General features: G+C 41.4%; 1 protein-coding gene and 2 non-coding genes across 4 annotated transcripts; all 3 read left to right on the top strand.

Moving 5' to 3' along the window:
* The first annotated feature begins 26,404 nt into the window (after positions 1 to 26,404).
* CDK15 (cyclin dependent kinase 15) lies at positions 26,405 to 128,637 on the top strand. Of its 2 annotated transcripts, none has more exons than XM_066346466.1 (14): positions 26,405 to 26,531; positions 27,251 to 27,400; positions 27,607 to 27,701; positions 35,439 to 35,518; positions 48,012 to 48,106; positions 48,849 to 48,911; positions 58,938 to 59,061; positions 60,694 to 60,814; positions 76,530 to 76,623; positions 84,725 to 84,788; positions 105,987 to 106,035; positions 112,738 to 112,877; positions 123,060 to 123,202; positions 126,435 to 128,637. In XM_066346466.1, the coding sequence occupies exons 1-13, from the start codon at positions 26,409 to 26,411 to the stop codon at positions 123,167 to 123,169; spliced, it is 1,308 nt and encodes a 435-aa protein (XP_066202563.1). In that variant the 5' UTR covers positions 26,405 to 26,408; the 3' UTR covers positions 123,170 to 123,202; positions 126,435 to 128,637. The 2 variants fall into 2 exon arrangements, with proteins under 2 accessions (XP_066202563.1, XP_066202562.1); XM_066346465.1 differs by having other exon boundaries at positions 27,604 to 27,701.
* On the top strand, positions 33,976 to 34,082 carry LOC136379234 (U6 spliceosomal RNA). Its single transcript, XR_010746721.1, has one exon. It is a non-coding gene; the product is annotated as a U6 spliceosomal RNA (small nuclear RNA).
* On the top strand, positions 54,954 to 55,029 carry TRNAP-GGG (transfer RNA proline (anticodon GGG)). The gene has a single exon. It is a non-coding gene; the product is annotated as a tRNA-Pro (tRNA).
* Positions 128,638 to 133,073: the final 4,436 nt, after the last annotated feature.

Raw genomic sequence — 133,073 nt, 5'->3', positions numbered from 1 at the left:
CCCATATTTAGTCCCCACTCAACCCTAGTCATTGGTATTTTGCCAGCCAATGCACTGTCACCCCCTCCCCCAGTCATGGCCTCACACTTCATGAATAAATGGTTAAGCAGATTAGGAAAGCAAACAATTTTCTAATAGTAAAGAAACCTGCCTGTGTGTATTCATCAATATATAGCAGGGGTCGGGAACCTATGGCTCACGAGCCAGATGATCTCTTTTGATGGCTGCATCTGGCTCGCAGACAAATCTTTAATAAAAAATAATAAATGGATGTTGGCAGCCAAGCCTGAAGTAGTCAAGTGCACGGCTGTAAGGTCTGCTTGTTGCGTTGTGTTGCCTTCCTTTTCGGCTCCACGCTCCCAGCGGCAGTGGCGGCAGAGCCTGAGCCAGCGGCCTGCTGTCGCCGTCGTTGTTGTCGTACCCCCCCCCCCACTGCCGGCCCGACGCCCTCCGTTAGTCGGAGGCCCCTGCCCATCCGCGCTCAGCGCCTGCAGCTGCCCAGGGCCGGAGGCAGCGCTCGACCAAGAGCCTCATCCTCCCACGGCTTGGGCACGGGCAGCAGCAGACGGGCAACAAGCGAACGAGTCCGGGCAGCAAACCCGGTCGCCAAGCAGTGGATCCACATGACAAACGAGAAGCACAGCAAGAACATCAACAAGCGCAGCAACGCCGCCCAGACCTCGAGAAATGCTACTGAGGAGAAGGCATCCGTAGGACCCTGGTTATTGGCTCTCTTCATATTTGTTGTTTGTGGTTCTGCAATTTTCCAGATTATTCAAAGTATCAGGATGGGCATGTGAAATGACTGACCTTACGATGTTTCCATTCTCCGGTGAATTTTAACTTGAACTCATTCCCGATGTTTTATACCCTGGTTAAAAACAATTCAGTAAATCATCCTGCCTCAGAATGAGTTTTCATATATCATCATTCATCTGTCATTCCAAGGTTTCTTGACAAGTCATTCCAAGTTTTCTAGTCCATACAACAGTGCCTTGCAAAAGCACCATATGATTAAAGCAATAAAATTTGATTGTTAAGCTTTAAAAAAAACCATTAAAAATATAAAACATTCTCATGTATGACAATCCATTCATTTCCTACCGCTCCTGTTCACGGTTATGGGTGGCTGGAGCCAATCACAGCTGTCCTTCGGGGCAACACCAAATTTTTATTGGATAATGTGTAACGTACACGGGTTGTTGTGAGGTCAGGAAATAAACTTCCCTCCTTTTAATCAAGTAGTCAGCTAACTAATTGCAGAAACCCTTTTGACGAAGAAGATGGCTAAAAGAAAAAAAATATGAGGAGTACCATACTTTTCAGCAGGCATGGACAGAGGAATTTGCCTTTGTGGAGAGAGCAGGTTCTGCAGTGTGTCTAATATACAATGGTAAAATTGCAACAATCAAATGGTCAAATATAAAGCGGCACTTCGACACACGCCATACTGCATTTGCATAAAAATATCCAGTGGGGGACAGCAGGAATAAAGTATGTCAAGAGCTACTGTGCAGAGTGCAAGCTAGTCAGCAGCAACTCTGTGTTTGGACCCAACAAGGTGACTGGAATTCAGCTAGCTTTGCTGGTGCTTTAGCAATTGTGAAAAATGAAAAGCCATTCACAGATGGGGAGTATGCCAAAACATTCATGCTTGGTGTTGCCAATGAACTTTTTGACGACTTTTCAAGATAAAGACAAGATAATGAAATGAATAAAAGACATGCCTCTGTCGGCAAGAACTGTTCACGATCGTACCATCATGATGGCAAATCAAATTGAGGCAACACAAGTGAAGGACATAAATGCAGCACCATTCTTTTCTCTTGCTTTGGATGAGTCAACAGATATAAACCATTTATCCCAGTTCAGCATGATTGCAAGGTATGCTGATGGTGACACACTATGTAAGTCTTGCTGTTTTGCCTATGAAAGAGACAACAAGAGGGGAGGATTTATTCAAGTCTTTCACTGAGTTCACTAAAGAAAAAAATGTACTGATAGATAAACTTATTTCAGTGTGTACTGATGGTGCTCTGTGTGGGGGAAAACAGAGGATTCGTAGCACTTCTTCGTGAACATGAAGAGACCCATCCTAAGTTTTCACTGCATCCTACATCAGGAGGCGCTTTGTGCTCAGATGTGTGGTGAGCAGCTTGGTGAGGTGATGTTGCTGGTCATTTGGGTGGTCAACTTTATTGTTGTCCGAGCTTTAAATATGATCGCCTGTTTAAAACACTGCTGGATGAAGTTGGAAAAAATTATCCTGGTCTGCTTCTGCACAGCAATGTGCGTTGGTTGTCAAGAGGGAAGGTGCTTAGCCATTTCGTGGCTTGTCTGAGCAAAATCCGGACTTTTCTTGAAATGAAAAACGTCGAGCATCCTGAGTTAGCTAACACTGAGTGGCTCCTGAAGTTCTACTATCTCGTGGACATGACTGAACATTTGAACCAGCTCAATGTGAAAATGCAAGGTGTTGGAAATACAGTCTTATCCCTTCAACAGCAGTGTTTGCATTTGAAAACAAGCTGGAATTCTTCATCGCCAACATTGAAACAGGTCGTTTACTATACTTTGAAAAACTGGGAGAGTTTAAAGATGCATGCACAGCAAGTGACCCTGCTCAACATCTTGATCTCCAGCAGCTAGCAAGCTTCACATCTAATCTCCTGCAGTCGTTCAAAGCGTGCTTTGGAGAATTTCGTGAGTGCACTCGCTTTTTAAGTTCATCACCCATCTATACGAGTGTGCAGTGGATAGCGCCGACCTGAGTTACATCTCCGGTGTTCCATCAGAGATTTTAAGCTACAAGCCGCTGACCTGAAGGCCTCAGACATGTGGGTGAATAAGTTCAAGTCACTGAATGAAGATTTGGAAAGACTTGCACGATAGCAAGCAGATTTGGCGAGCAAACACAAGTGGGGATAAATGAAAAAACTGCAACCCGCGGACCAGCTGATTGTCAAAACTTGGAACGCGCTTCCCGTCACATACCACACACTGCAGCGTGTGAGTATTGCTGTACTGACGATGTTTGGCTCTACGTATGCATGTGAGCAGTCTTTCTCACATCTAAAGAACATTAAGACCAACCTACGATCATGTTTCACGGATGGAAGTCTAAACACCTGCATGAAGCTTAACCTCACCACATATCAACCAGATTACAAAGCCATCAGCAAAACCATGCAGCACCAGAAGTTGCATTAATGGTAAGAAGTACTTTATTCATCATTGGTTAGCAATAGCATAACAACATTATTAAAAAGAATTCAGAGACTTATTGTACTTTAGAAGTGTTAGTCTTACATAAAACGCACACATTTACTTGTATTTAGTGTTAAGCATATTGTATGGCTCTCATAGAATTCCATTTTAAAATATGTGGCGTTCATGGCTCTCTCAGTCATAAAGGTTCCTGACCCCTGATATATAGGCTTTCATATATGGTTAGATTAAGAAAACAAACAGGACCTTCCCACAGCAAAATCTGAGTGTGCGTGTGTGTAAGCACATGTGCACGTTCATCAATAAATACATAGGCTTTCTCAGAAAAAGAGGGAAGAAAAATATACTGAGGCAGGGGTGGCGGAAACAGCTTTCCTTCTGCTATAGCGGTACACTGATCCACATTTTAAAAACTAGTGCAAGCGTATCGTGGGCCCCATTTGTTTTCGGAGAGTGCAGGGAGCAATGTCTTGCTGCTTTTGGAATATCTGGCTATTCACTAGTCCAAAGTCCAGGGACAGGTATTTTCTCTCATTGCTGCCAATGTTTGTTCACAGGTAGCCAGCCTCCCTCCCCCAGTTCAAGGACCTCATTCAAGGTTGGGTGTGGTCTCTAATCACAACTCTCCAGTAGAGGAAGAATAAGAAAAGCAAAAAGACTGTTTAACATGATCAAGGAGGTGGGATAAGGGTGGAGCAGGTAAGTGTTGGAAATTTACTTAATCACTGGAGTTATATCCATTTTAGTCCTTAAATCTACAAAGCAGCTCCTTTTAGCAACTATCGCTAAGTAGTTCCAGGAGAAAGGAGTGGATTTACTTTTACCATAATTATAACACAAGTTGTTTTGTGAAAGAAAAAAGAAAAGGGTTCACTGAAGCCTATTAAGAACCACCCACTCCTCTGGCACAGAGCTGCCATCTTCTCAGTCTAGAATTCAAACTCAACCAGGTTTCCTCCCTTAGGTGTTCACTACTCCAAATATTTATAGTGGGCACCTCAATGCTACCTCTAACTTATTCAAAACGCTGGCCCTTTTAAGAATGAGAATGATTACTGCAGAAAAGAAACTGAAGCCCACTAAACAAGGCTAGAATGGACAGAAAATCGCTAAACACCTTAACCTTGTCACTTTGGGGAGGCCCTAACCATATTATCCCATCCTTGGAGTTTCATAAACAGGGACAAGCAGCTCACCTTAAAACAGCTTGGACACTTGACGCAGTGGAAGGACAAACAAGCTGAAGAAGCACACCCCTCAACTTCTCAGTCAGAGTAGCCCAAGCTTTCACTGTTCACATTTTTTTTAAAGACACAAATATAGGAAATATATTTTTCCAATTCAGACCACACAGTTCAAAGAAATCTGAACCAAGCGGAACTTCATTATAATGCCAACCTTAGGACTGTAAAACCCCCAAAGCAAAGGTGAATTTTGTTGCCAAAATGCAACCAAGTTAAAAATTAAGTGTATGCCAGTAGCCACAGCCACCAACCCAGCCACCTGGCCCATGCAGGTTTGCATTTGATTCGGACAGACAATGATGAAACAACGGAGCCAAGAACTGGTGGGCCATCAGCCTTAATTCTAGCTTGCACCCAGCGGGCAAGAAATACACCCAGTAGGAGAACACTTCCCTTTCCATTCAGGGCTCCCAAAGCCACTGACTTATCCAAGTTTCTTAGAATCAAAGGTTTCTACCTCACCAGCCTTATTTACTTCTGTTCTTGCTTCTCTCCTCCACTTGGCCTCTCTCTGCTCTCCTCCAGCATGGGCTCCTCTGCCCCATTTTATAGTGTAGAAATCAGAACCTTTAATCCAATATACAAACATAGAAGTCTCTGATACAGTCACTTATCTGAGGCATAAATGGGATTCCTCATAAGAGTGCACCACCCCCTAACATGCAACAGTCAAGGGTGTGGGGAAAAGTTTAGTCTTAAAACTAAGCCTTGCCCTGGCTGGTTGGCTCAGCGGTAGAGCGTCAGCCTGGCGTGCGGGGGACCCGGGTTCGATTCCCGGCCCGGGCACACAGGAGAAGCGCCCATCTGCTTCTCCACCCCTCCCCCTCTCCTTCCTCTCTGTCTCTCTCTTCCCCTCCCGCAGCCGAGGCTCCATTGGAGCAAAGATGGCCCAGGCGCTGGGGATGGCTCCTTGGCCTCTGCCCCAGGCGCTAGAGTGGCTCTGGTCACGGCAGACCGATGCCCTGGAGGGGCAGAGCATCGCCCCCTGGGGGGCAGAGCGTCCCCCACACCCAATGCAAACTATAAGTGAGCAAATATACATCATATTTGCAAACTTATTTGACCAACATTAAGAAAACATATATAAATTAAAAACAGGTTCCCTTAAAGAAGGCAGAAACACAAAATAGAATGCACATGAGCTGAGCCCCTTTGAGAGGTCCTGGGACAGCTGTTCCCTTGAAAGGGCCCTTTTCCCTCTCTCCAATTTGCCCCAGGAGGGGTCATCAGCACTCTGGGTAAACGGAAGTAACCTTGGCAAAGCTACCAAACAACCTCCTCCCTCATTCAGGGCTGTGGCCTGCTACGCGTGCGACAGGGACACCTGCTTGTGGTCGGCAGCTGCCTGTGAGCGCTGCGCTTGCCTCGGCATAGTCCCGGGCGGCCATGGTGCCACCGTTTTTATGGCCTCTTCGTGGGCGACGGCAACAGCGGCTATTCGCAGGACAGGGTTGGGGAAGGGCGGTTAGGGCTTCGATTCCAGGGAAAGTATTTTATTATTATTATTTTTTTGTATTTTTGTATTTTTCTGAAGTTGGAAATGGGGAGGCAGTCAGACAGACTCCGCATGCACCCGACTGGGACCCACCCGGCATGCCCACCAAGGGGCTATGCTCTGCCCATCTGGGGCGTTGCTCTGTTGCAACCAGGGCCATTCTAGCACCTGAGCAGAGGCCATGGAGCCATCCTCAGCACCCGGGCAACTTTGCTCCAATGGAACCTTGGCTGCGGGAGGGGAAGAGAGAGACAGAGCGGAAGGAGAGGGCAAGGGGTGGAGAAGCAGATGGGCGCTTCTCCTGTGTGCCTTGGCCGGTAATCGAACCCGGGACTCCTGCATGCCAGGCCGACGCTCTACCACTGAGCCAACCGGCCAGGGCTCAGGGAAAGTATTCTTTAAAAAAAAAAAAGAAAAGAAAAATTACAACCACTTCTAGTTAGAGGGGAGTCTCAGTCCCCACAAGCGGTCTCCAAACCTCTAGATTAAGCTCTCCCTTCTCTTCTCTCCCCTCCACCTCCTGAAACCAAACTGCTGGCACCAGAGGTGGATTAAGGTTGGTTGAAGGCCCCGGCACAGCTGCGCGGGGCCTATGCAGCCTAGTACGTATTCATATTTTAATATGTTATAGTTTATATGGCCATTGACGATCTGAATGGAGATGTTAAGTAGGTAGTTGCACATAGGAGTCTTGTGTTGAAGATAAAGGAAAGTAGGAGCAGTCTGAGCCCTGAGCCCTGGGGTGCTCCTCTATTTAGAGAGAGAAGATAGGGAAGATTAACCCAGAATCCTGCTGGGTTCTCTGACAGGGAAATAGAGTGTGTTTTCGAAACAGAAAGAAGGCAAAAATATTTAGCAGAGAGTGTATGAGAGAGAAGAGTTGTAGAAAATGAGGTTGTAGTGATCGTGTATGGGATGGTGGGACAGGATATGAGCTTGTTTTTTATTCTAAATGCAAGAAAAATCATCAGAAAGTTTTAAATGGGAGACTGACCTGATCTGGTTTATATTTTTGAACATTCATTATGTCAAGTGTTTTATGGGTACTTCCTACTTTGTTACACATATTAAAAACTTTACTCAAGGCCCTGGCCGGTTGGCTCAGCGGTAGAGCGTCGGCCTAGCGTGCGGAGGACCCGGGTTCGATTCCCGGCCAGGGCACACAGGAGAGGCGCCCATTTGCTTCTCCACCCCTCCGCCGCACTTTCCTCTCTGTCTCTCTCTTCCCCTCCCGCAGCTAAGGCTCCATTGGAGCAAAGATGGCCCGGGCGCTGGGGATGGCTCTGTGGCCTCTGCCTCAGGCGCTAGAGTGGCTCTGGTCGCAACATGGCGACGCCCCAGAGGGGCAGAGCATCGCCCCCTGGTGGGCAGAGCATCGCCCCATGGTGGGCGTGCTGGGTGGATCCCGGTCGGGCGCATGCGGGAGTCTGTCTGACTGTCTCTCCCTGTTTCCAGCTTCAGAAAAATGAAAAAAAAAAAAAAAAAAAATTTACTCAAGGGTTGAGATTTAGTGACATTAACATTTTTTGTTAGAGTTTATTCTTACTGAATACATGAGAATAAGGATAGAAGCACAGAGACTAACTAGAGGTATTGCATTCGTCCAGATGAGAGATAATGCCTTGGATGAGGGTGACGCAGTACCAGTTAAGAATAGATATATTTGGCCCTGGCTGGTTGGCTCAGTGGTAGAGCGTCGGCCTGGCGTGCAGGAGTCCCGGGTTCGATTCCTGGCCAGGGCACACAGGAGAAGTGTCCATCTGCTTCTCCACCCCTCCCCCTCTCCTTCCTCTCTGTCTTTCTCTCTTCCCCTCCCTCAACCAAGGCTCCATTGGAGCAAAGTTGACCCGGGTGCTGAGGATGGCTTCATGGCCTCTGCCTCAGGTGCTAGAATGGCTCTGGTTGCAACAGAGCAACGCCCCAGATGGGCAGAGCATCACCCCCTGGTGGGCATGCCGGGTGGATCCCAGTCGGGTGCATGCGGGAATCTGTTTGACTGCCTCCCCGTTTCCAACTTCAGAAAAATACAAAAAAAAAAAAAAAAAAAAAAAAAAAAAAAAGAATAGATATATTTGAGATATTTTCTGGAAGTAAAGCTGGCATGACTTAATAATGGATTAGACATAATATTTGATTTGTATGCTGCCTGGGTGTTTTTTTTTTCCTAAGCAACTGATGAATGAGAATTACATTTTCTGAATTTGAGAAGACTGAGGAAAAGCATTTTAGCATGGTTCGAGAGGGCTGTTTTTGATGTTGACTTTGTGATACCTTTTTGGCATCCAAGCTGAAGTGTCAAATTGGAAGTGGGTATGCTAGGAAGAAGTCGGGACTGGAGGTAGAGATTTGAGAGTTATTTGCACATAGGTGCCATTGGTAGCTAAAGAGAAATAGATTAAATTACCTGGGAGGAAAGTGAAGATAAGAAAGTGTAGATAAGGCCAGGACTGTGCACTGGGTTGCCCAAACTTGGCAGTTGAGCAGAGGAAGAGGAGCTAGGAAAGATGATTGCAGCGGAGTCCCCACAGAGGTAGCAGGACAAATAAGAAAGTGGTCACTTCAAAGACATCAAAGAGGCTTTTAAGAAGGGTGTCATGACCTGACTGGTGGTGGCACAGTGGATAGAATGTTGACCTGGAATGCTTAGGTCAACAGTTGGAAACCCTAAGTTCAACAGTTTGAGTGAGGCTTGTCAGCTTGAGCATGGGGTCACTGGCTTGAGTGCAGGATCACTGATGTGATCCTAATATTGCTGTTTAAGCTCAAAGGACCCTGGCTTGAAGCCCAAGTTCTCTGGCTTGAATAAGGGGTTGCTGACGTAGCTTGAGCCAGAGGTCCTATTCCTGATCAAAGCACATACGAGAAACAATTACTTCACAAAAGTGAAGCAACTACCTCTCTCTCTCTCTAAAAAAGGGGGGGCGGTGATAAATGGTATTGAATGCTGTTAAACGGTAAAGTAAAATAAAGTCTGAGAAGCATGGACTCTGGTGACTTGGCAAGAGCAAGTTCAGTGAAGCAGTAAACACAGAGGCTTTATTGGAGTAAGTTAAAGAGGGACTAGGAGACTAGAAAGTAGAGACATCTTCAAGGATTTCTGCTGTGAAGTAGAATTAAAAAACAAAAACAGGCCTGACCTGTGGTGGCGCAGAGGATAAAGCGTCGACCTGGAAATGCTGAGGTCACCGATTCGAAACCCTGGGCTTGCCTGGTCAAGGCACATATGGGAGTTGATGCTTCCAGCTCCTCCCCTCTTCTCTCTCTCTGTCTCTCCCTCTCCTCTCTAAAATGAATAAATAAAAATTAAAAAAATTTAAAAACAAACAAACAAAAAAAAACTGGGCAGTATCCAGGAGGGATGTGAAGCCAAGATATAGAATAGATACTCCAAAACCCAAGCATTAAAAAAGCCAAATGGTTGATATGATAGCAAACTTCGACTTCTCATTTCCAAAGGATCTGATGTTACAGAGAAAAAAGAATAAATATCCAACATGTTTTTCTATATATTATCATAGACTCAATACTCTCCATTAACAATCTGAGTTGAGACTAGTTATAAATATAAGTAAGCTCTTTTAGCATGGCATGTATCACACTAATTTGAAAACCTGTCTCTCTTGTTAGATTCTAAGCTCCCAGGCAGTGTTTTTCTCATTTTTTATTTCTATAGGGATTAGCACAGTGCTTTATCCTTTAGCAATTGTTCAATAAAATTGTTTATTGAGAGCTAGCAATTTAGTAATTTGTTGAAATACAGTTCATTGATACAGACATAGGTATTTGCCTCTTCTGCAAGCAACTTTGACTGACATTGGTTCTAGTTTCGGTCTTCTGATTACCCATTGGGAGGATCCTCTTGCTTTCCTATCCTTGTCAGAAGATGAGGATCCTCCTGGGCTCAAAGTTCAAAGGGATTGAAGGCGATGGTTCACCTGCCCTGGAACAAGCCATGAGTGAAAGTGTGAATGTGGATCTGTGTGCGTGTGTTGCCAGGTTGGTGGGTAGGGCGTGTACAGCCTCCGGAGGATAATGATATTTGGGCTAATTTTTATAATATTGTAATGCAATATATTTTATATTTTTTGCAAAATGCTTTGTATGTGTATTTTAGCCTTAAAACAACCCCATGAGAAGTATGATATCCATCAAGTCCACATGAAGAAACTGAGGACCACTGACTTGGCCAAGCTAATCCAACTACTCTCATTGGCAGAGGGACTCACACCTAGGTCTCCAAATCTACATCTCCAAACTCCACATTCTCTTCCCTCACCATACACACACATATGCACTTCAGCTCCTGCTGGACCAAGGTGGTGAATAGAGAGTTCAGGACTGAGATAAAAAAAAATAAGGTTCTAAAAAGAGGTTATACAGGGCCTGGTCAGGCAGTGGCACAATGGATAGAACATCAGCCTGGGACCCAGAGGACCCTGGTTCGAAACTCCGAGGCCTCCAGCTTGAGTGCGGGGTCACTGGCTTGAGCATGAGATCATAGACATGACCCTACGGTCACTGGTTTGAGCCCAAAAGTCGCTGGCTTGACTCTCTATTCACCACCTCGATCCAGCAGGAGCTGAAGTGCATATGTGTGTGTATGGTGAGGGAAGAGAATGTGGAGTTTGGAGATGTAGATTTGGAGACCTAGGTGTGAGTCCCTCTGCCAATGGCTTGAGCAAGGGGTCACTGGCTCAGCTGGAGACCCCTGGTCTAGGCACATACTGGTGCCACAACAAAGAATTGATGCTTCTCATCTCTCCCCTCCTGTCCGTCTGTCCCTCTCACTGTCTTCTCTGTCTCTGTCTGTTTCACTAAAAAAAAAAAAAAAAAAAAAAGTGGTGATAGAGGATAACAGAAAGGAAGTAACAGGGTTAGGAAGGCCGGTTTCAGAAACAGAATAAGACTCATAGAGGGCAGTGTACAGGGATTTGCTCAGAGTGGGGTAACAATGAACAAGAAGTAAACACTTGTTCTAGGCTCCCATCCTCTCTATATCTGTGCATATGTGTGGGGTAGGGTGCCTTCATACACATGTATAAATGCTATTATTTAACAGCCATTTATTAAGAATCTGAAAGGAGTATAAGATATAGTTAATACTCTCAAAGAATGTACTTAATAACTTGTTAGGAAAACAATGAAAATAGTAATTAGAATGCACAGTTCAGACAATCAGTGATCCAGGAGCTAAGCCTTTAAAGAGATGGGGTTAGTGGTGGGGAGAATCAAAGAAGCAAGGAAAAGTTCAGAGCAAAGATGGAATCTTAGCCAGACCTTGAAGGAGGGATAGGTACAGTCAAGGGAAGAACATGTCAAATGAGAAACACAGAGAGATTGAGTCAGAACAGTAAGGAAGGTTGGTTGGACAGTGAGGCTACTGGTATGGCTACAGGGACACGTAGGTGGATGATTAAGGAATTGTGGTGGGAGGGGCAGGATAGAGTCAGAAAGTCAGAAGCCAAGCTCAGGGATTTAGACTGATTCCATTTGGAAGTAGAGGATCTTTGAGGATATTTAATCAGAAATAATAAAAAAGAAATGTAAAAAGTATACCACAGAAAGATCTTCTGGATTTTCAAAGTAGAGTTGTAGTCTGAATATCTCATTTTACCTAACCATTAAAATAGAGGTGGTGTGTGTATGTGTGTGAGCATGTGTGTATGTTACACTTCTTATTCTTACTGAATTAGATTACATTTCTATTCCAAGTTTTAAAGGGTGGTTAAAAACAACTTAGATCTTTGTTTTAACAAATGAATGCTGAGATTCTGAGCGGTTGTGATTTTAGAAAAGGGGCACCCAACTGTCATTGACATCTGGGAGCACTTTATTTACTATGTGGCTGAACTTTATGCAAGAAGATAATGACCAAAATGAGAAGCAAAGACCTGCTGATGACATATTGTAATTTGGTGGAATGATTTAAATAGAAATGCTCCTACTCATCTCATACCAAAAATAATTAGTGAATTGAATGACTAATCATCAGATGTACATAAGCAAATGCTAACTTATTTTTAGGATGGAAGCACAAAGCTGTATGAGAGTTGTTGAGACATATGTTCATAAATCCTATGTTATGGCATATAAGTAACCATTAGAGCAAGCATATTTTAATAAAATGTAAATATCTATATTTAATAAAGTACTCATCTATATCTGAGTTACTTTAATGTAATATATGCCTAATAATGTTTCTCTTCTTGCTCTTATTCTGCTCTTGTCTCAGTTTTGTTGACAAAATTGTTCTGACATATCTATTTTTTTTATATTATGATGTATAACATGCAAAGAAACATGCATGTAAACATTTAAAAAAAGCATTTAAGTCTAACCTACAAAAAATAGTGTCCCAAGTATTTATTTGCAAGTGACTTGCTTGAAACTTAGAACATACTTTCCCATGGAAATAGTGAGGTAAACTATGTATTATTTCCAGGACTATTCTACAAATCTCATGTGATTTATGATGTTAAAATAATGTGCATTTCATATAAAAATATAAAAATACTTTTGTAATACTTTATAATTTTAAAAACAGAAGGAAAAACTCTTGGTGTTATGTAGTTTTTCATGGATGCAGGTACTTAAAGGAAAGCAGGGTTAAAAATTTTTTTCATTTATTGATTGACTTTAGAGAGATAGAAAGAGGAAAGAGAGAGAGGGAGAGGAAGAGAGAGGCACTCACCCGTTTTCCCACTTAGCTGTGCATTCACTAGTCACTGCCTCCCTCTGTCCTGACCGGGATGGAACCCTCAACCTTGGCTTTCATTCAGGACGCCACCTGACTGAGCTCACTGGCCAGAGCCAAGAAGAGCAAGTTTTAAGAGACAAGGATGAAGAGTTCCATGGAAGTTGTGGAGCTCTGGAGCACTGAGGGGTTAGGGGTAGGGGAGTGGGCAGCAGCGCGAGACCCAGCCACATCGGAACCCGAGGCAACAGGACCTACGTGCGTCCTTATGCGTACAAGGATCAAAATAACCTCTCAGATTTGGAATCAGTTGGAAAAAGTTAAGAGTCTTACAATTTGGAAAAACATCTACAGTATATATAAAACCCGGAGTTGCCAATCTGTTCACACATCACTATCCACCCCCGTAAACTGGAGGGTCCTGCTGGGGCGGGATTGGAGGTGGGAAGGCGGAACCCAGGCCCCCCACACCCACCCCCGCAGCCACTCAGGGGAACTGCTGGCTGGTTGGAAACGACTGTTCCCTTTGCACAGACACGTGGGGTAGTAAAAAAAAAAAAAAAAAAAAGCAGTAGTAGCTTGTCTTTATTTAAAATGTTGATGCTGTATTTTGTTCAACATGGATTTTTGACATTAATTTTTGTTTTAATTTTTAAAAATCTTGATTTTAAAACATTGCCTTAATATTATTTATTATTTTGATTTATCTTGATTACTGAGGTGTGTGGGTGTATGTCCCCTGCCTCATCCCATCTGGGGCACTGGTGGGAAGCAGTGAGGACCACACAAGAGACCCCGCAGGTTAAACTTTTTTCCCTACTTTTCTTTCTCTCCCTCCTTCCTTCTCCCTCTCTCTTCCTCTGGCTTGCCCTCTCCTCCCCCCTCCCTATATTTTTTTATTTTAATATTTTTCTTACTTTGGGTCTCCAGCTTCATCAGCTTTCCCTGGCTGTTACTGAAAGCTCTGCCACAGCCAGGAGCCAGTTGGTTCCTGGGGGCTGGGAGCTGGGGAGGGCACACTCGTTCCGAGAGGAAGGCATAATTGATTGCACAGATTTTAAAATACTTAATTTCTAAAGACGTAGTTAAACCCATTAAGTTTGGGGTCACATCTGGTTTGCCCAGCCCTAGTAACTGCTAGCCTTATGCATGTGATAAAGGCAGTTGGAGGAATAAGAAAAACTTAAGAAGTAATTAGGTGGGGATAAGAAAAAAAGATTTCTGTAAAAGGACTTGTGTAAATTTGAGAGATTAAGAGGTGGAATCACCTTGGCTATGAGTTGAAAAGCCCAAAGAATATTGAGGTGAATGTGTGGTGGAGGAGAGACTGGGATTTAGGAGGACTATTCTCTTAAGGAAAAGGAAATCTGGAGGGAAGAAAGGTTGATTCGGCCAGTTCTCCATCCTGGCCACGGAGTGGTGCTGTGGGAACAAGGCTGGTTGCTTTCCGGAACTGGGACAGAAGAGGCTCAGGTGTCCTGGGATGGAGATGGGGAGAGGGAGTCACAGGGTCCCCCACACAGTTTGTGGTCATCAGAAATTTACAGATTAGGTTTTTGTAAGTTGTATTTATGTATCCACAATATTTGTATATTTTAAACTAATAGTAACTTGCAGGAGATATTTTCAAACAGTACTAAGACTCTCTACTGCTTCTAATACTGTGGAATGTGCTACTCTTCAGCATGACAAAGAATGAGTTTCCAAGCTATCACTTGACTGACAAGCAAGAAACTTTAGAGCAATGTTAAAGAAGGTTATGGGAACATTTAAGGTGTTTCACAGAAATGAACACTAAGTTGTACAAAGGTATCATTATTCTTTAGTCAGCAGCCTGAGCACTTCTATAGCGAACTAATTGCTCTGATTGTACATTGACTTTGAGAGGCTGCTGGAAAGAGAAGCATGGAGTTAAAAACTGCAGATGGAGGGCATATTAGATGGAATTGCCCAATTAAGGAAGGGAGGGCCAGTAACAGGCCTGGAAAGTCTTTGGTATGACTGATGATCTCCCAATTCTTAATTTAAGAAGGAAGGTGGTCAAATAGGTTTAAAGTATGGACTTTGAAGCTGCTCTGCCTTGCTTTAAATCATGGTTTCACCGCTTCTTTCTTGTATGGCCTTGGGTAAATATTTAGGACTTCTGATTATAGAATTGCTGTGAGTAAATACAAGTAAACCATGTGTTTGCCTTATTATTATTGTCACTTTTTTCCTACCTATAGCCAGAAGACTGACTAAATATGTAACAAGTTGCCTCACCATGGGACCTGATTATACTATATTTACAAATCTGTTCTTTAAGAAATCATGCTTTGATGTTGAAAGCGGAAAATTAAATATATAATTGATGCCCTCCATCTCAATGGGCAACAAATCATCAGTTCAAGTCATTTCTGGAATTTTCTCTGAATGCATTTAGACTCAAGAAATCAAAACAAACAAGCAATCATACAAATGCAAATAACAGAGAAAACATCTGGTCTGTAGGAGCATAATTTTGTTTTTTGCTTACACTAGGAATAGAGAGTCTTTCACTGTCTCCCTTTTATTGGACTGCATCTACAGATTCCCAAGGATTCCTATACCGTTTCAGACAAAGGGTCCTTTTTAAGTATAGTGTTTGGTATAATTACGTTGTTTCACAAGCTAAGCCATTATTTCACAGGAACACCTTGCAATTAAATTTCTTTACCTACCTATGAAATGTCTTTTTTTTTTTAACCCATCATTGCTTTCCAGTAGTTTTAGAATGTGGACCTACACATATGGAATCACTTAGCATTCTTGAGCATTACATCTGTAGTTCAGTTTTGATCCACAAGTTAAACTACTCTTTCTAAGTGAAGGCCAGGATGTGGAATGAGCGTGCATGTGAGATAGACCCTGGTATTACAGCCAGAAACACAGCATTTAAGGTCAGAAAACTGGTAACTGGAGCACATGGCATTTCTGAACAGAATTTCCAAGGACTCTAGAAATTGTCTTCTTAAATAAATAAGCACTTGCAAAGTTTGGAAACATGGCCATCTTACGCCACTTATTTTTTCATTAACTTATTAGTTTTGAACCTTAGCCTTTCTTGAAGGCAGTGAGAATAAAAGATAACTCTGGAACTTACATCATCAACTTCACCGTGAAAACTAAGTACAAGTAAATACACAGCACACTAATATGCAAGAAGAATATGATATACAGAAAGATCACAATGCATGTTAAGTTACAAAGGAGACCCAGATATCATGTGCTTGCAGTTCTGCTTATTGTCAGCAGACAGCACTCTTAGCATGTAAAAGTTTTGAGTAAAACAAAAAAATAGTTCAAAGTACTCCAAGAAGAAGGAAGACGTGTACTTTAAGAATCATGCTCTGTAGCTTTTATTTGGACTAAACTGGATGTCATATTACTTCTGATTAATGAACCAGAATCACTTACTATTACTGGTTCACCTTAAATATAATAAATAATTTAAATCTAGTCCTAATAATCAGTAAGAAATGAAACCAAACAGAGAAGTTTTGTGCTTTTTTGCAAATACAATTATCATCGTCTCTTCATTAAATAAAATTTGGAAAATTTAGTAGACTTTGGGAGACTTAAAATATTTTCTACTATTTTCTAGTTTAGTAACCTTGGGAAAGTTACATAAATTCTCTAAGACTCAGTATGCTCCTAATTAAATGGGGATAATAACGGTGCCTACTCACTGTCATGGAGTTGGAGGATCAGCATGGAGTCCGACACAAAGCAAGCTGTTACTATTATATTATTACTACTACTACTGAGATAGGCTGATTCTTTCTTAAACGGATAAGAATGTTCTTCAGTTATATATTTTTAACCTTTCCTGGATAACTTTAAAGTTCCTCTTCAGGCTCTCCACAAAGCTCTGCTCTGTGCCTGCTGGATAGATACCAGACAATGGCAGGAACCTGGAAAGGAAAGAACTCACTCTGCACCTGTGTGGAAAACCCAACCCTAATATAAGCCAGACCCCAGCTGCATTTTGGGGGAGCCATGCTGTTGTTATTCCATGCTCCCTTGGTGCATGGAGCTCCCTCTCTTTCTCCCTTCTCACCACTTGATTTCAGTAAGCCTCTTGTTTTGAATTGGTTTTGCCTCCTCTCCTGATTTCTATCTTAAGGGTGAGCAAGAACCCCTTTGATGAAGAAACTGCTATTGTACTTTTATCTAAAGTCACACATACTCCTATTGGAAGTAGGCAGGGATGAATATAAGGAAATAAGTCATCAAAATGTGTGATTTCATGTGAGTGTGTTTTCTTTTTTTATTTTATTTAGAAAATTAAATTTAATAGGGTAACATTGATAATAAAAATACAAAGGTTTCAAGTAAATATTCCTATAGCATTTGAACTGTTGATTATGTTGTATATCCATCACCCTAGTCAAGTCATTTTCTGTCACTATATTTGTCCCTCTTTACTCCTTTCCTCTTCCTACCTCCCTTGCATCCCTCCTTCCCATGGTAACCACTTCACTTTCATTTATGTCCATTAGTCTCAGTTTTATATCCCACCTATGTGTGAAATCATACAGTTCTTAGCTTTTTCTGATTTACTTATTTCACTCAGTATAACATTCTCAAGGTCCATCCATGTTGTCGTAAATGGCACTTATGTCATCATCTCTTATGGCTGAGTAGTATTCCATTGTATATATGTACATCTTCTTTATCCAATCTTCTATCAAAGGACACTTTGGTTGTTTCCATATCTTGGCCACTGTGAACAATGCTGCAATAAATATAGGGTGCATGTGTCTTTACATACCAATGCTTTCAACTTTTGGGGGTAGACACTCAGAAGAGTGATTGCTGGATCATATGGTAGTTCTATTCTTAATTTTTTGAGGAACTACTGTACTTTCTTCCATAATGGTTGTACTAATTTGCATTCCCACCAGTAGTGAATGAGGGTTCCTTTTTCTCCACAGCCTCTCTAACACTTATTATTACCTGTCTTGTTCATAATAGCCAATCTAACAGGTGTGAGGTAATATCTCATTGTTTTGATTTGCATTTCTTGAATAGCTAGTAAAGATGAGCATCTTTTCATATACCTGTTGGCATTTGTATGTCCTCTTGGGAGAATTGTCTGTTCGGGTCCTCTCCCCATTTTTTAATTGGATTGTTTGCTTGTTTATTGCTGACCTTTGTGAGGTCTTTTATATATTTTGAATATTAACCCCTTACCAGAGCTGTTGTTTGCAAATATTATCTCCCATTAACTGGCTGCCTATTTGTTTTTTGGGTTTTTTTTTTGACAGAGACAGAGAGAGTCAGAGAGGGACAGACAGACAGGAAGGGAGAGAGATGAGAAGCATCAATTCTTTGTTGTGGCTCCTTAGTTGTTCATTGATTGTGTTCTCATATATGCCTTGACAGGGGGGTTACAGCAAAGTGAGTGACCCCTTGCTCAAGCCAGTGACCTTGGGCTTCAAGCCAGCAACCTTTGGGCTCCAGCCGGCAACCATGGGGTCAGGTCTATGATCCCACGCTCAAGCCAGCAACCCCACACTCAAGCTGGTGAGCTCGTGCTCAAGTCAGATGAGCCTGCGCTCAAGGTGGCGACCTTGGGGTTTTGAACCTGGGTCCTCTGCATCCCAGTCCAATGCTCTATCCACTGCTCCACTGCCTGGTCAGGCCTATTTGTTTTATTGTTTCTTTTGCTGTGCAGAAGCTTTTTAGTTTGATATAGTCCCATTAATTTATTTTGCCTTTACTTCCCTTGTCTTTGGGGTCAAATTCATAAATTGTTCTCTAGGGCCAAGACCTATGAGTTTAGCACCTATGTTTTCTTCAATGTAATTTATTGTTTCAGATCTTATATTTAGGTCTCCTAAATATATTTTTTGGCTTTTTTGTCAAAAATTAATTCAAAGTGGATTAATTTTGAATTAATTTTTGACAAAGGAGCCAAAAACAAACAATGGAGAAAAGAAAGCCTCTTCAATAAATGGCACTGGCAAAATTGGAAAGCCACATGCAAAAATGAAACTTGAGTACAGTTTGTCCCCCTGCACAAAAAAAAGAATGTTTTTAAGAGTATTGTTTTCTATTTTCTTATTTAGAAAATTCTTTTTTTTTTAATTTAGTGAGAAGAGGGGAGGCAGAGAGACAGACTCTGGCATGAGTCCCAACTGACTGGGATCCATCCAGCAAGCCCCCAGTGGGGCAGTGCTCTGCCCATCTGAGGTATTGCTCTGTTGCTCAGCAACAGAGCCATTTTTAGCACCTGAGGCAGAAGCCACAGAGCCATCCTCAGCACCCGGGGCCAACTTGCTGGAACCAATTGAACTATGGCTGCAGGAGGAGGAGGAGGAGGGAAATGAGAGAGAGAGAGAGAGAGAAAGAGAGAGAGAGAGAGAAAGAGAGAGAGAGAAAGGAGAGGGAGGAGGATGGGTGGAGAAACAGATGGTCACTTCTCCTGTGTACCCTGACCAGAATCAAACCCAGGACATCCACATGCTAGACCAATGCTCTACCACTGAGCCAACCAGCCAGGACCTAGAAAATTCTTAAACACACAAAAGTGAACCTCCATTAAGCCATCATATAGCTTAAACAATCATCAACATTTTTTACCAATTTATTTTTATTCCCAATGTTATTTTTCTGAAATATTTTAAAGGAAATTATATCACTCTATCTATAAATACTTTAGTAGGCATTTTCAACTGTAGGATTATTTTAAAATATAATCACTATGCATAATTAAATATAAATTCCTAAGATCATCTAATACCATATTTAAATTTTCATACTTGCCTCAGAAATGTCATTTTACAGTGGTTATCAGGGGCTGGGAAGTGGAGAAATGGGGAAATGTTGGTCAAATATATGTATATAAAAATTCAGGTATGCAGGATAAATAAATTCTGGATATCTAACATGTAGCTGGGTGACTATAGTTAACAATACTGTATTGTATACTGAAATTTTCTAAAAGAACAGATCTTAATTGTTCTCATACATACACACAAAAATAAAATTAACTATGTGCAGGGATAGATATGTTAGTTCGATTATGGTAAACAATTCACAATGAATACTTACATTAAAATGTTACCTTGTATACCTTAAATATATACAATTTTTATTTGTCCATGATACCTCAGTAAAGCTGGGGGAAAAGAGATGTTGTTTTGCAGTTGATTTGTTCAAAGCAAGATTCAAGCAAGGTCTATGTAATTGTATCTGTTGTATCTAATAAGACTTCTGATTTATCTTCTTTTTTTATGACATTGATTTGTTAGAGAAATCAGATTATTCATCCTTTCTATTAGGCAATTTGCTTTTTTGTAGTGTTATTTAACCTCTCTGCCCTTTGTAGTCCTTGTAATTTGGTTTGAGATCTAGATACTTGATTAGATTCATACTAAGTTTTTTATTCTTTAGTCAAAAATATATAACAGGTGATGCTGTGTTCTTCTGGTGTACCACATCAGGAGGCACATAATTTCTAGATGTCCCAAATTTAGTGGAGCCAAGATTGATATGTGGACTCAGATGGTATTCACCTGACCCTTCATTGCAAAGCTCCCTATCAATCTCTCACCTAATGATTTTAGCATACATTGATGACTGTTGCTTAGATCTATTATTGCATTAGAGATTGCATAATAGTGAATTCCTACTTCTATCATTGCTTCTGCTTATATTAGCTGGAAATCTTCTATGAGAAAGAATTTTCTCCTCATTAACTAATAACCCCTGAAAAATGATTTGTATAAAAAAGACTTAATAAATACTTGATTTTCCCCCTTTATCAATATTCAAAGTAGCCTCACCTGTGGTGGTGCAGTGGTGAAAGCGCCAACCTGGAATGCTAAGGTCACTGATTTGAAGCCTCGGGCTTGCATGGTTAAGGCACATATGAGAAGCAACTACTACAAGTTGATGCTTTCTGCTTCTCCCCCACTTTCTCTCCTCTCTCTAAAATCAATATATAATATCTTTTTAAAACTTCAAAGTAATGAGTTGGTTCACTAGAAACCTCCAAGTGACCACTTTTGTTTATAATCACCATAAAGTTATGGATTTTATATATTATGTTCAATACATTACAGTCACTATTTTTCATAATTGAATTTGTCCCATCTTAAGCAAAAGGGGGTCCCTTCAAGTTGGCTCCTATGTTCTTTTGACAGGACTCCTATTGATTTAAGATGCCTAAGACATCTCTCTTGATAATTTCTGAGATTTCATGTTCCAGACATTCAGCCACAATTTCCCCACAAATGTTTGATTCCTTTTTTTTTTTTTTTTTTTTTTTTTGTATTTTTCTGAAATGAGAAGCAGGGAGGCAGAGAAACAGACTTCCACATGCGCCTGACCAGGATCCATTCAGCAACCCCACCAGGGGGCGATGCTCTGCCCATCTGAGGTGTTTTTCCATTGCAACCGGAGTTATTCTAGTGCCTGAGGCAGAGGCCATAGAGCCATCTTCAGCGCCCGGGACAACTTTGCTCCAATGGAGCCTTAGCTGCAGGAGAAGCAGAGAGAGATAGAGAGAAAGGAGAGGGCGAAGGGTGGAGAAACAGATGGGCGCTTCTCCTGTGTGCCCTGGATGGGAATCAAACCTGGGACTTCCACATGCTGGCTGACACTCTACTGCTGAGCCAACCGGCCAGGGCCTGTTTGATTCTTTTTAATAAAAAGATAGTATTTAGAGACCACAGATGAGTACTAGGATTGTTCATTGCTATTGAGTTGTCACTGTTGCTAGATCTTTTCAGCTGACAGAGCTTTTTTTAAAGAAAAAAATCATACTAATATTTCCGAACTAAACTTAAGATTACATACTTTTTACTTGATTTCTTTGATTTGATAGTTAAACCTATTTTCTCTTATGCTGAAAAACTTGGATTTAATGACATTAGCATAATTACTTGTTTAATCCTAAAATATACCAAGAAGAGTTTTAAAATGGTGATAATATTGTGACTACTAGTAAAATTACTGACTACACTTTATTTCCCCTCATTTCTTTTCCACAAAAGGTAACATACCAAAGCATTTTGCTTTTTTCACTTAACATATTTTAATGATCATGCAAGTTATCCTTTTTTTTTTCTTTCTATAGCTGTACTTTATTGTTTGGATGTATATGGATTATTTATACACAAATGTTTCTGGCATGACTTCACATTACTTCTCATGTTGTTATCTGTTGAGCCCTTGTGAAAACCTATGTATTCTAGAAAGGTTATAATTAACCATAATTCCTAACTATCTGGCTACATTAAATAAAGGCAGAATGCAAAGACTGGAAAAGTGCAAACTCTCAACTAAACATTGTAGTTCAAATACACACCAATTAAGAAAAGAAAAAGGTCCCTGGCAGGATAATTTGGTTGGTTAGAGCTCGTCCCAATGTATGGAGGTTGCAGGTTTGCTCTCTGGTCAGGACACATATAGGAACAGACTGATGTTTCTGTCTGTCTCTCTCTCCCTTCCTCTCTCTCTCTCTCTAAAATCAATAAATATTAAAAAAAAAAAGAAAGAAAGAAAAAAATGACTCCAAAAATGTAGGCAGGAGAAGCTAGTCTGAAATGATCAATAACCTATAATTTTACTGCTAATTTAAAAAATGGCCACCATTTGTCTTAACACAGATTCCCTGAAAACAGAACCTCAAACAAAAGCTTATATGCCAACACTTAATTTTGAGGGGATGGGGTCATGCACAATCTCAGAGATGCAGAAATGAAGGGAAAGGGGAAGTAAACTAGAGAAGGATGGAGAGCAAATCCACGGAGCATGTTTCTGAGCTGGCCTCAGCTCCACAACACACATTGCTGGTTTCAAAGTGGAAGTGCACTCCATGGGACGTCCTGCATTTCTTTCATTGTATCACCTAGCCCTTGCAGGAAGCCTTGGTTGGGCCCTTTACCACACAGGGTTCTCTCCTCTGTCGTCCTTTTGCCCTCCCTCTTGCGTGGGAACTCTTTGGTCTATTACAGAGGGAGGTAGCAGTACAGTGGGCATGCTTCAAGACAGCATAGTGGCCTTGTCCTACTAAGAAGCCACCCAGGCCACTGAGGCAGGTCCAGCTAACCTGGAGGGCCACATACACTGGTTCTGACTCACAACTCAAATTGAAATCATCCAAGTCTTCTGTCTTATTCAAAAATCTTTGATACTAGACATTGCTTCAAACACAAAGCTACAAAACATCTTAAGTCATTTAATATTTTTCATTGACTTTAAACAAGACCATAAATTATTTTCTTTTTGAATAATCTGATGGATCTTTTACAATTTTCCACAATAATTCATTCTAGTATCTAAACAGAACATTTTTAAACCTTAAAAAATTTAATATATTCTACTTCAGGAACTTGTGACTTAGGTGAGTTACCCCCAAGGCTAACAAATATACTAACTATTTAAAAATTATAAAAGTGATAATAATTAGAGGGTGATAATGAAAAACTGTCTCAGACCTTATCTGTGATATAAAATTTGTATGATGAAACTTACAATCTCTTTATTTTTTTTTTATTTTTTTTCATTTTTCTGAAGCTGGAAACAGGGAGAGACAGTCAGACAGACTCCCGCAAGCGCCCGACCGGGATCCACCCGGCACGCCCACCATGGGGCCATGCTCTGCCCACCAGGGGGCGATGCTCTGCCCATCCTGGGCGTCGCCATGTTGCGACCAGAGCCATTCTAGCGCCTGAGGCTGAGGCCACAGAGCCATCCCCAGCGCCCGGGCCATCTCTGCTCCAATGGAGCCTCGGCTGCGGGAGGGGAATAGAGAGACAGAGAGGAAAGCGCGGCGGAGGGGTGGAGAAGCAAATGGGCGCTTCTCCTGTGTGCCCTGGCCGGGAATCGAACCCGGGTCCTCCGCACGCTAGGCCGACGCTCTACCGCTGAGCCAACCGGCCAGGGCTACAATCTCTTTAGAAAGAAATCAGCATTTCTGATAAAATAGAATATAATTATGATAAATTCTAATGGAATCATGAATTATTCTAAGAAACTAGTTCGGCCCTGGCCGGTTGGTTCAGCAGTAGAGCGTCGGCCTAGCATGCGGAGGACCCGGGTTCGATTCCCGGCCAGGGCACACAGGAGAAGCGCCCATTTGCTTCTCCACCCCTCCGCCGCGCTTTCCTCTCTGTCTCTCTATTCCCCTCCCGCAGCCGAGGCTCCATTGGAGCAGAGATGGCCCGGGCGCTGGGGATGGCTCTGTGGCCTCTGCCGCAGGCACTAGAATGGCTCTGGTCGCAACATGGCGACGCCCAGGATGGGCAGAGCATTGCCCCCTGGTGGGCAGAGCATCGCCCCATAGTGGGCGTGCCGGGTGGATCCCGGTCGGGCGCATGCGGGAGTCTGACTGTCTCTCCCTGTTTCCAGCTTCAGAAAAATGCAAAAAATTAAAAAACAAACAAACAAACAAAAAAACTAGTTCTCATTCTCCTTTGATTATCAGTCAAAAGTTTAATATTGGCCCTGGTCGGTTGGCTCAGTGGTAGAGCATCAGCCTGGTGTGTGGAAGTCCCGGGTTCAATTCCCGGCCAGGGCACACAGGAGAGGCGCCCATCTGCTTCTCCAACCCTCCCCCTCTCCTTCCTCTCTGTCTCTCTTCCCCTCCCGCAGCCGAGGCTCTTTGGAGCAAAAGATGGCCCGGGCACTGAGGATGGCTCTGTGGCCTCTGCCCCAGGCCTAGAGTGGCTCTGGTCACAACAGAGCAACGCCCCGGATGGGCAGAGCATCACCCCCTGGTGGGCGTGCCTGGTGGATCCCGGTCGGGCGCATGCGGGAGTCTGTCTGACTGCCTCCCCATTTCCAGCTTCAGAAAAATACAAAAAAAAAAAAAAAAAAAAGTTTAATCTTTAACCAAATATTTTTTTCTTTTTGTATTAATAAAACTAGTTACTTAAAAAAAACACAAAACACCTGCATCTCTCTGATTTGAGTCTTTTAATTGGCCTGTTCTAAGTCTTTCCTCTTTTGACAATATTGAAGTAAAACTTTTTTTTTTTTTTTTCTTTCATTTTTCTGAAGCTGGAAACTGGGAGAGACAGTCAGACAGACTCCCGCATGCGCCCGACCGGGATCCACCCGGCACGCCCACCATGGGGCGACGCTCTGCCCACCAGGGGGCGATGCTCTGCCCATCCTGGGCGTCGCCATATTGTGACCAGAGCCACTCTAGCGCCTGGGGCAGAGGCCAAGGAGCCATCCCCAGCGCCCGGGCCATCTTTGCTCCAATGGAGCCTTGGCTGCGGGAGGGGAAGAGAGAGACAGAGAGGAAAGTGCGGCGGAGGGGTGGAGAAGCAAATGGGCGCTTCTCCTGTGTGCCCTGGCCGGGAATCGAACCCGGGTCCTCCGCACGCTAGGCCGACGCTCTACCGCTGAGCCAACCGTCCAGGGCCGAAGTAAAACTTTTTTTAAGTGAGAGGAAAGGAGATAGACTCCCGCATGCACCCCTCCCAGGATCCACCCGGCAACCCGAGTCTGGGGCTGATGCTCAAATCAACTGAGCTGTCCTCAGTGCCCAGGGCCAACACTCAAACCAATGATCCACTGGCTGTGAAAAGGGAAGGGAGGAGTGGGGGTAGAGAAAGGAGAAGAAAAGCAGATGGTCACTTCTCTTGTGTGCCCTAACTGGGGATAGAACCCGGGACATCCACATGTCCGGCCGATGTTCTATCCACTGAGCAAACCAACCAGGGCTGAAATAAACATAATACATGCTCATAATTAAATTACCTGAAAGGTTTTTTTTTAAACCACTGTGAGGTTCATATATCAAATATACATAAATATTGTTGTGATAATAGACATGACTCACCTTTTTTTTAATGATAATGATGTGTGTGTGAATTGTACATTCTGTCTCACTCAGATTAGTACATTATAGTGGCAATAACCAACCTTAGGAGACTATGAGAGTAAAAACTTCTGTTCCAAGACTACAAACTAGCTTAAACTAGATCCTCAACATGCCATTCTATCAATATAGAAAACATTAGTTACATTTATGTGAAAGGAAGGAAGGGGAAGTGGGTAAAAGATATTTCATGCAAACTCCTCTCTCTCCACCACTGGGTAACTATTTGTATAAGAACAACACAGGTACTCACTAGGTAGTTTTTGAATCAATGAATGAATGACTAGCCCTCTGGGAGTATTAGATACACTATTGCTTGAAGGCAAAGAGATGGAGTAGGTATATTCAGCTTTCTCCCTGTTCTAGGATTCTGTGGTTTCTTTGACTACTAAGAGTTGGCTAGGTTTCAAATATATTTTAAGGTCTAAAAAGCAGACTGCTCTTAGATGAGAGGCAGGGAGAAAATACTTCTCAACATGTCCACTTTAGCGCCAGGGAAGCCTAATAATTATCATTATTATTTACAGGGATAAATAATGTAAACTCATAAAAAAAAAACCGTGTATACCAATCGAACTAACTTGTGGCTGGAATGTGATTCTTAACTGTGCCCAGTTTCACTTTATCCAGCCTTAGCCATCCTGTTTTCAGTTGTGCACACACAAGTGCAGGCAGCCGCCTTCCAATGTATGGTTTCTTGTACCAATAAGGAAAAACTGCTGAAGTCATGAGGCTGCTCCGCTCCGGCAGAGCCCTCATGCGAGTCATATGAAAGCTCCAGCATTGCTGACCTCTGGCAAAAAAAAAAAAAAAAAAAGGGAGTGAACAAGGACAGGAGAGACAGAGAGGTTCAAGTGCAAGTTTTCTCCCTGAGCCTAGAAGATTATGGGTCAAGAGCTGTGTGCAAAGACTCTCCAGCCTGGATGCAGCTGCCATCGCTGTTGGGAGGGAGGCGATGCGCACAGCTGTCAGAGGAGTGCGCCTGTGATGCCGGAAGCTGCGATTGAGGTATTTGTATCCCAGCAGCATCTTTCTCTGTTGAGAAACCTAGGAGTTCAGAGACGCCCTTTCTGTAGCAGGCTCTGCTTTTTCTGCGGTAGGTCTAATCCAATAAATATAAAATTCTCTTAAAGTCACAGAGAATTTATAGCTATTTGTTGTCAAATTTGGAGCTTTTCTTGTAAACCAAAAGGGAAAAATAATTCTATGCTTTAGGCTGCCTGAAACCCAGTTGACTTGAAGTTCAGAAAGTAGGTATTCTTTTAAAATCTCTGCAGTACTAAATCATGGAGCTGAGCCTTAAGAAGCAAGCTGCAGTATTGCTGTGCTGTGGATTAAAAATTTCAATAATTAACTCATGGTTATTAGCAATGCTATCCTAGAAAATTATTTCCCTAAGGTGATAAATTAAGGGAACATGAAAAAAAAAAAAAAACCTGTGAGTTAAGCAGAAAAAATTGGAAACCATCCATCAAGGAAATTTAGGTTAACCTAAGTTTTAAAAAGACATATTTCTAAGTGAAAAAGAATATAGTATTTCAACAATTGATATCATTAAGAATTTTTTTTAAATGACCTAACTTTCAAGAAAGGTGCATTTTGAAGATGTAGAAACTTAGAAAACATTTTGAAAAGTGAAAATCAGGCAAAAAAAGAAAAAATGGTTTATCAGTCAGTCTTGACTTTGCATAATTTTACTCCTGCACTTCCCTTTCTTTTTCAACTAGCTAACAAACCTAAAAGAAGCATCATGTTCCACGACTTCATTTCACCCCAGGGAACTTCAGTCTGTCCAGGCCCGGAAGTTCAAGAGTAAAAGGCCACGGAGTAACAGCGATTCTTTTCAGGAAGAGGATCTGAGGCAGGGCTTTCAGTGGGTGAGTGAGCAGCTGATGCTGACCAAGAAGGACTTAATGTGAGCTTGTCTAGGGAGGCTGGCCCTATTTCCAGGGCAATTACTGAATAGATCTTCCCAAGTACATTCTGTCAAATTTGTCTGGAAAAAAAAAAAAAAGTCAACACTAAAAACAGTGCTCTTTCTTTTTTTCCCACATCTCACCCTTTCCTTGTTCCCCTTAAGCAGAGGAAGAGTCTCCCTTTTGGGGCAGCCTCATCTTACTTGAACTTGGAGAAGCTGGGTGAAGGTTCTTATGCTACAGTTTACAAAGGGATTAGCAGGTGAGTGACTCATAGCTGGGAAAGACTTTAGAGATGAGGAGTCCATCCCCCGCACTTGACATTGTAAAGCCAGGTAACACACAGCAGAAGTTCAGGACCTGGGCAAGACACCATGATCAATAGGAAGAGACATGATTTAAATAGCCTTGAAAGAAAAACAAACTTCGCCCCCAATTAAAATCAGCCCACTAAGATGTTTATCAGCTGTTTTTCTCTTTTATTCAATTCAAAGTAGAGGGCCACTATTACTGACCCAAAGAACAATTACTGCTCTTTGCCTGATGGGAAGTGCAGTTAGTAAAATGTCTCTAGAGTTATTTTTTATATCTTTTCCTAAAATACAGCAACAGAGGTTTGCAATGGCAACCTTGGGTTGGCTCCTTCCTCCTTCCACTTTGCCTTCATAGAAGAAACTGAAGTTGGTTTCTACAAAGCATGGTATATGCAAAAAATGATCAACCCTGGGTTTTCTACCCTTGTAAAATATATATAATGGCTGTAAGAATAAAAATACTGCTAATCCAGAAGCCAAGTGCCCATTTTGGCTAACAATAAACTTGATTCAACGTATATGAAAGATCTGTGAACTCCATAGCATTTTAGTCAAAAGAATGTTAAGAGGTCTGATTTCTTTATGTTATTTCAATGTTGAAAAACTGAACTCAATACTGGTTAAATGTTAATTTTAAAACTTTAATGTGAATACTACAAGACTAAATATCATTTATCTTAGTATTTGTGTTATTATTTTTACTTGTTAATGCAGGATTTTCGGGTAGATATTTTAAATGCATTATGTAGAGACAGGATTAATATCTTAGGAACTAAGGATGTAAGATTTCTTTCAGAGGAGTCAGCTTAGTAATAGGATGAAAAATACATGAGAAAGATTTGTCCAAGTATACAGGGATATATGTAAGTGTATTCATTGCAGCAAGATTTATAAAGTAAGAACTTGATCACAAATATCCATAATGAAGGACTTCCTAAATAGTCACCGTACAAAGAAATAATATGCAGCCATCTAAAGTATGAGATAGATCTATTAATATGAAAAGATATTTAATATTTTAAGAGTAAAAAAATAAATTACAGAACCATATGCATTCTATGATCTCATTTAGAAGAAAATCCCTCAACGGTACTTACTATGTATGTATAAGTTTGTATGTGCATAGCAGAGTCTAGAAAAAACAAGATATTGTTAAAAGTAGATACTTCTAGTGGTTGATAGTGGGTGGGGAAAGAAAGATCACTACACTTTTCACTTTATTCCTAAACACAAAAGCATTCATTTAATTTATAATTTAAAAATTATAAATCTAGCCAATGGGAGGAAGGAAGGGAGGGAGGAAGGGAGGGAGGAAGGAAGGAAAGAAAGATAATTGTTAATGTTCTAGCCAATGCAATGAGGGAAAAAAAGAGTAAATATCATTTTTGTGGATTATAGAATTGTCTACCTAAAAACCCAAGAGAATCATCTAACAATTAAAAGTAGTATGATAAAGTTACAAAATAAAAATATACTTTTTTTTTTTTTTTTTTGCATTTTTCTGAAGCTGGAAACAGGGAGGGACAGTCAGACAGACTCCCGCATGCGCCCGACCAGGATCCACCCGGCACGCCCACCATGGGGCGACGCTCTGCCCATCCTGGGCGTCGCCATGTTGTGACCAGAGCCACTCCAGCGCCTGAAGCAGAGGCCACAGAGCCATCCCCAGCGCCCGGGCCATCTTTGCTCCAATGGAGCCTTGGCTGCGGGAGGGGAAGAGAGAGACAGAGAGGAAGGCGCGGCGGAGGGGTGGAGAAGCAAATGGGCGCTTCTCCTGTGTGCCCTGGCCGGGAATCGAACCTGGGTCCTACGCACGCTAGGCCGATAAAAATATACTTATCAAAAGTTGCCTTTATGTATTAGCAATTACCATTTAAGAGAAAACATAGTAGGGGAGATTACACTCACAACAACAATAACAAAGTCATTAGCATCAACAAATGGGCAGAATTTATACAAAGATTTATTAAGGGATGTAAAAATCTTGAAGAAAGAGCCAGGAGGGCATTTATTTTTTTCATACAGGTATTCATTCAGTATACAAAAATTTTTTAACACCTTTTTTGTATCAGGCACTATTTTAGCCAATAAGGATTCATCCAAGAACAAGAGTCAAAAACCCCTGCTCTTATGGTGTATACATTCCAGTGGAGGCAAGACAGGCAATAAAAAACTAGTAAAATCTTGAGTTTTTTAAAGAGTGAAAAGTGTTTTTGAAAAAGGTAAAACAGGGAAGAGGGATAGGGAGAGCCAGAGTGGGGCGGTAGGTAACTACTTTAAATAGAGCATTGAGAGGAGGCCTCACTGAGAAGGGAACACTTAATCAGAGACTCTGACACAGGAGAGGTGTGAGCTACGGACATATGTAGTGGAAGAGAGCTTCCGGAAGGGAACAGCAAGTAAGAACTCCCCGAGGCAGGAGCAGGCCTGGCACTGAAAGGAGAGAGTGGAAGCAGATGAGGACCAGGAGGAGCTGCAGTTGCAGTACGGCGGATGCAGAGGGGCCTGTGGATCATTCCAGGGACTGCTGTGAGGATATCTGGATTAGAACATCTAATACTGCAATGATTCTCTAATTTAGAGTCTTAATGTATTGTAAATGTGTTCAAAAGCTGCAACAATCAAGGTAGTGTAGTACAAGAAAGAACATATCAAAGAAATATGAGTTTAAAAAGTCCAGAACAGTCACAAATCCAAGTGTAAGATCATATATATATAATCCTGGTGGCATTTCAAATTAGCAAGGAAAAGAAGACAGTTCAATAAACGGAGCTGGGACAATTGTTAGCAACTTGGAAAAGGTAAAAATATACACTATAAATTCCCAGTGGATAAAAAGTTAAATGAAATTGAAAAAAATCCAGGAACTAGAAGAATAGATAAGAGAATTCGGTGTAGCTTTGGGTTGGGAAGGTCTGTCTATACCAGCGGTTCTCAACCTGTGGGTCGCGACCCCGGCGGGGGTCGAACAACCAAAACACAGGGGTTGCCTAAAGCCATTGGAAAATACATATTTATTATACAATACATTTTTAAATAAAATATGTATTTTCCACTTAAGTCAGACCCCATAAGGGAGATTGGAAATGCCCATCATGCCTCATCTAGCCAAGTATCTTCTGGAGAGCTCCAATCCTGGGACACCTTAACAGAGGTTTCACTGGAACAGTTACCATAGTCAAATCGACATGGGAACCCTAGAACCAAATAAAATGTGATCCTTCATTGTAGGGGTTCTCAACATCTTAAAATGCTAATGTATACCAGGACTATCTAAGAAAAGTTAAGAAAATTTTAAAAATATAAAGCATTTTCTAAACATATTTGACCAAAATATGTTTTTGGAGGGGTGGGTAAAACATTTTGGAAAATACTGAACATCATAAAATTTTTAAGTTTTTTATTTGACTTTAAAGAGAGAAACATCAATTTGTTGTTCCATCCATCCATGCATTCAGTGGTCGATCCCTGTAAATGCCCTGACTGTGGATCGAACCTACAACCTTGGCATAATTGGGACAATGCTCTAACCAACTGAACTACCCAGCCAGGGCTTATGGTGTAAAATTTCAAAGACATGAAAAGGCACAAAAGAAATTGGTGAAAAGTATATGCAAAATATTTTAATAACAAGATGGGAAAATTGGCCCTGGCCGGTTGGCTCAGTGGTAGAGCATCGGCCTGGCATGCAGGAGTCCCAGGTTCGATTCCCAGCCAGGGCACACAGGAGAAGCACCCATCTGCTTCTCCACCCCTCCCCCTCTTCTTCCTCCCTGTCTCTCTCTTCCCCTCCCGCAGCCAAGGCTCCATTGAAGCAAAGATGGCCCGGGCGCTGGGGATGGCTCTGTGGCCTCTGCCTCAGGCACTAGAATGGCTCTGGTTGCAGCAGAGCGACGCCCTGGATGGGCAGAGCATCGCCCCCTGGACGGCGTGCCGGGTAGATCCTGGTAGGGCGCATGCGGGAGTCTGTCTGACTGCCTCCCCGTTTCCAGCTTCAGAAAAAAATACAAAAAAAAAAAAAGATGGGAAAATTATAAAAGAATGGGAAAGACCCATGCATTTATGATAATTTAGTTCCACAAGTAAAGAAATAGCAATTACAATGCAATAAATTTTTTTTTACTCATAAATGGAGGAAAAAAAGATAAAAGCATGCTTCAAAAAAAAAAACCCCCACATTAATGAAGGTAGGTCAAAGCGGCACAAGAGCCAACTGAAAGAGCTTGCAAAGGACAATGGTGGAAAACTTTGAGCAACACAATAAAGAAATTATACTTTGTATGTAATATTGGATTATAACCCAAAGTATAAAATAAACATCTATGAGTACATATTGATAAAAATAAATAGCTAAATAAATTAATAAGTGGGAGTGAAAAGACAAATTTCCCATGCAGAATTCTAAATAATTTGTGTGGACAAGCTGCCCTCAAGGAGGTGGAGCATAACTCCCCGCTCTTTAAGTGTGAGCTACTCATAGTGACATTCTTCCATAAGAAAAGTATAGGGGGCAGATAACTGCAGGGAAGAAATATGGAAAACACTACCTCAGCCAAGTGATGAAGACCAACTATGGTGTGATAAAAATCATACTCTACATCCTCAAAACCAGTAACCCCGGTATATTAAGAAAAATTCCAATAAAGAGGCATCCTCCAAAATTCTTGACTGGTACTCATTAAAACCATCAAGGTTATCAAAAACAAGGAAAGTGTGAAAACTATCACTTTAGTACAGCAATTGCACACGTGTATTGTCTTCCATACACACACAGTTTACAGTTGCTCCTTGAACAACACGAATCTACTTATTCACAGGTTTATTCAGTAAACACTGTAAATGCATTTTCTCTAACAATTTTCTTAGTAACATTTGCTTTTCTCTACTTTATTGTAAGAAGACAATACAGTGATACATATTTTGAATTAAAACATACAAAATATGTGTTAACTGACTCTTTATGTTATTGGCAAGGCTTCTATCAACAACAGGCTATTAGTAGTTAAGTTTTAGGGGAGTCAAAAGTTATATGAGACACTGGCCAGGTAGCTCAGTTGTTTAGAGCTTCTCCCCGATATGCCAAAGTTACAGGTTCAGTCCCCAGTCAGGGCACATATAAGAATCAAACAATGAATGCATAAATAAGTGAAATAACAAATCAATGTTTGTCTCTCTCTCTCTCTCTAAAATCAATAATTTATTTTTAAAAAGTTATATTGTTCAAGGGTCAACTGTACTTAAAGTTACAAACATGATGTACTTGTATCCTATTGTTTTGTATCCTATTGTTTATTTTATCGTGCATCTTTTCCATATTTTTTCTACATGTCTCTAGACTTACGCATTTGTTATGAATGCAAAATATTTCATTGTATTGAGGTATGACAAACATATGTTCTTAAACTGTTTGTCTAATGTTTGACACTAATGCTATTTCTTTTTTTTTTTTAAGATTTTTTTTTAAATTTATTCACTTTGGAGAAGAGAAAGAGAGAGAGAGAGAGAGAAGAGGGGAGGAGCAGGAAGCATCTACTTCCACATGTGCCATGACCAGACTAGCCCAGGATTTTGAACCAGCAACCTCAGCATTCCAGGTCGACACTTTATCCACTGTGCCACCACAGGCCAGGCCGACACTAATGCTATTTCTATTTTTTCTAGTATAACTAATAGTGGAGGATATCTTTCATTCATTTGGAATTTTAAAAATCTTTATTAAATAAGTTTACTGGGAAAAATTCATAGGTATGGTAGTTTTTTGGCTTTTCCTATATATTATGTTGCAATCTCCTCAAATTTGTTTTTCAATTTACAATGCAACCCACAATAACAATACAATTTTACTTCAAACCAGTAAAGAATTTGTAATGAACTATGAGCTTTAGTTACTATCCTAATAATGTTGTCAATATTGGTTTGTTAATTATAACAAATGTACCATACTATATAAGATGTTGATAATAGAAGAAACTGGTTGTGAGGTATATGGGAACTCTCTGTACCAGCTTTTCAATTTTTTTGTAAATTGAAAATGATGCCAAAAAATGAAATCCTAAAAAAAAAAAAATGCTGCTTGATCAGGTGGTGGCACAGTGGATAGAGCATTGGTCTGGGATGTGGAGGACCCAGGTTTGAAACCCCCAAGGTCACCAGCTTGAGCACGGGCTCATCCGTCCCTATCTGTCCGTCTCTCTCCCTCTGTCCCTGTCAAAAAAAAAATCAATACTTATTTCGGCAGCACATGTACTAAAATTGGCGTGATGCAGAGAGGGTTAGCATGCCCTCTGTGTGAGGATGACACGCAAATTCGTGAAGAGTTCCATAAAAAAACAACAACTTTGCTCAGTGATGGTGAGGGAGTACTAGATCACCTTACGGCAAAATTTGGAAACATGCCTTTAAAACAATAAAAATATGTGCACAGCACACCCTTTGACTTAGCAATTACACCTCTACCCTAAGAAAATAGTAGGGACTGTGTAAAAAGACTGATCTACAAATATGATCATCACTGTATTTTTATAATAATAAAAAATTAGAAATAATTTAAAAACATTTGGAATTAGCCAAACACATTTTAGTATATGTGATGAAACATTATGTCATTATTAAATATCACATAAAACAAGAATGAATAAAACAAAAAGTTAAATGGAGGAAAACAGGTTACTAATATAATGATATGATGTGATATGAACCCCACTGTATTAAAAATAATGTATTTATACTTGCATTAAAATATTTTATGTCCTCTGGCACTTAGCTTACATCAGTGACCAAAACAATGACTAAGTAGAGAGTAGGAGGAGATGAAGAGAGAGAGATGATAGGTGGGACTCGGCAGGTCAGGTAGCACCTAGAAGGCCACAAAAATCTGGCTTTTATTCAGAATGACAGTGGTTTGTTTTGACTTTCACTTAAAAAGAATTCCCAGGCTACTCTATTGAGAGTAGACAGTAGAGAAACAAGTGTATAAGCAGGGAGATTGGTTGGCAGTCACTACAATAATTCAGAGGAAAAATAAAAATGGCTCAAATAAGTGTGCAAATGGAAATTTAAAAAGCAATATACATTAAAATATTATGAGAATGGATTTGGTTGTGGGGGGTTCTCTGATTACTATATTCTCCAAAAAATTTTTTTCTGAAGTAAGAAGCTGGGAGGCAGAGAGACAGACTCCTGTATCCACCTGACCAGGATTCACCCGGCATGCCCACTAGGGAGCGATGCTCTGCTCTGGGGCCTTGCTCCATTGCAACTGGAACCATTCTAGCACCTGAGGCAGAGGTCATGGAGCCATCCTCAGCGCCCAGGCCAACTTTGCTCTAATGGAGTCTTGGCTGTGGGAGGGGAAGAGAGAGATAGAGAGAAAGGAGAGGGGGAAGGGTGGAGAAGCAGATGGATGCTTCTCCTGTGTGCCCTAGCCAGGAATTGAACCTAGGACATCCACACACTGAGCCAATGCTCTACTGCTGAGCCAACGGGTGTAGCTCCAAATTTTTTAAATAATAAACATGGATCATTTTGGTAAAGAGAAAAATGTTTTGGTCTATATAAACTTTTAAAACTTTTTATTCTGAAAAAAATGTTGACTTATATACTAAAATATATTTTGAAGAAAAACTTTTTTTTTGTTAAACTGCTATGAATCATATTATCTGTTCTCTTTCCCCTCATTCTTTTAGAATAAACAGGCAACTAGTGGCTTTAAAAGTCATTAGCATGAATGAAGAGGAAGGAGTCCCATTTACAGCTATCCGGGAAGGTAAGAACAGTAAAATGGACCAACTGATCTGTTTTAAGCCCTTGATTGGGAAAAAAAAAATGTATTGAGTCTATCCACTCAGCATCAAAATTTTGATATTTCTAGAAGTAAAATTTTAATTGCAATTGTATTCTTTATACAAGTTTTCCAAGTACATTTACACCAGGGGTCGGGAACCTATGGCTCACGAGCCAGATGTGGCTCTTTTGATGGCTGCATCTGGCATGCAGACAAATCTTTAATAAAAAAAAATAATGTTAAAAATATAAAACATTCTCATGTATTACAATCCATTCATTTCCTATTGCTCATGTTCATGGTTGTGGGTGGCTGGAGCCAATCACAGCTGTCCTCCAGGACAACACCAAATTTTTATTGGATAATGCGTAAGGTACACGGTTCATTCGTTGTATGGCTCTCACAGAATTACATTTTAAAATATGTGGCCAAAAAGGTTCCCGATCCCTGATTAACACTATCATTTTACTACTTATTCTTGAAGAAATTAAGACTCACATCAGTTAAGCAAGTCTATGAACTCAGTATTTACTAAGTACCTTCTGTATGTTTGATCCCATACTAAGTGTTAAGGCAATATATATATATATATATATATATATATATATATATATATATATATATGCCCAGAAAAATCCATATAAAAATAAAATAAATAATAAATTCTGAGTGAACAATTTGCTTGAAAATATTAAGTTGTTTAGATAGCATTTGAAAAACTCGTTGGGAAGGCATGTATTTTGAGGGCTGTGCCTGTATTTTCATTATGTCTCAGGCAGTATAGCAAGTGGGTGAGGATGGACTTGAGTTTGAATCTTAGATCTACCAATTACTAGTGGTGTGACTGTGGGTAGATTACTTTACCTATTTTAAACTCAGTTTATTGCAGAAAGAGGATAATAATAGTACCTATTTCTTTGAGTTGCTATGAGGATTAAATGAGAATATGCATTTAAAGCACTAATCAAAGAATCCATTATCAGAAATTAACAAATGCTAGCTATTATTCCATTCTTGTCTCTTTCCCTTAGTGATGACTTCTTTGCCATTAACAAGCACTATAGTGAAAATAAACCATTAAAAATTCTACTTATTAACCTTTTTACATGAGCCAGTTGAAATAAGATGATAATCGGATTGCTAGCCATTTCATCAGAAACCCATAGAAATATTTCTTCCCTGGCCTTACTTTCTCCCTATTTAACTACTTCATTTTTTCCCTTCTTTATGTGCACATCCTGTATACAAAGCATATTGCTGGGTGTTGTGATGGATGAGAAGAAAATGCCTGATCTTTGCTCTATACGTATCATTTTCAGATGTAACAGAGCAGATGGTTCCAGTTACAACCAGTGTTATAATGGAGGTAAAAAAGACATAAACTAAGATGAGAACCAGTTAGTGTCAGTGTGGCAAATGGAATCAGTAGATTTTGAGCAGAGCTTGGAAGGACGGCTATGCAAACAGGCATGGAAAAAGCAATTCGGAAAATGAGTTTATAACTGAATTTGATGCCGTTTTCAAAAGTCTTTCAGCTCCCCCTGGGAAATGTGTTATTTTGAATTTAAGTAGAAGGGCCAAATGGCTATCAGATTAGTTGGGGATTCATGCTGGTAGGATCAGGTGCATTCTAGAGGAAAACATGGTTTTAAGTGTTTAATATAATGGAAGTTGCATTTACTAATGCACTTATTGGTGGTCCCCATTAAAGAACATCCGACTTTAGAAGATTATTGGTTAAGGAGTATTTCTGAATGTAATAAAAGATCCCAGGTCACCACCACAGGAGGGTCTCCAGGCCTGGGTTCACCCCATTCTAATGTTGTTTCCTGTATGTACTTGTCTATTGCCTCACTCAGATTTTGCCCACAGCCCAGTTTTTCTGGTTGGTATTTGACAAAACTTTTGCCGATTTTGCTAACAGATGGTTCTCAGCATGGTTCAGAAAAGCTGGACCTGTATTGTTCTGTATGCTAAACGTCTCTTTTATTGCATATTTACCAGGAATTGCCTCTCCATCGCAGGTGTTTGCAATTACATTTTGTATTCAACTGTGGGTTTCGTAGGTTTGCTTTGTGGACTTACCTTACTGAATGCTTTGCTCTATAATATTAAAAACCACAAAAGGATTTTTGACACGTTGGAGGTGGTTAGGCATCTAATTTCCAGCAATGATTGTTTCTTTTTCCACCAGTGTAAAAGCTGGGAGCCCTTGTTAGAGCAGCCCTCTCCCCTCAAGAAGATATGAGACCTCATTTGAAAACTTTGGCACTGTCCCACTTTCCCTGTAAGAACTTTAAGGATGTGAGACCAGGGAGACGGGAGGTTAAATGAGAAGGGCTGGGAGCAAAATAAGAACAGCTGGAATTCATTAGTTACAATCCAGGGTCACTAGCTAAAAAGGCAACTGAAAGCCACATGCAGAAAAACTGAACAAGTAATGCAGACTTCTTTCAAAAACCTTGAAGAAGGAATTACTTTTCCTGAACAGTTTGGCTGGACTATGAAATATCAGCCAAAGATTTATTAAGTAGGATTTTACTGTAGATCTGGTCTGTACAGAAGTGGAAGACACGTGGCAGTTTATTCATCAGGTCATTTGGAATACTTTTTGATCTTAGCATGTAATATTATAAAATTAGCAAAAACATTAGGAACAGCGCTAAGGGAAACATATCTTAATATCCATGCCAGATAATTTTCATGTGTTACCTTTTCCAATTCTGTTAACAACCTGTGAAGGTAGATAGTCTTCTTCTTTTAATATATAGCTATAATTCAAACCAAATCTCTCTGATTCAAACATTATACATTTTCTGTGCATTCATTCTACAAATATTTATTGAGCACCTACTATGGCCAGGTATTCTGCTGGTCACTAGATACACAGTAGTGCAGACAATAGACATGTGTTCTTTACCCTCATTCCTTTGCCAATTAAAAAGGTTAGCTACCTTCATAGCAACTTAGAAAATCTTTCATAATTGGCTCTAGAATTATGTTTTAAATATTTATTTTTACAACGAGGAGAAAATATGTTTATTTGAATAGACTGATATCTTAAGTTTTATAAAAGAGCATGTTTCTAGCTTTATTAAACTGTGTAGCAATATCTTAATAATGTACATTATTTTAAATATATTCCTATACAATTAGAAACTTTTGGTTTAAACCCAGGACTTTCAGTCTGTTAGCAGCATTTGTTTAGGAAGCAATCATATAACTAACTTTTGTAGAGGACTAGGCATATGACATAATCTCCCACACACATAAATTATTTTTTTTTAAATCCTTGTATCAAGTCTAGGAGGTAAAGCATGTTGTTTTTGTTGTAGAGAGATGAAGGAATCTGAGCCTCAGGTTAGGTAACTTGTCTGAAATCTCAGAACTAGGAATCAGAGTTGTTACATAGTAGAATTCAATCTCCTCTATTCAAAATCCTACTTTATTGGGATCAATTTAAAACTCCTAAACTCAAGCATTTCTTCTTTAGCAACAGTTAAAATAAAAATATGTCTTTCTGATACATTTTGTATAAATGTTAAGCAAAATGCAGAAGAAATATTTTAAAGAAAATAATGTATAATATAATATTGTATGTCTGTCAATTATGATTCTGTCATGGACTCTAGTCTACAGCACCAGTAATTGCAATGTTTAAATTAGAAACAGTTTTAGCTAAGAATCTTTTAAGATCATTTTCTAGTAGAAAACATTACAGAGTAATTATTACCAGTTCATATATGAGAAAACTGAGCCAAAAATAGACTTACGGAACCTCCCTGAGGTCATACAATGAGGTACAAAATACCAATTAGAACCGCTGACTCATTGGTTACCACAAATAGATTGCGGCAGGCTAGGTTGACAAGAAGTTCTCCGTTGAATGCAATCAAATCACATCACAGACAGCATATTTACTTGTGTATAGTTACATTTTTTATAAAACAAATGATGCCAGGATAATGCTATGTGATCAAATTACAATTAAAAAAAATCAGATAACTACTTACCTAAATTTGTCTTCATATTTATCTTAATGATTTATTTTCTTAAAATGCATAACTTGCCTCATTGATTTGATTTGTGACACCCAGGCCAGACAAAAAGTGACATCAGGAACTATAAATGTTTTAAAATTCAATGCCCAATTGGGATTGGGGTAGGAATTAGCTCCATTATTGACTCCTACACAAAACTTATTACAACTATCTGGTCTTCATTAATTCATAAGCACTTATTGAGCACCAAGTCTGTGTTAGGTGCTGGAGACACAAAGACAAGGTCAGGGACAGGGATACCCATGCCCTCAGGAAGCTCACAGCCTAGAAAGGGCTTTGACTACCAGGTCCTCACTATGTATAACTTTGCCCTAGGACTTTGAGAATCAGCCTTGTTCTTCCTGGTCATCATTATCGTTTACCTTTCCTTCTAAACCAGGGGTCCCCAAACTATGGCCCGCGGGCCACATGCGGCCCCCTGAGGCCATTTATCCGGCCCCCCACCGCACACCTGGAAGGGGCACCTCTTTCATTGGTGGTCAGTGAGAGGAGCATAGTTCCCATTGAAATACTGGTCAGTTTGTTGATTTTAATTTACTTGTTCTCTATTTTAAATATTGTATTCATTCCCATTTTGTTTTTTTACTTTAAAATAAGATATGTGTAGTGTGCATAGGGATTTGTTCGTAGTTTTTTTATAGTCCGGCCCTCCAACGGTCTGAGGGACAGTGAACTGGCCCCCTGTGTAAAAAGTTTGGGGACCCCTGTTCTAAACTGATGGCTTTAGGCGACCCCTGTGTTTTGGTCGTTTGACCCCCGCCGGGGTCGTGACCCACAGGTTGAGAACCGCTGTTCTAAACCAAAGCAGAATAAAGTAACACCAAAATTTCATGACCCATTGTGCTTGCAAAACATCAGTCTTCACAAAACTTTGCTGAACCACAAACTCTGATGAAATGAACAAAACCAAGAAATTAAATACTTGCATATAACTGCAAGATGAAAATGAGAACTTTCTTCTAAGTTATTAAATATCTTACATATATGAGAATCAAGTTAAATTCCATGAAATGTTAAACCAGTTAGTCATACTAAAGACCTTTTTTGGATATTTAAAATAAAGAAAAAAATATTTTGCATTTTTTTTTTTTGTATTTTTCTGAAGCTGGAAACGGGGAGAGACAGTCAGACAGACTCCCGCATGCGCCCGACCGGGATCCACCTGGCACGCCCACCAGGGGCAAAGCTCTGCCCACCAGGGGGCGATGCTCTGCCCCTCCGGGGGGTCGCTCTGCCGCGACCAGAGCCACTCTAGCGCCTGGGGCAGAGGCCAAGGAGCCATCCCCAGCGTCCGGGCCATCTTTGCTCCAATGGAGCCTTGGCTGCGGGAGGGGAAGACAGAGACAGAGAGGAAGTAGAGGGGGAGAAGCAAATGGGCGCTTCTCCTATGTGCCCTGGCCGGGAATCGAACCCGGGTCCCCCGCACGCCAGGCTGATGCTCTACTGCTGAGCCAACCGGCCAGGGCCAATATTTTGCATTTTTAAAATGAGTTTAGTAACTTTCAGTCATAGGTTATATTTCTTGCTCTTTGAGATTACGTTGTTTTCTTCAGGTTTTCTCTTCAACTTTTCTAGATGTTCTCATGATCATATCATGTTAATATATGCAGAATTCTTACAACAATGCCTGGCATGAGGTAAATGCTCAATGAGTGTTAGCTCTTATCATCATCATCATTATAAAAGTATTTTGGAAGCACTCAAAGAAATTCCATTGTGGTTCCATTTGTCTGGAGCTTTAAAGACTCCCTAATTTATATTTGTGTCTTTTCTTTGAAGAGAAACAAAAATTAGTAGACTTAGAATATGTGAAATATAAAAACAATAATTTTACAGGAATCTGAATGCTCTGATTTCAAGATCATTCCTTTCTCAGTTGGCTTTGCATCTCTCAGCTGATTTGCTTGCAGAACACACCACATCCTGCTGTGAAGTTTATGAGACAACCTTGAAATTAGAAGAAAGACTGTTTCTTCCTGGGTTTGAGACCCGTACACATCTGAGGCTATAGTCATTTGTAAATCTCTCTGGTGGATGGACCAAACAATATACCTACAGCATCAGATAAATGCGAAATCATCTACTCTTTCATGTAAATTTCCTATTATTAGTCATCAAAAGTCACAGTTTCCATGTAAGTATTTCAGAAGTTCCGGAGTGTTAAAAAAAAAAAAAAAAGCAGTAGTAGACATAACAAACACAACATTTAAAATCTAATGAGGAAGATAACTAAAATAAAGAAATAAAAGCATCTTCAGCAGAAACACCCTATAGCAACCAATTACAGGTATAGAAATGATATTAGGCAATTAGTGACCACTAATTCAATAGTAAATACTGAATGCTCATAATATAATAGACATTGTTCTAGACCAGGGGTAGTCAATCTGGTCCCTACCGTCCACTAGTGGGCATTCCAGCTTTCATGGTGAGCGGTAGCTGAGCAACCAAAATATAAAAAGATTTAACTATAGTAAGTTGTTTTATAAAGATTTATTCTGCCAAACTTAGCGAAAATCCGACATAAAGTACTCGGTAAATAATTATTATTATATGCTTTAACTTGCTGTAACTCTGCTTTATAAATTTTATAAAGTAAAGTTACTTCCCTACTTTATAAATCACCATTACTGTGGAACCGGTGGGCAGTTAGAAAATTTTACTACTAACAGAGATACAAAAGTGGGCGGTAGGTATAAAAAGGTTGACTACCCCTGTTCTAGACACTGACCACGTAGCAATAAGCAAAAGACAAAAGTGCCTGCTCTTAATGGAATTTATGTTCTTAAGGATGGAGACAGACAATAAACAGATTTATAATATGTCAGGGGTAATAAGTGCTATAATATGTCAGGCGTGATACATTCTATCAAGAAAAATAAAGCAGGGCACAAGGACAGCGATCATTAGGGTGAGGGGTGTCAGGGAAGCCAAGACTTTGAGCAGAGACCGGAAGGAAGTGAGGGAGGAAGCTTGCAGAGAGCAGGAAAAAGAGGGTTGTGGGCAGAGACAAAGTTAAGTATTAAGACCCAGGGAAGAAATGTGTTTGGAAGTGTCCAGGGAACAGGTAGGAGGCCAAAATAGCTAGAGCCAAGTGAACAAGGATAAGAGTGTAATTTGATGAGGGCAGAAATGATCAAGAAACCATATGAAATAAAGTTTTATACCCACTGATGTTAGTAGTGAGCCTCATCTTATGAAGCTATTAGAATTCACAAAACATGCCACCATGATTTTAAAAATAAGCATCAGGAGTTTTAGTAATACAATATTTAAGTGAGAATAAATTTTGTATTAAAAATAAATTTAAATACCTTAACAATATTCTTAGCAATTTCAACTTTACCATATCCTTTTAAAATCTAATTTTGGTGCATGTTTTGTAATGTTGTGTGTGTGGGAGGGGCATAGGGAGGGAGAGAGAGAGAGAGAGAGAGAGAGAGAGAGAGAAAATTAACATAATTTACAAATAAAAATACATATACAATACAAGCATGTTTAACTGATGGTCAGAAGTCATTGTAAGTATGGAAGGTGTTGAAAAATCTCTCAGAAAGTAACATAAAATTTTTTTTTAATTTTGTAATTACAATCGAATACAATAAATCCAATATTGTATTAGTTTCAGGTCTACAACATATAGATTAGACATTTATATAACTTACAAAATGATCACCCCAGTAAGGTTAGTAGCCATATTTGACACCATACATAGTTATTACAGTATTATTGACTATATTCCATTCACTGTACTTTGCATCTCTATGACTATTTTTATAACTGGCAGTTTGCATGCATTAATCCCTTCTCCTTTCTACCTGTCCCCCAACTCCCCTCCCATCTGGCAACCATCAAAATATTCTTTTATCTATGAGTTGACATAAACAAAATTTTAAGATATGAATCTGGCAGGGGATTTAGTGGGGTTCAAGGTGAAAGGAAGGGGCAGGTACCTGATAGCTGGGATATTAATTCTAATTTGCAACTGTGTGACACTTGACATTTGCCAGGGATCCCCGCGTGGGATCTGGTTCCACCCTCATGTCTACCCTGTGAAGTTAAGTCAAGAAAGTCGTTATCTCTTTTTCATGAGGAGTGAACTGAGACATGGGTTGAGATACTGTCCTGAGCTCACTTGGATAGAAAGTGACAGGGCCAGGATTCACATTAGGGCTTCTGGCTCCACAGTCAGCCTCCTTTAAGACACTTAATAAATATATTTGATAGATTAAGTGCTTACTCTTGGCTGAGCGTTGTGGCGGCATCTGAAAAAGAGAGAAAGTCACTCCTTCTATTCGCATGTAGCCTTCAGTCTGGGACTAGGGATGTTAAACAGATGCCTATGAAACTGTTTACTACATTTACAAAGCAATGCACCTGTAAGAATGAAATAATAAATTTAGCTCATAAGGATTCAGGGGACAAAAAGTAAAGTTACAGTTTTGGTCATTAGAGCAAAGTAGGGTTAACAAGTAGAATAGGGCTTCTCAGGTGGTTAAAGGTGGCCAGCCCAAACTAGGTGAATAAAGAAGGAAATATACTGGCTTGGCGATCTGATAACTACAGACTAGCAGGGAGCAAACGATGTCACCAGGAATCCATGCCTGTCCACCCCCAACACTGTTTATCTCTGCCTTAGTTTCATTCTCAGGTATTGGTAATCTAGCCAGAGCAGCTCCTAACTAAAGGCCACAAACTCAGCCCTCACTGTGGAAAAGAAAGCACTTCTATCCTGATGACACCAGCAAAGCAGGGCTCTCCCGGGCTTGGGTTTTGTGCCTGTCTCTGAGCCAATCACTGAGTGCAGGAGTGGGGTCAGCCCCATCAGAACAGCATGGACTTAGTAAGAGGTTTGTGTTTGTTTCACTAGAGGAAAATAGAGCTGCTCCCACTGGAAGGGAGAATGGCTCCCAGGAGGACAGCACAACAGAGAATCATTACAATGGGGTGAGATTACTAAAGGAAGTAATTTTATCCCAACATTTGAGGAGAATATTTGAGTTTGTTTTTAATTTTACAGAATTCAGAAGAAAGTTGGTGCAGGAGATTCATGAGATCCAGGCATACCATGCAGAACACTGATTTGAGGTTTTGTGTTGGGCAGATAAAATATATTATGCTCACTTTGTTAAAGATGGCGCTGCCCACGTGGACGCCCGTAGCCCAGGTGATAATATTAATTGCCTTTCTTGCTTGGGATGGGCGTGATTATGTTAATATGTGTTAAGGGAGGGCTTTTGCGCCAAAAGGTTTATTTTTTAAATATATTTTTAATTATTTATTCATTTTAGAGGAGAGACAGAGACAGAGAGAGACAGAGACAGAGAGAGAGAAGGAGGGGGAGGAGCAGGAAGCATCAACTCCCATATGTGCCTTGGCCAGGCAAGCCCAGGGTTTTGAATAGACGACCTCAGCGTTCCAGGTCAACGCTTGATCCACTGTGCCACCACAGGCCAGGCCCGAACAGTTTTAAAAAGGAAGAGAGATCACGTTCCAGGAGAAGAGGGATTTCGTTCTAGGAGGAGCTCATGCTAGAGGAGAGCAGAGAAAGGCCACGTGGAGGAGAGGAGAAGTAGCCAAGATGGCGGAGTGCTGAAAGAGAAGCCAGTTTGTGTAGAGTTTGTGCAGAGAGAAAGAGATGGGAAACAGAGGTGAATAAGGCTGGTGAGGTAGATACCTTCGATTCTAGGAAACTCAAATAAGTCAGTGGCTTTGGGAGCCCTGAATGGAAAGGGAAGTGTTTTCCCACTGTGTGTATTTCTTGCCCGCCAGGTGTAAGCTAGGATTAAAGCTAATGGCTCACCAGTTCTTGGCTCCGTTGTTTCGTTACCGTCTGTCCAAATCTAATGCAAACCTACATGGGCCAGGCGGCTGTGATGGTGGCCGTGGCTACTGGCTTTACATTTTGGTTTTTCCTTTCCTTTAAGTCTTAAAGATACTGTTTCTTCATATAGGGATGTTCTGAGTTGAGACTCATCATCCTCTTTTTGTGTTCTTTCTGTTCTCTACCCTTTTGGTCTTATCTCTGGACCACCCCCCCAAAAAAAACCCCAAAAAACTTTTAAACACCTGGCCTTTTGTGGTGGCCAATCGCTGGCCTTTTGTGGTGATTTCTCCCTGTTGGGCAAATGAGTTTGTAAAATTTGTATTTTTTGAGTTTGCTCACATTTAGTGTTAAAAGATGGCGCTGGGCAGCGACAGGTATGGGATCTGTGAAACTGCAAATTACCTTCCTGCTTGGGAAGGGCCATGGTCTTTCTTGCTAATGGTTGCTGGAGGAGAAGTTTTCATGCCAGAAAGTTTTTTAAAAAGGAGGAGGAGAGGCAGAGAGAAGGAAGCCATGTTTGCAGAGTGAGAATAGAGAGAAGGGAGAAGATAACCAGATGGGGAACCAGAGCTGAGGGGCTTTTGCAAGCTCCACTGAGATGGTGGGGCTTTTGATTCTAGGAGGAACCGGAGAAGATTCTCCTGGTTGTGGACGGATAATGTGTCAGTAGCTTTGTGAGCTCTGAATGAATGAAGAGGGAAGTGTTTTCCCTGTGTGTTTGCTAGTTGGCAGGTACTAAACTTGAATGAAGGAATGGCCCACCATTTTTTGGCTACACTGTTTCTTTACCATCTGTAGGACTCTAATGGGAACCTGCGTGTGCATGGCCACCATGGTGGTGGCCCTTGGCCTTATACTCCCCTTTAAGGCTGCCCTTCCTAAACTAGTGATAACTTGTTATTTAAGATGCAAGAGACAGTCCTCACCAATCCATTCTCCCTTCTCTGGACTCCCAAGTTTGGCCCTATCCTATTTTCAAGTTCGCGTTTTCTTCTTTCCAAGGTTTGCCATCCTTCCTTTGAGACATCCCTTCCACTCTTCGTTATGTTGGAACATTTTTTCATCCCATGCTCTTATCCCTGCCTTTTACCAATTCCATCCACCAAAGTCCCCTATGGGACTTTGAATTTCAGAAAATGGTCACATGTTGCAAAGTCCTGCTCCAGAAGGCAATACACTCCATTTCCTGCTTCCCAACCCCCTTTATCTCTCCAGGCCTCTCCTGCAACTCTGAAGCAGAGATGATAAGATTCCCAGAGGAAAGCATTTGCAAAGTGCTCTGAGTGCTTTGATGAAATTGATTGGGTAAATGGAAACATATTTTTTGCAACTGCTCTAGCCCAGTGGTCGGCAAACTGCGGCTTGTGAGCCACATGCGCCTCTTGGGCCCCCTGTGTGTTGGCTCTTCCATAAAATACCACGTGCTGGTGCGCAGGTAGGGCTGGGGGTTCAGTCAGGTCAGGCATTGGGAGAGCAGGCAGCGCTCGCTCGGAGGCACTCGCAATTCATGCACGAGTTGAGTGGGCATGTGGCTCTCCTCCCCCTCCCCTTCCCCCCCTCCCCATCCCTTCCACCCTCCCCTTCTCCCGCTATCTCTTTTCCCCTCCCCTTCCCCCCTCCCCTTCTCCCCCCTCCCCATCCCCTCCCCCCCTCCCCTTCTCCCCCCTCCCCCTCCCCTTCCCCCCTCCCCTTCTCCCCCCTCCCCTCCCCTTCCCCTTCCCCTTCTCCCCCCTCCCCATCCCCTTCCCCTCTCCCCTTCTCCTTCTCTCTATTTCTTTCCTCCTCCCCTTCTCCCCCCTCCCCATCCCCTTCCCCCCTCCCCTTCTCCCCCCTCCCCATCCCCTTCCCCCCTCCCCTTCTCCCCCCTCCCCTTCTCCCCCCTCCCCCTCCCCTTCCCCCCTCCCCTTCTCCCCCCTCCCCATCCCCTTCCCCCCCTCCCCTTCTCCTTCTCTCTATTTCTTTCCTCCTCCCCTTCCCCCCCTTTCCCCCTCCCCTTCCCCCCCTTTCCCCCTCCCCTTTCCAAGGTAATCACAGCCTCAGCTTTCACATTTTTCATTTTTCAGGTGGGGAAAACAAGGCCCAGAGAGGTTGGGAACCCGCCAGTCTCAAGACTAGTGAGAACCACAGAATACCTTCTGCTTCTTTCCCTGGGGCAGAGGTCCGCAAACCGCACCTCACGAGCCGCATGCGGCTCTTTGGCCCTACCAGGAAATACCACGTGCGGGGCGCACAGGTACTGGGCTGGGGGTGTCAGTCCAGGCAACTGGAGATGTCCTCAGGATACGCAGTGCTGGGGGATGTGCGAGCGATTTATGCAGGAGTTGAGTGAGCATATGGCTTTCTTGCCGAGGTTTGCTGACCACTACTCTAGCCTATTAAAATAATAAGGTATGCAAATGCAATGACTCACCATTTAACAAATAATGAAGGTCCTTTGTAATTTTAAATATTGCTTCACAGGAGATTTTTCCAGCAATAAAGAAACCAGACCGCTTGATTTGAAATGTTTAAAAAATAAAGACTGCTTGATATCTTTAAAGCAATGCTTTCATGATCAACGATTGAATTATCACTTTAATTTTTCTAGCTTCTCTTTTGAAGGGTTTGAAACATGCCAATATTGTGCTCCTGCATGATATAATCCACACCAAAGAGACACTGACATTCGTTTTCGAATACATGGTGAGTTGCCCCAGCATTTTACAAAGCATGAGGGAAAAGCCTGGTGCTTGTATAATAGGTCTGTTAATATTTTATGGCATGATAAAATTTTCATTACAATGTGGAAAGTGTCATGGAAATTTTCACTATTATGATTAACAGAGCTTATTGTTCTGACACTCATTCTTTAATCTGGCTTTTTTTACCCACTATATTTGCTATCTTATTCCCCTCACCAGAGATAATAAATAAGAATTTTGAGTTTGCCTCCTAAATTAAACTTTTGCACTTTTTAAAACCTATTTTTAATCACTATCTGAGCAGAACTCAACATTTTTTTCTTTGACAATGAAGACAGAAAGTTCAAGGTTTTTTAAAAGTGCATACAAGTTTGCTAAAGAATAATTCATTTCTGTATATTTGAAAGAAAAAATTATTCAAATATTAGCAGAAGGAAATTATAAAGCATGTGTACTTGACTTGCCTCCAGTAAGAGTGAAAAACTCTTGTCATTTTGTTCAGTAACATTTAAGATGAGGGTTTTTTTGTGCTGAGAAACAAGCTTCCTTTTAAGAGCAGCCAGTTAGAAAGACACAACTGTGTTTGACCTTAACAGTGGGATCTCAGGAAACTGGGTCATGTATCATTCAATATATTCTCAAAAATTCTGAACTTTGTGATACCTATGACAGTCAAATCTAGGGGTCTGCTCAGGGCACTGTTCAAGCACCGCTAACATCAGTTTCTCCACCGTTTCCTGTAGCACACAGACCTGGCCCAGTACATGTCTCAGCACCCAGGGGGGCTTCATCCTCACAACGTCAGGGTGAGTACTTTGAGGGTCATGGTTCTCTGGCTTGCCCACAACAGAATTTTGAAACAGACCACCAGTGCAAGGTCCCGAGATACTAAGTAAGAAGATGGCCATCATTGATATGCTAGAGAAAAGTTAAAGAAAAAAAAAAGTTGCTGCTCAACATATGGAGCAATGTTTAGCCATTTCCTGGGCAGCCTAACCTTGTTAGTCATTGTCATTATGCAAATGTGTCTCTAGAAGCATAAGACAATTAAGAGTAATTGCATTAAAAAGGAAGAAGGCCATCATGAAATAAATACCTTTTTCATGGCAGACTACTATGGTCTGTGATGAAGTTTGTGTTGTAGTTGTAATTCTGCAAGGATTAGCAAACAAACTACCTTTATTAGTCAGTTACCTTTCTGCCTGTTCTATCAGGTCATATAATCTATGGGACTAGCTTGCATTTTCCAAGTTATTAGAATAGCAATAATAATAAACTCTTAACTAGCCATACTCCTACATGTGTTATACATTTTAGAAGCCATTTGTAGTGTGTTATACTTTTCATTCCCTAAGGTTTTATTGGCACTAATTAATTGATTGGCACTTAACCTAACCACATAAGATTTGTATATGATGTACTCATTCATTTACTAATAATTTATGTATTCATTAATTCAAGAAATATTTATTGACTACTTAGTATTATATTAAGTTCTGAAGTTCCACTAATGAATAAGTTGTGTTTCTTATTTTCAGTGCACTGTGACTAAGTGGATATTTATAGTGCCCAGTGAGATACATGGATTTAAATGGGCAGTCAGAAGCAAAGTGATAAGGCTACAGCCATGTTAATAGGAATATTATGAGAACCCCCTTTTTAAAATTGATTTTAGAGAGAGAGAAATGGGGTGGTGGGGGAGGAGCAGGAAGCATCTACTCATAATAGTTGCTTTTTGTATGTGCCTTGACCGGGCAAGCCTGGGGTTCTGAACCAGTGACCTCAGCATTCCAGGTTGATGCTTTATCCACTGCCCCACCACAGGCCAGGCGAGAACTCTTTCTAAGAGGCTTACTCGGCCCTGGCCGGTTGGCTCAGCGGTAGAGCATCGGCCTGGCGTGTGGGGGACCCGGGTTCAATTCCCGGCCAGGGCACATAGGAGAAGCGCCCATTTGCTTCTCCACCCCACCCCCCTTCCTCTCTGTCTCTCTCTTCCCCAATGGAGCAGTCAAGGCTCCATTGGAGCAAAGATGGCCCGGGCGCTGGGGATGGCTCCTTGGCCTCTGCCCCAGGCGCTAGAGTGGCTCTGGTCGCCGCAGAGTGACGCCCCAGAGGGGCAGAGCATCGCCCCCTGGTGGGCGTGCTGGGTGGATCCCGGTCGGGCGCATGCGGGAGTCTGTCTCTTCCCGTTTCCAGCTTCAGAAAAATACAAAAAAAAAAATTTAAAAAATTAAAAAAAAAAAAGAGGCTTACTCTACACTTGGAAGCAAGGGGAAAAGGTTTGAGGAGAGAGGGGTTAAGGAGAGTGGAGACATTTCAGTAGCTATTGGAGAACTGGCTAGAGAACTAACTAGGGAAACCAAGAAAGTCTAGCAGTGTGTTAAATATTCTAATGAGAATGAAAATCACTAAATTATCTGCATGATCATGATCATGGGATTTTTTTTTTTTTAATGGCAGTCTTTAGCAACTTGCACAAAGGAACAGAGAAAGTATTGTAGTCAGTTTGACCGATTCAGAGTTGGGGTTTTGCCAGATAGGTGAAAGGAAAAGACAGTTTGGCAAGAGAATTGAAGAGACTATCAAGAGGTTAAAATGATGGTCAGTGGCTTCTAAACTGGGGGAAGGAAGTGAAGATAGGCAGGTTGCTGATAGCTAGGTAGAAAACAGAAGAGTCAAGAAACTAGACTAAAAGTGTTGATTAAATGGAAGATTTTCAGGTTTATGTGACTCATATACCAGACACTGTGCTAAGTAAGTGCTTAGGAGGAAAAACAACATAGAAGGCAGATTCCTGCCCTCAAGGCACTTACATCCAAAAACAAAGATAAAATAAATATACACCAATACTATTGCAGGACATTTGTGAAGTAAAAAAAAGACCTTGCATTGTAGATGTGTAAAGAAATAAACATATTTTCTCATTTTAAGTGGTTTTATTAAGCCAGAACTTTAAAAATGCATTGCATTTTAAGAGGCTGAAATAGATGAAGATGTTCCAGAAAGAAGAAATGTTTTCATCGAAGGCACAGAGCCGGGAAATAGAGGATAAGTTCAAGGAGGAGGACCCCGGAGTTATGGATTGTTAGGGTTAGGGGGCCGACAGTGGTTTTCATTCTTCAGGTTCTGACCCCATTAGTGGATTATAAAATCAGTTGGTTGACTAGCAACCAACATTTTTTTAAAAAGATTTTATTTATTGATTTTAGGGGGCAGGAGGATGGGCAAGCAGCAAGAAATATCAACTCATAGTTCTTTCACTTTAGTTCATTGATTATTTTTCGTTTGTGCCTTGACCAGGCAAGCCTGGGGTTTTAAACGGGTGACCTCAGCATTCAAGGTTGACACTTTATCCACTGTGCCACCATAGGCCTGGCACAACCTACATTTTGAAAAATGAAATGAAATGGATGAGAAGAGAAGAGAAAATATTTTGTGCAGCTTTTGTTCCAGTTGGAATTCTACTTGTATCTATGTGTGGATGTGAATACTGGGTACGATGTGTTTCTTACTGTGTTTGCTTTTAAAACACTGGGCTGATATAACTTCCTTGTTTTGCAGCATCAGACTCTTAAGTTTGAGAAGACAAACACTTTGAGGTTATAGAACCAGCTTTTTGCATGGCTAAATATGATTCTTGGTTAGGATGTTTTTCCTCTACTGCCATATTGCATTTTTGGTCCTGTTGGCCTGATATAGAGAATATATTAGCAAATGAGGTACATAAATCTGGGCACACAGATTGGGTAGGCGGCTGAGAGCCTTACTTTATAATACGCAGGCCTTCTTCCTTAGACGTTAGAGTCATTAAAAGGGTCTGAGTTGAGAAAGAATGACACAATCAGAATGAAATATATGTTAGTGTAGTCTGTGGGATGCATTAAAGAGAGGAGACTGGAGTCAGGAATTCCAGTTGGGAGTTTATTGATGTGATTTGCCCAGTGCTTCTCAAACTTCAATGAGTGGATGAATGACTTGGGGGTCCGATTCAGTAAGTGTAGGGTGAGGCCTGAGCTTCTGACTCCAACATGATCCTGGGTGAAATAGACACTGCCAGTTGAGGACCAAACTTGGAGTATAAATGATCTAGGGAAGAAGCAACAAAGGCCTAAATTATGGTAGTGACGGCAAGGATGGGAAGGAATGTGAAAAATGTAAACAATGAAGAGTTCATTCAGGATATGGTAACTAACTGGGCATAAGGAGGGAAATGGTGTGGACAGACGTGACTGAGTTTGAGTTTGACCAGGCATATTCTAGCTCTGTTAATAGAAACAGAAGTTGGTTTGGAGAAGAGGAGGAACACTGTCTTAGACAGAATGAACTCCTAGTTGAGGTGGGATATCCAAAGGGAAATAAGAAGCTGACAGCTGAAGAGGAGATTGGTGCTCAGGAGGGACATAAAAGCTGGAGATGTAGATTTGAGGGTAAACAGTACAAGGAATTTATAGGTGAAGACACGAGAGGGGGTAACTAAGAAAACATCTACAAAGGGAAAAGGACGGATGATAGAACTTTTGCCTTTAGAGGATGAGAAGAGGACAGCACAGGACGAAGGGAAGCAGCTTTTAGGAATGCAGAGGATCCAGAAAAAACATTTTCATGGAAGTCAAGGTCCATACCAAGGAAGGTATGGCTGAAAGTGTCACACATACCAAGAATACAGTTGAAAATGGTGCTTGACTGCAAGGACTTTGTAGATTTGTGAGGAACACACTAATAAATAGTGAAATAGTATATGGGAATAGGGAGACAGAAAGGAAGAAGTTATCCAATCAAAGCAGGTGGGAGTAAGGATGAATTCCCTATACTCAAGGCAGCAGTGAAAAGGCTGGGATGCCAGAGAAGGCATGGCATATTCCAAGAACGGATGATAATTCAGTAAAGCTGGAGCTTTGGAATGAACAGAGTTGGGGATGGTCAGAGAAGAGACTTGAGAGGTAAGTAGGAGCCAGAGAGTGAGGGCCCAGCCATATCATGTTATTCCGTAGGAGGAGCCATTAAATTATTTTAAACAAGGACGTGTTAAATTCAGATTTTATTTTTGTAAAGCTTACTCTGATGGCATTTTAGTGAATAGTTTGGGAAAAGCCAATGCATTTTGGGAAATATTATAGCCCCCTGACCTCACCCTCTCTTTGATTTTTTTATATTCTCACCCCATCATCCCATGTTCTCTACTCATTCCCTATCAGGCATCCCCAAACTACGGCCCACGGGCCGCATGTGGCCCCCTGAGGCCATTTATCCAGCCCCCCGCCGCACTTCCGAAGGGGTACCTCTTTCATTGGTGGTCAGTGAGAGGAGCACTGTATATGGCGGCCCTCGAACCGTCTGAGGGACAGTGAACTGGCCCGTTGTGTAAAAAGTTTGGGGACCCCTGCGGCCTAAATGCTGGTATCTGTTAGGGACAGTGAGGCTGATCAGGACAACAGTGGTGCAGATGTGAGATGATGGTGGAGGAAAGTAAATATATATATGTGATCAATTACTTAGCCAGAATTCACAAAAAAAACAGAAGAGTCAACAATATTTTTTCCAACTTTGTACATTTAGATGGATTGCATGTTTAATTGTGCTGTCCATTGAGAGAGGAAAAGGGGGAAAATGGATTTTAGAAGGAAATAATGAGTTAAGTTTTGGACATTCTGCATTTGAGGTGATTATGGGATGTCCAAGTAAACTTCAGACTATATGGGTCTAAAATTCAAGAAAGAGTCTGAGTTGGAAATAAAGACTCTGAAATCTTTAGCCTGACAAGAGTGTCAGACTGGGACACGGAGGACCCAGGTTTGAAACCCTGAGGTTGCAGGTTTGAGTGCGGGCTCATTTGGCTCAAGCGGGGCTCACCAGCTTGAGCGCAGGGTCTCTGGCTTGGAGTCCAAGGTCGCTGGCTTGGCCCCTCCCTCCCATTAAGGCACATATAAGAAAGCAATCAATGAACAACCAAGGAACTGCAATGAAGAATTGATGCTTCTTATCTCTCTCCCTTCCTGCCTGTCTGTCCCTATCTGTCCCTCTCTCTCTGTCTCTCTCTCTCTCTCTGTCACACATACACACACAAAAAAGACTGAAATCTTCAGTATGCAGTTGTTAACTGAGGCAGTTAGTGGATAAGATGGCTAAGGGAGAGGATGTGGAGTAATAAGAGAAGACTTGGTCCAGGATGGAGCCCTAAAGAATTTCAATATATTAGAGATCAATAGAGGAAGTGCATGGAACCTATAAAGAAGTAGTCAAAGAAGTAGGAGAAAAAGTAATAGATTGTGATACGAAGGGTAGAGAGATTCAGGAAGGAAGGCATGGTCAAAAATGCTAAATGCTGCAAAGAGAAAGGACGAGAGGTATCCATTGGATTTCCATAGCAAAAAGCATTGGTGACTATGGAATAAAAAATACATTATGAATGACGTGATCAAAACAGTTGCATATGATGGCTTGACACACTGTGTTATCCTGGAGTAAGGGGCTAAAGTTGATTGGAGAAGCAGATCAGTGGAGGTAAGAAGGTCAGTTTAATTTGTTCACATGGCCACTAATGTCAAGGAAGCAACAGGAGTGATCCAAGTGCCCAAGTTTTGAGTGAATGATGGAGTGTAGTGGAAGCTGTTTGGATGATAGTAATAAGAGGAGTAGAGGAAGATGTAGCTAGATGGCAAGAAAGTCTAAGCAACAGGAGCTTTTAGGTGATGGTGGAGAAGTATTTTGAAGTAGTATTGAGGAGTCAGGAGGCAGCTGACCCCACCTCAAATATATGAGTGATCAGATATATGAGTAAGCTGTAGAAAAACTAGCTTCCACTTGAGAATGCTATAGGGAAGCAGTGAATTCAAAGTCCCTCTTAAGGGGCCCTGGCCGGTTGGCTCAGTGGTAGAGCGTCGGCCTGGGGTACAGAAGTCCTGGGTTCGATTCCCGGCCAGGGCACACAGGAGAAGCGCCCATCTGCTTCTCCACCCCTCCCCCCTCCTTCCTCTCTGTCTCTCTCTTCCCCTCCCGCAGCCAAGGCTCCATTGGAGCAAAGATGGCCCGGGCGCTGTGGATGGCTCCTTGGCCTCTGCCCCAGGCGCTAGAGTGGCTCTGGTTGCGACAGAGCGACGCCCCGGAGGGGCAGAGTATCGCCCCCTGGTGGGCAGAGCATCGCCCTCTGGTGGGCAGAGCGTGGCCCCTGGTGGGTGTGCCGGGTGGATCCCGGTCGGGCGCATGCGGGAGTCTGTCTGACTGTCTCTCCCCGTTTCCAGCTTCAGAAAAATACAAAAAAAAAAAAAAAAAAAAAGTCCCACTTAAGGAAAGGAGGCAGAAGGAAATTTATCAGAGGTTGAGTTGTCCAGAGTTTTTAAACCAGGATTGAGGAGAGAAGAGTGAGCAGTGTAAAGGTTTGGGAGAGGCAGGAACCACGGATACTGGATTAAATGAGGAGATGAGTGTACAGGAAGAAAAAATAATAGAGAGACTTATATTTGAGTTGTGACCCCAGAAGACATGATGGGTCACAACTCCTAGTGAGGTTTGCCTGTGTTGGGTTTAGGATTTAACAAGCCCGGGGATCCCTAGTGAGGGGAAGGACTCAGGCTTCCCTGCAGGAGTTGGCTAACCGATGTGACTATATTTTGAGGGATTCCAGCCCAGATGGCAGTAGCCCAAAGGAATTACATTTTGTTCCCAAGAGCCTCATTGTGCTCATTGTGTTAGAAACAGAACTAACCCCTGGGGTATGTATGGGAAGCCTTTCTGAAAAGAGTCACCCACGATCTGGCTTGAAGTTGTCTGGAAAAACGCCATCAGGTTGGGTCACATTATCGGCTGAGCTCCGGCAGTGTTGAAGGAAGAATCCAGGTTGTAAAGGATTGAAGAGCGAGTGGGTGGTGAGCTTAGTCAGCACACACGGAGGTTTGGAGAAGTGTGGCTGTGAAATACCAGACCTTCACACCACCGCGCTTTCCCACTTACAGATGCCTGCAGACAGACAAGTGAGGAGGCAAGGAAGACGGGGACTGAGCAAGAAGGTGGGAGGCGGTGTGACTAATTAGTGAGAACAGTCTATCCTTAGGACATGAAAGGCATTTCAGCCTTGCCCACTGAGGAGCTCTGTTTCTGACTCAGCCAGCAGACGCCCTCTTTCCCTGTCATGTTTTAATTTTCTGCCTTTTCTCTGGCTCCTCAGGATGGTGTACTGGAGTCAGGCAGGTCTGAATTTAAGACATAGTTCCAGACGTATTTTTAAGTTTCCTTTTTTTTTTTTTTTTTTGCCCTGGCCAGGTAGTTCAGTTGTTTAGAGCATCATCCTGATTCACCAAAGTTGTGGGTTCAGTTCCTGGTCAGGGCCCATGCAAGAATCAATCAATGAATGCATAAATAAGTGGAACAACAAATTAATGTTTCTCTCTCTTGCTCTCTTCTCTTTCTCCTTCTTTGCACTCTAAAATCAATAAGTAAAACACTTTTAAAGTTTCTTATTTTTCTATCTGTAAATTGAGGACAAGCATATCTTCCGCACAGGGTTGTTGTTGTTTTTTTCTTTTTTTTTTTTCTGTATTTTTCTGAAGCCGGAAACGGGGAGAGACAGTCAGACAGACTCCCGCATGCACCCGATGGGGATCCACCTGGCACGCCCACCAGGGGGCGATGCTCTGCCCCTCCGGGACATCGCTCTGTCGCTACCAGAGCCACTCTAGCGCCTGGGGCAGAGGCCAAGGAGCCATCCCCAGCGCCTGGGCCATCTTTGCTCCAATGGAGCCTTGGCTGCGGGAGGGGAAGAGAGAGACAGAGAGGAAGGAGGGGGAGGGGTGGAGAAGCAGATGGGCGCTTCTCCTGTGTGCTCTGGCCGGGAATCGAACCCAGGACTTCTGCACACCAAGCCGACGCTCTACCACTGAGCCAACCGGCCAGGGCCACGCACAGGGTTGTTTTGAGGATTACAAAAGGTAATAGGCATTTCATAAATGTTATTTTACCTTTCTTCTGTCTCTCTCCCTTCCTGCCATCTTTCTGTCTTCTGTCTCTCACCTGTCTTCATCTCCCTCTTTCCTTAAGACTTTCCCATTGGAAAACTTTCCCATGTCCTATGGCATCTTATCTTTTAACTGGGATTTCCGTTGTTGTTTTTTTTTATATTATCTTTTCCATGAAAATTATAACCAATTGGAAGGTTTGCATAGTGATATAAGAATTTCGTACTTTGGCAGCTTTATAGTTTGATGAATGCAAAAATAATGTGTGTTTGAAGCACCAAGAAGATATAGCCTTGGAAAGAGTCATAGAACCAGAGAACATTTAATGTAGGAGTCTCAAGAAATTTTTAACATTCTCAAATGGCTTGTGAAACTGATGTGGGACCTGCATCGAACATGCATGGCCGCAACTGTGCTGTGGTAGGTAAACCCAAACCATGCTGCTCATAAACTTGGCTCCAGTGTCTCCAAGACGCTGTTAGATCAGTACAGGTCCTAGCATCTCTGAAGTTCCCAGTTGCCAAGATGTGATGGAAAGAGTGGACTTCTCCACACAGCTCTGTTTCTGCTGTGTTGCCTGTGTCCCCGGAATGCTGAGGTTGGTCCTGTCTTTTCTAAACTGTCAGAACATGTTCTCAGTTGGCATAGGTCTTTGTAAACACTAATGTTGGTGTTTAAATTCTCAGTTGCCAGTGGCACTGGAAAAGAGCAAAAGAAACTTGGAAAACTAACCATTCTTTTTTCCCCCCTTAAACTTTTATAATGGTGAGGCCCTTAAAATGTCTGGTTTCTGTGCCTTATAATCACATGCAACATTTTAAAAATTGGGCCCAGAATGTATTTTTCCTGTTGTCCCCCCCCACACACACACACATACTTCTTTCTTCTCTCTACTGTTTATTCCTTATTCTGTTGATTTTTTGTCTGCCTTCTTAATCTATATTGTATATTTCCCTTATTTTCAACTTGGAACCTAACACTTTAAAAGTAGGTTTAGGCCCTGGCCAGTTTGCCCAGTGGTAGAGCATCAGCCCAGAGTGTGAAAGTCCCAGGTTCTATTCCCAGTCAGGGCACACAGGAGAAGCGCCCATCTGCTTCTCCACCCTTCCCCCTCTCCTTCCTCTCTTTCTCTTCCCCTCCTGCAGCCAAGGCTCCATTGGAGTAAAGTTGGCCCCGGCGCTGAGGACGGCTCCATGGTCTCCACCTCAGGCGCTAGAATGGCTCTGGCTGCAACGGAGCAATGCCCCATTTGGCTGAGCATCGCCCCCTGGTGGGCATGCCAGGTGGATCCCAGTTGGGCACATGCGGAGTCTATCTGACTGCCTCCCCTCTTCTAACTTTGAAAAAACACAAAAAGAAAAAAAAAAGTAGGTTTAAAAAGATGACGGTTCCTTTATTTCCTTTTACCATTTAAGGATATATTTTCCAGTCTGGTCTCCTTGTGTTCTGTTTTTAAAAGGGGTTCATATCAGAGAGTTTGGAAAACTTAAGCAGTTGTAAACTTCAGAATATCATTTCCAGGTCAACTTTGATCTCATATGTCAAGTTCATCGGTGGGAAAAAAAATTAAATCTCTTACATCTAAATCAATAACTAGTATTCCAGGAGAAACTTCAAAGTTTCACTTTAGATTTTTAAGGAAGGGTAATTCCTTTCATATCAAAGAAATGAGATGTCAGGGAAAGCCAGAATCCCTTTGTTTAGTTAGGTACCTGGTCTCCTTACTTGACTTTCCCTGTCCCCTTTTTTTTCTTTTTCTTTTTTTTTTCTCTCTCAAGAGACACTAATCTTACTATATTCTTACAGATGACTGTTTTTGATTTAGAGGAGAAATCCACACAGAGTGGCTGAAATCTGTTTAGATAAGGTGTTCATTCTTTCCAGCTTTTCATGTTTCAACTTTTGCGGGGCCTGGCGTACATCCACCACCAACATGTTCTTCACAGGGACCTGAAGCCTCAGAACTTACTCATCAGTCACCTGGGAGAGCTCAAACTGGCTGATTTTGGTAAGCTGCCCCTCGAGTCTTTTTCTGGGCTGTGAACAATGATGCTTTTGTGTTCACATGTTTAAAGCATTGATGAGGCCTGGCCTTTTTAAAGTTGAGGCCCAAGGAGCATGATGCTCTGTGAGGAAATCAAACAACCATATAGGAAGTGTGAAGCAAGAAACAGGAGAGATTGGTAGCTTTTTAGAGTTCTATCAAGCTCCAGTCTAATCAGGCTATTAGCCCACTGCCATGTTTGATACAGAGACATTTGTAAAGTAAACTATACTTGGTAGGTTTCTTTCTGTAAATCTAGCTGGATATACTAATTCTATCAGAGTAGATTGAGGATATCCCAGGAGAACAGATAAAGCCCCAGACTGTCAGATAGACGACCCCTGCAATGAAGGCTCCGGTACCCTTGTTCCTTTTCAACTATGTATCAATATAGATGTGACTGTATGGGTACCTGACACTTTTATTTCCATCAAAGTCATGCAGATTTCTCCTAAGTATGACTGTATCTTTCCATATTAGCCCTTACCACCGTTTATAATCATGCACATACACAACATATTTGTGTGACAATTCTGACTCCTCCACTAGACTATAGGCATTATACTGGCAGCCTGGGACTATTTTTGCATATCAAATTGTATCCCTTGTGCCTGGCACCATATAGTAAGTGCTCAATAAGTAGTTGTTGAAAAGCTGGTTTCACGTGAGCTTAGGGACCACCCTTCTCTGTTTGGCAAATGTTGAATAGTTGTACTCTGGCTGCAGTACTGTATTCTGAGACAGTAACTTTCATCCGGATGTGTAAGCATTTCACAGACATTCATTTATCAATTCCCCACAACAGCGACTCATCTGTTCAATACTTTTCCAGCTGTAGACCATGTGATTCTGTGAAATTAGCAGCTGACAAAAGTACTTTCATTATGCAGAGGGCACTTGAAAATGACTCATCTAAAGTCCTACCAAGCTAACTGATTTGGATTAGCAATCCCCACCCTTTATCTAGCTGGGGATTCTGGGACTGCCAAATGTAGGCCACCATATTAATGAATTGAGTTCTGTTAATGTTACAGATACCCAAAGTTACAGAGGTGGAAACACGCTAGACGCCTAACTTACTCTCACATAACCATCTGACCTAAGCAGTCAGAGGTGTAAGGTGGCACCATGGTGTTTTGGCCCATACTCCTTCCATCATGTGGCCCCACTATCCCTAAGGTATTGCCCCAGGTGTGTATTTCAAGATGGCTGCCACCCCCTTCTTATTACAGCCTGGAGGAGGGAGAAAAGGACCGAATTCATAACCACTCCAGTTAGTGCATGATCTGGAAGTTCACACATCACTGCTGTGCATATCATATAGGCAAGATTTAGTCACCTTCAGTACACTTAGCTGCCAGGAAGGTCATATCTAGCTGCAAAGTCAGCCAAAATTTGAGACACTCACTTGATGAGGAAGTGTTGTACACAAGGATCAAGAATGTTGATTAGATTTATTAAAATCACCCAGAGTTTGTGTTTTACTTTTAAAATATTGTTTATACAGCCAGTTATACCCTCCTTGGCAGAATGTGTCACTGGGGCTCTCCAGGAAATCCCAGAGCAATGAATTCTGTGCTTCTCCCCTTTGATCAGGTCTTGCTCGGGCCAAATCTATTCCCAGTCAAACATACTCTTCAGAAGTGGTGACCCTCTGGTACCGCCCTCCTGATGCCTTGCTGGGAGCCACTGAATATTCCTCTGAACTGGACATATGGTAAGAGCTAGTGCCTCCCCCCAAATGAAGAAAATCTGAGTCATTCTTGAGGGTTAGGCTTTATCATCTGTGTTATATTTTTAATAATAATTCTAATGACATTCTCATTTGTCTACAGAAAAGCAAAATGCTTTTCCAAATACATATCCCATTTGATTCTTCCAATTATACTACAAGTTTTTACAGCTAAAGAAACTGAGACTAGGAGAGTTCTTGCCCAAGGCATCTTCTGAATTTTACACACTTTCTAGCATGCCTCACCTCCTAGCTCTTCTCTTCAATCCTTTGTCTTTTCTTTTTGTCCTCAGAGAAACACATGTATTTGTCTTTGTGTAAATGCTCACACATGCCCAAACACAGTTCAGAGCCTGGTGAAAAAGCATAGAGACCAAGAATCAGGACATCTGATTTTTATGCCAGTTCTACTTCTGATCAATTTCTCTAGATTATGTTACCTTGAAAAAGCCATATATATATATCTTCTATGTGTCTCTGTTTACTTTTCCCTTGAGGGGTTAAATGGAACTATAGTGCAAGTATCAGAACCAGGTAGATGCTGTCAGGTAGAACCACATTTCTGGGGAGGCTCTTATATTAATTGGAGTGTGGTGATGAGTGTGGGATCTCAGGCACTCCTCATTCCTAGAGCAGTGGTGCTTTAGACCTTATTCTTAAAATATCCCTGTCATTTGGGGGCCACAGTTAGATGTGTGGTGACGGCAGTCATAGCTACCTCCTCAATGGTAGAAAAATACATGGACTTCTTTCAAGGTCGCGACCCACAGGTTGAGAACTGCTGCCTTAGAAGGTCATAGATAAACAGAAGCCCTGTTTATTTTTTTTCTTTATCTTTTATTTTTTTAAGCAATAATGGATTAAAAACATTAAACAGCATCCTGAAAGGCTAAACTAAGCTATGGACTTCCCAAAGAATTGAGAAAGGTTTGCAGAAATTGTCCTCCAGTGTATCCGGAGTCATTGATTTTCTTAATACCCGGTGCCATTTCTACAAGTATCATCTGCTAGTCAAAACCCTCCTGAAACTGTCAGCTCTCATTGTCATTTCAAAGGCCTTCGATGGGCTCTGGCTTTCACAGCTTTTAACGATCAATCACTTTCTAAGTTGTTCTTCACAGACAGAGTAAAACTTCTACTCATCACTTTTAAACTTTATTATAGAATATGTAAAACGTTCAAAAATATATATATAACATATATAGATAAGTGATTCTCAACAAGGGCCAGTTTTTCTTCTCAGGAATGTTTGACAATGTCTAGATATTTTTATTGTCACAGCTGGGTAAGTGGTGCTACTGGTACCTAATAAGTAGAGGGCAGGGATGGTGCTAAACATCCTATGATGCACAGGATAGCACCCCCCCCGCAACAAAGATGTACCCAGTCCAAAATGTCAACAGTGTCAGGATTGACACAGGTTAGGAAGCATCATGAAGGGAGCTCCGTAAACCCACAACCCACGGTAACAGCTAGACCAGGGGTCCCCAAACTACGGCCCGAGGGCCACATGCAGCCCCCTGAGGCCATTTATCTGGCCCCCGCCGCACTTCCGGAAGGGGCACCTCTTTCATTGGTGGTCAGTGACAGGAGCATAGTTCCCATTGAAATACTGGTCAGTTGGTTGATTTAAATTTACTTGTTCTTAGCCCTGGCCGGTTGGCTCAGCGGTAGAGCGTCGGCCTAGCGTGCGGAGGACCCGGGTTCGATTCCCGGCCAGGGCACACAGGAGAAGCGCCCATTTGCTTCTCCACCCCTCTGCCATGCTTTCCTCTCTGTCTCTCTCTTCCCCTCCCGCAGCCAAGGCTCCATTGGAGCAAAGATGGCCCGGGCGCTGGGGATGGCTCTGTGGCCTCTGCCTCAGGCGCTAGAGTGGCTCTGGTCGCAACATAGCGACGCCCAGGATGGGCAGAGCATCGCCCCCTGGTGGGCGTGCCGGGTGGATCCCAGTTGGGCGCATGCGGGAGTCTGTCTGACTGTCTTTCCCTGTTTCCAGCTTCAGAAAAATGAAAAAAAAATAATAATAATTTTACTTGTTCTTTATTTTAAATATTGTATTTGTTCCCGTTTTGTTTTTTTACTTTAAAATAAGATATGTGCAGTGTGCATAGGAATTTGTTCATAGTTTTTTTTATAGTCCGGCCCTCCAACGGTCTGAGGGACAGTGAACTGGCCCCCTGTGTAAAAAGTTTGGGGACCCCTGAGCTAGACCATACTCAGTGCGTCTCATCTGCTTGTGTCCCTCCCCGTAGCCTGCGCCGCCACAAGAGGGGCTTCTACTCTGAATGTTTTCTCTTGTAGCATTCCCTTATCCCTTTTAAAAATAATACTTTTACATTTGTAAGTGGATTCTAAAAACATTCTGTTTCATGTGCTTTTGAATTTTTATAAAAATGGAATATTGGTTTTAGTCTTCTATGACTTCCTTTTTTTCCTCTATGCTCCTAAGATACATCCATGTTGATTGATCTCTGTAGTTATACTTTATTTCCTGTTGATAAACATCTCATTTAATTTGTTTATTGTCTTGTTTTTGCTACTATGAATATACTTGGTATGTGCATTTAAGAATTTCTCTAGGGTACTTACATAGGAGTAGATTTGCTGTGTCACAGAGTATGTGAATGTTTAACTTCATAAAATAGATTTCCAAAAGTGGTTGTTTGTAATGATTTAGACACCAACAGTGTATTATAGTCCCTTATTCACATCTGTACCAACTTTTTATAATAATAGATTTCTTAATTTTGCTAATTCAAGTGGGTAGAATGGTATGATATTATATTAAGATCTAAATTTGCCATTTGTGTTTTCTCTTCTATGAAATGCCTGTTTGTCTTTTATTTATTTTCTGTCTTTCTATCTCTGTCTCTGTCTCTCCTCCTTTCCTTCCCTTTCTTTATAGATTTGTAGAAGTTCTTGTATTTTGGATATTAACCTTCTATCAGTTATGTGTGTTACAGGTAGCTTCCCCCAGGCCATGGCTTATGTTTTCACATCTTTATGTTGTCTTTATGAACAAAATTTCTTAATTTTAACATTGCTGACCAGGTAAATTTTTTCTTTTATGGTTAGCCCTTTTGTTTCTTGTTTATAAATCCTTCCCTTCCTGAGGTCAGAATGATATTATCCTGTACATTCTTTTTAAAATTGTAAAGTTTTTTTCCTTTCATTTTAACTCTTTGATACATTGGAAGTTGACTTTTCTATATACTAACCAATTGTCTGACCCCAATTTCTTCAGCTATCTGCTATCTCAAATTTCTCGTATATCAAGTTTCTCTAGATGATTGGTCTGTCTCTGTGCTTTCTGTTCCTTCCCACTGAGGGTCAGTTTATCTGTTCCTGAACCAATGTTATACCGTATTAATTTTTATAACTCTGTAATAATACTTGACATTTAGTAGGACAAGTCGCCCACTTACTCTTGTTCTGGACTGTGTTGGATATTTTTCCCCTTTGATTATTTCATATAAATTTTAGATTCAGTGTTTCACATTTCATGAAAGATCCTAGTGAGATTTTTATTGGAATTTTATTCAAATTATAGAACACTATGAGACTAATTAACACCTTTGTAATATTGTCTTCCAATTTTTTTTTTTTGTATTTTTCCGAAGCTGGAAATGGGGAGGCAGTCAGACAGATTCCTGCATGAGCCCGACCAGGATCCACCTGGCATGCCCGCCAGGGGGCGATGCTCTGCCCATCTTAGGGTGTCGCTCTGCTGCAATCAGAGCCATTCTAACGCCTGAGGCAGAGGCCACAGAGCCATCCTCAGTGCCCGGTCAAACCCTGCTCCAGTGGAGCCCTGGCTGTGGGAGGGGAAGAGAGAGACAGAGAGGAAGGAGAGGGGGAGGGGTGGAGAAGCAGATGGGCTCTTCTCCTGTGTGCCCTGGTCAGGAATCGAACTCAGGACTCCTGCATGCCAGGCCGACGCTCTACCACTGAGCAAACGGGCCAGGGTTTGTCTTCCAATTTTTAAACATGGTATATCCCTTCATCTGTTTAGTTTTTCTTTAATGCCTTTTGGTAAAGTTTTCTAATTTTCTCTCTAAGGTATTACATAACTAGAACAATGGTCCTTGTAAGTTCATTTCTATTGTTTATTCTTTCTTTTGGTTCTTGCATATGGTATCTTTTATCTATGAGTGTTCTCGACAGGGATACATTAGTTTTCTTTGGAATTTCACTTATGGGATTTTTGTTGAGGTCTTGAATAAAGTGGATTCTCTCAAAGATTTGCGTTTGATTCTGCTAGGTGCATCTTTTAATAACGGACTTTATTATTGTATCTTACATACATGTTGCTCTGCCACCCAGACCTTGATTTGTTAATACTATTCCCCACTTAAAGGAACTAGAACATTTTGAAGAAACGGCTGATCCTAATGCTAGGGCAGAAGAAAGTACGAGATAGGTCAGGAATGTCTGGTCTGTAGTGGCGCAGTGGATAGAGCACTGACCTGGGACGCTGAGGTCACTGGTTTGAAACCCCGTGCGCTCCCGGTCAAGGCACATACGGCAAGCAACCAATGAACAGTTAGAGTGAAGCAAGTACTTCACACCCCCACACATACACATACAAATATACACACTCCTTTTTCTGTAAAATTAATAAATAAAATCTTTTAAAAAAAGGTCAGGAACATCTTATTGGACCAGAACATTCTTTTATTTTATTTTATTTATTTATTTTTTTCTGAAGCTGGAAACGGGGAGAGACGGTCAGACAGACTCCCGCATGCGCCCGACCGGGATCCACCCGGCACGCCCACCAGGGGCGACACTCTGCCCACCAGGGGGCGATGCTCTGCCCCTCCGGGGCGTCGCTCTGCCGCGACCAGAGCCACTCTAGCGCCTGGGGCAGAGGCCGAGGAGCCATCCCCAGCACCCGGGCCATCTTTGCTCCAATGGAGCCTTGGCTGCGGGAGGGGAAGAGAGAGACAGAGAGGAAGGAGGGGGGGGGGTGGAGAAGCAGATGGGCGCCTCTCCTATGTGCCCTGGCCGGGAATCGAACCCAGGTCCCCCGCACGCCAGGCTGACGCTCTACCGCTGAGCCAACCGGCCAGGGCCAGAACATTCTTTTATTGGACCAGAGTGATCAAGAAATGATAGGAATATGTCAAAAGGACATGGGAAGCAACTTTAGTTGGAATTGGTACAATTTAAGCACCAATGTAAATAATTAAAGTAACTAATTATAACACGTTGAAAAAAAGAATACCTAAGTCTATATTAAAGATAGCCAGATAGTAGAGAGATAAGGAAGGAAACTCTTCCTTACAGTAGAATGCCAACTAATAACTGGAGAAGAAAGGATGGAGTTAGAAAATCACTACTTTGTAATATAATAGTAACTGGTTCAGACAAGAATCATCAATGCTAAGCTAGAGGGGAAAGTTTGATGAGGAATAAATTATGTACATAGTCTCAAAGTACCTGTCCACAAAGTACTTATTAATTATACAGGAAAAATAGTAACTATAGTTATAAGAGAAACTTGGCAAATACCAGCTTAACCAAGTAATTAGAGATTATATTATCAATGATGGGACTAACTGATACTATAAAGCTGGCAATATGATGCACTGAGAAAGATATATCTCCTAGGTTTTCCTGGAGGAAAAAAAAAAAGCATAATTGAGATCAAATCATGAGGAAACATTAGATAAACTCAGTTTGAGAGACATTCTTCAACATAACTGGTCTATACTCTTTAAAAGGGTTGAAGGGGAGGGAAAATTTCTTCTCTATCCCCTTAGATTTAGTGGACGGGCCTGCAAAATAAACTGATGAAAAACAGCTTAAGAGGAGAAAAGCACGCAGATTTGATTTATTGTTAAAAAAGTATTACGTGACATGGAAGAGGTGGCTTCCTGGAAAGAAGAGAAGAGCCCCAAAGAGGCAGCGAGGCTTGGAGGCTTTCATACCGTTCTGACAGGGGCAATACAGTGTAGAGAAGTGACAAGACAAAGGAAGAGGCTGTCTGGATTTTTTCAGGGGCCAATACATTGTGGAAAGGTGATGTATAGGGAAATTTAACAGTAAATAAGGGTTTCTTAGCAAGGTTTTTTTTTTTTTTTTTTTTTTTTTTTTTAATGTAGATACTTCTTGGTGTCATCTCTGTCTCAGGTGATAAGGTTGTTCTCCCCTTCTGATGTGGGAAGGGTGGCAGGCTGAGGGGACATCTTCACAAGGAGAATTTGAACCTTGCAGATAGGGGAAGGCAGAGAGCTCATCCTGTGTTTGCTTTTTTTCAATTGCCTTCAGCACAAATGATCTTTATTTCAGAGTGGCATATTTTGGGGTGGCATTTTCTGTTCCCCTACAAGGTCAAGGTTTTAAAAGGCAAAGAAAGACAAGGGAACTGTTCCAGATTAAAAGAGACAATGGACATGCCAACTTAGCACAATGTATGGTCCTAGATTGGATGCTGTGGGAAATTAAGCTAAAGAACACCACTGGGACAAGGGTGGAGTTTAAATATGGATTGTGGAATAGATAGTGGTATTGGGTCAATGTTAAATTTTCTGATAATTGAATTGTTGTTATATAAAAGAGTGCTTTTGTTCTTAGAAAATACACATGGAAGTCTTTAGGGGTGAATAGCCATGGGATCTACAACTTATTCTTCACTGCTTCAGAAAAAATAGAGATAAATGGATAGATAGATAGGTAGGTAGGTAGGTAGGTAGATAGATAAATAGACACATAGATACATACATAGATAAGATAAATAGACAAAAAGTAATGAAATGAAAGAAGTAGAATGTTGGCAATTGGTGAATCTGTTTGAAGGGTAATATTCTTGTAATTTTAAGCTTGAAATTATTTTAAAACTTAAAAGTTAGCAAAAAATTGAGGAAAAAAACTGGTGTTTTACCAAAGATGATATAAGAAGCACTGATCTAGTACGTAATCAGTGTTTGAAATTATTTGATGTGTATTCAAGAAGAATGTTTATTCCCAAATTGTTGGGTTTAGGTTTTAACATATGTTCAAAAATTACAGGTTGTTAGTTGTGTTACTCAAATATTTGTATCATTTTTATCTGTTTAACTTGCCAATGAAAGGTGTATTGAAACTGCTGTTATTGATTTATCATACATCTATTCTTTTTTGCTTTATATACTTTTAAGCTATTTTTAATACATGCAATTAAATTTAAAACTGTTCATTACACCTTTATATAATTTAGATCTTACTTTTGGACTAATTGTCCTTTATTTTGATGTAAATTTTTTAGAATTTTCGTTAGCGTAGCCTTGTTGGTAGCAACCCTCTATTTCTGTTTTATAAGATAAACTCATTGTTGAAAGGTAGTCTTGCTGGGGAGGTATTTCTAGATTGACAGCTATTTTCTCTTAGAACTTTAAAGATAGCATTCCACTGTTTTTTGTTTTGTTTTGTTTTCTGTATTTTTCTGAAGCCGAAAATGGGGAGAGACAGTCAGACAGACTCCCGCATGCGCCCAACCGGGATCCACCCGGCACGCCCACCAGGGGGCGACGCTCTGCCCACCAGGGGGCGATGCTCTGCCCCTCCGGGGTGTAGCTCTGTTGCAACCAGAGCCACTCTAGCGCCTGGGGCAGAGGCCGAGGAGCCATCCCCAGCGCCCAGGCCATCTTTGCTCAAGTGGAGCCTCAGCTGCGGGAGGGGAAGAGAGAGACAGGAAGGAAGGAGAGGGGGAGGGGTGGAGAAGCAGATGGGCGCTTCTCCTGTGTGCCCTGGCCGGGAATTGAACCTGGGACTTCCGCACGCCAGGCCGACGCTCTACCACTGAGCCAACCGGCCAGGGCCACATTCTACTGTTTTGTTCTCTATTGCTGCTGTTGTGAATTTGCTTTTAGCCTAATTGCAGAGAATTTTGCTTTTAGCCTTATTGTCTTTCTTTTGCAGGTATCTCTTGTTTTTCTTTGTCTTTGTTATTATGCAGTTTTCACTATAAGTTGTCTAATGTGAATTTCTTTTTACTTACCCTGCTTGATATATTGTGCTTCTTCCAGTTATGAATCCATGTTTTTCATTAGTCATTTTCTATATGAATGTTGCCTCTATTCCCTTCTCACTTTCTGGAGCTCCAGTGAAAAATTATTAGACCGCATCTGTCTCTTATGCTCTCTTTCATATTTTCCATCTCCTCAACTTTGTGTGCTGCATTCTGGGTAATTTTTTCCTGAGGCTTGCACTGAATCACCCAGCCCAGTTCTGTAAATGCCTCTTTTTTTTTTTTTACAGAGACAGAGAAAGAATCAGAGAGAGGGATAGATAGGGACAGACAGGAACAGAAAGAGATGAGAAGCATCAGTCATCAGTTTTTCATTGTGACACCTTAGTTGTTCATTGATAGCTTTCTCATATGTGCCTTGACCGTGGGGCTAAGACAGACCGAGTAACCCCTTGCTCAAGCCAGCAACCTTGGGTCCAAGCTGGTGAGCTTTGCTCAAACCAGATAAGCCTGCGCTCAAGCTGGCAACCTTGAGGTCTTGAATCTGGGTCTTCCTCATCCCAGTCCGACACTCTATCCACTGTGCCATTGCCTGGTCAGGCTGTAAATGTCTCTTAAACTATGTATTCTTTTTAGTGCAAGTAGAGGGATATACATTATTTCATTAAGAAACGTTTCATTAATTTAACCTTGAATAATGGTGATACTTATAAAATAAAATTTATTCATTTCACTAATATTGTTGTTCACCCAGTAAAACTCAGAAAGTAATGTAGAAAAAGAGCAGTAGGTATCTTCCATTGAGTTTACTATATTGTTCACGTTCTACATAATTGTGAGATATTGGATGTTTACATTGGGATACCCCTTATGCTCCTTTCCCCTTTTCTTTCCTGTTTCTTGTGATAAGAGGGGAAGTGAGAAGGGAGATTTCTAATTGACAAGGAAGAAAAAGAAAAAATTACTATTCTGCTAGGCCATGCAATAGTGTTCAGACTTGAATGCCTTTAAGGAGGCAGATGACAGTGCTGAGGATTAGACCATTTGTCTCAAAAAAAGTAATTATAACACGGTAGTGCAAGGAGCCCTGGTAGCAGCAGGGTCGATAGGAGGCCCAGGGCAAATGGTTGGAGTTTGGAAAATGAACAAGTAGGACATATTGGTTATTTTCAGAATTTACAACCAACGTTCTGTAATGTCCTAACATCTTCTCTTCTCTCTCTGCTACTTTTTTAGACTTTAAAATATTCCATTAGCAACTTCAGCGAAAAAACCCCAAAGTTTTAGAATGATCACACTGTTTTGTTTTTGTTTTTACTTTTTTATATTGCATTAAGATTTACATAACATAAAGTTTATCATTTAAAATGTACTATTTGGTGACGTTTAGGACATTCACGGTGTTGTTCAACCATCACCACTACCCATATCCAGAACTTACCATTGATTATCTCAAACTGAAACTCTGTACCCATTAAACATACTACCTATGACTCTCACCCCTCAGCCCTGGTTATCACCAATCTACTTTCTGTCTTTACAAAGTTGACTATTCTAGCCCTGGCCGGTTGGCTCAGTGGTAGAGCGTCGGCCTGGTGTGCAGAAGTCCCGGGTTCGATTCCCGGCCAGAGCACACAGGAGAAGCACCCATCTGCTTCTCCACCCCTCCCCCTCTCCTTCCTCTCTGTCTCTCTCTTCCCCTCCCGTAGCCGAGGCTCCATTGGAGCAAAGATGGCCCAGGCGCTGGGGATGGCTCCTTGGCCTCTGCCCCAGGCGCTGGAGTGGCTCTGGTCGCAACAGAGCGACGCCCCTGGTGGGCGTGCCGGGTGGATCCCGGTCGGGCGCATGCGGGAGTCTCTCTGACTGTCTCTCCCTGTTTCCAGCTTCAGAAAAATACAAAAACAAAAAAAACAAACAAAAAAAACAAAGTTGACTATTCTATACTGCTCACAATAATTAGGGGATATTTTAAAATGAATATGAAGCAATAAAATGTCCCCTAATTGTTGTGAGCAGAAACAGGTACCTCATGTAAGTGGAATCATACAATACTTGTCCTTCCATATCTAATTTCGTTCACTTACCATAATGCTCTCAAAGTTCATTCATTGTTGTGTTAAACTGGGTTTTAAAGAAAGAACTATTTTGCTACACAAAGTGCTGTATTCAAAACTGACTTCAAGCAGCTGCTGGTTTTAGAACTGCAGAAAGTTGTCCCTGCCTCAGAGATGGCAAATTTCTGGCTGCAAACTTCCAAATATAAAGAGTGGCCCAGGGAAAAGCAAATGGAAATGTCATGTCACTGCCATACACAGTATTAGGTTGTTCTGAATTAATTACAACAGCGAAAAATGAAATATTTATTCATTCCTCCCAATGACATTTTTTATATGCTCCTTGCTCCTCCTAAACCCTGAAACTCCTGAGATGGTTTATTTCCCCAGAGATTGCCTAAGGAATTTGAGGAATCTTTTTCTCTCTGATGGAAGAATTTGTTCCTGCTTAGAATAGAGAAAAGGTTAGGAAGAGAGCCAGAAAAAGCAGAAAACATGTAAGCTGTTTCCTCCAACTTAACTGAAGAACTACAGTTGGAGCAATAAAATGGCCCAGTGCCTCTCTCCTTTCTAGAAGGATTCACTGTGTGAGGCCATAGGGTCTTTCTTTCTGTTCGCGTGAAGTTCCCCTTCCTCTACATGAACTGCCTCAAGGGTATCTCCACAAAGCCTAAATCCTCTGAGAAGCCTAAAGATAGGTAGGGGAAGAAGAGCCATGGGAATAAGATGTCAGAACAAAACAGAGGAATAAAAGGAAATAGAAGCTGGTTCCCCATCAGGATCTGAACGTTCAGAATATTTCAAACATTTGCTTAAGGCTAGTCTGGGGTGGGCAGAATAGATGATAGCCACATGACTTGTTTAAGAAGAAAATAAAAAATATAAAAGTCACATGACTTATTTATGAATAAAAAATATAGAACAGTTTCGAAGAACAAATAAAAAATAGAAAGATGAATTGTATGGTTTTCAAAGAGCAGTGCTTACACCTAGAGAACAGCTTTTGTCTTTCAAACTTGAGGTACATATTTATGGTTCTTATGGATATTCTAGGTACTAAAATGTAATTGATTTAGGAATTTTGTTTGTCTTATATGTGTTTTAAGTGCATGCATGTATGCACACGGGTGTGTGCACACACTATATATGTGTAACCTTAGACTCTAGATTTGTTAGATGAGAAAGGTTTAACTTGCTCTTAAGTGAAGCTTTAAAAAAAGAAAGACTCAAGAGAATGCCTGTATGATACCATCCACGATGAATTTCAACCAAATATTAGCATTTTATTCTGTAACACAAACATCTTGTGTTATTTTAGAGTACCTGCATAATGACCTTAACGTCCAGCTTTCTCCGGTATATTTTATGTAATTTTGTACACTGCCCTCGTGGAGTAGAAGATAAAATACACTAAGAAGTTGTGTAATGAAGGACTTCCTTATTGTTTCCCTAGAGCCACTAGTATGAAAAGACATGAAAAGGCAACAGCTTTTCATAAGCAATGAAAACTTTTTGAGGGAGGCAAAGAAGTGGACTATAGCCCTGGCTGGATAGCTCAGTTGGTTGGAACGTAATTCTGATACGCCAGGGCTGTGGATTCGGTCCCTAGTTGGGGCATATGCAGAAGTCGACCGGTGAATGCATTAATGGATGGAATAGCACGTTAATGTTTTCTTTTTCTCTCTCTGCCTTCCTCTCTCTCTAAGATCAATTTTTTAAAAGTTATTTTTAAAAAGTGTACTACAGGTTTATATCTAGTAATAACTATGGTTTTGAACCTTGCTTAAAATGCCTTTTGGCCTGCTGGTGGTTGGTGAGCCTGTGAGCTTTCTGGAAGGTGTTAGGGCACTGGATACAGAATTGGTTCAAGTCTTCAAAACCTGGTACATTTCCATTTCTGTTTTGTATCAGTTAATAAACAATTGCATATATACTTAATACATCACACACATGTGTATGGATATTTAACTTTTTTTCACTTCAAAATGAAATGGTATAAGACCTTTCAAGTACATATAGAGAAAGTGTGAGGGGTGGTGGGAAGAGACCATTTGATGGTATTCACCACCTCGGTTTCTCAGTTGGCTTATCTCATAGTTGACCATCACTAGCAACCAGGATGGTTTTTAACCATTTGACAGTTTTTCATTATTTCATATACTGTTTAATTTATACCTTTTATATCAATTGCTTTAAAGACAAGCACAAAAAGAAAGTAAAGGATATTTAAAGACAAGTTAATGAAAAGCTTTAATATGACAATAGTTCTAAAAATTTAGCTCAAGATACTACTCATTAGATTCTTAAGTTACATTTGTCCAATCCAAGTTTTTATATCATATGTCAAGATGCCTCCTATACATGAAAAAATCTGTAAAAATTAAATATGGTGGCTATTATTTCCAAATTGGCTTTTTAAAAATTGGGAATACAGTGGTAGAGCATCGGCCTGGCGTGCAGGAGTCCCAGGTTCGATTCCCAGCCAGGGCACACAGGAGAGGTGACTATCTGCTTCCCCACCCCTCCCCCTCTCCTTCCTCTCTGTCTCTCTCTTCCCCTCCCGCAGTCAAGGCTCCATTGGAGCAAAGTTGGCCCGGGCGTTGAGGATGGCTCCATGGACTCTGCCTCAGGCACCACAATGGCTCTGGTTGCAACAGAGCACCGCCCCAGATGGGCAGAGCATTGCCCCCTGGTGGGCATGCCAGGTGGATCCTGGTCAGGCGCATGCAGGAGTCTGTCTGACTGCCTCCCTGTTTCCAACTTCAGAAAAATACAAAAAAAAAAAAAAATTGGGAATAAAAACCACTTGTTGGGGGGATCTGCTTGTAAAACTCAGTCTGATGACTTTTATTTATATATATTACATACACAAAATTTTAAGAATAAGCCAGTTGATCAGTGGTAGAGTGTCAGCCTGGCATGTGGAAGTTCCGGGCTCAATTCCCAGCCTGGGCACCCAGGAGGAGCACTCATCTGCTTCTCCACCCTTCCCCTTCCCCTTTCTCTCTATCTCTCTCTTACCCTCCTGCAGCCAAAGCTCCATTGGAGCAAAGTTGGCCCGAATGCTAAAGATGGCTCCATGGCCTCTGCCTCAGGCACTAGAATGGCTCCGGTTGCAATGGAGTAATGCCCCAGATGGGCAGAGCATTGCCCCCTGGTGGGCTTGCCGGGTGGGTCCCAGTCAGGCACATGTGGGAGTCTCTCTCTGCCTCCCTGCTTCCCTCTTCAAAAAAATACAAAAAAAATAAGCCAGTTGATTAATTCATGAAAATAGCTTTTTGTCTTTTTAGATATAATAAAATACAGGTAGATTTTAATTTTATATATATATATATATTCTGTCCCTAAACCAGACACAAGATAAAAATTATTTTTAACCTTGCTTATAAAGAAATCTGCTTTCTCCTACACAATCAATTTAAGATAAATTAAAGAACATATGTCTACCATCAGATGGAAAATGTAAAAATTTATCATATAGGATAAGTACATATGAATATTATTAAAGACCATATTGAATACAAATCTTTAATAATGTAATTATTTATAATAAAATGTTTTACATAGATATCCTTCTTTGTCATGCCACACACAAAAAATGTCAAGATGGTTAAAGACGTTTGCAAATGTATGTGTTAAGGTGAAAAAGATTTGAAGTCCAAGTATTGGACCATGGGGATAATCTCTGTAATCTGTCACCTGAACCACTTTTATCACTCAAAGAACTTAGAATAATAAAAATGACATTAGTAGCAAAATAAATCTTATTTCTTACTACCTCTTAAGAACCACCCTCTTATTTGACTACATAGGAAAGAAAACATTTCACAATATGTAATCTATTTTAAGATGCATATTCTTGGTGCATCTTAAATCAGGATGCAATTTATAGTCAGGAGTATCTTACAGTAGCCATCAGCCAGGTGCACTTGTGACTGCAGTTACCATTGCACATGTGTGAACATCAAATTTGCCTGCATCAAAACTTGCTAAATATAGCCCTGGCCGGTTGGCTCAGCGGCAGAGCGTCGGCCTAGCGTGCGGAGGACCCGGGTTCGATTCCCGGCCAGGGCACACAGGAGAAGCGCCCATTTGCTTCTCCACCCCTCCGCCGTGCTTTCCTCTCTGTCTCTCTCTTCCCCTTCTGCAGCCAAGGCTCCATTGGAGCAAAGATGGCCCGGGCGCTGGGGATGGCTCTGTGGCCTCTGCCTCAGGCGCTAGAGTGGCTCTGGTCGCAACATGGCGACACCCAGGATGGGCAGAGCATCGCCCCCTGGTGGGCAGAGCGTCGCCCCATGGTGGGCGTGCCGGGTGGATCCCGGTCGGGCGCATGCGGGAGTCTGTCTGACTGTCTCTCCCTGTTTCCAGCTTCAGAAAAATGAAAAAAAACAAAAACAAAAACTTGCTAAATAGTGTCAGTGACTTGGAAAAAAGTCTTGCAGACAGAAAAGCTTTTCTTTTTTCTTTTTCTATTCCCCCCCCCCCCCCCCCAGGAACCAAACAGTAATGGAAAGGGAGTGAATCAGACATGCTTAGCAGCATTTTTTAAGCAGGAATCAAAAGCAGGCAAACTCTACGTAATTGCAAGGTCAGCTTAGGAGTGCAGCACTAATGACTCTTACTTAGTTCTTTAATGGATTATTTTAAGACATGCTGTGTCATCAAACTCCTGATATAGAGGATGATACCATGGATAAGCACAGACATCAAAGAGTCTGAGTCAAATGCTAAATGTGAAAATTTTTCAGGACCACCGAAACCAATTTCTTTCACTTAATATTCTAGTTTTTGCATACACAAGTTTGACATATGATAAAATAATCTAATTAAATGAATAGCAGCCCTTTTGATAAGTATAAAAGAAACATTTCTGAGCATGTCATAGTTTAACTTGCAGGTTTCTTGTTTCTTAATAGCACAATAGTGGTGCCTCTTACAATGAATGATAGCATCTTAGATTCAGTGAAAGAGTATTCATTTTGGAGGTTTAGTACTTTCCCTTCCTTATAGATAGTTAATGAGCTTGAGTGAGTTAAAACGTTTGCTAACTATACTGTGTTTCTTTCTTTCTTTTTTCTTTTTTGTATTTTTCTGAAGCTGGAAATGGGAAGAGACAGTCAGACAGACTCCCGCATGCGCCAGACCGGGATCCACCCGGCACGCCCACCAGGGGCACCGCTCTGCCCACCAGGGGGCGATGCTCTGCCCATCCGGGGCGTCGCTCTGGCGCTACCAGAGCCACTCTAGCGCCTGGGGCAGAGGCCAAGGAGCCATCCTCAGCGCCCGGGCCATCTTTGCTCCAATGGAGCCTCGGCTGCAGGAGGGGAAGAGAGAGACAGAGAGGAAAGAGGGGGGGGGGGGATGTGGAGAAGCAAATGGGCGCTTCTCCTATGTGCCCTGGCCGGGAATCGAACCCGGGTCCCCAGCACGCCAGGCCGACGCTCTACCGCTGAGCCAACCGGCCAGGGCCTATACTGTGTTTCTAAAGCTGGTTATGTTCCCTTTTAACAAAAAGCTGCAGGCTGTTCTTATTTTTGGTTGGCAAAGGGAATTATTCCCCCTAATATGATACTTTTAATAGCATGTGGTCTCTATTTCCCCAAAATGTTTCTTGGGAGAAGAAATGCTAGTAGTTCAGTTCTGCAGATATGATTTCCTTGAAAGTGTCAGGTTGACCCCTTATCTCTTTTGCTAGGGGTGCAGGCTGCATCTTTATTGAAATGTTCCAGGGTCAACCTCTGTTTCCTGGGGTTTCCAACATCCTTGAACAGCTGGAGAAGATCTGGGAGGTAAGAGAAGAATTCCTTTTAAGAAGAAGTATCTGCATTTCAAACTTTAAGTCAAATTTGCTTTTGAGATGAATGACACAGTCCATCTGCTTTGAGATATTAAACTATATAGTAAGAGTTGTGGAGACTGTGGTATTTGCCACAGGTATAATAAGCACCTTGGGAATGAGCAGTCCGGAAACCCCTGTTGTCCTGTAGCATCCCATGAATCCACCTGCTCCCTATTATTATTGTTTCAACCTCCCAAGGCTATTTTTGCCTTTACTACTTATGCACTTTCTGCCTTGCCACCGCAGCTCTGATTCTTCTATATATTTGGCCCTGGATTTTTGTCAGCTAATGACAAGACACTAAATTGTCATAGAACTCCAATAAAAACCACGGCTTACCATGTTAGTGTGAGAGAAATATAGTATTTATCACGCTCCTCCACAACCAAATTCGAAGATATCAAGGTGTTTTCTTGTGTGTGTAGTTCCATTTTTTCAATTACAGTTTACATTACATATTATTTTCTGTTAGTTTCAGTTGTACAGCACAGTGGTTAGACAATCATATACTTTACAAAATGTTCTCTCCTATTTTGCCAATACTCACCTACCACCGTACATAGTTATTACAATATTATTGACTATCCTCTCTACGTTGTACTTTATGTTCCTGTGACTATTTTGTAATGTAACTGCCAATTTGTGCTGCTTAATCCCTTCGTCTTTTTCACCCAGCCTCTCAACCCCCTCGCCTCTGGCAACTATCAGTTTGTTCTCTGGATCTATGACTCTGTTTCAATTTTGCTTGTTCATTTTGTTCTTTAGATTCCACATATGTGTGAAATCATATGGCATTCGTCTTTCTCTGACTGACTTAATGTCACTTAGCATAATTCCCTCTAGGTCTATCCATGCTGTCATAAATGGTAAGATTTTACTCTTTTTTATGGCCAAGTAATATTCTAGTGCATATATGTACCACCACTTTTTATCCACTTGTCTATTCACAGGCACTTGGGTTGCTTCCATATCTTGGCTATTATAAATAACACTCCAGTGAACATAGGGGTGCATATATTCTTTTGAATTAGTGTTTTGAGTTTCTTCAGATATACACCCAGAACTGGAATTATGGGGTCATAAGGCAGTTTCATTCTTAATTTTTTGAGGAACCTCTATACTGTTTTCCATACTGGTTGCACCAGTCTGCAATCCCACTAACAGTGCATGAGGATTTTCTTTTCTCCATATCCTCACCAGCATTTGTTGATTTATTGATGATAGCCATTCTAACACGTGTGAGGTGATATCTCATTGTGGTTTTAATTTGCATTTCTCTTACTATTAGTGATGTTGAGCATTTTTTCATATGTCTATTGGCCATTTGTGTTTCCTCTTTGTAGAACTGTGCATTCAGGTTCTCTGCCCATTTTTTTTTTTTTTTTTTTTTTTTTTTTTTTTTTACGTTTTTCTGAAGCTGGAAACAGGGAGAGACAGTCAGACAGACTCCCGCATGCGCCCGACCGGGATCCACCCGGCACGCCCACCATGGGGCGACGCTCTGCCCACCAGGGGGCGATGCTCTGCCCATCCTGGGCGTCGCCATGTTGCGACCAGAGCCACTCTAGCGCCTGGGGCAGAGGCCACAGAGCCATCCCCAGCGCCCGGGCCATCTTTGCTCCAATGGAGCCTTGGCTGCGGGAGGGGAAGAGAGAGACAGAGAGGAAAGCGCGGCGGAGGGGTGGAGAAGCAAATGGGTGCTTCTCCTGTGTGCCCTGGCCGGGAATCGAACCCGGGTCCTCCGCACGCTAGGCCGACGCTCTACCGCTGAGCCAACCAGCCAGGGCTCTGCCCATTTTTTATTGGATTTTTTTTTGGGGGGGAGGAGTATGAGTTTTATAAAGTCTTCATAAATTTTGGATAAAAATCCCTTATTAATGTAACATTGGCAAATATCTCCTATTCAGTAGATTGTCTTTTCATTTTGTTGATAGTTTCTTTTGCTGAGCAAAAACTTTTCAGTTTGATGTAGTCCCATTTTTTTTTTTTCCTTAGTTCTATTTCTTTATTCATTATTTATCTCTGCCTCAGTTGCACCTTAATGTACTTCATTTTTATTTCCCTTGTAGCTCATATGCCATGTTAGCTATCTGTATATTTCCATTTGGGGGATTTTTTTTAAATTGTAAAATATACATAAAATTTATCATTCTAACCATTTTAAGTGTACAGGTCATAGGCATTAAATACATGCACATTGTTATATAACCATCAGCACCATTCATTTCCAAATCTTTCTCATCATCCCAAACAGAAGCTCTGTACCTATTAAACGATAACTTCCTATCTTCCCTCCTCCCAGCCTCTGGTGACCTCTCATCCACTTTCAATTTCTCTGAATTTGCCTATTCTAGGTATCTCATATTAGGAATCATACACTATTTGTCTTCTGTGTCTGCCTTATTTCACTTAGCATATTTTTAAGGTTCATCCGTTTTGTAGCACGTGTCAAAGGGCTTTAAACTCTTTGTTTGTTTGTTTGTTTGTTTTGTTTTATTTTAATTACTTGTTACCCTGCTCCCTTTAAAGATTACTTGCTTTACTCAGCATCTGGAGTACCCTTGCTAACAGCCTCCAGTGTGGGTTCTGTGTGCAGGCGAAGAAACTTCTCTTCTCTCAAACTCTTTTACGGTTTTGATTTAGTTGCCCCTAACTTTTGTCCAGAAGTGGTATAAAATTTTCACTTTCAAATTACATTTCTACTGTGGAGACTTTTAATTAAATTTTTAAAGTACAATTTATGTTTACTACACACATAAAGGTGAGGAAAACTCTTTGGGGAATATTGGGGGAAAGGAAAAGAGTTCGTTGACAGTGTGTGGAGAGTCGCTGGCTTACCGCTTTGGAGCAGTTCTGTGCAATCAGTCGAGTGCTATAAATTCATGACCCGGAAGACATTGTCTTCGGGCTAAAATAAAATGTACTTTGAGAAATTAATACATTATGTACAGATTAATTACTGCCACTAAATATTTCTTTTGGAAACATGGTAGTTATTATGGGGAAACACAAGAAAAATTGGGAAGTATTCACAAACTAAGAAAACATTTTTTAAAAACCAAAATGTTTTTTCTCCAAACTCCTCTGTAAGGCAGATACATGCTGTTTATCTTCAAACAGTATCATTAGATGCCATAACATCATCTAAGCTGAAGGCAGCCTAATGTAATAATAGCTTTAAAGTCATAAGACTTGGGTTTGAATTTTATTCATTTCCAAGCTAGAAGAATGTGAGCAATTTATGTAGTTCCCTGAGCTTCAGTTTTCTGTTTGTTAAATGGGGCTAGTGATAATGTCTTTTTAACCTATGGTCAGAATTCCATAAGGTCAGATGCATAACAAGCTTTACACGCCTGAAGTGCTCAATAAATATTTGCTGCCTTTCTTTCTTATATAACTTTTGGTTATACAAATGTTTCAATATCCTGAGTGCTAAAAAGCATTCGCTGATATATAACCTAATTGTTCTTCTATGTAGTATTACTTCTTGTCCACTAAATAGAGGAAGCACTGTCTAAACCAGACCTTGCAATGACCTTTACACATTTGAAGAGTATTTCCTAGTCATTTAATCAGGAAACAACACTTACTGGACACTTATCCTATAAAATACTCTATAAGGTCTTGTGAGAAGATACAAGGCATGGAAAAAAGAATAAGAAAAATAAATCATCAAAATAAATCATCTGTGCTTTCAAGTGTTGTTCAGTCTTGGTGGGGAAATGGGTGAAGTATAAGCAGTAAATATATGTGAAACAAAACATATAAGTTGTAAAAATGTGTGAAGGGATGTATGTGTAGATAATATAAATTGTAATATTGAAATAATGTAAGTTATTAGGATATTTGAAAAGTTGAGTATGACTGGTTTTTTATATTACATACTATCTTTAAAAAAATCGTGTTCTTAAAAGCAATCATTTTACAGTTCTTTGCATTTAGCACAGTGCTTAGAAATTATAAAATGAAAAGAACGAGCTGGACATTTCCCAGGACCTGATGGCTCTCTAGGTATTTGTTCAAGTTTCCAGGACTAGCCTTGCTGACTGACACGAGCCATCTGAAGATGTTTTAGGTAATTCAGTAAGGGAAAGAACTTGGACTTAAATCCAGACATAAATTACCAAAACATGAGTGATGCAGCAAAAACAAACATGTCTTAACAAATCAGTCTAATAGTTCCTGCTCAGGAAGCCATGATTTCTACCACTGTCTTTATCACACTGCAATCAATCAAGGGGACTTTATTTTGACATTTATGACAACTCATTACAAATTTAAAACAAGTAAACACATTAGAAATAACACTGACCAGCAGTCAGAAGACATGAGTTCTGAACCCAGCGCCAACTTTAAGTTATGAGGGAGAGCAACTTACATAACTGACCTCCCTGGTTTTCCAACATCTTAAATGTTACAGATGCTCCTCAAGTTATGATAAATTACTTCCTGATTAACCCATCCTAAGTTGAAAATATCATAAGTCAGACCATAGTAAGTCGGGGGCCACCGGTATTTTGTTTTCTGACTCCATGAAGTTGTGACTTCTTTGAACAAAGTATGAAGAGAATATTGTAGCTCCCATCATTGAAAATCATAATATTCTTCTCTGTTTATTTGATCCTCCCCTTCCATGTAGATTTTCCTCAAGTTTGTCAATTTGCATAGCTCATTGTTGACTTTGATCTGTACTGATGAAGAATCTAGTTCCATATTGCTTAGCCATACTTTATGGGCCCTAGGAGGTCAATTCATTACATCTTATTTTCCTTCTGGTTCTGTCGCAGGAGGACCGTGGTTCTGTTACTATACTTGTATTTTCGCATTCTGAGGACAAAATGGAAAAGGCACTATATTCAGCAGCGTGCTATCTTTAATACTACTATATCTCAAGCAGGTTAAAATTTAAACATTACAAATAGTTCCTAAATTTGTGTTTTACTAAACATGGTCTACACAAATGAAAATAGGTAGTCGAGTTCCAGCCTATGATTTTGGATGTAGAAATGGCTTCTTTGAAAGTAATGTGTTTATTCTAACTCTTCTCACCTCTAAACACAACCTTCCTTTACATTTATCTTGAGATTTCACTCTTTGGAATAAAGACATAATGAGGAGTCTTGAATTTTTTTTATCATCTTCCTGAAATTGTGTGTGTGTGTGTGTGTGTTCACGTCTGAATAGTGTGTGTGTGTCACTGCTTTCTGAAATCTAATTCTTTCAGTGTTTTATAGCAAATAATTCCAGCTGTTGTTCTAAAATCAGAATAAAACAAACTATGCAGACCTTAAATCCATTAATCAAAATGCCTAGTTTCCATTCCAACAAAGGCAGAAAACAATCCTTGCAGCCCACTGTGTTTTCAAATATAGCACTCATTAGCTGCCTTTTTAAGAACCTTTAGGGAGGGCATAAATCAACAATTTTTGGTTTTCAGCTTCTCAGACACTGAAGTGGAGATTTAGTAATTTTTATCAGGTGAAAACAAATTCAATAATTTTCAAACAGAAACTCAGCATCAAATTTCCAAATAAAGGATATTAAGTTTTGTTTAAACTTTTAAAATTTCAAGCTTAAAGCTTTAAGCATAATATTTAAAAATTATCTGCATCCATTCTGTTGATTTGATTAAACATAATACAAAATAACCAACAATTCTAGTAACTTCGACGTTAGAAAAATATGAATATGGTTGTTATTTATCTCCCTGATTGCTTTCACTTTATTATCTTTGCTTTTTTTTTTTTCACTGTACTTTGCCAGTCAACAGAAGGTGTGTGGGTACAAGTGAGTCACACCCACTTGTTTACATGAACATCTGTGTAAATACATAAGATAGTAGGTTAAAAAAGAGGAATTAGTTAACCATCTTCTGGCCCACTCCTACAAAAGAATCAGTCCAGTTGGTTTTTCAAAATGGATCCCAGGATTCTTAGTATTCCTCAGGCTCAGGAGGGTTGATAGGAAAAGCCTATAATCCTCTCAGTAGCTTTTCAGTTTGTTTAGGGAATGGAGCAAAGAAAGATGATTTTACTGGGTGACATGATTTTTTTTTTATTATATGAGGGAGAATAGCACTTCAGTTTCTTTTGTTTGAGGGCAAGCTTAACAGGCACCACAAAGTATACCTTTCAGCCAGAATCCTAGTCAGCAAGCTGGTGGGTATTAAGATTCTGGATTCATCACTGATTATAGTCAGTTGGTTGTTGGGCAATTAACTTCTTGCCATAACTGTTGGACCGCCGTCCTATCAGCATTTTACAATATAGTCTCTAGGCTTTCTACAAGAGGTGCTGCTAAAAAGTTATATTGAGATATACTTTTTTTTTTAAGTGAGAGGAAGGGAGATAGACTCCCACATGCACCCCAACCAGGATCCACCCAGCAACCCCATCTGGGGCTGATGTTTGGATCAGCTGAGCCATTTTTAGCACCTGAGGCTGATGCACTTGGACCAACCTATCTCTCCTCAGTACCTGGGGCCAATGCTTAAACCAACTGAGCCACTAGCTGCGGGAGGAGAATAGGGAGAGAAAGGGGAGAGAAGCAGATGGTCATTTTCCCATGTGCCCTGACCAGGAATCAAACCTAGCACGTCCATACACCAGGCTGACACTTCTATCCACTGAGCCAACCAGCTAACGCCAACATATATTTCTAAAAAGAATTGTATTGTAGTAGTATGACAAAAGCTACTAGTATTTTATAAAAACAATGTCATTTTAGCTCCCCAATATAACTGACATTGGGCTTGTATGGTTACCTTAAAAGAACGATAAGGTAATAACTATATGGCACCTCACAGAAATAGCACTATCCAAAATATGAAATATTTTGACTTTGTACTACAGTAGACTTTTATTTTCCTGTAAATTCAAAACTAGAGCTTCAATTTGGTAATTCAGAGTATAAATGAAGTCTCCTTCAGTGACATTGTTACCACCAGTTAAAAACCAAATACTATATTCCAAGCTGCTGGGACACAGGAAAAAGAAGCAGATGAGAAGAATTTGGTAGAAAGGACTAGAGTTAGGTTTGGGATCACTTTTAGCCAACATTCCACTGCCTAAAGGTCAGTAATATGAACTCTTTTTAATTTGAGCATATTACAGAACAGCTGAATGCCCATGCTGAGGCATAATTTAAGCTGTCAAGTGCTTCCTGTTGAGAAAAATAAAGTCATCTGATATAAGACAAACACATTATGTCTGCTTCTTTATATCCCAACTCCTAGCATAGCATCCTAATATATGTTGGTCATGCAATAGATATTTAATGATGAGAATATAATTTTAAGCAAGGCTGTACGATCTGCCTCAGAGCACAAGTTAGTTAATAAAGACATAGGCTCCAGACCAAATTAGGATTCTCCAGAGAAATAAAACAATGAGCTATATAGAGATAGATAAGAGGAGATTTATTATGGGGATTGTCTCATGCAATTACGGAGGCTGAGATATGCCATTTGCAAACTGGAGAACCAGAAAAGCCAGTTGTATAATTCAGTCTGAGCCCAAAGGCCTGAGAACTGAGGGGGCTGCTGGCGGTAACTCCCAGAGTCTGAAGGCCCGAGAACCGGGAGCTCTGATGTCTGAGAACTGGAGGAGATGAACATCCCAGCTCAAGAAGAGAGAGAATTTGCCCTTCCTCACCTTTGTGTTCTATTCAGGCCTGCAATGGATTGAATTCCTCATTGATACTTGCCACATTGGTGAGGACAGATCTCTTGACTCAGTCTACCTATTCAAATGGTAATCTCTTCCTACAACACCTCACAGACACATCCAAAATGATGTTTACCAGCTATCTGGGCCCAGTCAAGTTGACACATAAAATTAACCATTACAAGACCATAGAAATATATTAGTTTTGCCCATGAAACTACAAATATGGAACATGAAAGTTTCTTTCTTGTATACATCAGCTGTCGTAACATGACCCACATCTAATTCTCCCTTGCTCCTCCCATATCTATCCTTCGTGTCTTCATACCTGCTTCATCCACTTGTCTCCCCCCTCATTTTTCTCTGTCTTTCTTTGGCTTTGTATAGGTGTTGGGAGTCCCTACGGAGGATACCTGGCCTGGGGTGTCCAAACTGCCTAACTACAATCCAGGTAATATTTGATTTGAGCTTCTGAATACTCTGAGAATCAGCAGTGTGAGAGATTTAGCTACACAACATGTTCTCATGTTGTTAACGCAACAGTGAAGAAAGCTCTAGAAAACTTTTTAGATTCTTATATTCTCTGACTAATCCTTTACCAGAAAAGACACTGAAGTAGTAGCTTTACCAGAAAAGACACTTAAGTAGTAGCTAAATCAGCTCTCAGACTGTGAAACACAAGTAGCAAACTGAGTAAGAATTTGAATTTTATTCAAATTTGATCCTATTCAGCAAACTGAATAAGAAGTGAATATTACTGTGCATTCCATATCCACTTCCAAATACACTATAACTCTAGGAAACTACTCAAAAAACAGTGTCATTTTTGAGCCCCACGACTGTCATTGGTTTATATGCTAATATACAGAGGAGAAGTAGAGGCTCATTAGGTTCATTAGGATTAGGACAGGCCGGGTAAAATGCCCCTAGATTACACAAGAGTTCACCCACTTGGTCATTTTCTGTCACAGATTTGGTCCTCCAAGACTGACTCCCAGGGCGAGTTTGGAAGTGTTGCCCATGGAGCGAATCTTTGAGAAGGGGTCCTAAGGCCATGGCTGAGGGGACATATTAACCAGTGCTCACATCAAGGGTGTTGAGACAGAAGGGAGGAGAAAAGCAGTGAGCTATAAGAAGAAGAGATGTATCAGGTGCTGGAGAAGCAAGAATGACCATACCCAAACCGGACTCCCGCTGTTGGGATTAAAGGGGAGATAGATATGCACAGATAAAGACAAGGTTAGGGTGACTGTGGTCCAAGTCAGATTTTCTAGTCTTATATTCTAACATTGCCCCATTACTAAAAAATGAATTCCCCCCCCCCAAATTGTTGTCATTGCTAATATTGGTATGAGATTATTCTGTAAGGGTTTCATGAGAGCAAGAAACTATAGAGAGGTTAAATAGGTGATGAAAAAGAAAAACAGAAGACATAAGAACCTAGGGATTTTTTTGTTTGTTTCTTCTGCAACATCTAATATCAATATTTTTCCTCAATTATATATAGGGATCAGGTATCCTGAACTAACCAGGATTATGGGAACCTTACAGCAAGCTAAAAACAAACTATAAAATCTTTTCAGCTTTATGTGACTGATCATATGCATTGCTAAATGGCTTTGGGGTCATTTACAAATAGTTTACCATTTCTAACTATTTTACTAGTTTAGCACGGGAGAAAAATGCTGCTGTCTGGCCACAGGGCTTTCCCTTTGGTCTGAGATAGAGAGAAAAAAGAACAGGCTTCTTGTGGAGAGCACAATCCAGTCTGCAATAGGTCCTATCTCTGGTTGCCATGGTTTCTAGGAGAGTCTGGCTTTCATCTTTTCCTACCCTCCCATACTTCTCCTTACTCTGGCTGTACTCTCTTCTCCAGGTGGAAATGGGATCCTTCAACTTTCTAACATGGATGTAAGCAGACATTTAAGGTTGCAGATGGGTTGTAGAAAACAATTTGAATAATGTTAATATATACAAAGGTGCCACTGTGAGCATATGCTGTTCCCCTAAACTTCAAACATTTGGGTTTTCAGATTGGTTCAACCAATAAACAGTTACTTAGTACAGAATGCCTTGATGAGAACAATAATGATAGAAATTTGGCCAAAATGCTCCCCTGCCAGATTCTGTACTAAATAAGGTAACTGAGTTCCATAAAACGATGAGAAATAGGTAACATTTTTCATTTTGCTGTCGTTTCAAAGTAATGTGAAATTTTTTATTTATGAACAGAAATCTCCAGGTATATCAGTAGGGTATATATGAACACTTCACATTGTTTTGTTAGTAAGCATTCAATTTAATTCAAATGAGTCAAAAAATTTTAGGTACCTACTATCTGTCTGGCACTGTGCTGTTTGGTGGGTATGCACAGATGGAAGTGGTCCATTCTTGGATCGTTAAGAGCTTTGGGTTGGTATTTATTCATCCACTCTCTTTTACCAGATCTCCTTGTAATGGGGGGGGGGGGGTGCGCTCATGTGTGAGCCCTGCTTCCACTGGGCTTGACCAGTGTGTAACTGTGTAACTGAGGGCTAAGCTTGTGAAAGGAAAGGAGTTATATAACCTTAACCACAGCCAAGCTGTAAGCCCATATTTGTAATTTTTTTAAATTTATTTTTCTTTCTCTTTTTAGGGAGAGAAAGGAGAGATGAGAAACATCACTTGCAGTTGTTTCACTTCAGATATTTATTGATTGCTTCTCATACATGCCTTGACCAGGGGGCTCAAGCCCAGCCAGTGACCCCTTGCTCAAGCCTGTGACCTTAGGCTCAAGCCAGAGAACTTGGGCTTCAAGTCAGTGACCTTTGGGGTTAAACCAGCAACCTTGGGATCATGTCAGTGATCCCTTGCTCAAGCCAGTGACCCCATGCTCAAACTCGCAACCTTGGGGTATCAAACCCCAAGGAGCCTTAGCATTCCAGGCCAGTGCTCTGTCCACTGCACCACTACCAGTCAGGTGAATCCATAAATCTTAAAAGCCCAGTTTATCTTGGTCCTGAGATCAGTACTATTGATAACTTAATCACAAGGACTATGTTTTAAAAGGGCCATTCACCTCTGGGTTCCCGGAACGCCCCCTGTGTGACTCAAGGAGTCTCTCTGAGCCACCTTCCTCACCCACCCCAGCCCTGAGCTACTCCATGCTCTTGCACTCCAGTGGTTACAGGAGCAGAAGAGGGGGTGGGAGCTAGAAAAAAGTCACAGAGCAGAACTCTTAGCACCGTTTTGAATGAGATTTCCATCTTTTCCTTTTTGTTCTAAGTAGTAGTAAGAACCCCAAATTTTTAATTCATCCGGCACAGGAATTTTAAGGGAGCCAAGAACCTGGGAGAATTATTCAGTGACCATCTCTGCCCACTCTGCCATTTCCAGGCCTCGACTGGACTGTGTCTAGGAAGACAGCAGTTTCTCTTTGTACAAGTTAAAACAAAGCAAAACCTAACCTTGTCGGACAGATTTGTCTGAGCAGTCACCTGTTTTGTTGGGACAATGGTGAGCGAGGTTGTAGGTTATCTAGCCATCAGTTCAGACTGTTGTGTGTGATTAAATCTGGGCAATGTGAGAGAGGCATATAACGTTAGAGGCTAGTCTTTCTTTTTCTTTCTTTCTCTCTCTCCTTCCTTCCTTCCTTTCCTTCTCTTCCTTTCCTTCCTTCCTTCTCTCCCATCCCCCATTTTAAGCAAGCTGGCTGAGAACTCTGTGTCCTCTACTTCAAAGGGCCAGTTGTCTTATTTTGATGTGGGCAGATTAAGAAGTAGGCTTTGAAAAGTAGACTTTCTTTCTTTTTTTCTTCTTTCCTTTTTTTTTTTTTTTTTTTTTTTGTTTAATCTTTTCTCCTGGGATAGCTTTCAGAGCAATATATCCAAGTGTCAGTGAGGGGGTTCTGACGAGCATAGATTCCCAGACTCTCAGCAGGATCGTTCTCTAACAGAAATATAAAAGTGAAATATTAAAAACCCTGGAACGTGAACTCCATCTGCAGAGTAGCCAGTGTCTTGCCTGCTTGCACCATGGGAAAAAAAGGTCTCCTTGAAAAAGGAGGGAGGAGAAAAAAAGTGCTTTGAGTAAGAGGTTTACAGGTTTAGCAGAGCATAGTAACATCCCCTCAAAGAAGTGGGTGTTGCTCTGTGACCCCCCAAAATGCTTCTCCTTTGACTCAGCCGCCAGAACACTCACCCGCCCCTGGCAACACACACCCTTTTCACATGCTAACTGAGGCGCCTGTGATTGGCTGAACAATAAGCTGGTCACACTTGCTAAAGGCCTGCCATCTTTCACACAATTAGCCAAGACACATTAATCAAACTGGCCGGGAGCTGGGGCTGTGCACGCCTCCTGCAGTGGGGGAGGGGAACAGTTTTGGTGATCCTTAGTAAGAGTCCACAGGAAGCAATAATAAAGGACAGCATGTTAGAGAGGATTCTATCAGAAAGTCTAAAAAGATGAAAACCCCAACTTATGCCGTCTCTGTGAGGCACTGTGTTTGTGGCCCAGAGGATCCCAGAAGCTCAGAGCAAACTGGATATTGGTCTTAGCTAAAATCTGCTTACATAAGATAGAAGTGTGAATTTAAAGAGTGGACCCCATGGGCATTTTTACAAAGCTTCCTTGCCCTCTTCCGTTTCCCCCTTTCCCCCAAGGAAATGCACTCAGGGGTCCCTTCCCTTTTGAGCTTCAAACACTTTGGGTCCAACTGGAACCAATAGGAGTAAAGCATATATAAAAAGTAGAGAACAATTTAGAATCAATAAAGAGAAGATTTTTAACGGGCAAGGTGTTGTTTCTAAACTAAGTATTTGGAGGACATGCAAAATAGTTCATTTTTGAGAGAGAAAAATAAGTTAACATTTGTGCTTTTAATGGTAATATCTTCTGGCTTTTCTCTTCCAAATTTCCTCTAAATAGATTTTCCAATGGTAATCTAGAGCTAATAAGATCATACCTTAGAGTTTGCTACAGAATCGTGTAAGGCTTTTAAAAGACTCAACTAAATATTTAGACATTTCTCAGCTAAAGTAAACAGAGGCCTTACTCCTCTGGAGGTTGTCCAGTCACCATCTCATTAGATGCAAAGATCCTGTGATAAAGAAAAACTTTTTTTCTGCCCACATGATTGCAGCCCAGTTGTGGTTTTTAATGTGTTATTGATTGTTTCATCCAACTTCTTTTGCTCCACTCAAAGGGTCTGTCGTGGCTCTGTTTGCTTCCTTAAACATGGTTTTTGAAAGCACTCATGCTGTGTGAGCTCAAATCCTAGCATTAATGTACTGCTGGGTTCATTTCACCACACTCAAAAGCACTGAGTTTAAATCCCTCTCAATTCCATTTGAGGCACCAGAAGACTTTATCCTTCTCCACTAATGGTTCCAAGTTTACATCTAGATACTGGGGTCAAGGACAGGAGAGGATTTAGAAATAACAGTGCATGACATTAGTCAATGCATTTGCCAAATTGGCAATTAGTTCCTGATGTGCGTGCAAAGCATCTTAGTCATGTCTCTTTGATGCTTGTTCTCATTGAGAAGGGAATAGAGTCCACGGAGGCCTTCAAACTTTTAAAGAAATATCTGCTGAAAATCATGCCTGATTTGTGACATGAGCTCAGCTGCAGGGAAACATTAGGGATTATCCTGGTTCTCTCAGCCCCAGGAAAGAACGCTGCATGCTGCACATGGGAGGATTTTCCACTGGAGGAACTCAGTGGAAATCAAAAGGCAGGAAAGCTGTACTAAACGCACTGCAGGGACCCAGACTCAGATGGACTCCTAGTTATTTTCAATCTGCCTGCTTTTTCAACTTTTGACCACCAGGTGGAAGCAAAAAATAACAGGGACGAAAATAACAGAAATGCTGACGGACAGCGTTCTAATAGAGCAATGTGGCCTTTCTCTTGTAATGTTTTATTTTGACTTGAAATCCAGTGTAAGAGCGTCACTTCATCTGCCACCACTGTGGGACAGATAATGATTAAAATCTAAAATGATCTTTGTCCCTGTTGGGATGATAAAGGCCTACCACGCTTTGGGCTCAGAAGGTTGTGGACATGCCTTTGTGTGTTGTGATTGGCATCAGCCTTCTCTCGGTGACGGCTTTAGCCAAGGGAGTTATTCAGTGGGCTGAGCTAAGGGTGGGCTGAGCTAAGGGGAAAGACACTGATAACAGAGGTGTTAACTATGAGCATCAACTCTTAACTCTCACAGGGACAGCCGGTCACGCTCCACCTTGTACTCCCTGGGGGCACTTGAGGAAGTTACTTATCCCCACTTCCCTAATCTGCAAAATGAGAACAATCCTATCATTGAAAAAATGTTTCCTATGTGCCACGCACAGGACATACATAATTGCTAATCCTTACTACTGCCTGCCAGGGTCCTTGCTGGTGGGAGTACCACGATTTTACACCAAGAAGCTGAGGCTTTCGTCCAGGTCCCCACAGAGGCATTTCCTGCATTGGCAATAGGTCAGTCCACAGCCACACCTTGCGGTGTCCCTGTGTCTCATTTTGTGGGGAGGTTCTGAGAAATAAGTGAAATTGTTATTCTGCATCTGCCATGCTACCTAAAATTTTCTGAGATATAATTGACATTGTATTGGTCATAGGTGTACACATAATGATTTGATATATGTATATATTGTAAAATGATCACCATACTCAGTCTAGTTAACATCAGTCACCACACATGGTGCCTAACTTTTAGTAGGTGCTCAACAAAAGTCAGTTGTCATTCCATTTTTTACATAGTGTGGAAGTTCATGGAGCTGCTCAGTGACTTGCCAAGGTGCCGCCTCACTGACAGATGTGTGAGAATTGATGTTACAGCCTGTTTCTTTGTTTCACTCCCTTGCATTCTTGGCTTCCTTCCAGATGGCAGGCACACCTCCCAGCTCCACAACTGAGTTTTGTTTTGGCCTAGATCAGTGGTAGTCAACCTGGTCCCTACCGCCCACTAGTGGGCATTCCAGCTTTCATGGTGGGCGGTAGCGGAGCAACCAAAGTATAACTTAAAAGATAGATTTAACTATAGTAAGTTGTTTCATAAAGATTTATTCTGCCAAACTTAGTGAAAGTCTGACATAAAGTACTTAGTAAGTAATTATTATATGCTTTAACTTGCTGTGACTCTGCTTTATAAATTTTATAAAGTAAAATTACTTCCCTACTTTATAAATCACCATTACTGTGGAACCAGTGGGCGGTTAGAAAATTTTACTACTAACAGAAATACAAAAGTGGGCGGTAGGTATAAAAAGGTTGACTACCCCTGGTCTAGATGTTGTCTGACTTTTCACACCCTAAGAGCTGACCTACAGTTCTCAAACTTCTACCTAAGTCAGTCTGAGGGCCTATTAAAGCTGTCCTTGCTGGTGAAGGCTCCATTCTGCTCTCCCTGTTCCCCGCTACACACACACACACACTGTTGTGAGAAGCCTGCCCACTCTGGCCACAGGCCTCTTCCCTGGGAGGACCCTTATTATCCACATGCTCCATATTGGGTATCCACTAAAGATTACTAAATCACTGATAGCATTATTAGTATTATCATTGTTGATTTCACCCAAAACATGAACAGAGTGCTGAAGTTTTCTGCAGAACAAACCTGACCCCTTTTGCTGTTTCTAGTATTTTACATATGCCCCTTAACTGGCACATAATAGTCATTAAATAGTTGTTACCATATTTCCCCGTGTATAAGATGCACCTTAATTTGGGGGCACGAAATTTGAAAAAAAAAAAAAAAGTGTATTACATAAAGTTATTGAACTCAAATTTTATTTATCATAAACTTCATACAACTCCTCATCCATGCAAAAAAGCAGGCAATGCAAGTAAAAAAAATCTACAACCACTGTATAAGACTCATCCAGTGTGTAGACCCCAAATTTTTTGAAAAGGGGTGTGTCTTATACCTGGGAAAATACATGTAAATTAAATCAATGACTAGAAATAAGAGAACCTAGGTTCTTGTTCCAACTGTACACTCTCGAACTCTAAAATTCCTGTTCTGCCTGCTTTGCCAAGAAAGTACATATAAGTCATCATTCACCTTATTACTGGGTAGTAATAACTACTGTTATTGAACACTAACTATGAGTCCAGTACTTTACATACATCATTCTACTTTGATTTACAACAACCCTATCAGATGGGAGCAATGTTCCCATCCCAACTTGATAGATGAGAGAGCTGAGGCTTAGGGAGGTATGTATCTTGCCTAGTGTCACCTAGCCAGAAAGGGAGTGACCCAAAATATCCAGACCTGTTGGACTTTAAGGTCATGCTCTAGCAATATTCCACATTACCATCCAGCCATCAAAGGGCAAATATAATGATTTGGTAATGAAACAATGATGTAGACTGGAGACCAACTAAGAACACTTTTCCAAGTCCATTTCTAAATGATTATGTCTTCCAACCAGACTTGATTTTAGAATCTATGGGCTTGGTGACATGTTTCCGGGATGTACTGTGAGTGGAGCCTCTACCCGGAGACTCCAGCAGCCACCTCTGCACCCCCACCCTTTGCTCCAGCTTAATGAAGCCACAGGCGTTCACTGAATCTGTGCCCCGATTGGGCTCGTTACTGTCGCACTTTTGGAGCTGCCGAAAGCTCCTGGGGAGTTACTATTAACATCTTTATTAACCCGCCCCCAGACAGTCAGTGAAGTTCATTTAGATACACAGTCCACTTTGATCTTCATTAATAGTTTCTTCTCGTTTCTTCATTTATTTTTAGTTTCTCATCTTTAATTTATTTGGTGGCAATTATTAGTTTTTATTGAGGGGGCTGAGATGATTAAAGTAGTTAAAATTAGGAAAAATTGCAAATGAGTGAAAGCAAGTTAAACAAAAAAAAAAATTTTTTTTTCAACTGAAACCCTGCTATGTTCCTTCCTAGTTCAAGAAAAGGAGCCTTAAGTTTCCAAACATCATGGAACTGGATCAAACCAGTGGCTCCTTCCCCATCTTCATGGCCAGTTCCTTATGTCATTGCTGTCTGTAAGACATAGAGCAGAATACACAAGCGGGCTTTCTTGAGTTATATTTTTGAAGTTTAGTGTTCTGGCTGGATAGCTCAGTTGATTATTGTCTGGAAGCATAGAGGTTGCTGGTTCAATCCCTAGTCAGGGCACATACAGGAACAGATTTTCCTGTCTCTCTTCTGCTCCTTCCATTTCTGTCTCTAAAGTCAATTTTTAAAAAGGCATAAGGTTTACTAAATTTATTTCATTTTTATCCAAGCATCAGTTGTTTTATTTATTCAACAAATATTTATTAAATGCTAAGTGCTGGGGCTGGGAGATTCAAAAATAAGTAAGACATTGATACCTGCCTTCAAGGCATACAGTGTGGAGGGGGGAAAAAAATAAATAATACAATGTGGGAAGTATTCATATAGCGACACCCCCTGGGGACTTCTAGGAACTAGGAAAAAGGTCCCCTTGGTTTGTTTGGAGAATTTAGAGGCTGTTTGAAAGAGGCATGAGCTGGGTCTCAAAGATGACTAACTGGGCTTTTTCCAGATGAACAAGAAGGAAAGGACATTCCCAGCAAAGGAACTTGACATAGAGACATAAGAAAGCTGGTACATTTGGTAACATACCAAGTAGGTAAATTTCTCAGGGAAGCTAGAATGTTGGTTTTGTGGTGGGCCATTGCTGGAGATTAACCTGGGAGGGTAGATAGGGACCAGATGGGGGAAGTGCTCTGTAATCCTAAAGATTTGGACTTGTTTAGGAAACAAAGAGAGGCACTGGATGATTCTTAGCAGGGAAGTGATGTGGCAGGATTTAAATTTTAGAAGAAATTGCTTGTAAGACAACAGGTAGAATCAGATTGGCCAGAAGCGATGTGACAATGCTCTGACTTCTAGATGACAGAGAGGAAGTCTCAAGTAGAGTCCTGGCCATGAATAAGGAATGGAGGGGACAAACCTAAGAAGCATCCAGGAGGTAGAATCAAGGGGAGTTGTAACTGATTGGGTTTGCATTGTGAAGGGAAACCTGTCTGCAGTAGGTGAGAGAATGATACCACCATTCATCCACACAGCAAATAAAAGGGGGAAGAAATAGATTTGTGGAGAAGGTAATGAGTAGAAGAAGGTTTAGAAACTTTGAGATTAAGGTATCTGTGGGGCCACCAAATGGAGATATCCAAAAGCAATTAGAAATACAAGCCTGTGATTATAAGAGTCCAATCTAGGATACAAAACTGGAAATCACTTGCTCAAAGTGGTTTGTAAAGCCCCAGGTGTGAATTCCGTTGCCAGAGGGAGAGTGTGTAGAGAAAGAAGACTATCACAGAACCCTGAGGGACCAGTACTAAAGATTAGGCAGAGGGGAAAGGGGTCTTTGCAAACTGAGAAGGAACAGCTGGAGGGGCTGGAGAAGACCAGGGGATGATGATGATGATGATGATGATGATGATGATGATGATATACTACAGAAATCATATGGCCATAAGATCTTTGGAGGAAAGGCCAAGTACCATGTTTCTGTATTCCCAGTGCTGAACCCAATGCCAGCATGTGGTGGCCCTTAAACATTTGTTGAGACAACAGGGAAATGGTAAATGTTAAATTATGCATTATTAAATACCATAAACACCAAATGGCATGATCAAGCTATAGCTCAAACATCATTTATGGGGGTGAACAGACATTAACCTGGTACTGCCCTGGGGAAAGAGGAGATCCCCTCCACTTCTTCCACCCACTCACAAGGAGCAAGCCCTGTCTTCCCCTTCCTCTACTGAGACCATTACCTTAGGAGTAGAATTCAGAAAATGGGATATTTTCTTAGAATACACAGAAAATTTTGATGAAGGGTGACAAAGTGATAAACCACAAATATGAGTTGGAGTGCCAGGCTCAAATGCCAAGGAGCACCCTCGGGGAGAGCATTGCCACTGGCATCCTAATGATACCCAAACAGAAATCTAAGGCCTGGTAATGCAGAGCATCAGAAGAGCCCTGTTAAGACTCCTTGAGCCCAAGACTAAGGAAGCTTCCAAGCCAGGTACCTGGGGAAGAGGGCAGTGAATGTATGTATTTGGGATGGGGGCAGGCAGGGACAGGAGAAGAGCCACAGACTTTTGTGGTGCAGTTTTAAAGTTACTGCTTGAGATAGCAAAATAGTGCTAACAACATTATCAACTATTTAAATATATGGTATCTCAAGAATGCATTGTATTTGGGAAATTCCAGAGGTGTAGTTCAGTAGACAGCACTATAAGATAACCTTAGGGAGATTGTGGCAAGATGTAGTAACTAGAAAATGTTTTACCTTTAGGTAAGACACAAAGTGGTCCTGGTGTAGTTTTATCAATCAACCAACAAATCTCTGTTGACTAAGATGACTGTTCACAAAAAGAGCTTTCTCGAATATTTATGAAAAAAATGCATTATTTGACTATGGTAGCAACAGTTCTGCCATCATTTAAATTTTACTCTATTTAGTTGGAAAATTTAAATGTTCAGCTTTTCAAGTTTCCTCCTGCAGCTTGCTTTTTTCCCCCGACCTTGAAATCCAATTGAACTCCAGTGAGAATTCTTTTTTATTTTATTTTCTTTTTTCTGAAGTGAGAAGCAGGGAGGCAAAGACAGACTCCCGCAAGTACCCAACCGGGATCCACCCAGCATACCCATCAGGGGTCGATGTTCTGCCCATTTGGGCCATTGCTCCGTTGCAACCAGAACCATTCTAGCGCCTGAAGCGGAGGCCATGGAGCCATCCTCAGTGCCCAGGCCAACTTTACTTCAGTGGAGCCTTGGCTGTGGGAGAGGAAGAGAGAGTCAGAGAGGAAGGAGAGGGGAAGGGTTGGAGAAGCAGATGGATGCTTCTCCTGTGTGCCCTGGCAGAGAATTGAACCGGGGACTTCCACACACTGGGCCAGCGCTCTACCGCTGTACCAACCAGCCAGGGCCCAATAAGAACTCTTTTTTTAAAGAGAGCTGCAGAGGGAGAAAAAGCTGGTAGAATGATTTACCATAATCTTCAGTAGGAGGAGGGAAAAAAACTGCCTACAGACCTATGATTTTTTTAGAGGCTCCTGAAACCAGAGAAACAGATCACTCTTGAAATGGTGCTGTGTACAATGCCTACATGTTTGTGGATCATTCTCTCATTGATTGCTTGTAGCTTAACTACTGGGGGGAAATCAGTGAGAAAGAGGAAAGGTTATTCAAGATCAGATTATCTGCGTAAGAGTGGGAAGGTAGGCCGCAACAGGCATTGGGCTTCCTTACAGCAACCTGAGTGACCCTGGACACATCAATGCCTCTATCTCAGCTAATGCAACTACAAAACAGATGTGGGAAGATAGTCAGGCACAGTGTATGGAAGATATAGCATCTCAAGTTCAATGTTCTTACATTGCCTCCTGGCACAACTCTTATAAGGTCATCCTTCACTGGTATATTTATGTGAACTGATTCTTCCCTTATCAGGCTTCCTCTTTTCCATCCTTGGAAAACATATTATATCTGTCAGACACTGTGTTCTGCAATTTTTATAAACATTGATTAGTTGAATTCTCCTATAAAGCTCACTTGAGGAAGTGATCCTCAGAGAAGTGTGTGGGAGTCACTGGTGAGTGGTCAACCCTGCCTTCCTTGCTAGACTGGCCTCCTCTGCCTCACTTAGCACCACACTGCAAACATCTAGAGACTATTAAAGACAATAATAACAACAAGACAATGGACCATGCTGGGCTTGCCCCAGGCATGGTGAATCAGACTCAGGGGGTGGAGCCAGGGCTTCCTTCCATTTCAAAACTCTCCCAGGTGATGGATGCTAATGTGCAGCTTGGCTTGAGAACCACTCTGTTAGACCAAGCAATCTCTTCAAAATGAGAGGTAAAAACAAGAAGAGAAAAAAGAAAATAGAATAAAACTAACATTTATTTGAGCCCCTACTATACATCAAGTGTGTAATCTTATCTAATCCTCTCATACAACTGGGAAAATTATTCCCATTTTATAGATTTGAAGACTTTGGAGTTACTTAATTACAGAGGTTAAGTAATTTACCCCAAATCACTGAGCTCATAAATGGCAGAAAGATGATTTGGAATCCGGGGTTGTGTTCATGTTACTACACCACCTGCTAGGAAACATGCCTCTGGCCTGCACTGGGGACTCAAAGGAAATCAAGTCAGGCTTATAAGAATTTGAGCTTGGGACACATTAGAATTCCAGTAGAATGCAACAGAAAGTTATAGAATGTTTCCAAGGAGAATGGTAAGGCAGAAATAACGGAGAGAGAAAGCATGCTACACCAAACAAGAGAAAGAGACAAAGAACAGAAGCAAAGGGTAAAGAATTACTTACATGAAACTGACTATCCTAAGTCTCACAGCTATGCAGGAGGAACTAGAATCATCTCCCTTCTGCAGATGGGAAAACTGAGGTTCAATGAGGTTAAGAAACACCCTCAGGATACACAGCTATAAGTGGCACAGTGCAGATTTGAAACCTGGGTCCAGGGTCCTAACCACACACCCAGTTTACATTGCCCATCACTTTTCAGTGAAATAGCAAGAGGAGAAGCAAACAGGAAATACTATGTTTAATACTCTGGGGCAGGCTCTTCATAGCTTAATGAATCAATGAATCCAGTGAAGCAACTTGTTCTTGTGAAGAGAATACGACCTCCAACTTGAGTCAAGAAAACAGGTTAAAGATACCATGCTTATGGTCTCAGTGCAATGGAAGTAGCAGTTTCAAACCCTAGGTTTAGTGTTCAAACTCTAATTCAGTTTATTCCAAAACCATGTTCCACAAGAACAATGCTAAAGTTAGAAATTGTATTAAAATACATACTAAAGGCCAAAAACCACAGTACATTGGGCTCCAAGAAGGGAAAACAGAACATTGTAGAGTATTGAAATGAATTTTGTTATGTTGATTGGAAATTGGGATATGACCAAATGAGGAAATATTTTAATTTTGTTATGGTCGGGAAAAATTGTAAATAGGCAGCAGAAAGTGATTTGGAAATAAAGATTAGAAACAAGTGTCAGATATTTTTATCTTTACTGGTTATTTGAATTTAGGAACAATCATTTGAACAGAGAGTAAATAACCTGTATATACAAGTGCTTCCCTTAGTGCCCACCTAGGACTATAAAACGCCAGAGTGGTTCACATTTTATTGCATCTGACCTTGAAAACTCAGCTTCAATCACTTTCTTCTTTTTTTAAAAATTGCTTTTCAAGAGACAGGGAGGAGGGGGAGAGAGATAGAGAGAAGCATTCATTTTTTGTTCCACTTACTTATGCATTCATTGGTTGAATCCTGTGTGTGCCCTGACTGGGGATAGAACCCAAAACCTGACGTTTGGGGATGACATTCAAACCAACGAGCTAACTAGCCCAGGCCTTCAATCACTTTTTCTTTTGTACCTTCTTTTTCTTTCTTTCTATTTATTTATTTAATTAATTAATTTATTTATTTTTGTGAGAGAGGAAGGGAAAGAGAAAGGAAAGAGAGAGAGAAGCATCAATTTGTTCTTCCACTTAGTTGTGCACCCATTGATTGCTTTTCATATGTGCACTGACCAGAGCTCAAACCATTTCGCTCTGGGATGACGCTCTATCCACTGCAACAGCTAGGGTTCATTCACCTTCTTTAACCATTCCTTTCACTCTACAACTTTTGGATAAATTTCATTTTTAACTAAAATTACTTTTGAAGTTTCAAAATAATGTGATTTTTAAATTTTATTTAGAAAATTAACTTTAACAGGGTGACATTGATCAATAAGAGTACATAGGTTTCAGGTGAATATTTCTATAGCATTTGAACTGTTGATTATGTTGTATACCGATTACCCAAAGTCAAATCATTTTCCATCACCTTGTATTTATCCCTCTTTACACCCTTCCCTTCTCCCCCTCCCCCTCCCCATCACTCAAGTCCCCTTCCCCCTCCCCCACATTCTCTACCCCCCTGGTAACCACTTCACTTTTATCTATGTCCATACGTCTCAGTTTTATATCCCACCTATGTGTGAAATCATACAGTTCTTAGCTTTTTCTGATTTACTTATTTTACTCAGTATAATGTTCTCAAGGTCCATCCATGTTGTCATAAATGTCACTGTGTCATCATTTCTCAAGGCTGAGTAGTATTCCGTTGTATATATGTACCACATCCTCTTTATCCAATCCTCTATCGAGGGACACTTTGTTTGTTTCCATGTCTTGGCCACTGTGAATAATGCTGCGATGAATGTGGAGGTACATGTGTCTTTACGTTCCAGTGTTTTCAAGTTTTGGGGGTAGATTCCCAGTAGAGGGATTGCTGGATCATATGATAATTCTATTCTTAATTTTTTGAGGAACCACCATACTTTCTTCCATAATGATTGTACTAATTTGCATCCCCACCAGCAGAAAATGAGGGTTCCTTTTTCTCCACAGCCTCTCCAACACTTGTTATTATTAATTATCTTGTTGGTAATAGCCAATCTAACAGTTTTAAGGTGGTATCTATCTCATTGTAGTTTTGTTTTGTTTTTTTTTTCATTTTTCCGAAGCTGGAAACAGGGAGAGACAGTCAGACAGACTCCTGCATGTGCCCGACCGGGATCCACCCGGCACGCCCACCATGAGGCGAAGCTCTGCTCACCAGGGGGCGATGCTCTGCCCATCCTGGGCGTCGCCATGTTGCGACCAGAGCCACTCTAGCGCCTGAGGCAGAGGCCACAGAGCCATCCCCAGCGCCCGGGCCATCCTTGCTCCAATGGAGCCTTGGCTGCAGGAGGGGAAGAGAGAGACAGAGAGGAAAGCGCGGTGGAGGGGTGGAGAAGCAAATGGGCGCTTCTCCTGTGTGCCCTGGCCGGGAATCGAACCCGGGTCCTCCGCACGCTAGGCCGACGCTCTACCGCTGAGCCAACCGGCCAGGGCCTCATTGTAGTTTTGATTTGCATTTCTCAAATAACTAGTGAAGATGAGCATCTTTTCATATACCTGTTGGCCATTTGCATGTCCTCTTGGGAGAAGTGTCTGTTCAGGTCCTCTCCCCATTTTTTAATTGGATTGTTTGCTTGTCTGTTGCTGAGCTTTGTGAGGTCTTTATATATTTTGGATATTAACTATTGCAGTGGTTGGCAAACTGCAGCTCACTAGCCATATGCAGCTCTTTGGCCACTTGAGTGTGGCTCTTTCACAAAATACCATGTGCGGGCGCTACCTTGATAAGGAATGTACCTAGTACCTACCTATATAGTTTAAGTTTAAAATTTTTGGCTCTCAAAAGAAATTTCAGTCATTATACTGTTGATATTTGGCTCTGTTGACTAATGAGTGTGCTGACCACTGCTCTAGGTTGTTGAGTTTGGTGGCATATAATCTTTCATAATATTCTACTATGATTCTTTGTATATCTATGATGTCTGTGGAAATTTCTCCTCTTTCATTTTGGATTTTGTTTATATGAGTTCTTCCTTCCTTTTCCTTAGTGAGTCTAGTCAATGCTTTGTCAATTTTATTGATATTTTCAAAGAATCAGCTTTTTATTATTTTAGGTTTTTCTAGTTTTTTCAAATTCTTTATTTCATTTAGTTCTCCTTTAATTTTTACTATGTATTTCCTTTCTTCTGCTAACTTTGGGTTGCCTTTATTCTTCTTTTTCTAGTTCCTTATGGTGTGATGTTAGGTTGTTTACTTGGGATCTCTCTTATTTCTTGATATAAGCCTGTAATGCTATAAACTTTCCTCTTATTACTGCTTTTGCTGCATCCCAGAAATTTTGATACATTGTGTTGTCATTTTCATTTGCCTGTATATATCTTTTGATCTCTGCTTTTACTTCTTCCTTGACCCAGTCATTTTTAAGAAGTGTGTTGTTTAATTTCCACATTTTTGTGGGTTTCTTTCTTCCTTTTTACAGTTGAATTCTAATTTCAAAGCCTATGATCAGAAAATATGCTTGGTATAATTTCAGTCTTCCTGAATTTGTTGATGTTAGTTTTGTGGCCCAACATTTGGTCTCTCCTTGAGAATGTTCCATGCACACTGGAGAATGTATAGATATAATCTGACGTTTTGGGATGAAATGTTCTATAAATGTCTATTATGTCCATTTGGCCCAAAGTATCATTTAAGGCCGATATTTTTTTATTGATTTTCATTTGAATGATCTATATAAATCCATCAATGGTATGCTGAAATCTCCAAGTATGATTATTTTTTTGTTTGCTTCTATTTTTAGATCAGTTAGTAGATATCTTATATATTTTGGTGCTTCCTGGAAGTGTTATACCTTCTTGATACAGTGTCCCCTTTATCATTATGAAATGTCCATCTTTGTCTCTGGTTATCTTGTTGTCTTTAAGTCAGCATTGCCAGATATGGGTAGGGCTATACTTGCTTTTCTTTGGATATTATCATATTTGCTTGGAGAATTATTTTCCAACCTTTCACTTTGACTCTGCTTTTGTCCTTGCAGCTTAGATGTGTCTCTTGAAGGCAGCATATGGTTGGGCTTTGTTTGCTTTTTTATCTAATCTGCTACTTTGTGCCTCTTTATTGATGATTTCAGTCCATATACATTTAGGCTAATTATTGACACTTGAGGATTTCCTATAGCCATTTTATGTTTTGTTTTCTGGTAGCTCTGTGTCTTGTTTGGTTCTTTTTTGTTTCTGTCAGTTGTATTGTACAATATTTGTTTGGTGGTATCCCATACTTCTTTCCTGTTTCTTCTTTCTTAAGCTGTGTGTTTCAGTAGTGGCTTTTTTGTGTGGGTGGTTTCCATTAGGTTAAGAAGAAAATGTTCATATGTACAGGAGTCTTTTGTCATAAGAGTGCTTCTGCACTCCATACTCCTTTGCTACTGCAGATCTTTATCCTCTCCCCTTTTATGTTATTGTTGTCACAGATTATTCTTGTTTTTATTGTGAACTTGTTGGAGCTTTTACTTGTAGTTTTGAATTCTTTTATTCTTTGTGTCTCATGGAATAACCCCCTTGAGTATTTCCTGAAGTGGGTGTTTTCTGGTGATAAATTCCCTCAGCTTTTGTATGTATGTAAAAGTTTTTCTTTCTCTTTCATATTTGAAAGATAACATTGATGGATATAGTCTTCTTGGCTGGTAATTCCTCTCTTTCAGTACTTTGAATGTTTGTGTCCACTTTCTTCTGGCTTATAGAGTTTCTGCTGAGAAGTCTGATGATAACCTAATGGGCTTTCCTTTATATTATGTTATGGTCTTTTTTTCCCTAGCTGCCTTGAGGATTCTTTCTTTGTCATTGATTTTTGACAATTTTATTACCATGTGCCTTGGAGTAGGTCTGTTTGGGTTGCAGTAACTCGGCATTCTGTTTGCTTCATGGATTCAAGGCTCTAACTCTTTCCATAAGTTTGGAAAATTCCTATCAATTATTTGTTTGAATAGGCTCTTCGTTCCCTTCTCCCTCTCTTCTTCTTCTGATATATCTGTTATTCTTATATTGCTCTTTCTGATGGAATCAGACAATTCTTGTAGAGCTCTCTGGTTTTTTTTTTAATTTGTGAGTCTCTCTCCTCTTCTCTCTGTAACATCTCTAGTTGCCTGTCTTCAATGTCACTGATTCTTCCCTCTATCTGGCTTGTTCTATTAGCTAAACTTGCTACCTCAGTCTTCAGTTCAGATATTGAGTTCTTAATCTATTTTTAAAGTTTTAATCTCCTTGGTGAGGTATTCGTTTTGGTCATTAATTTGTTTTCTGAACTCATTAAGTTGCCTATTGGTGTCATCTTGCATCTTGTTGAATATTTTCAGAACTTCAATTTTGAATTCTCTTATCATTTAACTCCAGGGCTTCCATGTGATTGAGATTTTTTTCTGGAGATTTTTCATTTTCTTTCTGAAATACATCTCTGTCTTGTGTAGCCATGTAGGCATTTGATTTCTTCTTCCTTGGTGGCATTTGAGAGTGGTATTGTTAAGAACCCTAACAAAAAAGCAACTAAAAAATTGAAACATTAAAAAGAAACACTATAAAATATTTTAAAATTTTGATAAGAAAGATAATAGAAAAGAAGATTGAAAGCAAAGAAATCAAAAACAAAACACCCACAAAAATACAAGAATAAAAATATAAAAATTTAATGGATGAAATTCAAAAATGAAAAAAGAGAAAAAAGAATAAGAAGGAAAAAAGGAAAGAAGGGGGAAAGAAAAGAAAAGTAAATTTTGGTTTTGAGAGGTTTCTTCCAGTAGATGTCTCTGCATTACAACTTTTAGCTCTGTGAAGTTCCTGGGCTGTCCACTGAGATGTTGCTGTCCCAATGATGTAGGTGGGGCCACAGTCACATTGTTGTGTGGAGCATGTTGTTAGGGTTTTACAACTTCAGCTTTACCACTTCAGTTTTCCAGTTTTATGGCTCTAGCAATGGTGAGCTCAGGCTTCTGGGCACTCCTTCCCACATCTCAACAGACCTGGGGACCAGATGCAGAGCACCTCTGTTCTTCAGGAGAGAGAGTAGCTCTAGAGAGCTAGCTATGGGGTTTGTCTCTGCCACTCTCCATACCGCGAGGTGAGGGAGGCAGGATCTGGGAGGCTGGGGCGTTGCACTTTAGCGTTCTCTGTCTCTGCTAAGTGCAGGCTGAAGGCAGACCGTGGGAACACTAGCCGTGACCCAGCACTCTGGCTGCTTTGGTTTATTTCCCCCTCTGCCCCTCTGTCTCACTGCTCCTCTTGGCAGAAGAAAACCCAGTCACTCTGAGTTTCCATCTCCGTACTCCTCAGCCAAAATTCTGAGAGCCCAAGCTTCCATCCTCCTCATAGTCCAGTAGAGAAAAAAAAGTCATTCTGGGTTTGTCTCCTACCCTCTCCAAAGCCTACCACGATTGTGTTCTATCTTCAGCCTCCCTTTTCACCCCATCCCACCTTTAGTCCATCTGGTGCAGGGATTCTTTCAGGCACACCTGCGAGCCCAGCTAGGGTTCCTTCACTGCATTATAGTTGTTCAATTTGTTGAAATTTCAAGGGGAGAAATCAGAAGTATCTCTCATACTGCTGTTACTCTGACATTATCTGTGATTTTTTTTTTCTCAAGGCTGCTCCTGGCTCTGGGGACAGTGGGGGAGAGGGAGTTCTCTGTGATTTTTATTTAAAAAATAAATTTAAGCCCTGGCCAAATTGCTTGTTGCATCACCCTTTCTGATGTGCAGAGGTTCCTGGTTCCATCCAGGTCAGGGCACATACAAAGACACATCAGTGTTTCTGTCTCTCTCTGTTCTGCTGTCTATAAAATAAATGAATAAAAATTTAAAAAATAAATTTAAGAAACTAAACATAGAAGTTAAAAAAGGAAAGCCCTGGTGTAACCACTATCACTGTCTGCTGAGTCATTTTCTGTGTACATATAGGGATGAATTTGCCAGCATTAGCAAAATTGTTTTTTTCCCAACTACAATTTAATTCTTTGTTGGGTAAACAGTCTTGCTGTATTCCATTCCTGTAGGATTGGAAAGATGAGATCTTTTAGAATCAAAACAATACATTTCAGGTCAAGAAAAGTAGAAGGCCAAAACATCATTTTAAATGAGAGCTGCACTATTTCCATTCTCATTGGAATGGGAGGTAGACGGATTTGGTAAGGAACATCAGCTTATATCCTCTGCCGCTTCTTTTATGGCTCTTCATAGAGTAAGCATTTAATTAGTATTTCCTGAATGAATGAGAAATTCCTCCCTTTTATGGTGGTTTTATTTTGGGCTAAATACTGTCAATATAAGAATAATAGAAACATATGTCCACATGTAAATGTTGTAAAGAGGGCTCCAAAGAAAATAACATTTTATTATCATCCATTTTGGATCATTTAAACCAGGATTCACTTTATTTTTTCTGTGACATATAAAATTAGCCCTGTTACTTCTTACCACTTTGAGACTGTCACATCATCAGTCACATGACCTTTCATGTGAGTGAACTTTATTTTCAGAAATTAATTATAAGCTCTGAGAGGGTGGGGAGATTTCTTTTGTATTCTGCCAGCCCTTGGTACATGCTCTGCACACAGTAAATGCTAAACAAATGTTTGATGACTTTACTGAATATTGTGAATATATTCATTTGCTAGGGCTACCATAACAAAGTACCACAAACTGGATGGCTTAAACCACAGAAACTTATTGTCTCACAGTTCTGGAGGCTGGATCTGAAATTGATGTGTCGGCAGGATTGGCTCCTTCTGAGGGCTCTGAGGGAAGGATCTGTTCCATGCCTCTCTTGTGGATGGCTGGCTTCTCCTTCTGTCTCTTCACATTGTTTTCCCTTGTATATTTCTGTCTCTGTGACCCTTTTTATGAGGGCACCAGTCATATTGGATTAAGGCCCACTCTAATGACCTCATCTTATCTAATTATATCTGCAATGACCCTATTTCCATATAAGGTCAAATCCTGAGATACCTGGGGTTAGGAGTTTAACATATGAATTGGAGAGGGGGGCACACTTTAACCTGTAATGGTGACCTTAAACAGAATCCTAAAATATTCATAGTAAGAAGGGACATTAAACATTGTTCATTTTGCCAACCTGATACTTGAATTTTGTCTTACTCTAAACCAAGAACATTTAGGATATTGATATTTTGGGAAACAGGATTTTAGGGTTGCTTTACTGTTTAACGTGTCTGTGTGTGCTTTTCAGAATGGTTCCCACTGCCTCAACCTCAAAGTCTTCAGAATGTCTGGAACAGGTATGTACCACCTTGGAAAGCTTATCTTTCAGTAGGGTTTAAGGGGACATTTCTCGAGACCTCAGTCCACTGAGCACCTCAGTTTGCAGGCCCTATACCCCAGGAAGATGCCTCTTGGAGAGCCAGCCACCTGTGAGTCTGTTAGTTTTTCTCTATGAACCATTTTACTTTCACTGAGTTTAGTCATTAAAATTGTTTTGTGCCCCTCAACCATGCCCGAGGCCCTGAGAATGAGGGAGTGTTGGCCTGCAAGAAAACCTAGTGGATGTATTATTCTCTGACACAGAGAAGCCAAATAACATCATTGAGTGGCTATTGGGGGGGGGGGGGGCTTGATTCATGGAGGTCATGCTTTCCCAGGCCCTCTCTACGCAGTCTCAGCTCAGACCAGGGCAGACTTTTATTACCAGCTTTCAACAAATCCCTAGTTTCTTTTGCAAAGTAAAACAGATAATAGAGACATTCCCGGAATAGTTAGCTAACTAAGCCGTGCCAGGCAACCTCAGGGCTAAGAAGAACTCAGTGTTTTCGGACAATGACCAATTACAATAACCAGTATTATTTGATCTGAGAGTAATTAGCCGAGGCTCTGTTCTTTTTGCTTCAGTGAAGAGGCAAAAAGGGCAGTGAGGAAAACATCAGAGACAGGGGAAACGAGCTCAAATGTCAAAGAAAAACACTCGCGCAGGTGGGGAGAAGGGGAAGAGATCCCAACTGAACGTTCGAATGTTGTTCTTCCCTGAAAATGTGGTGGAGTTTAACTGAGCCAAATTTAGTTTGATATCTCCAGACTCCATGTTCATGTGCTTCAGAAAGCCTCCACGTAGAGTGACTGTTAGAGCACAAAGAGCAGAATAGGCTGGATCACAGAACTACGGGATTAGCAAAGGATCTCTTATTGGGAGGGACGCCCCCCTCAGGGGCCCCCACTCCACACTTATCTTCAAACTCACTGTACCACCTGAAAGTCCCTGTGGTTTTGGAGGTGGGCTCCAGAGAACTGCTTTTTATCTGTCTTGCAAAATGTACAAACTTTCTTTTGCTAGCATAGTCAGGCCCACTAACCCCTAGCTAGACATATTTGTATTTTAGCACTGCCTTGTGGCTTTCCTTCTTTTCACTAGTGGCTTACCATTTGACTTCAAACCTGCAAACCACTTTAATACCCTGTCCTGCTGCTGCTGGCACTGTCGCAGGGCAGAAGAAAGCACCATTAGCCTCCTGCTATTGTCCCACCAGTCCTTCCTTCTAGGGCTGAGTAGGGCTTGAATTAGCCGAATATCCCTCTGACTTTTCTGACCACACACAACGCCCAGCGCTTCTGCCCTCGCCTGGCTCCCAGCAATACCTTTGTCTTAGCTCGAACTTCTGGCTTCTCTTCGCTCAGATCTTCGGAACACAGAGTAATGTCTAGAGCCGTGCAGTCCAGTCCAGTAGCCACTAGCCACATGTGACCATTTAAATTTAAATTATTTAAAATTCAGTTGCTCAATTGCACTAGCCAGATTTCAAGGTCTCTATAGCCATATTTGAATAGTGGCTCCCCTATCAAATGGGGCAGAAATAAACTATTTTTTATCATTATGGAAAGTTCTATTGGACAGCACTGGCCTAGATTATCACACAACACAATTCTTGGCTCTGGGAAGAAGGCCTTTGGCATTGAAAAAGCATTAATGTCATGTGGAATGTCTGCTATATGCCCAGCAGGGTACTGTCTATATGATTTCATTTATTCTTCACAAATCTCATTCCCATTTCAAAGACAAAGAAACCGAGGTTCAAAGAAGGTAAGTAACTTGGCCAAGGCAGTTAAACTAAGTAAGTGATAGAACCAGGATTCATCTAGCACACGGGACAGTTGGGTCAGGTTGTAAGTGTGAGGAGTGAAGAACAGTGAGAGTGTCACTGGCTTTTCTTTTTTTTTTTTTTTTTTTTTTTCATTTTTCTGAAGCTGGAAACAGGGAGAGACAGTCAGACAGACTCCCGGATCCACCCGGCAAGCCCACCATGGGGCGATGCTCTGCCCACCAGGGGGCGATGCTCTGCCCATCCTGGGCGTCGCCATGTTGCAACCAGAGCCACTCTAGCGCCTGAGGCAGAGGGCCACAGAGCCATCCCCAGCGCCCAGGCCATCTTTGCTCCAATGGAGCCTTGGCTGCGGGAGGGGAAGAGAGAGACAGAGAGGAAAGCGCGGCGGAGGGGTAGAGAAGCAAATGGGTGCTTCTCCTGTGTGCCCTGGCCAGGAATCACTGGCTTTTCTATAAGATTTTAGCTGAAGTGCGTCAGATCTGGGCAGGGTTACAACTGCTCTCCAGGGCCTTTGCCTGGGGTTTGATGGTGACTCGATTAAGGAGGACCTAGCAGCAAGTACACTCTTACTTGTTAGACCAATTGGAACATTATAGCTTCTGATGTTTCTTCCTAAGGTTAGATAGATTTCTTTTTGGGGGGGGCACCCTAAAATTGACAGCATTTAAAAAGTACCCACCCAGCAACAAAAAGGTCATTATTGAAAAAGCCAAAGATATTTGAATAAAGTCTGCAGCTTAGGAAAAGGTATTGTGCCAATATTAATCTTTAGTTTTTGATCACTTGACTGCGGTTAGGTAGAAGGTTAACAATAGAGGAAGCTGGTGAAACACACACGATCACTCTCTCTGCATTATGCCTGTGACTCTCTTGTAAACCTAAAATTACTTCAAGATAAAAACAAATTGAAAAATTGAAGAAAAAGAAAAAAGCACCCACTCTATCCCTGCCCTTTTCCTTTTGCTATGGATCTAGGGAAAAACAACAAAGAGACCAACTGAACTCAGTGACCAGCCTTGTGCTGCAAACAGATGAAGCCCTTGCACGGCAGGCAGACGGCAGCAGCGGCGGTGGGAGAGTTTTATACTCAGACGCGGCTGGGCTGCTGCCCCAGGTTCCTGGGAACCACCAGATTTTACATGTGTGGAGTGATGGGCTGGTTGATGGTGCTTTACACAACCACAAAGCCTGATTTCTATTTTTTTCTCATAGTTTGTGTTTCTATTCTGGACTTCAAAAATTAACTGCGGATGTCCTCGCACCCAGCCCGTCTTTTAGGATCAATTAACAATTTTAATATTTTTTATAGCTTTTATAAGCAGTGGGGCCTGGGGCAACTCAAGCCAGCTGGTATGAATCTGTTTTCCTCACAAGCACAGGCAGGCGCTCTCCCGGGCTGCTGGTGGAAATGGAAATTGTTACAACTCGCTGATGTTCTTAATCAGAAACTCTTGATGTGTTATACATCCTTCAACCTGGGAATTTCAGTTCTCGGAATTTATACTAAGAAGATTATCACACAAGTACACAAAGATTTCTCTTTGAGGATATTTGCCACAGCATGATTTTAATTGTAGCCCCTCACCTCACACCCTAACAAAAAAAGGGGGGGGGGGAGTTTCAATAACTGTCTGGCTATGTAGATGATGGTGTGTCTACATAATGGGAAGCTATGCAGCCATCAAAATTATGTCCTAGAAAGTGATTCCAAGTTCTGAGATGATGACTAAGATAGTCAAGTGGAAAAAGTAGGTTATAACAGCATGTAGAGTATGATCCCATTTTTCTGGTAAAACAAAAAAGATGTCAGCATAAAAATAAAGGACTAAAGGAAAATGAACACAAAAGCAATGGTGATTATATTTGAGTGAAGGAGCTTATCTCAGAGTGATAGACTCCGCATTTTCTAAGTGTGCTACAATAAGTATTATTTTAAAAGTGGAACAGTTCTCAGTTCTTGAAATGTTACTAGAAGCAGAGTTTCATCAAAAGACTCTGTCTTTATTAACAGACTCTCACTAATTGGGTGGGTGGGTTCTCTTCACTGTACAAGATACCCCAGGTATGTTTGGTAGTTAACACCGCAAGCCTAACAAATGCAGCAATACTGACATTTAGCCTTATGGAAAGGTGCTGGTGGGCAAAATAACATTTATGGTGTTTACTTTTCATGCCAGCTTTCATATCCAAAGTAGAAGTTGTAACCAGTGAAGAATTATTCTAGTAGGAGTTGGAGTGGGTCTCAAATTGTAGAAATGGAACAATAAAGGCAGTGATAGCAAATGGCAGAAAGAAGCAAAATGATACAAGCATAGAAGAAAATTAACATTTGTGCCCAAAGAAGCACCATTTGTATAACTGGGGCTCTCTTTACTCATTCCAAATAAGAAGGCCATATGCCAATAGCAAGAGATAACTAGGATGCTTCTCCAGACCCAGTAGCCCTACTTCAAGCTGCTAGTAAAAGGCTTCTATTCAGGAGGGCATGGACTTGGCTTCTACAGGGAAGACTATCATGAAATTGGCTCATAGGAGGAAAATTCTTCATTTGTGTACTTTGCCCTGGTCACTGCCAACTAAGGAGCAGGAGATCTCGATGGTGGCACTCATGTTTGGAGGCAGTGGGACTGAAACAAATCCTAACACCAGTGGAAGCTGTGATACAACCTTGTGGGAAGGATGCCGGGAGCATTATTTCACTGAAGAGGAAAGTCCTAAAAAAGGCCTATATCACCAATCAGTACCTACTCTCCTTTCAGTTTTCTGGCAAAAGTGACCTGTTCTTCCTGTGTGTCCCTTCTATCCCCATTAGCTCCATCAGCTTTTCCTGGCTTCCCCAGCCATCAGACATAAACAGTCTAAATAAAAACGGTATGCATGACATGCTAACACCAGTTCAAAACAGGTCCTGTAGCCTTCCTTATCCAATTAGGTTGCAGATCCTAAGCCTCTTCTGAGGAGGAATTCTTAACAATTCAGTCCTTAGGAGCCAGTGGGTGGGAGTATGCAGAAAGAGCACATGGCCAATTTGGGACAGAAATGCGGAGGTGGATGCTGATAAATGCATTTCTCCCTCCTCACCATTACCACTTATCCACCCACCTCCTGGAAATTCACAAAGTGGCTTCAGGCTCCAGTTCAGCATATATCCCACCACACTACCCCACAGCAAGGGTTAACCAATGACAGTTTTTTCACTAGATTTTCCTTGAATCTCCTTTCAAAGTGATACCAGGCCCTAGTGATTTGTACCAGCTTCCCACTGGAGACCTCATCATTAGTCCTGAAACTCTATACCTGGGCAGGGCCCCCATACCACCAGCCCTATTTCAGGCCACTAGCTACTGAGCAAGCCTCCGCCCTCAGTTCCCTTGTCTCCTAACTGGCCTGGAAATTTGCAAGGACCGAGGATTTGCCATTTTTTTCTTTTAAGTCTGTAAAGCAATTACTCCTGAGTTTGAGGGTAAAGTTACCTGTTTGTAGATACAGTTTTATGTCATGGGAATTAGATACCCAAAAGGTTCTTATGGAACTCTTATGCAAAAATTAGGCAAATTACACCTCTGGGCCCGTTCTTCCGGCTTCACTGCATCATGGAAGGGGCAGGGTATCAGCTCTTTTGTTGTTTCGGGTTTGTGTGTAGGTTTGACAAATAAGCCCATCTAATTTTTCTTAATTGGGGATTTGGATGGCCAAGCAATTTAATTCTGCATGTCAGACATCAGTCCTGTGGTTAACTGCCTCCTGGGATCTGTACAGTTTTCCATCTCGTGGCTTTCCACCTGCAAACCCTTCTGTGGGCTCTGGAGATGGGTGTACTTAAATGACTGGCACTAGATTAGCAAAGACTTTCAAACATTGTAAGTAAATAGGAAACATGAAGACTCACAAGGCCTGGAGGATTAGTCCGGCCACACTCCCCAGCTTCATATCTGGCTCTACTCCCACTCTTTGCCCAGACCAGCCAACTAGCCTTTCGTCCCTTAAACTCACTCTCCTCCCTCCCACCCCAGGATCTGTATGCACCACAGATCTCTGCCTACCTTGCCTTACCCCGGCTCAACTGCTGCTTCCCTGACTAGCTCCTCCCACTCTTACTTAGTCAGGTATCTCGGCCTTTTTCTTCACAGTTGTATTTATGCATGTGTATGATAATTTGGCTCCTCTACTAGACCAAGCTGCCAGAGGGCAGGGTCTTGCCTGTATCTTGCAGAGCCAACCATCAACTAGCATATAGTAGTCACTCAACTAATGGATTTACTCATCTTTGGATTTATGATTCAACAGAATGTCACGTTGAGGACCTGTCACTGTAATTTGGTTCCTTATTGATCTCTTCCTATGCTCTATCTCAGGGAGAACCAAGAGAGCATCTTAGCTAATAATTCTGGGAGGTGAGTTCCAGAAACACTGTTTGTAAGGGTGTTTTCCACCCAAACTTTGCCCTCCAGAATTGCCTCCCTCCCTCTTCTCCTTCCGGGAGTCTAGGCCTACTGCCCTTGGAGTGTATTTCTAATTAGGCTTTTCTGCTTGGTAGAGGCTGCTATGTCCCTCAAAGAAGAATCCTTAATTATATCTTTCTGCTTCTACAGTTATAATTCTTGGTCCTTTATGTATACATGGTACCAGCGACACTACAAGGCTGCAGGGGGGGGGAGGGCTGAATGATAGAATACTGAAATTCTTCCCCTTCATCTTAGTAACAGGACAGGTAAGAGTTTTGCTGTGGGGGTTACTTTGCCACTTGCCATCAATTTTACTAATCCCAGGAAAATCCTACTTGAAACCCTCTTCCAGCCATCTCCTTTTCTTTCTTTTTCTCCTTTCCCCTTTTATTTTTCAGAAGGGAGGCCTGTGAAGAAACTCTCTTTTTTTCTTTTCCTTTTCCAGGTTGGGCAGAATTCCGGAAGCTGAAGACCTGGCCACGCAAATGCTGAAAGGCTTTCCTCGGGCCCGCGTCTCTGCCCAGGCCGCACTGGTTCACGACTACTTCAGCTCCCTGCCAGCTCAGCTGCACCAACTTTCTCCTGGTGAGTGATGGAGTGTGTGTGTGTGTACACACATGTCGGTGTCTAAGTGCTTCCTCTGGGCACTAGAGAATCCTAGCATTTCCAACCAGAAGTGAGCTTAGAGATCAGTTTACCTGAAAGAGGTGAGCGGGACCCAGTCTTGCTTGAGTGTTGCCTGAGAGTCTGTAAAACTCAAAAGCACTGGTGGGTCGAGGTGACACAGACCTCCTCGCAATGATCCAAGCACATCCCATATACATACTTCCACTTAGAAATTGGATGAGATGAAAGTTGCCTCTGAGTTGTTTACTTTCGCTTGCATCTGCCAGGAGCAGCGAAATCAAAGTTTCTGACAAGCCCCTTCTCTCTTCCCATTGAGAGTAAGATGATAGGTGACACCGATATGTCAGAGAGGAGAGCTGGCCCTGTCTTGATTGGTAATCTGATGCTGCCAAGGGAAGTACCCGGGTGGGGTGCTGTGGGGAGGGGCACGTCCTCCCAGGCCGGACGCCCATGGGAAACACAAGTTACCCTGAAATCAGCTTAGCTGCCCGGGCCTGAAGTCATCCTCCAAATCTGAAATCTGCTGAGGGATCATGTGGCTGGAGCTCTCCTCATGTTTCTTAGAATGTGGCCGGGAAGGGCTATGCGGAGGATGTGGGCAGTGCGGTCCAGGCTGTTTAGGGGGAGTATCCTTAGGTGGGGTTTCTATGAAAACCCCATTTAAATGAAAACAGTTTTTAGAAGTCCTGAGCTGGAGAGAGGAAAAGTAAGAAGGAAGGTCTAGGGGCTCAGACTGGGAAGAAATTATGGGGGTGGGGTAGGAACTTACTGCCCAAGATCCTTAGATATATGGTCCAGCCAAAGTCTTCAGGGTCTGCAAATGCAGCACCACTGTATCTGGGACATTGTCCTGCGACAGTCTAAAGCTCTTAGTTTGGGATTTCTCGAGGTATTTTTATTATTAAAGTGAGTCGTTTAGGATCTCCAAAAATAACTGTAATCAGACAACTGGGGTTAATGTGTCTTACTTAACCCTGTGAGAAGAGTCAGGCATCAGTATTTAGTAAGTTGCCGTGAAGTGTCAAGAACATATTAAGTGCTATAAAAATTGAGGGAGAAAAGAGGCTTGCCCTTGACCTCAAGGATCCTACGGCGTGGGAGGAAAAGAGGGTGAGGAAGAGGAAACAGGGCACCCTCGTACACATATTAGCACAAATCATATCCAAACAGCTACAGTCTGTGCATAATCAACTGCAGATGTTCAGAGAATATGTGTGCGCGATAGGCAATTCTTTGGAGGCACCAGAATAACTCAAATGAGACGGATTAGACTGGAGGTGAATCTGGAGTGGAATTTGGAAGGAGGGAAGGGACATGGTTTGGCATATGGGTGAAATAAAAAGCATTCCAGGAGACCTATAATTCTTACTGGTCCGCTTTCGGTCCCTCACCCCCTCCTTCACTTCCCTCCCCCATTCTCATCCCCTCCCCTCTTTCCAGTCTGAGCCCCTAGATCTCTTCTTCTTAACTTTCTTCTCTTGGGCTTAGGACTTCTAACTACCACTTGAGGCAAGTATATACACTTGTACACACACTCACACTACCCTCTTGCCACTTCAGGAAACTTCTCCCATTGGCCCTCCTCCAGGATCTATTATTCTGCATAGAGAGCTGCTGGGGTCTTCAGTCTTCTGGGCCTCAGCCTTTGCCTGATGAGGGGTAATTAGGAAAAAACAATCGCTGTCCAAACTGATGTGTTTTAGAAACTTGGGATTTGATTTTTCCTGGCCATCAGAAGCAAAGCCACCAGCAGAGGGGCTCTGCTTGCATGTGTGCGTGTGCGTGTGCGTGTGTGTGTGTGTGTGTGTGTGTGCGCGCGTGCGCGCATGCGGGTGTGAGAGGAGAGCGATCTGTATTCCTTCTCTGTTCACCCAGCCACACAACCCAAATCTACTTTGACACTTTTAGAAAAATGAAAAGATGGAATCTTGCAGGAGCCTGCCTGTGCTGGGGGGGAGACGAAGAGTGCTCACAGCAGGAGGGAAGTTGACTTTTCTTTATACATATAGGGGTTTTTCCATGCAGAGTTTAAATTATGCCTGATAAAAGGAGCTTCGTGGATGTTTCAGTTCTTTCAAATTCTCCTGGCTTCCTCCCAATTAAATGAGGTTTGTCAAAGCCACAGGGCTCTGCTGCTGCTGCCTCGCCGACAAGCACTTCCTGCAGCGACATCTCAAATCCCCGAGGGAGAAGATGAAAGGGCCAGCGCCAAGAGACAGGGGAAGGGGGGCCGGACTGGGGGCTTGTGTGTGTGTATGTGTGCATGCGGCAGGGGATGCAGAAACAGGTTTAGAGACAGACCAACAGATGGGACACGGGACAAGTAGACAGGGAAAGCAAATCTACCAAGAAAATTGGGGAAAAAATAGAGGAAGAGCGAGAAGCAGCTGGGGCCTGTTTGTGCACCTTGACAACTGTGGCCCTCACCAGGGGCACATCCACTAAGGGATGCGCTCCCTTGGCCTGGCAGTGCCAGCCTCCTTTTTCATTGCCCTGGGCTATGAGCCTCTATTAGGAGCCTCCTTTGCACACAGGGAACAACAGCCGGTTATCATAGTTCCCAACCTGTAGGGACACAGACTCACATCCCCATCCCTGGTGGGTGGCCCCAGGCATAAGAATTGTGCAAAAATAAGACATGCGCTTGTGAGTGGTTTGTAAAGAGTGTTTCCCTGTCATGATTATGCAAGAAATTTTGCTCTCTGGTGACAATTCAGTATGGAATGATTTAGGGGCTTCTATTTATATCGTTTTATTATTCTGGCTGCAGGATAACAAAGTTGTCACTTTAAAATATATTCTGTTTCCCCTTTGATCTGGGAGATGCCAGCTCTCACCGTCTGCCCTCTGAAGAAGACAATTGAAGCATGAAACCTGTGGCTGGAAAATATGTGACGAGTAGAAGAACAGCCTAAATCCCAGGGGAAGAGTGGCATAGGAATTCTCCCCCGAATGCAAGAACAGCTCCCATCCGTCCATGTCTATTTTCACAAAGCCTGAGAAGTCCTGAGCAATGCTCTCTGTAGGTTCTGGCGGTGAGCTTATGGCCAGAGGAAATCAAAGGGTTACTTGCCATGAAAATCCAGGAATTCCAGGATTAGGTCCCTTTTTGGAGAGCACTCTGAAGTGGACAAGCGTGAATATTAGAAAGGCAAGCACGTGGGAACTTCTGCCCAGCACTGACGTTTTCCCTTGTTGACTCTTGAACACCTGAAGAAACATTTGTTGAAGGAGAAATTATCGGGAGTCTCTCTCAAAACCCACCAACACCAAGCTAATTGGTTTTGCAGATGGCCAGGGAGACACTGCTCCCTCAGTCACCCGCTGACCAGCCACGCTTGTGGTCCTCAGGGCTGAGCCAGCAGAGTAGGACGTCAGCTGGGGCAGCAAGGACCTAAAATTAGGCCCTTGGCAACTCCCTAATCTTAGCTGCAGTCTCAGCTTCTTCGTTTAATTCCCTTTGCCCTCAGCTTGAACTTGGGCTCTGGGAAAGGAACACTGTTTAATGATTGTGGGGTGGGGGTGTAGAAAATCATTAAGCTGCCCATTCTAGAAACTGGCTCCACTCCGTTTTTGCAGGGAGCCTTCCAAATGTTACCCCTGGAGAGTTAAGACTGATTTTGGAAACTTGCCATTTTGAACCATAGACACGGATCCACAAAAGTATTTTGGGTTGTTTTTTATTTTTTTTATCTAGGGCAGTAAATGCCACGTGATTTAAGAGTCTGGTCCTTAAGCCTTGGTCCTTGATCGTCAGGACATCAAAGGCTGTCTCCCTCTGGGTTGGTCCCAGCTTGCTTTCCAAATCTCAGGCTGAGCCTCTCCCATTCTTTCCTGGGCTAAATCCCCCTTCTCCTTTAAAACAGGTTTCAGCATCTTGGGGGAATAATTCTAAAACTTAAAAGCTTGCAGCTATTTCACAAGTAATTTTGCAAACACAGTTTACCAGAGTCCTTGCCATCCTTTCATACTTGTAGAGATGGAAAAGGCGGGGCGCTTACCTCAAGCCTTCATCGCCCCACCCTAGTGTCCATAATCTAGTAGGTCTTCAGCAGGCTTACTCGTATTGCCCATGAAAATCTGTGTGATTTTTTGTTTTGTTCCAATAAAAGGACTTCAGGCCTTCTTTTAAAACGATCTCTTCAATATGGTTAAAGATCCCTTGATATAATTTTCTGAAGCTCACTTCTCTAGGCTGAATTTCTTTGACCTTCTCCCCACCACTAAATACAGGTTCTCTTTCTCTCACTCTTTCATCATTTTGTTTCATGATTCTATTCTGAACTTGTTCCAATTATTTTGCTTATCTCTGAGATTATGGACCCAACACAGACTCGGGTTCCTAACATCATGGAAGAATTATATTCCAGTTCATTCAGTGGAGATTCTTGGAGTGTACTATTAGGTGTACTACTGAGGGATACAAAAGTGGGTTAGTTATGGACCCTGTCCTCAAAGAGCTTACGATCCTTAAGGAAATGAGACAATTTTCTAAACAGGTGTAGATCAAGTGTAAAAGTGCTCTGGGTGTTCAAAGGAGGTGAGATTAACTCCAGCTGTGGGGATCAAGGAGAGCTTTGTGAGGGGGTCATGAAAGATGATGGAGCCTGGATGGATGGGGAGGAAGAATATCCAGGGAGAAGAATGTCTTCCTCTTCTTAATACCATCTACCATTATTCTGAAGGTGTCTTTTTCTTTTTAATAATAGTGGCACAATTCTGACATATTTCATCCTGATTTTTACTCTTTATCATCGTGTGTGTGTGTGTACCTTTTATTTTATTTTCCAAGTGAGAGGAGTGGAGATAGAGAGACAGACTCCCACATGCACTCTGACTGGGATCCACCTGACAACCCCCCCCCCCCATCTGGGGCCAATGCTCTGCCTATTTGGGGCCATGCTCATAAGCTATTTTTAGTACCTGAGGTGGAGGCTCTATGGAGCCACCCTCAGCATCTTGGCTGATATGTTCAAACCAATCAAGCCATGGCTGCGGGAGGGGAAGAGGGAGGATGAGAAAAGCGGAGGGGGAGAGGTGGAGAAGCCAATAAATAGTTGCTTCTCCTGTGTGCCCTGACTGGGAATTGAACCCGGGACTTCCACACACCGGGCCAACTCTCTATCACTGAGCCAGCTAGCCAGGGCCTATATATACCTTTTATTCCTTATCATCACACACACACACACACACACACACACACACACACACACACACACACACACCGTTTTCTTGCAATAATTTAAACTTTCTTTAACATGTACTAGTGAAATTAGTCTAGCTTTTTGTATGCTTACATCAAATCTATTCTATTTATTACTTTTACTATGTAATCTATTTAAATTTTAACCAGCATATTTTGTCATCCTAGAAACCAGGTTTCAGGGGTTAGGGATGGCACGGAAGAGGGAAGGGAGATTCAGAGCCCGATCTCTCGACTTTGTTCTGCTTTTAGGAGTTTGCAACCTAATTCAGACCACTCTCCACCTTGAAAGACTTCATTAATCAGTATTTAAAAAGCAAGTTAGGCAGTGTCTTCCATAACACACCTCTCCACTTCCTATGCTCGAAGTTGTCCTCAACCCAATCCAATACATTAGACAAGACATTGGGTTGAGACACAACTTACGTGTTGCATAGAGTTGTATTGCTAGGAGAGGTCTGGGTCAGCCAAGTCCTTCAGTCCCACCAACCCCTTATATTGGTTAAATTTGTTAGCACGAAAGAGTCTCCAAGTAAAGATAAACCCTTCATAAAAGAGAGATCTTTGAGTGGCAAAGGATCTTAAAGACTTGCTATTCCATATCCTCATGAATCCCTGACACACAGGGAAGAGTAATAGTGGTTGCCATTTGTTGAACATCTTTACATAAATTCTTATCTAATCTGTACACTGGTAAGGCTGGAGTTATTATCCTCATATTACATCTTAAAAAATGAGTCTGAGAGAGGCTAAGTAAGTTGCTCAAGGTCACACAGCTGGTAAGTGGGAGAACCAAGGTTTGACTTCAGACTCCCAAGCCACTCTTTTCCCGTTCTTATTGATGCTCGCTAAAGATCACATGGGAACTGAGGAGCAAAATGAAAACGAACCAAGATTTGGCTTCCCACTCCCATGACCTTTCCACTGTCTCATGCTCTATGTTTATTTTAAAGCCTTCCCAGGAATGATTCCACATGTCCCCAGGTAACATGTTTAATATCTCACAATCAAGAGGGTTCAATTTTATGTTTAACAGAGGCCCCTGACCTTTTGTCATAGTTTCTGTTCTTTTTTAAAAAAAAATACACAGTCACCCTTCAGTTTTTCAATTTCTTAATCAATGGTGGTTTATTTTTTGTTTTACTACAACTCATTCAATTTTATAAGAAAAACATCTGGAATCCAATGGGAAATTGGGCAAAGGCATAAAATAGCAATTTCTGCAAAGAAAAGGAAAAAGAGTATATCAACACATGAAATAAAAAGACAGACTTACCAGCGCTTAAATAAATACAAATAACTGTTAAATTAGTTATGCTTTTTCCTTAACCTAATGACTCCCAGTGTTTGTGAGGTTGTGGTAAATGACTCTCTGCTAATGGTGGTATCAGTTGGGGAAATCTTTACAAAGGATTATGGCATACATATCAAGACCATAAAAATGGTTACAACCATCAACTCTATAATTCAGTCCTGGTAATTATACAAAGAAACAATTGAACAGAAAGAAAAGGAGATGCATAAAAATGTTCATTGCAGTGTTGTCTATAATTTTTTTAAAATTACAAATAAAAGAATCTAAATATTCAACACTAGAGAATCAATTGAACAAGTGTGCTTGCATACTGACCCAGCATAAAGTACTTTGTAAACATTTCAAATAATTCATAGGTGTGTGTGGTAATAGGGAAATGATTATGCTATGACATGAGCTAAAAGAAAGTAGGATACAAAATTACATAATATGGTACAGCTGTGAAAATGTGTTATGCATATCAACAAAATTGAAAGGTAGAATATAAGAATAAAAATGCTCTTCCAGTTTAGGAAGATTGTGGGGTTTTTTCCCCCTTTTTCCAAGTTTTCTTTGACGTTGAAACATTATATTGCCTCTATTGTTGAAAAGAATGAAGGATGACTGTGGATTGAGAGATAAAGGACCTGAGTTTATTTCTTTTTTTCCCCAATGTAAGATACATTTTTGGTTCTTGTGAACCTCAATTTCTCAACCCGCATGATGGGTTACTACAAGTTTCCTTTATCCCAGATTGACAGAATGTTTATTTTATAAAGCTTTTAACTCACTGAATGTAAGGGTTCATATAAATTTGGTCCTGGGAGAATGAGAGGTAGGAGGGAGAGGAAAAGATAAATAGGCACTAATTAATTTTAAAAGGAAAGATCATCTGCTTTAATCGGAAATGCATATGTGCTGTGCCCCTAGTCAGAGTTTTAAGTGCACTCCTTGTTATTAGCAACTTCAGTTTAAAGTACTGTGTGATCCTCTGGGCTTTGAAGATATGAAACCTATATACATACACATGAGCTAAAATTACCGCATACTCACGGGGCTGTGTGCATCTGAATAATTAAATGTACTGAGCAACTCTAGCTGATGGACTGATGATGTATAAGAGTAGTGCAAAAAACCACGTGACAAGAAAAATTACAAGACATTTTGAAATGATGGTTTAATTCCCAAGCTTTCTTTTTTAACGTGTGCTTTCTGTTTTAGCCATTACAGGCGAGTGAAAGAGATTTGATTATCTTGTTTCCTGTGAAAGGTTATTTAGCTCCTCAATCCCATTAAGTCACTTTCTGCACTCCAGTGCACTGTGCCTTCACCAGGTTCTCAGCCCAGGAAGAGTAAATGGAGACACCAGGATCGGATTTCTAAAGGAATGAAAGTTAAAGCAAAGTTTGAAAGGGGTGACAGCCAACAGCCAGGAGCTTAGGAACTCAATTAGACTGAAAGACAACTATCTCATTATCTCGTTCTGAAATGATCTAAATACATAAGAATCTAAAAGTTTTAAATAAACTTGTCCTACTGACTGTCTAGATGACTGAATTTCCCTTCTCAGAAAATGTTTAAACACTCGCTTTCATATTTATTTATTCTAAGCACGAAGCAGCTGCGATAATTATGCTGTCAGATTCAGTAAGCTAATGAGGAGTCAGCCAAACGGAAGAGTTTGCATTGGTGAGATTGCTGCAGGAGAACCGCTCTGATGCTTTTCCCCTTCTTTCTTTTTCTCTCTTTTCTTTCTTTCTTTTTATTTTGCTTTCCCCGCCTATGAATTGGGAAGGAGAGTAGGGCAGTCCATGGCCAAGTTGGAATCCCTTTGATTAGCTGGTTGCTTTCCCAGCACTGTTCTGTCAGATAATGTTTCTGTCCCCCCCGCCTTGTGTTCCATCTCTCCCTTTCTCTCCTTCCCCCCTCTTTTTCCCTCACTCTCTTTCTCTCCCCCTTCTCCCTCCTCCCTCTCTCCTTGCTTTTGAGGAGCAATTGCTTTTGAGGGGCAAGGAAGCCCCGGAGGGAAATCTTCCTGCCATTGTCCCCAAGGCAAGAGGACACTTCTCCCTGAGGGAAGTTCCCAAGATACTTTGGAGTTGAAGTAATTTGTGAAGTTTCTGCATTGTTTATTTTAGCTGTTTGACTGTTTATACTATGGCATGAGCTTTTGAAAAAGAAAGTAGAATATAAAATTGCATATTATAACATACCTCTGAAAATATATTATGCATGTCAACAAAACTTGATGTCTCCCCTTTCCAGCCTAGCAAATATATACTTCCAAACCCAAGGAGTCAGGGTCACAGATTGCTTAAAACGGAAGTCCAGGCCTAGCGGGACAGAGCCCATATTGCAGGTTGATTTTTCCTGTCAGGTGTGAGTAGCTCCCAACAAACAATGTTTCTTAGGTATTTTAGGCTTTTGGTGTGCCAAATCTAGAAGCTTCAATTTTTGTAAATTGTGCACTATTTATAGCAAACCTAGGTCTGTGCTGATAGTGAGCCCAGCAAAGCAACGCCCAAGTGGAAAGATGTCCTAAGCAGGTGTTGTGGATGTGCTTTGTGACAGCATGGCTTGTGCATCCTTGCTGTTTTTCTCAGATGAGCTAGGCTGATGCTTGTGACAATAGCTACTACTGTTAAAAATATATTGTATAACAGGAACCATCCAAGAGGTTTCATATGTATCTTCTTCAAACTTAGGACAATCTGCCAGGAAGTTTTATTATCTCCATTTTGCAGATGAGCCCCTTAAAATGTTAACTTTTGGAGTTTGTGGCCCTTAACTTGAGCATGGGAACCACCCGGGAACAACACACTTAACAAACATAGGCATTTATTAAAATACAAACGTCCAGCACTCTGTGAACTAACCAAATACTAAACCAGAGGCCAATATAGTATGTATATATTTTTTTAAGTTCTTTTTTTTTTTAATTTACAAAGGTTGCACTTAGAGTCTATTTAAATAGGTTGCCTAGTGTATCTAATGTAGCAGGATTTGAAACCTTCCAAAACTTGTTGCCTGTCATCACTGGGACAAATGTCCAGACTTCTTGGCTTGATAATTCTCTTCAGCATCTGGTTCTAACCTACTTTTCCAATCCTCTAGTTTGCTGCGCTCTAACTAACCATGCATGAATACCTGCAATTCTCTCACTTTCCTTCTTCCAGTCCTTTGCCTACGCTGATCACTCAGCCAGGAGCGTCCTCCCAAGAAGTCTTTGACTATGGACATAGTCATCCTTCAAGGCCCCCAGGGCCCCTGTCCTTGCTTTTCCCATGTTCCAGCAGATTTAAGAGAGGGGCTGTCATGGTTCTCTGTCTCTCACTTTGGCCCTAGTCTGTTAGTGTCTGTGTGTCTCCCTGTTCTATTCCTGTTTCTACCATCTTTAACACCTAGCATAATGCTGTTCAGTTTGGTAAATATGCATTGAATGGGATTGAATAAGAGCCACCTGACAAATTTTAGTAGATTCAGTTAAGTAAGTTATCCATGAGTCAGTATAAATTATTGGTGGGTGAGTCTGGCTCATGTTTTGATGTCTCTTCAGGTGACAGATATAACAAAGACATAAAAAAATACACTATGAAATCTCAGGAAATAAAATATTGGTGCTTTTCTCTTTTTTCCTGTACAGAGGAATCTCTGTTTACAGTTTCAGGAGTGAGGCTGAAGCCAGAAATGTACGACCTTTTGGCTTCCTACCGGAAAGGTCACCACCCCGCTCAGTTTAGCAAATGCTGGTGAAAAGAAAGGGTGACGCCACCGAGACCCTTCTAGGTAAGTGTTCCCAACAGAGAGGCTCTTTGCGGACAGAATTGAAAAGTAGCCGCTGTTTTTCTCAGATAGAGGGACATCTCAGGAGGAGGGGACACAGTGCACAGGTGCTGAGCACCTCTGCTTGTGTCTGGCTCTTCATTCCCACTCCAGGGACAGGTGGCCTGGCCTGTGCAGGCCGTGAAAAGAAGATAACGATGTGCATCACCTGTCTCTCTCACTCCCAGAGGAGGGGCAAGGCTCTCAAGACAACACTTAAAAGTCATTGTGAGGCCTTCGGCTGACACCTGTGGAATAAAGGATTATAACTGTCATATTTTATTTCCTTAACTACAGAGTTTCCTCTATCAACGGACAGGACCAAAACAGAGGTTAGGGTGACCAACTGTCCCGTCTTTTTTAAACTGAGGGGTGTCTTGGGAATGCAGGACGTTCAATACTAAAACTGGCACATTTCCAGGTAAACCGGGATGCTCGGTCATTGTGGTGGTACAAATTACCACCTGGCCTGCCTCCATGTGCCAGAGACGTGGTTCAGAGCCTGGCCCTGCCCAAGAGAGAGTTTTAGAGGCCTGTGAGAATCCAGTCATCACTGCTACCGGCTTCTTAGGCTACACCCTCTGCCTAGTTGGTTACAGAGAGTCCTCTTATCCAGGGTGAGTTCTGCGAACCTAAAAGGACCTGATGCGCAGGCAGGAGCCACTTCCAAATGTCACAGACACAGCTGTTCTCAGGAATCTCCTCAATAACCCAGGGTATCCCAGCCTTCTAAATAGTCTGGAGGAGGAAAAGGTGCTGTGAGGGATGTTCCCAAAGCTACCCTAGTGGTAGTTCTGCTGGTAGACACAGGAAGTCAGGTGGGACAACTCTAAAAGCTACCATAGTACAGACATCCCTAGATCTTACAAGAGCACGTCTCCCACTGGGCCTTCCAGGGTGGGTAGTAGGGAAAGTAATTTAAACAGAGGAATCGAGGTGGGACCCATGCACAGAGCCAGCCAGCCAGCCATCCTTTTTGGTGACCCTGGCTATATCTCAAGCCACAAAAGTTAGACCATGATTTGGCCACCCATTTGGTAACCACAGCTTTGCTGTGCTTCTTTTTTTTTTTTTTTTTTGTATTTTTTCTGAAGCTGGAAACGGGAAGAGACAGTCAGACAGACTCCCGCATGCGCCCGATCAGGATCCACCCAGCACGCCCACCAGGGGCAATGCTCTGCCCACCAAGGGGCGGTGCTCTGCCCCTCTGGGGCGTCGCTCTGCCGCGACCAGAGCCACTCTAGCGCCTGGGGCAGAGGCTAAGGAGCCATCCCCTGCGCCTGGGCCATCTTTGCTCCAATGGAGCCTCGGCTGCGGGAGGGGAAGAGAGAGACAGAGAGGAAGGAGAGGGGGAGGGGTGGAGAAGCAGATGGGCACTTCTCCTGTGTGCCCTGGCCAGGAATCGAACCCGGGACTCCTGCACGCCAGACCGACGCTCTACCACTGAGCCAGCCGGCCAGGGCCTTGGCTGTGCTTCTTAACAGAACTTTTGGGGTCTAGATGGTCACAACTGGTCTACTCCCTACACTTCCCTCACACCCCAATGTTGTTCACATGGCAGGACTCCTCTCTTGGCCACTTTGCCTTGGCTCTTGGCTCTTGGGCTGTTGATATTTAAAGGCATGTACGAATGATGCAGTTTCCCTTCTGGATCTTCTAAGATCATTGTCTTTAGAAATTTGGAAAGACTGGGGATGTTTAGAATTACAGCTGTTCCTCAGAGAACTCTAAGTTTGTATTTTGACAATATACAATTGAAATTACAACAAGCAACACAATAATGTGAAATTTCCCAAGCAAAATATTTTCTAGAGCAGAGATTTTATTGTATAATTATGCCATTTTAAACCCATCAGCTTACTTTATTATATAATTACTTTCACTACATTATATAAAGTGAAGGATTTGTGGAAATGGTGTCAGTTAGTGGTACATTAAGCATTATTATCATTTCTATTATTTTTATTTTGTTTTATATAGCAACCAGACCCTGCCATTCTGATCAATAGTGTCTTTTCATGAAGAATTGTTACTCATGCTTGACTGGTGGTGGCACAATGGATAAAGTGTTGACCTGGGACACAAGTCCAAGATTTGAAACCCTGAGGCTACCAGCTTCAGCATGGGCTCACCAGCTTAAGTGCAGGGTCACCAGCTTGAGCATGAAATCGTCTACATGGTCCCATGGTCACTGGCTTGAGCCCAGAGGTCGCTGGCTTGAAGCCCAAGGTTACTAGCTTAAGCTTGAGCACCCCGGTCAAGGCACATATGAGAAGCAATCAATGAACAACTAAAGTGAGGCAACTATGACTTGATGTTTCTCATCTTTCTCCCTTCCTATCTCTCTCTCTGTCTACCTCTCTCTAAAAAGAAAAGAAAAGTTGTTACCTGTAGTTGTGAATAGGTCACAATAGAAAGTCAATTAAATGCAGTCTGTCAAACATGCCTGTGCCAACAACTGACGTACGAAGGAGGCAGACTGAGCACCTACCGGAGTAATCGCATGCTGTCCCTGGGCCCTTTGCACTCGTGTAAGGAGATAAAACCCGCAGGAAATGAACCACAAAAGAGAAAAGCAAGGGCAATTAAACTGTTTAATAAATGGCTTGGGATCAGCAAAATCTGGACATGCTGGAGTTAAAGAGACTAAAAGTCATAATCAACGGACACTTGGGGCCTGTAAATCCTCTTCACTAAATTGAATTTATGTTAAAATATTCACTTTTCAGGAGATTCCAAATGTAAATTGGGATATTAGGGCTTGTAACTGCCAGCAGTGCCTCAAAATTAAGACTCTTAAAAGATCCTCAAAATGTCAGTTTCAGGTGTGGTAAAAAAATGTGTACTGATGTCTACAGTGAAGAAATAGAGAAGCATCAAAATTTAGTGGGTACACACCATGTGCCAGGCACTTTACACACATAATTTCAAAGCTTGTTGTTTTTTGAACAGCGGGGTGTGATGTGGTACAATGGTGGTTTGAAGATCCAACAATAGTTTTTGACTATTTTTAAGGTTTACTTAGTTCTTATTACCAGAGATAAGATGCTGTCCTGTTATAATTCATGATCACTCTTTCTATTGATAGATATAATTCCATCAATAACTTTGCAGTTATGTTTAATCGGTTTCCCTTAATCAATCAGTATGATGTCATTTATTATTTTGTTTTTGTTTATTCTTTATTTACATCTAGGGCTACATTCCTGCTGTTTCAGTTTCAATTTGCCTCAGCCTACTGAGAAGCTTCAAACTTAACTCCACACTGGGCCATGTGTTTTATACCATCACCTGTGACCTGGAATATATTAAATGTTTTAAATATTATGTCCAAGGCAACAGTGCATAATACTTGAAGAAAAAGTAATGAAAGGTTATTGCTGTTGTTACTTGCCTAGAATTTCGCAGTGATTGACTCAAAAATTAGACATAGACCGAGAGTCCGAGAAGAGGACTACTGAGTAATCCCATCCATTTTGTTACCTGATAGATCCCTGGGCAGGAAAGACTGCGGGACAGATGGGAGACTGACAATGGAAAGAATTTGGAAGACCAGCTTGTGCTTACAGAAGCCTGTCACTCCTGGGTTCACTTACAGTTTCTCTCAACAAAAGGGCTTCTGTGGCAAAGAGAGGATTAGTCTAAAGTTTAAAACAGTCTCCAGAGAAGATGGATTTTTGGATAAAGTTGTCAACAAAAAGACTTGCTGAAGACTCTTTGTTGTGATTTCCTGTGGGTGCTTCTTCCTTCACTAACTGCACTATCAAAGCGCATTACCACCCCGCTCCAGCCAGACTTTAGAAGTTTAGATTGAGCTGCTAGTTAGAATTATATTTCAGGCTATCTTCTTCTACTGAATCCTAATTGTCTGTGATGATAGCAAAAGTGATGAGGAATCTAAGCTCTAATTTGATGGTGAAGATACTGAGTAGATGGATAGGAAAAAAGTTCCAAAGATGTAATTCAAGCCCTGTTGCACCACCAGACACACATAACCCTCAAATAAAACGAGAGATTTGTCTCAGCTAACCCATGTATCATTTTCTACAACGATTCCTTCTGAAAGAAGCCAGGGAAACTCAGATTACTTTGTCAAAGGCTCATCTACTCAGGAAATGTAGTAAGCCTAGAAACCAGAAACCTTTATATATCCTTTGGAAGAACCAGTAGGAACTAATTAAGAGAGAATTAAAAAAATAGTACCTATCCACCCAAAATCTGAGATGGAAGAAGGAAAAAGTAGACAAATAGTCCAAAGAAATCTACCTAGTGAGTATTTGACTTTGGTAAGGTGTGTGACAAAGCCTGTCCAGATATACTTGAAATACAAAACCGTGAGGGCTGGATGATGGGGTAGTAGATGAGCTCAAAGAACAGTGATTATTCAACTGAGAGAAAGGTTGATAGTCAAATGCTACAAGGTTCAGTCCCGACTCCCATTCTGGTCAAATATTTTTATTAACCACTTGAATAAAATCAGAGAAAGTGTGTTCACATAACAGTTGATTCACATAACTCACTGAAGTAATTACTCTTATTATCAATTTATTACTTCTATTTTGCAAAGGAGGATACTGAGGCTCAGAGAAGTTAAATAACTCCTGCAAGGTAGTACTCCCGAGTTAAGGTACAAACCTCAGGGCTGGCTATCTCTGGTGTCTTTGATCTTCCCAGTAATATCATACCTATCAAATCTGTAGAATACACAGTTCTTGAAGAGGCAGCTTATATTTAGTATTGGATCATGATGGAAAAGACTGAGTCCTTGCTCAAAGATAACGCGTGCCACTACACACTTACTGGAATGGCCCAACCCCAGAACACAGACACCAGCAAATACTGCTGAGGGTGTGGAGCAAATAAATACTGCTGAGAGTGTGGAGCAAATACTGCTGAGGGTGTGGAGCAGCAGGAACTCGCACTCACTGCTGGTGGAAATGCAAAATGGTGCAGACTCTTTGGAAGACAGTTTGGCGGTTTCTTTTAAAACTAAACATACCGTTACAGATGATTCAGCAATGGTACTCCTTGGTATTTACCAAAAGAAGTTGAAAACTCATGTCCACAGAAAAACCCACACACAGATATTTACAGCAGCTTTATTCATAATAGGCCAGACTTGGAAACAACCAAGATGTCCTTCAGTAGGTGAATGGATAAACAAACTGGTACATCCAGACAGTGGAATATTATTCAGTGCTAAAGCTATCAAGCCATCAAAAGACATGGAAGAAACTTAAATGCATATAATCAAGTGAAAGAAGCCAGACTGAAAAGGCTACATACTCTATGATTACAACTATATGACATTCGAGAAAAGACAATACTATGGAGACAGTAAAAAGATCCGTGGCTGCCAGGGGCTAGGAGGGAGGGAATGATGACTAGACAGAGCACAGAGGATCTATGTATGATACTATAATGTGAAACTATGTATGATACTCTAATGTGAAACTATGTATGATACTATAATGGTGAGTACATCTCATTATATAGTTTTCGAAACCCATAGGATGTACAACACCAAGAATGAATCAAATGTAAACTATGTACTTTGGATGATGAAGACATGTCAATGTAGGTTTGTCAACTGTAACAAATGTACCACTCTGGTGGAGATGTTGATAATGGGGGAGGCTGTGCATATGTGGGGGCTGGGGTATATGGAAAATCTCTGTAACTTCTGCTGAATATTTCTCTGAATCTAACATTGCTCTAAAAATAAAGTCTTAAAAACAAACCAGACAAAAAAAGGTAACCTAATTTGCAACAAGTCAATACAACCTTCATCCCAGTTAAATTTTATCTGATTTAACTTTTACACTTAAGGCATAAAATGTCAACAAGTTAAGCAAGACTGTGACATAGTGGAAATTGGTATTTTTAGTACAATATGTATTAATAGTATGTCTGACTGCTCATAAAAGGTAATACTAATACTGTTAAGTGATACAAATGAAGGAATAAGATGGTAACCCAGAAAGGAGAAATAGTTTACTCTCTACTGATGAGATCACATCAAAATTATTCAGTGTAACGCTATCCAGCACACTTTGAAAGAAACACCATATTGAAGTAAATATTTGTTGGGCATCTGTTAGTTTACAGACGTTAATTCTGTTTAATCCTCCTAAGACCGAGAGGTGTATGTAGTTATTTATTCCCCACAGACTCTCTGTCTCCACAGTCTGTGCTTTCTGCTCCCCTAACCCCAACTCCGCGCTGCATGCCCCAAGAAGGGCTCCTAGGAGAAGAGAGGGCATGGGGAACCAGGCACCAGGAAGCATACTCCAACAGGGAAAACCCAGAGGACAGAGAAATTCCTTCCAGAAGGCTGAGCCCTCTCAAAGAGCAAAGGGGTTGACCCTCTGCTGGCGTCTGTGGAGCCGGCACAAATACAGAGGAAGCTCAGAGAGACTGCTTTTGATACAGCAGGAAGAGTTCTCAAACAATTTCACCTGTCTACCAATGGAATGAGTTCCATAACAATAGTGGGCTTCCTCAGCACCCAGAAGATATGGAGACAACAGGAGGGATGCTTATACTAGAGATTCCATTAGCTGATATCTAAGCCCATCTCATTGCAAGATTGTCTACTAATGACTTTGGAACAGCTGTTGACAGATTATACTTAGAATTATAATAAGATCCTATTGTCGCAAGAATGGGTAGATTTGTTTTATTGTTAAAAAGGAAATTTTAAAAAGTGAAAATCATCAAAATTATCCTTTTTAATTATAATAGAAGATAATTAAGCTATGCTTTCTTCTTTTTAATTAATAAATTTATTCATTTAAAAGCATAATAAAAATTATGTAAAAAACACCAAAACATCATTCTAATCTTCCTTCCTTGATTTTGTAAAAGGAGCGCTCCTGGTGTCTGTGTGTTTTCCTCCAGGTTTTTAGTGACTCCTTTGTATGACATACACCTGACTTTTTAAAATGTAATTTAATTTTGTCCAATTTGATATATTAGTTATTTTGATGATGCTTACTTATTCAGGAACCAGTTTACTCACCTAATATTTGTCTCCCTGGCTCCATAATTGGATGGTATGTCCTGGCCTTTTGGTGGGTGGATAGGGCTATATGATTAGTGATCAATGAATTATGAGATGAAGCAATGAATGTCACTTTTGGGCCAAGCGTGCATTTGATTGCCAGTGCAGTACTCTCCAGATCATTTTACTTTTCCTCTGTTATAGTGACCAGCAGCATTCCAGATGGCCCCAGAATCCTCTGGCCAGGTAGCTCAGTTGGTCAGAGTGTCATCCGGATATACCAAGGTTTTGGGTTTGATCCCCAGTCAGGGCACATACAATAATCAACCAATGAATGCATAAATAGGTAGAACAGCAAATTTATGTTTCTCTCTCTCTTCCTTTCTCTCTAAAATCAACAGGTTTTTTTTTCCAGAACATTAAAAATAAATATATTATTAAAAGGTCTCAGAATGAACAGAGGTAGAACAGAGTCCCCAGATGACATATGATGGATGTGTAGTTGGAAGAAAAAATAAAACTTTATTGTTTAAGCTACTAATATTTTGGGATTGTTACAGCATTGTAATGTCACCTTATCTTGACTAGCACCAGGACAAGTAAAACATATACCTTCACTGTCCAACATGGTAGCTACTAGTTACATGTAACCTTATATTGATATTTAATTAAGTTAAACATTCAGTTAGTCTCACTAACCACATTTCAAGGGCTCAATAACCACATGTGGCTAGAGGCTACCATAATGCATGATGCAGGTGTACATTTTCATTGTTGAAGAAAGTTCTGTTGAACAGTGCTGACGTAAGTGCTAAGATTTTTATGAAAGTTGGTAATGATATCTTCTAACATTTCTTAATATTTTAAGTGTGCATCCAATACCACCTCGGAGTTACTCTCAAAAAGTTTCACCTTTTTAAAATGAAACCCCTGGGAACATCAAGTGGAGGTTACCTTCTGGAAGAAAATAAATCACTCTGAGCAGTTACATTTCTTAGAACCAAAGGTCTTTTCCTGAAGGTTACATTGACACAGAGGATTAACACCTTTTTGTTACTCTTGACTCCTTTCATAAATGAATTCCCAAAGTAGTTTTATTTTAGTCCCTCCTGACTGAAGCTATTCACATTCTTCCCTCCTAACCTTTCTCTATCCCTAAGTAGGTTAATGGCACCTGGGTAAGATGCTAGGTGCTCAGTAATGAATTCATCCAAGTTTATTATCATGCTTATAAAATTGTGTTTCTACTGTAAGAGCAATTATTGGATATTACAATAAAATCTTGTGGGAATCCAAAAATGAACCAAAATATAAACTGAACCTATCCATCTATTCATTAATTTATTCAACAAGTATCTGTGCACTAGAAATACAAAAATTAACAGTTCTCCTGGGGATTCTGTCATCTAATGCAGAGTAGAGGGAAATAAATACAAGAACCAATGACATTTCAGAGGGCCCTATCACAAAGGAGATGACAGTTAAGCCTTACCTTGAAGTGAGAGTTTGCCAGACAGGCAGTTAAAGGAGTGAGAATAAGATAACCCTACTTGAGAAAAATAGAGAAAGGACAGGATATATTTGGCTGTACAGAATTTTAAAAATCCAATTCAGGCCCTGGCCGGTTGGCTCAGTGGTAGAACGTCAGCCTGGCATGTGGAAGTCCTGGGTTTGATTCCCAGCCAGGGCACACAGAAGAAGCGCCCATCTGCTTCTCCACCCCTCCCCCTCTCCTTCCTCTCTGTCTCTCTCTTCCCCTCCCGCAGCCAAGGCTCCACTGGAGCAGAGTTGCCCCGGTCACTGAGGATGGTTCTGTGGCTTCTGCCTCAGGTGCTAGAATGGCTCTGGTTGCAGCAGAGTGATGCCCCAGATGGGCAAAGCGTCGCCCCCTGGTGGGCATGCCGGGTGGATCCCGGTCGGGTGCATGCGGGAGTCTGTCTGACTGCCTCCCTGTTTCCAACTTCAGAAAAATGCAAAAAAAAACCAACCAAACAAACAAAAAAACCCCAATTCAATGGCTTAATCTGTGGGGATATTATTATTTCACATAAGAAGTCCAGAAGTGCTAGTTGGTTCCAGGATTGATTAATTTGGTGGGTCAACATCAACAAAACCTGGTTCTTTCCATGGTTTTGGTGGCTACTGGTCACTGGTGACCTATAAGGGGACAGTTTTTGTGAGATGGTGCTCATAGGAAAATACAGTGGACCAAAGAGAGAGTAGTGGCAAGAGAGCAGAAGGGGGTATCTTTCAGAAACTGTCACAAAAGGATGGAGAAGATGGAATGCTGTCTGGAGTGTGGAAGAAGATTCTTGTTTTGTTTAGCACAGGAGAGATCTATGCATTTTTATGGGCTGAAGGAAAAAGAAAGAAATTGGAATAATCAAAGGATAGTCTAAACACACAAGGCATAATCTGTTCTTGGGCTTTTTGCCTGGCTTTTCCCTTGCCGTGGAACCCTTTCTCCTAAACACCCACACAACCAACTCCTACTTCAAGCCTTCCTCAGCCACATTATTTAACATCTAAGTCTCTTGAACACCCATCTCCCTCGCCCAGCTCGATTTTCCTACAGCTTGTTATCAGTGGATTTCATGCTCTATAATTTACGTTTTCCATGATGTTTATTATTTCCCTCACCACTTTTAAACTGTAAACTCCGTGAAGACAGGAAACTTTGTTTTTTACTCACTGAATTATCTAAGCACCTTCAGCTGTCTCTTGCACATAGTAGGTCCTCGATAAATGTCTTTTGAGTGAATGAGCTCCTCGACCACGTTTTCAACTGAAACTCAGCACTCCTTGACTCAACTGTTCTGGGTTTCTCTCATG

This window comes from Saccopteryx leptura, chromosome 7, assembly GCF_036850995.1.
Source record: "Saccopteryx leptura isolate mSacLep1 chromosome 7, mSacLep1_pri_phased_curated, whole genome shotgun sequence".
Taxonomy (NCBI): domain Eukaryota; kingdom Metazoa; phylum Chordata; class Mammalia; order Chiroptera; family Emballonuridae; genus Saccopteryx; species Saccopteryx leptura.
This window is presented reverse-complemented; position numbering and strand designations above follow the sequence as displayed.

Coding starts and splice junctions, on each gene's coding strand:
- CDK15 (XM_066346465.1), top strand. CDS start 26,409: ATGGGTCAAGAGCTGTGTGCAAAGACTCTCCAGCCTGGATGCAGCTGC. Junction 27,702..35,438: donor GTTTACAAAGGGATTAGCAG/GTGAGTGACTCA, acceptor TCATTCTTTTAG/AATAAACAGGCAACTAGTGG. Junction 35,519..48,011: donor ATTTACAGCTATCCGGGAAG/GTAAGAACAGTA, acceptor TAATTTTTCTAG/CTTCTCTTTTGAAGGGTTTG.